The following is a 117,857-nucleotide window of genomic DNA, read 5'->3' as shown; positions in this document are numbered from 1 at the left end:
AACAATTTCTATTAGTTTAACATTTTTTTCATTTCATTTCATTTTTTTATGAAAACCTAGAAAAACATTTTTATTGTACATTTATAACAAGAAAAAAATTGATAAATTGTGAGTCAACTATCAACTATATACTATTAAAAATTTTAATTGACAAATTTTTAATATGTTTAATTAGGGGCGTCAGGTTTTCATACTCTTGTTAACAAAAGTGTGTGTGTGTGTGGGGGGGGGGGTGTTAAACTAAAATAAATAGTTTAAATGATTTTTTTACATCTATAGCCGTCAATGGCAGTGAATGAGTTAAAAGAGAGAAAAAAAGGTTCCCTGGTTGAAGTCGAAGATGCTAAGCTAAAGATTAGGAGGGGGGGTGGATATCATTGCTATTAATTTCGCCTGTTTTGGACCAAAATACGGAGAAATCAAGCTTTTAGTGAAACGATATTATTTCATGCATTCTAGTGAATTTTACACTTCTTTTTGTCCATGAATGATGCCACAAACACCTAAATAGTGCTTTACTTCTATAAAACACTACCACCAAGAATGAAAAAGTGTTTTTTGATAGCAAAATACGTTTATTTACATTCAACAGTGTAACAATTTGACAACAATTTGGCAAACTATTTACAAATGTGTGCAACTGTGGTGCTATTTACAAATATGTGGATGTTTCAACGACAGTTTTTCTTTGTGTAACACTCTCCTGCGTGCAAGGAGACGCAACAGCATTTGCACAACAGATTGCCTCTTCGCGTGCTCCACTTTCTTGCAGGCCGTTTTTTCCGGGGAATAGCAAGTATATACTGCAGTGTGTGTTGCCATCAAGTCTAATATCAGGATCATGCTACGGTTTCGTTACGTCTCGCTTCCTCGTGTCCTTCAGTTGCTACACCGGGTTGTAAGAGATGTTCTGATCCATTTTATCCACTCCATTCATGGTGGCATCGTAGTCCAGAACCAGTGTCTTCTCCGTGATCAGACTGTACCCGCTCCTCCGATGAATATGCATTGGACTCGGGGTACTCTTCATTGTCCGACAAAATGTCCGCATGTGAAAGCTCCGGCGTTAGCAGCGGTAGCCGCGCTAGCCGGTGAGGCTTACTACGTGATCATAACAGTCGCGTCAAGGCTTCCAACTGTGGCGTCAACCTCAGGATTCACCATCATCATCAATCTGCATTGGTCGATGCCAACTCTCCATCGCCCGATCGAATGTCCGATTGTGTAGAAGTACCCGGTCGGCTATTGTGCGCGTTTTCCGGCCTTAGCAGCGCTAGCCGCGCTAGCCGCGCTAGCCGCGCTTAGCCGGTGAGGCTTACTACGTGATCATAACAGTCGCGTCAAGGCTTCCAACTTTGGCGTCAAGCTCGGAGTCATCATCATCGTCGACATCAATGCGCTTTTTAGTATTGATTGATGCTTTCCGTCTTTGAAAAAAATGCTCAAGCGTGAGCTGCTTGCAACCGGTTGCTTGGTCAGCCATTGTGGCTTGACCAGCCATTGTCTCCTCAACACTCTAGCTCCGCCTCACGTCTTCTACTGACGCCCACGGTGGGCGGCCCATCCAACCTTGTGCAAAGAGAGTCATCGCTGCCCTCTAGGGGCCAAAACGAGTCTTTTACTAATCAGATCTGCCTGATACTTTCAGCACAGCTGCCCAAGGCTTGCCTGCACCCGTTTTCAAAAAAAAAAAAAAAAAAACATAGGGGATGTCTTTTAACGTCCTCGGCGCCCTTCCCTAGGTTTATGCTAAACGTTTTATAACGTTTATGGCGGTCAAAGAGTTAATGTATTTCATTCCTTCACCCAATAAAAATCAGGGGGTGGGTTGCTGAGGCAGCCCGAATTTGAGTCCCTGCAGACCGGCATTTAAATTTTTTTTTTTTTTTTACAGATTTTGACAGATTTTTTCCACATAAGAACAACATGGACTTTTTTTGGGGTGGTTATCTTATGTTTTTATTTGTTATAGTGGACGCCAGGATGGTATGGCTGTAATGTGTTGTAAACATCATGCAAATTAACCCTCGATTGTGATTGGTTAGCTAGGATCCAATCATGTACCAGAAGTGTTGACATCATCCAAATGATTTGATTGGTTTAGACACGCAAATATGTCATGTCCACTGCGATCATCTATGAGTCTGAAGTTAATTAAACAAGCTAGAGAACTGTTGATTGGAACGTAATATTTTAATGATAAAATCACAGCACACCTCCTAGGCTCTGTAATGGTTTGTTCCACCTGACCCCTCCCACCTGTCCCCAACCGGGCACCAAGCGCCATATTTAAATTGCGCAGATACCCTTCCGGGTAGATAGATAGATAGATAGATAGATAGATAGATAGATGAACTTTTATCCCAGTCACAAGTTTTGCTGTGTATATGTTGTGTATGATGTTTAAATAGTGAATTGGTGGGAGGAAGATTTGTTTGGAAGGTGTAACTCACATTATGGTTGTAGGCTAGCGGGCTAGCTAGCAAGAAGCTACAGCGCGTAGCATGCCGATGGACTCTCAGCTCAATCTTTCGCTCCGAGTAAGTTTCAGTGAATACCGGTCGGCATTTCCTCCTCCCGTCCGTGAAGCTTTTTCAAACTGCCCGCGTGTGAAGAACACGACTCGTCAGTTCGTTCGTTCCCTCCTCCCCGACATGCAGCAACGGTCCCGCGCTCTCTCTCTCTCTCTCTCTCTCTCTCTCTCTCTCTTTCTCTCTCTCTCTCTCATCGTAGGAATTGTAATCCCTCGAAGTAATCCCCATTTTTAATAAATGTACCTGTAATCTGACTACATGTTTTTTCCTGTAACTGTAATGGAATCCAGTTACATTTTTTTTGCAAAACTGATAACGGAACGGGAATAGCTACATTCTTATCACTTCCCCTCCCAAACCAAGGATAAACGCTATAGAAAATTGATGAGCAGAATTTTTACTGCGGTGTGATAAATTGAGTAAACTGTTGAAGGTATGTTGCTGCTTTCTAAGAGGTGATGAAAGTAAAGAAGAATTACAGCTTGGCGGCTCGTGCACCTGTTTTGGAATCGGGCCGTCACAAAGCTGAGCTTTGATCCGCGGGACCCACAAATAAATGCCTTTGTTCTTTCAAAGGCGCGAGACGCACGGACACTCCCAACACACACGGCGTGTGCGCGTGTGTGTATTTGAGAGGAGACAAAAGGCGAGAGCGAGCAGCCTCAGATCAAGGGTACGTTTCTAAATGTCTTTGAGTGGGAGACCAAGGCTTCTACCCACAATGCTTTGCGTCACCTCTCACAGCCCACTCAGGTTTTCGGGAGCACCTCTTTGCCTCGTCTTCAGTCATCTATAGCTATTCTCAGAAAGTCGGAAGATAACTTGGCGTGAACCTGCAGTCGGTGACTCTCTGATGTGAACTTGCACTTTCTGCACGTTCGCGTTTTCTTTGGCGAAGTGTGCACGAATCGTGGTTGCGTGCCACTGCAGAAACACCCCCCCCCCCCCCCGCCCCTTCCTGCATCTCACCGGGGGATAAAACGTGTCTTTTAAATTGCAAACAGATGTGTGTGTTTTACCATAGAGAAAGTAAGCCATGACCTCTCTCTCGCTCTCTCTTCCTCCCTCTCTCTCTCCGTCTATCTCTCTCTCCCCTCTCTCTCCTTTTCTCTCTCCCTCCCTCTCTCTCTCTCTTTCTCTCTCACGCACACATAAATAGTCCTCAAAAGTCAGCGTCAGTGTCTTACGGCATTGTTTATCTCTGGCGGGATGAAGAAAACAACGCCATCGATTTCTAATCCTAATCCCCCTCTACTGGCTCGCTGCTATTGATCATCTATCCATCCATTAATGAGATGGAGGAAAAGAGAAGCGGAGGTCTGATGAAGGACAAACCCAACATGTGTTTTGTCTCCAGCCGAGCGTCCCCCGTCACGCCCGCTCGCAGCGCCACGCAAAACACACGCAGGCGCGCACTTTTGATCGCAAACACAAGAACTATTGAACGTCCGTGATATATGGATGAATGTGCCAAACGTACAGAGACGCACTTATGTACATAGATCCACAGAGAGAGGATTCCATTTTCAGGTCCAAACAACAGTGACGGTATGTTCCGTGATAATGAGCCATTTCCCCCCCGGTGGTGATTTCACACAATCTCAGGATCATTTTCTCAACAACCTGATCCTAAAACAACACCGGTGAAGCTGTGCAGATAGAAGGTAATTGCGAATAATAACGTGCGCTCGCACCTCAGTGGTCTTGTGTCTCGCTGTGATTGCTTTAAGTTCACTGTGAACGCTTCGGGCACAAATTTAAGGATTCGGCGCGGTCAGCACCGAGATGAGGAAAAGTATCTGCAGTGGTCAGTGATTAAGTCATTGTTAAGAATTCAGTCATGTTGTAAACTTGAAGACCAATTCTTCAAAAATGACGCTTCAAGATGTTCAACGCTACTCCCAGTTGAAGTTTACCGTCAAACGACACAAAAGACATAAGACCGCATGTTATGGATACCGAACAAACACATACATTAACGCTTTCACTGCCATTGACGGCGTAAAAAATTCATTTGCACTATTTCTATTAGTCCACTTTTGTTAACAAGAGTATGAAAATGTAGGAAAAAATTATTGTACATTTAGACCAGATATGAAATTTTGTGATTAATCACACTATTGAAGTCATGCGATTAATTACAATTTTAAAAAAAATAATCGCCTGACGCCCTAATTTTTAATAATCTTTCTTCTTTTTTTTTTATATATATTTTTTCTTTAAAAAAATTCTAACAAAAATTGCAAGGAACTTCCAACTTCAACATGCGTTAAGCTAAATTAAAAACTAAGCAAGTAAATAGTACCCTAAAGTTTTCTACTGTAAATAAAGTTTTCCCAAATTTCTTAATTTTATTGTATTTATTTTTTCAAAATAAAAAGTGAAGGGAGTTCCCAGTGTTAGCATAATTTTGTTATAAAGTGGAAATTTTAATAAATAATAAAATAAATTTGGGTTTTTCGTCAGGGTTCGTAAAAAAGGTTTCAAAAGATCTTCACAGATTTTGCAAAAATTGTTTAAAATGTTGTGTTGTAACAGGCAAAAACTGTCTGTAAAGATCTTACAAATCCTGATGAAAACCCTAAATACACTACGTTCGCAAGCATGCACCGCTCATTGTGATACCAGCTTTATCGGCTGATAATCGGTCTCTTTTACTAGTCTCTAATATGTAGCTGGCCCAGCAACATTTCACAACCTCACACTCACAGTAGGTAATTTGTAGGGGTGTGGCAAAAAAATCGATTCTCATAAGAATCGCGATTCCCATTTAGTACGATTCAGAATCGATTTTAAATGTCCCAAAATAGATTTTATTTAAATTATTTTATACTGTCTTCCCTTTGTTTGTGTGTGCCTTTATTGGGAGCGCTGTTCATGTTGTACCCGATTTGGCCGATTTGTGGTTCCACGCGGTCTGATACACTGTTAAGTTGTAGCCACATTAGAGAGTAGAAGGAAAAAGTCACAATCAAGTTATTCCAATGAAAGTTTGTTTTTTTTGCAGCGTGGAGTCATTCTTTTCAGTGATAAAAGTGCCGCGAGTAGCGCGCTAATTAGCATTAGCGAGTCAGACTGTAGTAGGTTATTACGATTCCTTGCACATCTATAGATTGAAGCAAAAATCATTGTCAATTAAATCATTTTGAATCAAAAATCGTTCTTAATCGAAAATCGATTCTGAATGGAAGCGCACACCCAAAAATCTGAATCAAATCGAATCATGAGACATAAAAAAACTTTCTTAATCGAAATTCGATTCTGAATCGAATCGCACACCCAAATATCGGAATCGAATCAAATCGTGAGACATTCAAAAAACGTTCTTAACCGAAATTCGATTCTGAATTGAATCGTACAGCCAAAAATCGGAATCGAATCGAATTGTGAGACATTCAAAGATTTTCACCTCTAGTAATTTGGGTGCACCATGTCAATTACAACAACAAAAAATCTCCTGTTCAAAAGCCACTTTTACAATCACCATTTGGAAGTTGTTACCTTCAAGTCAAGTTATTGACTCGTTGTTTTAAGTCCCACATTACATTCCACAAGCCACCGTTGGCCACTAGCCAAGGGGAGCGACACCAAAAATGAGATCATTGATTTCCTCCGAGGGGGTGTCTGATCCCTCTCGCTGCTAAGCTTCGGAACCCTGCAGGGCATCGCCCATCATCTCGTTTTTCGCACCTCCCCCTGGAAACCTCCCCGCTTCCTTGACCTGTCACCTCACGAGGAACAAAAGCATTATTTGGATAGCTGACAATGCGCTCACTAACTTGTCCGGCTTTAAAATTAACATTTTGCAATTAGAATTGTACTGCGGAGAATTCCGCGGTATTTCAGACTATAACTTTTTTGTTGTTGTTGTATTATTAGTATTGGTTTGCACATTTTAAGGCCGCTGTTTTTCTGTGATAAAACCTCTGTCGCCGAAGTTGGCAGGCAAAGCGCTGCATTAATGCAGGTAGAAGTTGTTGGAGGTCGAAATAGAGGTTGAATGAGCGTAAATATTGGATTTGCGTGGCCGGGAACATGACTCCCAATTAATGCTAATGTTGCTACTCTCCTACGGATGTGTAAACAGGCCAGATGCTTTGTTCACAACTGACAAGCACATGCGGCGATAATGTGTCAATGTTGTGTTTGCACTCTTTTTTTTCATGGCAAGCTGTAAGAGTGCATTACTTTGGATGAATGTTGCTGTGATTCATTGAATTCGACATGTATTCCCGACGGTGGTATTTACTAAAAATGTTACATATGTTTCCTTTTAGGCAGTTGACAACACACTGGCTGCATATTTTGTCAGGTGTTTTTTTTTTTTTGCATTTGAGTTGTAGTCATTCTAAAGTCAAATAGACTGATGGACTCGACTTTAACTCATTCACTCCCAGCCATTTTCACTGAAGCAACCCCCTTCGCTCCCCACAGAATATTGTGTTCCATTGCTATAAAAACATGGAAGATTAGAGTCTCTTCTTTCATCCGGGAAAAAAAAGTATATTTCAATCTGTTTCCATTTTGCAGCAATTAGCATTAAAATATAGCAAAGTTTCATCATTATTCATAAATCTGTTTAAAACTATGTGGAAAATAGCTTTTTTGCAACATGGCCCTGGTTGATCTCTTATACTCTGCTGCCACCTGCTGGCTGTTTTTGTAATAACTGCCATTGCTTCAAGCATTCTCTTCAGTGCAGAGGCTGCATCAAAGCCTTCTGTATGCTCTAGCATACAAAATCATAAAAAAAATTAAATACATTTTTGGGTGCATTGTAATATTTTAAATAGAACATATTTATACGTTTCTGGGAGCAAATGAGTTAACCAATCAGATACTCTTCCCGATTCCTTAGCCTCAGCAAAACTGTTAGAGCCAAATTTGACTAGCAAAACACTAAATTACTTTTCAGTGTTTTTGTCATGTATTCGATACGTATTCATTCTGAACTACTAATTCTTGTCACATAAGATAAGATGCACCTTTTTTTTTTTATCCCACAGTGGAGAAATTCACAGCGTTACCCCATTTTCGTACTACTGACATAAAATGCACATAAATACTACAGGCATCAATGAAGTAAATATTAAAAGGCAAATAACACAATTATTCAATCTTTTTGTTGGCTGTTTTTGACTGCTCAGTGGAAAATTGTTGGTGTTCCACAAGGCTCTATACTCAGTCCACACTCACTAAAGACTCCGTGGCAATACTGTGTTTTTCTTTTCTTGGTTCATTCCTTTCTTCCTTTGCTCCCAAATGAGTTAATTTTGTTATTGTCAACTACAAAAAATGTTTCGTTGTTCAACCCCCGACCGAGTGTTCACAGTTTTACTTCCCCTGCCATAAACTCCTGTCCAAACAAAATCCACAGCATCATTTAAAATCTACGTCTTTGGTCCCAAGATGTCTTATCACCATTAGTCTGTATACACACACAGTGTCAGTGCTAAAAGAGCTTGTGAGGGAACACCTGCTGTCGATGTTGGACATCCCAAGCTGCCGCCTGCGCTGTTTGCTCACGGACTTGTGGGATTCGTGTTAATCGCGGCGGTATTCCTTTCGCGATCCGCGAGCAAACAATCCATGCGATGTTTCAGGCCCGGTGTTCACAACCCGCGTTGACTGACGTGCACGTTGTGAACTTCATTTTAGGATCGCACGTGCGATGCTGAAAAGGGGAAAAAAAGGCGCAACTAAATCAGCTTGTTTACATTTCATTATTTTCTAGATTCAATGTGTAATAGAATGATTATGCGTGTTTGCACTAATTATACAAATATGACAAATGATACCTTATACAAATGTTACAGGAATATGATTACACTATTTTGTACTTACCCTACAGCATACTCTGTATTTGTTTTTACTAGGGGTGAATCGATCACAATTTTCTAGCCGATCACATCAGACAGGGTCCACTATTTGCTTCTTCTCCAATAGATCAAAACATTTTTTTAAATTAAAAGCATATTTGTTTTCTCACAGCTGAAGAAAACAGTGGCTAACTTTGTTAGAACTTTGTGGAGGGTGACAAGATCGGTGGACAAGATCGTTTTTATTTTTAGGGATCGGCTAAAATTAAGGTCATTGGGGCCAATACCGCTAGCTAGCTAACTTTTTATGCTTCCCTGGCAAAAGGGACAGGAATATCAGCTTTATGTTGGCCCTTTCATAATATCTATCTATCTATCTATCTATCTATCATCTATCCATCCATCCATCTATCTATCTATCTATCTATCTATCTATCTATCTATCAATCTATTTAGCTAGCTAGCTAGCTAGCTATGTTTTTATGCTATCCCTAGCAAAAGGGACAGGAATATCAGCATTATGTTGGCCCTTTCATAATATCTATCTATCTATCTATCTATCTATCTATCTATCTATCTATCTATCTATCTATCTATCTATCTATCTATCTATCTATCTATCTATCTATCTATCTATCTATCTATCTATCTATCTCTTTCTTTCCTTCCTGGCGAAAATGACAGGAACACCAGCTTTAAAATGCATGCCAAAGCACACAAAAAAAAGACAAAAGGAAAAACGGCACCCTGGGGTTGTTTTTCTCCAAGTGGGTAATAATGACTGCAGCAGAAGAAGTCATTACGAGCAGGCTAATGCGTGTCAGATGCTACCTGTCCAAAGCAGCAGCGGCAGCAGCGGCAGCAGCAGGGGAGAGCGAGCCAAGACTTGTGTGCCTGGCCGGCATAATGAGGGAGACGCGGCCTGTCATCGTGTGTGCGCGCGCATCCTCACGTGCCGGCGCGGCATACTCTCCTTGCCCCGGCAAAGCGTTTCTTGGCGGTAGATTTGGAGAAACACAAACACAGAACAGCCTTGTCGGGGTTGCGGTGGGAATGCCTGCGGCATTGCGTCCGTCTTTGAGGGCGATGCCTTTAATCCTGAAACAAATCTCGACTCTTTGCGCTGTGTGTCTGCGGCTGTGTGCGAGCGAGCGTGCCCGTGTACAAAACTCAATCTCACAGCCATTAAGTTACGGCTGGCTGTGCAGCAAAGACGCCCCGCTGCCACTCCCACATGGAAGAGCAGGCAGGATTAGCCGGATCCATACGAGCCTTAATCTGGGGACAAAAACCCACAATGGCCCCCCACTGAGACATGGAGACAGAAAGATTCAATTTCACCCCCCCCCCCCTCCGCCCCTCAATACATCAAGAGTGTCTTTTGGGTTTAACATTACGACGGCTCGCCCGACCGTCGGTCAATGTGGATTCAGGGTTGTTATCCATTTGATCGATTCCTTTTAGCGCAATTTGGAACACATGCAGGCCTGATTTGTCACAGTCATCGCTAATGAAAACGAGCTAACTTCAAATGAAGGCAGGTTGAAAAAAAAAGAAAAGAAAGTCTTCAGGTCTTGAGAGAGTTGAGATGAGGGCGCAGGATCGCACGGTTTATGTTGGGCAAGATGTTTGGGTTGGCGAGTGTTCACATGAGTGCAGCAGGAGGGTTTTATTGACTGTGTGTGAACGAACCCCTAACCCTATGAACTGAGGTAAATGCAGTTATTGTTTGTTTTAGCGATTCAAGGTACTCGCGATTAACCGCCATCTTGTGGTCATTTTACAATTTTTTTTTTGTGCAGTTTAATTTTCATAAGGGATGTTTTGGCCCTTCTATGTTTAAAATCCACGCTAATCGTCGGATGAAGGGGCACATAATATCAATATATATAGAGAGAGTTAATATGTGGAGTAACAAGAGGCTGACATTTATTTCAACGGGATGGGAGTAAACTTTACCTTTAATGATGGGATTGGGTTGGGACATGATAAAAACTTCAGCAGGATTAATTCAATATCCATTCGGGGAAAGGTACATACTTGCGCAGCCATTTTGGAGGAGAAAGAGGACAACAAAAGACTCAATAAATGAGTAAAATGAAACTTAATGAAATGATGCAGTTGACCTCCATAATGGGAGTGGGAGTCGTTTTCACTGGGAGTGGGAAAGGACAGGATTTTTTTTTTTTTTTTTTTACTATTGTCCAGCGCTGGGACGGGACGGGAGTTTTGCTGTGGAAGTAGACTGGGACAGGAGTGAAAATCCACTCCTGTGTCACCCTCAAGAACAGTGGTGGGCAAACTCGGTCCTCGAGGGCCGGAGTCCTGCAGGTTTTGGATGTTTCCCTGCTCCAACGCAGCTGATTCCAATCAACAGGGTCGTTATCATGATTATGCAGAGCTTGCTGATGAGCTGATTATATATCAGCTGCGTTGGAGAAGGGAAACATCCAAAACCTGCAGGACTCCGGCCCTCGAGGGCCGGGTGTTCTCACGCCTGCTCTAAGAGGAACTCAATGAGTGCGTGCAACAGCAAGTAAGTGCTTCAACAGGAAGTGTTATTAGCGATTGTAGGAGGTTTATATGCATTGCTGTTATGTGCAAAATAGTGTGTTTTTTTAGTATGAGCAATTTTTTTTTTACAATATTGTGACCTTTTTTTTTTTTTACTCATTCACTGCCATTAACGGCTATAAACGTCAAAAATTCATTTGAACTTTTTCTATTAGTTTAACCCCCCCCCCCACTTTTGTTAACAAGAGTATGAAAACCTAGATTTTTTTAATTGTACATTTAGAACAGATATAACATTTGTGATTAATCGTGAGTTAGCTATTGAAGTCAAGCGATTAATTCATATTAAAAAATTTAATCGCCTGACACGATTTAAAAAAACAAGAAAAAATTATTAAAAATTAGGGGCATCAGGCGATTAAAATTTGTAATCGTAATTGATCGCATGACTTCAGTAGTTAACTCACAATTAAACACAAATGTTATATCTGTTCTAAATGTACAATAAAAAATTCTAGGTTTCCATACACTAGTTGACAAAAGTGGGGAAAAAATGTTAAACTAATAGAAATAGTCTATAGCCGTCATTGGCAGTGAATGAGTGAATATCGCCAACCTCCCCAAAATATCGTGATAATAAATCGTACCGTGAACCTCAAATCGTGATAATATCGTATTGTGATGTTTGAATATCGTTACATCCCTCATGACTTGCTGATGTGCCAAACGGCTGTGGCTGGTATCGGTATCTCCGTGAGCGCCCGATGCAAATTTACTTCTTGAAGTACAGAGTGTGAGTACTTTTGACACCCCTGTCTCCCTTTAACATAGCGTTTAACGGTTCAATTCCCTATGCAATGCACCACCACGAAAGGTGGCCTGGTCATGTGACATCACTTGATCATTATGGTTGAGGAGCAGCAAGTTTCTGTGCCCGGAGCCAAACGGACTCCTCCTCCTCCTCTCTCTCTCTCTCGCTCTCTTTCTGTCTCTTATTTAGCGGCATCTGCCTCATTAACCACCATCAGCATTTCATTTTGGGAGTCATTGCGAGTGAGTCCTAGGGGGGGAGGCTTGTGTGTGCGTGTGTGCGCGTGTGTGTGCATTCGCATGCGTGCGTATGAAGCCAACTCTCATTAGGCTGGAAAAATATTGGCATATTTGCCAGAATCCAGATTGTATCGTCAATTCCTTTTTCAAATCCAACAATCAGCTCCCGAGAGCGTGAGCGTGTGTACGTGTGTGTGCGCGTGCGCATGAATATGCGCCCGGCATGGTATTAGAGAACAGATGTGTGCTGATTGGACAAGTTTGCAGAGTGAACTCGGCCCAATTTGTCCCCGGCAAAAGAGCGCGTCAAGACAGCCCACAGCTTTTTCTCCTCCTTTTGATTGCGAGATGTGTCGCCGTCCTGTTTTTTTCCCCCGCCTGTCCTCTCGTTTTCACCACGGCTTTCTTCGGGGGTTTATTTTTCTCGTTACTGGCACGGGAGGCTCGACGTTCAGTGGAAATGCGTTCTTCAGACAAATAAATAAACAGTTTTGTTTGAGTATTTTGCCCCTTTTCTAAAATAAGATGGCCGTCCATCTATTTGTTGGCAACACCATTCAGACAACTAAAATAAGAAACACTGTCAAATGAAAACTTCTGTCAGTCATAACTGACTGGTGTTATCTTTAGTATGTAACATTCATTCGCATCTTTCTTATTAAGATAAGTCCTGTCGTTTTCACCCCTTGGTTGGTTTATTTGTTCATTAACATGGTTAGCTTGTTTGTTCTTTATAGTGTTGGCCACATACAGCGTTGCCTTGTGATTTGAGCGACCCGACTTTTTTGCTGTACGAGCCATCGTTCGACCAGTTCAAAACTGTTCCAAAAAAGAGGCATCAAGGTGGTTCGTGCCAAACCCGTTTGAGGTTTTACTGTCAACCAAAATCAAACACAATTACGTGTTGTGTATTTAAATCAACAACATGACTACATTGCCTTAAAGCCGCTATCTTGCTAACACATGGTAGGCTAAACGAGACAGACAGGTTAATTAATACATAGGGCCCTATTTTTGTGGACATTACACATTTTCGTTCCAGGGCAAGTCTGGTTTAGAATGTTGGTGAATTTGGTAGACTAGACTGGACGAGACACTAAATGGCTCATGTGCGCTATGAGCCAATGAGAAGTAATAGGGCGGCCATCTTGGTACAAGGCACTCATAACATCGCAGTCAATGGAGCGCGGACTTTGATATAGCTGTAGATTGCTCTATATTCTTCCAAATTCTCAACCTATTTTAACAAACAACTATGCCACGTTTAAAAAAAAAATCTATTATTTAAATTTTTTGCCTGAATCGCTGCCACGTTAATAAGGTTTGAAACACTGTACACCAAACCATTTGTAAATCCGTCAAGAATTCAGTAAATTAGGAGTATGTAAGTGGGTAAATCATCCACTTTACCACCGACTACAGCACAACACACCAGAGCAATCCTTGCTTGTTTTAAAATGGCCGACCAGCGACGACACTGCCGACTTCGCCCGTCATTTTACAGTTTACCTGTATAAACGCACTTTGCGCGTGCCAATGGTAAGTCCATTTCTGCTTCTGCAATGTCAGGCATGTGTGCACTTTCATTACCCGGATTTTAATGGGATTGAGGGAAGCCGCTTTGATTGGCTGCAAGGCGGCTGTGTTTCATTCCACAATGGCGCAAATACGGAGGAGGATTAGGGCCAGTGAAGAGAGAAAATAAAAAGTTTGGCAGGATTCTCACTTCAAAGTCAGAACTCTCACTTTATTCTTAGAATTCTGACTTTAAAGTGAGAATTCTGACTTTATTCTCAGAATTCAAAGGGAGAATTCTGAGATTAAAGTGAGAATTCTGACTTTAAAGTGAGAATTCTAACTTTATTCTCAGAATTCTGACTTTAGTGAGAACTCTCACTTTATTCTCAGAATTCTGACTTTATTCTCAGAATTGTAACAATTCTGACTTTAAAGTGAGAATTGTCACAATTCTCACTTTAGAGATTAAAGTCAGAATTCTGACTTTAAAGTGAGAATTGTCACAATTCTCACTTTAGAGATTAAAGTCAGAATTCTGACTTTAAAGTGAGAATTCTGAGAATAAAATGAGAACCCTGCCCAACTTTTTTTCTCTCTCTTCACTGGCCCTCCCTCCTCTCTCCGCTCTTCCGTACGCAAATGATATATCATGTTCCGTCAATTTTAATGGGGAAATATGATTTGAGAAACGAGTGTTTTGAGTCGCAAGATGGTAACAGAGCAAACTCCTACTGTAAGGCATGTATGTCACGTGGAGACAGTATTGAGTAACCTTGTAAAGTTATCAGATAATGACTTTAAAGTGAAAATTCTGACTTTAAAGTGAAAATTCTGAGAACTATATGCAGTATTGCAGTCAGTATTGTACAATAATGTCCATGGATGGATTTTGGCATTTATTGTAATGCAATATGGCAATCATCAGTTTTTCCTCAGCGCTTCTAATTTACAATATACAGTAGAAACTACATAAAAAAAAAGACCATAAATAAAATATTCCATGTCGCTAATGATGAGAGACAGTCAAGACTGACATGACATTCTAATGTAAATGTCTAATTAATACGATTCAACCAAGCGATCTATAAAAACAAAAGTAAAACATTCGGTCTGTTAGTATGTAACTAGTGATGACATTTGTCCTGACGCCTCCCAATTTCACCTTGCATATCAAGAATGGTCAAAGACGTGCGACACGTGGACACAGGAGTCAACTATTTGTGAATTTACACTGTACACACACACCCCCACACCCCCCCCCCCCACACACACACACACTCATTTCTTCAAGTCAAGACCAAAGCAGCGAAAAAAAGTCCCAAATAAAACTGGAAGCCATTCTGCTTTCATGTCAGCTTTCACAAAACCGATAATAAAATAATGCAAAATAGAAGTGAGGAAGAGGATGGGGCTTCAGTCTCAGTAGCAACGTGTGGCCACGTCCATATTGTGTTTTTCGAAAACTCCACAGGATGGAGGTTGGCAAAAAGTGCTGCTTTCTCACATACTGTACTTTTCATTCCACTCCTTGTACTGGTCCACTGGTGAAAAGTCCCCCTAAAGTGCATGGATGAGGTAAATGGAATTCAGGCATCCGTCCTGTGACTCAGACGGGAACCATAGTGTGTTGCATGTGCTGCATTTGAGACAAGATTTCTTGCTGTACACCGGCAACTAGAATGTCCTGGTGCGATGGTGTGAGGATTCCCAATCTGTCCATCTCCCTGGGGACACACAAGGGACAAAACACAAACTTAGCGGGCAGCAGGGCAGGGTTATTATAGTTTTGGAATTTTCATTTTCGCTCGCTTTTATTTCGTTTAGAATTTTGATTTTTACATTCAGTTAGTTTTAGTTTGTTTTCAGCGTGGTTCTGTTCGTATTTATTATTATAAAAAAAAAAAAATGCTTAATTTGAGTTCGTTTCAGTATTGGCCTTCGTTTAAAAAAATGTGTATTACTTGTGCGCAGTATTTAATAAACACCGTGGTAAAATGAAAAAAGTAACTCATTTCTTACCTAGCGTTGCATTTCGGTTGCGTTAAATGAAAAAGCAGGCGGGCAAAAGTCAAGCAGGCAAAATTGTCACCTTGCAGCGACGTCATCTGAAGGTGCTTTTCTATTGGCTGCTGTTAGATGACATCATTTACTTATTCCGGTAAATATTAAAATAAATATACTTAAAATCACATTTAAAATCATCCCCAAAGGCTCATGCATTGAATTAAATACAAAAGACCAAAAAAAAAGGACACATTTTCGCCATAATTAAAGTTAGGTTTAGTTAGTTTTGTAAACATAAAATGTAGTTTCAGTTAGTTTTTGTTTTTTAAAAAGCATTTTCGTTTTTATTTTATAACAAAATTGGTTTTTGAATTTAAGTTGTATTTATTTATTTTTATTAGTTTTAATGAACTAAAATAACCTTGGAGGGCACTGATCAATTAGAAAGCGTACATACCAAAAAAATACATATATTATTATAAATAAATAAAAAATCTTTAATGTGCCACAAGCTTGTGTCAAAAGCCCCGGCTAATAGGAAAGCAATAATGGTATGATACATGTGCATGTGTAGAAACCAAATACAAAAGACCAGAGCACAAGAATAGTTGGAATTGATTCGTAACAACTACTCTAACAAACCCAGCAAGAAACGAGTTGCTCACATCAAAGCTGAGATAAAGACCAATGAAGCTAAAAATCCAAATGAAGAGTCCTTGAAGTTTGGGAAGGCGTTTTGTGGCCAGGTAATGTAATGCTGAATAATCCACAGATACCGTCATTGTAGCAAAACACCAAAAAAAAAAACGACTACTCGGTAGCTTTAATTAGCATTCCTATAACTGACCACAGCATCGCAAAACCTGAACTGTTGAGCGTTTAATGGAATCAACGCAAAAGGTGCACTCACTGGTGTGTGAGTGCCAGTAGGTTGTCAAGGCTGGAATATCCTCCCGCCACCAGTGTCTCTGTGTACCTCTCCAAGCCAATAGACTGCAGCCACGCACACAAAGACCACTTGGACACACACACTTCCGGTAGGACCGACACACACACCTCCGGACACGCTCCTGACTCCAGCACCGCAGGTCTGTCGGGAACACACGGAAATTGGTGTAACGCTATGAATAAAAAAAATACATTCTGACGATTATTGCACGGACCGCACCTTTCCCCTCCAGTTCTGCGCAGAGTCCCGGGGTTCCGAATAAGTTTATCCAGCATGTTGAGGATCTGGCTAAAAGTGGGTCTCTCGGCTCGGTCCCGTTCCCAGCAGTCCAACATGAGCTGGTGCAGGACCAGCGGACAGTCCATGGGGGCGGGGAGGCGGTAGCCCTCCTCTATTGCTTTTATCACCTACAGGGGAGGACATAGGTGGAGGTTCATCGTTTCGAGCTGCTTTGCAATGCAAAATGGTGACGGGTAAAATCACTGGCATTTGTCGAAGAAACAACACAAGCAGTTTTTGAGATGGATTCGTATTTTTGTGTTATGCAAAATGACCCTTCAACCTTCTAAATGGTAAAAGTACGTTTACATCGATTTATGTTTCTGTGCCTGTAAGCTGTCAAGCAAGGAAATGTCTGCGACGGTGCAAAGGTTAAACACACACTCTCGGCTTTGTTTGCCTTCAGAAGTCCTCTCCCGAAATATCAGAGCCGCGGAGCCTGTTTCATGTATTCTTCTACATCAAGGGGCCTCGTTGAAGTTGGCGTAATTGCTCTCCGCGGGAATAAACGTTTCAACAGAAACCAGTTGCGCACAAATTGTGTTTTGTCAGAGTAATGTTGGAGTGGGAGCTTGGCTGGTAAAAAGGTGGCTGTCTGTCTGTGGCCTCGTGCAACCCCATGAGGGAAATAAACAATGAACTCATTCACTGCCATTGACAGCAATAGACGTCAAAAAATTATTTGAACTAGTTCTATTAGTTTAACTTTAAAATAATTATTTTTTTTACAATTTTGGTAACAGTATGAAAGCCTAGAATTTTTTTGTACATTTAGAACAGATATAAAATTTGTGATTAATTGTGAGTTAACTAGTAAAGTCGAAGAGGATTTTCACAACTAGTCTTAAGTAATTCAGTAAACTGGGGTAATTTTTCACAGACGACGAATGTACACCGAGAAGTATTAGCTCGTCCCCTTTTGGCAAAAGTTTGGAATTTCTATTGATCATTTGTCATTTGAATCAAATAGATGAAAAAAAAACAACCAATATAAATTTTCAGAATTTTCCCGCCATTTTTGACAGGATGCCGCCATTTGTAAATTTTTGAAAAATTTCCAACGTATGCTACCTCTACATATAAAGATGTTTGTTGCCGTTTCCCAACACTAATGAACCCGAGCCGAGCCGGTTGTATTTCTATTTCATATATAATCACAACACATTTGCATTTACTTCCAACTTTCCTTGTGAGCTGCTGTTCAGAATTTCCCAAGAACAGTATACATTTCACTTGCATCATAATAATTATTAATTTTTAGAACCAACCCTCCAATGGCTCTAATGTAGTCTAAAGTCCCTTATCGTCTTCAAAAGGAAAAGGAAATGCTATTTGTTTTCAAATAGACAATGCGTAATTGTTTTTCTTTTCAATGAGATGTGGGTGCAGTTGAATGGCTTATTTGTTTAAAACCATTACTAAATAAAGAATATAATGAATCACTCTTTAGTGGATATCCAATCATGTGTGTTTAATTTTTGCTTCAAAGGTCTTTTCATGTTACGCTGATTGACGTGTAATGTGGAACTTTAAAGAGTTTTACTAATTATGTATTACAAAGAAGTCTTTGACTTTACTTACCGTGCCAATAACGTCTATTTATATCCCTGAGGTACAATTTACACATGAATGTAGTCTTTTTAAGGGTGTATCAGTGCAAAAGTCGTACATTTGGTACCACACGAGTAATGATGGTGTACTTTTTTAAACTCTTTTACTCGTTCTTTTGATAGTAAGATGACTTGTAGGTCAGAGATGATAAAAATACTCACATCCTGGTTGTTCATGTCCCAATAGGGCCTCTCGCCGTACGAAATCACCTCCCACATGACGATGCCGTAACTCCACACGTCACTGGCAGTGGTGAACTTCCTGTAGGCGATGGCTTCCGGAGCCGTCCACCTGATGGGGATCTTCCCGCCAGGCGAGAGGTAAGTCCCCAGGGCTTCCTGGGGAAAACAAAACAAAAACAAAGTCATATATGTTCAATGTAATCCCAAGCAAGTTTTGTTGCTGTTTTTTTACAAGGTCATACACAACTTTTTTCAGAAAATTAGATCCAATTTGTATTTGACTTATGTGCAATACATTTTAACATATTTAAGTAGGGGTGGGAATCTTTGAATGTCTCACAATTCGATTTGATTCCGATTTTTGGGTCTGCGATTCGATTCAGAATCAATTTTCGATTAAGAAACGCTTTTTGATTCAAAATGATTTGATTGACAATGATTTTTGCTTCAATCTATAGATGTGCAAGGAATTGTAATGATCTACTCCAGTCTGACTCGCTAATGCTAATTAGCGCGCTACTCGCGGCACTTTTATCACTCAAAAGAACGGCTGCACACTGCAAAAAAACAACTTTTATTGGAATAACTTGATTGTGACTTTTCCTTCTTTCCTCTAATGTGGCTACAACTTAACTGTGTATTAGACCGCGTGGAACCACACTGCCCCTCAGTGACCAAACCTGGTACAACATGAACAGCGCTCCAAATAAAGGAACACACAGACAAAGGCAAGACAGTATAAAATAATTTAAATAAAATCGATTTTGGGACATTTAAAATCGATTCTGAATCGTACTAAATGAGAATCGCGATTCTTATTAGAATTGATTTTTTGGCACACTCCTATATTTAATTACAGTTTTTTTCTTCATATATTTACACACATTTTTGTGTTCACTGAAAATGTTTTCAATACCGTAATATTTAATATCATTGCTGTCAGATGAAACCTTATTATTTCAAATATGGTTGCTTTAGTATCGTCATGCCATCTCTTGTTTTTGTTATTAACCAACTTCAAGTCTTCAAATTAGCTAGACAACAAATCCATTAATCTTGAAAGACTTGAAGGTCTGGGCGATATGGCCCAAAATTCATATTGCGGTATAAACGGCATCCCTTCACAGTAACCGTATATATCACGGTATAGAATTATTATTATTTTTTAAATAAATAATTTGCTTACTGGTTTACAGTCCTTTAGAGAAGCGATATGGATTAAAAAAAAACAATGAAAGAATAAATGTAACATTTATTGTGCAAATCTCAAATCAAAATTATAAGTCAGCACTCTCTGGTGCAAAATAGTGCAAACAAAAAAGATTCAGGGCTCTACACAAACTTTTGCACTGGTAACACTGGTGCTATCAACTTTTTTTTTGGTCGCACACTTTTTTGGAGGAGACACAGCATGCCCGTATTTGCTCATGTATAGTTGTCTCAATTTGCATAGCGTAGTTGAAGAATGACAGCGACTCAACATATAGCTGCAAAATATTTTACTGTAACAAGATTTGTCTGCACTAAAACCGATAAATTATTTGATATACTTTGTCGTACTATACAATGACAGACTAATTAACAGACTACTTAACTTTTTTTGTTGAAAGTCGAGTCAAGCTGGCTGCCACTGCCAGCCGTGCGCAAGGCCGAGACGCAGATGTGATGACGTCATCAACATGCGCTACCGCGGTAAGACGGTACAGTCAAAATCTTGACCTTCGGCAAAATGTATACCTTATATTAAATACACCATTTATATCGCCCAGCCCTAACTTGACCCACTGTAACTCATTCCATTAAAGACTATAGACATCAAAGATCCATTTTAACTGGCCACTTAGCCAGTCAGCTCACGTTTATAAATTATTTTTAAAAAAAGAGTGCCTTGTCACTAATATGTGAATAGCACAGCTGACCCCTGGTGCCGTTTGTCCATTTGTAAGATCCTCAATGAACCAGGAAGTAGCCACGACCGGATAGCAACACAAATATAGCGCTCCACATGTTGCCGCTATTGTTTGGCCTTGACAGATGTCCGCTCTCTGGTAGGTGCTCTTTTAACTTCGTACTGTGTTTATGAAACATGCAGAGTGTAAACCAGAGAGTGGGGAATAGCATGTACACTAAAAACTATGCACATGCACAGGGTAGTAGGTCACGTCTGGTCGGTGCTGGATTTCACTTTCCTTTCTTTTCTTTGATCCTTCCTCGGGTCTCCTGACAACCTCACAATCCACAACCTGGATTCTGAACTATTCGGTTTCGGTGAACGGTATGGGATTTTTAATAGGTTTTAGGTAAACTAATGAGTACACACTCACACACACGCACACATGCACACACACATACACACGCACATAAAAAAAAAGAAGAGCAATGATGATGACATCATGTCAAATCGGTAAAATTACCGAATGAACAATACTGAGCTCTCAAGAAAAATAAAATAAATAAAAAATACTATGCACATAAGCTAAATAGTGATCGTGACACAACTCAACATTCAGCGACTGTAATATCGCAATCATTAGCGATGCAATTGTAGCAGATTTCAAGCTGAACTGATTATTTTCTTGCCAAATTGCACAATGCGTGGTGCACAAAACAATACATTTATATGCCATACGTACACCTACACATGCATCCATAAAGTCATCTGGGATAGTTTTCACAATAAATTGAAGGGTAGCTATTTCTTATTTTCATGTAATACACGTTCCTACCCTTGTGGTGTACGCAGCTTCCGGGTCGTCCTCCAGAACCCGACTCAGGCCAAAGTCAGACACCTTGCACACAAGGTTACTGTTGACCAGGATGTTTCGCGCCGCGAGATCTCGATGAACGTAGCTCATGTCTGACAGGTACTTCATGCCCGAGGCGATGCCACGCAGCATGCCCACCAGCTGGATCACCGTGAACTGGCCGTCGTGTTTCTGAGCGGCGACAAGAGCCAATCAAACATGATCAACGTTGCAACTTCAAATTCTAGCTTGCTTTGTCACAAAAAGAGAGGAAAACATACCCGAAGAAACGCATCCAAGGATCCATTTTCCATGTATTCCGTAATGATCATTAGTGGTTTGCCTAAACACAAAAAAGTTATTTCAGTGGGTTAATTTGTTCCATGAAATTGTGTACATTTTTCCCCAACAGTCTATTATTTTCATTTTGTAGCATCTTTCTCATTTGTACAGGTATATGTGTAGTTGTTAGATGTTTTTTTCCAATCAGATTAAATTTTCCTTGTGTTGCCATGTCAATTTAATCTGTCCATGGCCTGTAAAATTTTGATTTTTTCCCAATCAGATTTAAGCGTGCAAAATCTGTATTAGCTCTTTGACTGCCAGACGTTTTCAGAAAAGGGATGCCGTCAGTGCCAGCCGATTTAAGCATTTTGACTGATCTTTCAAGGTCCACAGAAAATGTTCTGTTTGGACTATGGAAACACACGTACTACCAAATGAAAGATTGGACTTTCATCTTTCATCTTTCTTCTTTAGTAATCAACAATAGAAAATGGTTAGTTTGACCCAATTTCGCCTGTTTTGGACCAAAATACGGAGAAATCAAGCTTTTAGTGAAACGATATTATTTCATGCATTCTAGTGAATTTTACACTTCTTTTTGTCCATGAATGATGCCACAAACACCTAAATAGGGCTTTACTTCTATAAAACACTACCACCAAGAATGAAAAAGTGTTTTTTGATAGCAAAATACGTTTATTTACATTCAACAGTGTAACAATTTGACAACAATTTAGCAAACTATTTACAAATGTGTGCAACTGTGGTGCTATTTACAAATATGTGGATGTTTCAACGACAGTTTTTCTTTTTGTAACACTCTCCTGCGTGCAAGAAGACGCAACAGCATTTGCACAACAGATTGCCTCTTCGCGTGCTCCACTTTCTTGCAGGCCGTTTTTTCCGGGGAATAGCAAGTATATACTGCAGTGTGTGTTGCCATCAAGTCTAATATCAGGATCATGCTACGGTTTCGTTACGTCTCGCTTCCTCGTGTCCTTCAGTTGCTACACCGGGTTGTAAGAGATGTTCTGATCCATTTTATCCACTCCATTCATGGTGGCATCGTAGTCCAGAAACAGTGTCTTCTCCGTGATCAGACTGTACCCGCTCCTCCGATGAATATGCATTGGACTCGGGGTACTCTTCATTGTCCGACAAAATGTCCGCATGTGAAAGCTCCGGCGTTAGCAGCGGTAGCCGCGCTTAGCCGGTGAGGCTTACTACGTGATCATAACAGTCGCGTCAAGGCTTCCAACTTTGGCGTCAAGCTCGGAGTCATCATCATCGTCGACATCAATGCGCTTTTTAGTATTGATTGATGCTTTCCGTCTTTGAAAAAAATGCTCAAGCGTGAGCTGCTTGCAACCGGTTGATTGGTCAGCCATTGTGGGCTTCATCAGCCATGTCTCCTCAACACTCTAGCTCCGCCTCACGTCTTCTACTGACGCCCACGGTGGGCGGCCCATCCAACCTTGTGCAAAGAGAGTCATCGCTGCCCTCTAGGGGCCAAAACGAGTCTTTTACTAATCAGATCTGCCTGATACTTTCAGCACAGCTGCCCAAGGCTTTCCTGCACCGTTTTAAAAAAAAAACAAAAAAAAAACATAGGGGACGTCTTTTAACGTCCTCGGCGCCCTTCCCTAGGTTTATGCTAAACGTTTTATAACGTTTATGGCGGTCAAAGAGTTAGTATTGGGACTATTTCTTTAACTCATTCACTCCCAGCCATTTTGACTGACGCAAAACCCTTTGTTCCCAGCTGTTTCACTGGATTTTGTCTGATTTTGCCAGGCCCACAGAATATCGTGTTCTATTGCTATAAAAACATGGAACCTACCAAAATAAAAAAGTACATTTGTATCTGTTTCAATTTTGCAGCAATTAACATGAGAATATATAAGTTTCATCATTATTCACAAATCTGTTTTAAGAGATTTTTGCAACATGGCCCTGGTTGATCTCTTATACTCTGCTGCCACCTGCTGGCCGTTTTTGCAATAACTACCATTGCTTCAAGCATTCTCTTCAGGTCAGAGGCTGCATCAAAGCCTTCTGTATGATCATTAAAAAAATTTAAATACATTTTTGGGAGCATGGTAATATTTAAAATAGAACGTTTTTATAGGTTTTCGGGAGCAAATTAGTTTAAATCAGAAATCAGATACTACCGATTCCTTAGCCTCAGCAAAACTGTTAAGAGCCAAATTTGACTAGCAAAACACACAAAATTATTTTTGAATGTTTTTGTTATGTATTAGATAAATATTCATTCTGAACTACTAATTTTTGTCACATAAGGTAAGAAGCATCTTTTTTTTTTATCCCACAGTGGAGAAATTCACAGCGTTACCAGCGTTATCCCCATTTTCGTGCTACTGACATAAAATGCACATAAATACTACAGGCATTAATTAAGTAAATATTAAAAGGCAAATAACACAATTATTCAATATTTTTGTTGGCTGTTTTTGACTGCTCAGAGGAAAATTGTTGGTGTTCCACAAGGCTCTATACTCATGTACTGTGTTTTTCTTTTCGTGGTTCATTCCTTTCTTCTTTACTTCCATCCATCCTACTTTCTTCCTCCCTTCCTTTAACTACTTCATTCACTCCGTCAGTCCTTTTTTCCTTCCTTCCTTGCATTTTTGTATAATATTGATGATTTCTGTAGTTGTGACATGACAGTAAATTGCCTTAGCGAAATGTCATTATGATGCCGCTGTTGATCGTCAACTCACATCTGGTGACAACTCCCTCCAGCCTGATGATGTTGGGGTGGTCAAACTGCCCCATGATGGACGCCTCCGACAGGAAGTCCCGCCTCTGTTTGTCCGAGTATCCCGCCTTCAGACTTTTAATAGCCACGTACACTTCTCGCTTGCCGTGCACACGCAAGCGCCCGCTGCACACCTCGCCAAACTCTCCTACGCGGCAAACGGCAAGGTCAGTGCCAAGTAACTGCGTGGGTGTAGCTTTATGTGTGTGCGTGTGTGTGTGTGTGCGTGCGCTATTAGCGGGCTCACCCATGCCGATAACTCTTTCGATGTGAATGCAGCTCACGTCGATCTCCTTGGCAAACTCGTGGATGGCCTGATCCGGGTCCTCATAGGTGAACGGGTCCACGTAGATCTTCACGCCTGACGTGGAAGAAAGCAAACAAGGGGTTAAAGTGACATAGGGGGTGGAAAAGTGACAATAATATGTTCTATGCAGCCCCACTTGTCTAAATATGTTATTCTGGTTAATAGTGCGTTAGTGGAGTATGAGTTAAGTAGCAAAATCCAGCCGTTTTTTATCCATCTCAGTGGGCGGCCATTTTGCCAGTTGCTGTCGACTGAAGATGACATCACAGTTGCTCAGGTCTCAGGTAGCAACCAATCACAGCTCAGCTTCAGAAAACAGGTGAGCTATGATTGGTCGTTGCCTGAGCCCTTAGCAACATTGATGTAATCTTCAGTCGACAAGTGGCAAAATGGCCGACCCCTGAGATGGATCAAAATGGCTGGATTTTGCTTCATAACTCTTATTCCACAAATGTAATATTAATCAGAATGTCATGTTTAGACGAGTGAGCTCACATATAACATATTATTGTCAAGAAATGTTTACGGTTGACTTTGACTTTAAATTGGGGAATTTTTGTCCAATTTGGAAACTTTCCATGGGAATGATGGGAATTTAGGCGATTTGGGGGAAATTGAGGATGATGAGAGGTGGGAGTTGTGAGTTATGTAAGGCCTAATCCCAATACCGCCCCATACCCCTCATCTCGTCCCTCCCCTCACTGCTCAGTAGCCTAGTGGTTGAGTGTCCGCCTGAGACTGGGAGGTTGTGGGTTCAATCCCTGGCCGGGTCATACCAAAGACTATAAAAATGGGACCCATTTGCCTCCCTGCTTGACACTCAGTATTAAGGGTTGGAATTGGGGGGTTATATCACCAAATGATTCCCGAGCGTGGCCCCTGCTGCTGCTCACCGCGCCCTCAGGGTATGGGTCAAATGCGGAGAATGAATTTCGCTCCACTTAGGTGGGTGTGACAATCAGTGGTACTTTAACTTTTTTTTTTTTACTTTTATGAATGCGCGTTCACGCGGACAAAGGAATTTCCCAATTCAAGTAAAATGTAGGGGGAGGGTTAAAGGGCTGCAGGTCCATTTTCAGGAAGATAGATGCCGCCGATGCCGATGCTAGGTTCTCCCTTACTACAGTCACGCCCCCTCGGCAACTAGACACATAAATGTAAGTATGTTAATATTTCTTGAATGTTCTATACTTTGGCAGAAATTTGCACAATTGTGTGTTTTGGTAAACGGTCCGTTACGTCACAACCAGCACGCAGCTGCGGCGGCTCGAGGTAACGACTGGATAGCGATAGTACGTTCCCAATTCCTAGAGGGGTTTTGTCTTTGCCTCCCCAAAGAAGTAGAATGGAGAGGGAAGAGATAAACGAGACAAAGGGTGCAGGGTGAAGAGGAAGTAATGGGATTGGGCCTAAATGTCTTGGTAAAATAAGAGTTTAAAGTGGTAGATAGCTAGCATCATTCTGAGCGCATTTGCGTGTGAAATCTACCTGGATTAAGGTGTTTCTCCTCCTCTGAGTCCTGCTTGGTTTTACTGTACTTGCTCCTCCTAGTCACAAATGATAGTTATACTTAGCACACATTAAAACAGGATAGTGATTTCTTACATTGACATGTTTTTTTTTCCCTTTTTGGGAAAGTGATGACAGTGAGAAGAGAAAGCAGAAAGGACACGGCGTGAAAACATGAAAGTGTTTGGGAAACAGGAGGAGGGGGGTGAGGTGGCGGGGGGTTGACATCAGGTAGTATGAGATAAAAGGTGTTTTCCACTAAACAAAGAAAGTATCCAACAACAAAAAAACACCTTTGTGGATGAACAGGAACAGGTGTGTTTAATGTGCATCTGCGCGCACCTGCTACGGCTTTGTGTGCATGTGTGTGTGTGTGTGTGTGTGTGTGTGTGTAAGGGAGAGAGCGGAAGCTGACACACACACACAGAAGAGGAGACAGTGATGACAAGTCAGGGACAAAGGGATTAACACTGTCTCCACGCTAATCCCCTTTCAAAAACTGCAGGTAACACACACACCTTATTTGGCCGCACAATAGCAACGCTAGCGTGGGCGTCTCTTAATGATAGTGGTGGCGTTTAAGGCAAATGCATTATGCATTAAGAATACATTCAATGGGCACTTCATTGGGCACACCTGCACTAGCTAATGAGAGCCAATACATGCACTGAATCAGAAATCAGACCTTTAGAAAGAAAACGTGGCATTCAAAAAAAACCATTAGAACATGTTTTAGTTACAAATTGTACACAATTTAGATGAAATTAAGGGGAAAAAAAAGGTTCGTCCATGGACCCTGACGCACTTACTTAAACTTTAATTTTAAAAATAAGATTATTTTTTTTTTAAACAGCATTCATAACAATAGAATTCGTTGTATTTTAAATGTGTGTGAACACAAGTTGAACACAGCAACATTTCACATAGCTTTCATAATACAATAGAATCAGCTCTCAAATTCTCAGTACAGCAGTAATATTAGTCGTTCATCGCAGAGGATAAAGAATATGCCTGTGAGTATTATTATGCTGTCTGGCTACATGTGTTTGTGTTAGTTTGTATTCAAGGGATGCCACAATAACCTCAATATCGTGATGCCGCGATATTAAAATTGCCACAATATCGTCGTCGCCATGCTACGATGCTCAAAGCACCATAAAAAAAACAAAAAACTTTACTTTTCACCTGCTTCAGCCAAGCACAGCATTAGCACATAGACTATGATACTTTACGCTGCTGAGCCAATAGTAAGATTTGCTGTGCATTGTTTACAAAGAAATTCAAGATGTCATTGTTTGCGGGTCTAAACATGGGCGAAAACTCATGAAAGTTTGCACACACATCAGACCTGTCATGACCAAAAATATTTTACACATTTCTTGTGCAATTTCCAATAAATGGCTCTATAGCGCCCTCTACACATTTTTATGAAGCATTTCTGATTGTATAATTCACCTCGATTTGTGAAAATTGGGAGGCATACCTATCAACCTACAAAAAGGTACATTGTGTCATATGCTATACCTAACAGGAAGTCCGCCATTTTGATTTTATTTTGAGAATTGCGCACCATTTTTGGCCTTCTGATGACACTTTGCACACACAAGGCACACAAACATTTAAATTTTAGTCCTTGTCGTATGTAACAGTGCCCCAACGTGCCAGTGCCCCGACGTGCATGTACCCCAACATGGCCAGGTTTGCGAGGGCCCTTTATAGCTGCTCGCAGCTCTAGTTATTATTATTCCCACTCCCTTTTTTCCCTTCTTTTATTTTTTGTTATTGTTCTTTTGTTCTGTGATATGGATCCCCCTGGGTCTGGAATAAAGACTAAAACTAAAATCCGAATGCCGTGTTTAGAGTATTGGAGGTGCATACAACATATTTTTTTTAAAAGTACATTTTTGGGTTGACTTCCTCTTTAAGGTAGCGGCATCTATTTGGTTAGTTTAAATATACAATATGTAACTCTTAGTTTTGTGTTTAGTTTGACAGTAACCTTCTGCTAATAGTGGCAATAAATGGCTTGAAAGTGCTTTTGTGAAGAAAATTTGTTCTAAGAAGCATCTTAGCATCAACCAGATGTGAAATAATCACTGATATTTCTATGCAAAAAATGCTGAACTGTGCAATAACACAACTCTCACTTATTTCGTTAACTGTTTTTATTTTATTGCATGTTTTTGTTTCTCTGTTGAAGTTGTAGAAAGCAAGCGTCAAGTTAAGGCTTCACTAATTAGGAACCTACAGTTCATTTCACAAAAAGTGGTACGCTGAGTTTATGGTGATTGAAGAACTGCTCTGCATTATGCCCCTCTCATGTTTGATAAATACGGGAAACAATTCACAAATGCCTCTCGGTATCATGCAGTGCAGTTCTACACCCCTGCAAACTACAATAATACACGCACTGAACACAATTAAAATAACTTTGACAGCATCAATCAAAACAACATTTTTATCTTCCAGCGCTCTGCACGACATCTCATTGTACGCGTAACGTTGTGGCCAGTGAGCGCACATCAAAGTTGGCAAACGTCAATGTGCACCTGGTTGCATGGTGCGGCGGATGTGTGTGTGTGTGTTTACCTGCGACTAATGATGAAAACAGCTGCAGATATAAGCAACAGAATTCCAACCCCGCTCACGGACAACAACAGGAAGGCTGAGTTGACGCCTTCTCCAATCAGAGGGAAGGGATCTAACAGGAAACAGCAACACAATTGATTATTCCCCAGTACAAACCAAAACAGGCAATATCTGCATACCTGAATTGGTGGCAAATTCAAACGGGGTGCTGAACTCTCCATATCCCGCAGCGGTGCGGGCTCGCACGTGAAAGACGTAAACAGTGAGCGGGTTGAGTCCCGTGACTTCCACGCTTCGAGAGAAGGTCCTCATTATGCGGTAGGACCGCTCCCTCTGATCCTGATTAGATCGGACAAAGGGGGCCTCTTTTGAATGCCTGACAACAAACCCGTCTAACGGAATATTGGCATTCCAGACAAATGGCGGGGCTCCATTAACCTGCCGGACGCTCACCTTCTCATAGAACTTGACCTCATATTCCAGGATGACACCGTTGGGGTGATCGGGCTGTTGCCATGACAATGACAAAGTATGCCTGGTGACATCGGTGACTTGTATGGATGACACCGGAGAGGGAGCTGAAAGACAGAGGGAGATCTGTATCATAACACAAGCATTTTGTGAAATAACATACCGTAAAAAGGCTGTGAATAACATGCACCTGTGTATAACACGTTCCTCCCTTAATCGGCCTTGAAAAACTTTTTTTTTCTCTCTCTCTTCATAATACGGTCCCCTGATTTACTGGTATCCTTTATTGTTAGAATGATTAGCGTGAATGAATAAAGATTCAAAAACATATCAATAAAGTGTAAATACTTTTAAATCCAGATTTAAAACTTCCTATACCTAATTAAGGTCTAATTAAGTATTTTTAACCATGTTTTCGAAAATCTTGTTCTTGATGCTCTTTCTGTTATTTCAGCAATTTTTTTTCAATTTACTTTTAAAAATTGTACTTGCCAATTACAGTATGTGATGCATATTGAGTTAAGTTGTGTATGAAATGCGCAATAATTCCGTGATTTGTTTTAAAACCCTTCACTCTAAAAAGAGAATTGTTGAACAGATTTAACTCTTTGACCGCCATAAACGTTATAAGACGTTTAGCATAAACCTAGGGAAGGGCGCCGAGGACGTTAAAAGACGTCCACTATGTTTTTTTTGTTTTTTTTGGGAAACGGGTGTAGGAAAGCCTTGGGCAGCTGTGCTGAAAGTATCAGGCAGATCTGGTTAGGATAAGGACTAGTTTTGGCCCCTAGATGGCAGCGATGACTCTCTTTGCACAAGGTTGGATGGGCCGCCCACCGTGGGCGTCAGTAGAAGACGTGAGGCGGAGCTAGAGTGTTGAGGAGACATGGCTGAATAAGCCACAATGGCTGACCAAGCAACCGGTTGCAAGCAGCTCACGCTTGAGCATTTTTTTCAAGACGGAAAGCATCGATCAATACTAAAAAGCGCATTGATGTCGACCATGATGATGACTCCGAGCTTGACGCCAAAGTTGAAAGCCTTGACGCGACTGTTATGATCACGTAGTAAGCCTCACCGGCTAAGCGCAGCTAGCGCTGCTAAGGCCGGAAAACGCGCACAATAACCGACCGGGTACTTCTACACAATCGGACATTCGATCGGGCGATGGAGAGTTGGCATCGACCAATGCAGATTGATGATGATGATGATGGTGAATCCCGAGGTTGACGCCACAGTTGGAAGCCTTGACGCGACTGTTATGATCACGTAGTAAGCCTCACCGGCTAAGCGCGGCTAGCGCTGCTAAGGCCGGAAAACGCGCACAATAACCGACCGGGTACTTCTACACAATCGGACATTCGATCGGGCGATGGAGAGTTGGCATCGACCAATGCAGATTGATGATGATGATGATGATGGTGAATCCCGAGGTTGACGCCACAGTTGGACGCCACAGTTGGACGCGGCCTTTATTCTCACGTCATAAAGCATCACCGGCTAGCTCTGCTAACGCCGGAGCTCCACATGCGGACATTTTGTCGGACAATGAAGAGTACCCCGAGTCCAATGCATATTCATCGGAGGAGCGGGTACAGTCTGATCACGGAGAAGACACTGTTTCTGGACTACGATGCCACCATGAATGGAGTGGATAAAATGGATCAGAACACCTTTTACCACCCGGGGGAGAAAAAACAAAAGGAAAAACTGTCGTTGAAACATCCACATATTTGTAAATAGCACCACAGTTGCACACATTTGTAAATAGTTTGCCAAATTGTTGTCAAATTGTTACACTGTTGAATGTAAATAAACGTATTTTGCTATCAAAAAACACTTTTTCATTCTTGGTGGTAGTGTTTTATAGAAGTAAAGCACTATTTAGGTGTTTGTGGCATCATTCATGGACAAAAAGAAGTGTAAAATTCACTAGAATGCATGAAATAATATCGTTTCACTAAAAGCTTTATTTCTCCGAATTTGAGTCCAAAACAAGCGAAATCGGATGAAACTAACCATTTTCTATTGTTGATTACTAAAGAACGGAATAAGGTAGAAACAAACTTCTTTTTTTCTGATGAAAGATGAAAGTCCAGTCTTTCATTTGGTAGTACGTGTGTTTCCATAGTCCAAACAGAACATTTTCTGTGGACCTTGGAAGATCAGTCAAAATGCTTAAATCGGCTGGCACTGACGGCATCCCTTTTCTGAAAACGTCTGGCAGTCAAAGAGAATTGTTATAAACTGAGAATTGTTGACCAACTTAATAAAATTGCTTAAAGCGTAACACACGATTGAATTAAGTTAATCCAAAGTGAATATATTAAGTTGAATGAACTCATAATGAATTAAACTTAATATATTCACTTTTGATTAACTTAGTTCACTTAATATATCACTTTGTATTAACTTAATTCAATCGTGTGTGAAGCAATTTTACTAACTTGGTCAACGATTCTCTGTTAAATCTTAAATTGGTTCAACAATTCTCTTTTTAGAGTGTAGGTACTGCTAAACATCTAAACATTGTTAAAACTTTTCATTTTTTATTAACACCCCTCAATATGTATTATTCACAGGATTTTACATTACACATTATGCACCATGCATAGGTGTAAACTAGAGATGGGTGAGTTTTGATACCAGGTATCGGTATCAGCCTTATTTCAAGGTGATATTTTTGATTGAAATCAGAACAATGTAAAATTGCCATTCATTTATATATTGAGATATGTAGGTCTCTCTTTGAAATGATCTGTCTGGGGAAATGTTATGTATCAAAAGTATTAAAGGTATCGGCGCTTGGTATCGGTGACTACTCGAGAGTTAAAGGTTAAAGTACCACGGATTGTCATACCCATCTAAGTGGGCTGAAATTTGTTCTCCGCATTCGACCCATCTACTGAGGGAGCGGTAAGCAGCAGGGGCTTGCGCTCGGGGATTATTTGGTGATCTAAGAGAATTGATACTTTAACTGGTATCGGTCTGAAAAAAAGGTGGTATCAAACATCCCTATTTTAAAGCGTGCAATTATATTCAATTATAGAAGTAATGTATGGCGAACCTTTCTCCACAATCCCATTGACCCAGTGCTCAAGAGAACTAACCTAAATCTTATTCCGTCCTATTCCAGTGAGGCTAAACACCTTGCTCACTCTATAGCTCCCCATCGCTCCATTTTCCACGGCTCCCGGGTTTTGTGACGCGGAGCCATATGGTTGTGCAGGTTGAGCTTGACACATCCCAGGCATGTGCTCATGTTGTGCACTTCCAGCTAACTTTTATTTCCCCGGGGCACCTCAAACTTAGCAGGTGTGCCACTTTTCAAAATGCCAAAGCTAAGTCTGAAAACCAAGACAGTTAAGCCGAAAAATTAATGGAGGGCATGTGTGGGGAAACGCCACAGAGTCTCAGCCAACACCTTCACTATAACTAAAATGAAACACGCCATAAAAACTAAATGAGTCGTTTTTTTAAGTGGGTAACAAAGGACACAAAGAAGAAGTCTTTCGTCTATACAATTATAGCTTCCTGTAAGTATTTATTTAGCTCTGTGTGTTACGTTTTTCTGTGCACAGCGTTTACTATTTGCATTGAAGTCAGTGATGCGCTTCCCAGATGCTTTCTGACATCTGCTTGAGAAGACCCCTATAATTAATTCAGCCATTGTTTCGTGTAGGAGGACAGCGTAATAACTATGGCAACAATGAATGAGATTATGCTAAAGCAGTTTTGAGTGGAGAGAGCGCATTTGTGTTCACATTACAGACTTGTCGCTGTTAAGTCTTTAAAAAAAAATTATTAATTAAAAATGCTGAATGAATATTGTATTTCAGAAGCATGCGTAGCTTTTTTGAGAATGTTGCTTCATAAAATGTATAGCATGCATTAGCAGTTTGGCTAATCCACATTCATGTACAGTATAATTTAGAAAAATATATAAATAATACATACAAAAAATGTATATAAATGGAAACATATATAACCATAAATAAATAAATGTAAATATATATATAAATATTAATAAATATCAATCAATAAATAAAAATACTCTGTTCTCATATTTATTTATTTCATGCTGCAGATGCTCTGTCAGCACGAAATGTTATTCAAATGAGGGGGCGGTCCTAAACGTGCTTTGGGTTGGTTGCAAACTGCCTTTCAATGGTCGAGTGAGCTGTCACCACAACTTGCTTGAAGAATGGACAAGATAGTCGTCCATTGCTGGAGCTCTCCATGCAATCCGTTGAGACTTCCTTGTTCACCGGCTTGCTCTCTTGTCTAGGCAGTTTGCAACGGCGGAGACCAACCCAGGACATGCTTAGGACCGCCACCTCATTTGAATAATATTCAGCATGCAGCATGAAATAAATAAAAGTGAGAGCAGAGCGTTTTTATTTCTTGATTGGTATTGATTTATATTTATATATTTATTTTAGTATCTATTTCTACATTTATTTTTATATTAATTTTTTTAATCTCGTTCTTTATTTTAATTTTATTTATGGTATAGTATAGATATATTTAGTTGTTTTTATTTTCAATTATATTTATTTTTTGTATTTGTATTATATTTTTATACCAATTTTTATTTTCACTTTTTATTTATTTATTTATTAATTTTTTATGTTGGCAGTTTTGGTCCTCCATGGACTACTACCACCAATACATTCTCCTAGAGCAGACGGCCCTCCACTGGAACTCATTGTTTAATCTCATAACTCATTAAAAATCCCACACATCATTGGCAATCGAAGAGTTCTTACCAGCTTGATTGGTGGTAACGGAGACAGACACACTCTGGGCGGCCCCAGCAGCAGCACCCTGGGACACCCCGTTACGTGCCTGCACGATGAAAGTATAGTGAGTGTGGGCTCTGAGCTCGCTCACCACCACTCGGGTGCCCCTCAGCCCGGTCTGCTCCGGAGAAAAAAGCACATCTGAGCTGCAGGGTTGGCACAGCTGAGAGCCCGAGGCCACTCTGGCGGAATCTCTCTGATAGACGCCTCTTCCCATCTGGACATCAGGTCCCACAATCCCCTGGTCTGACTGCATTCCCTGGCCGGCGTGTTGAGCATCAGGTTGGGAAGTTGTATGATTCCTGGGAGTGGTTTTATCCAAGCCCCCGGTTTGACAAACGAGACACTCCAGGTTGTAGCTGATATCGCTTCGACCTCCCAGCCGGCGAGGAGGGCTCCACTCCAGAACCACTGAGGTCTCGTTCACCACTGAAATCAGCTGCTGTGGCGCTGATGGAGGCTCTGAGGAAGATGGGAAAAGATGAATAAAGGTTCACATTAAAGTTAAATGATCCTGAGGTCAAAGTCTAGAATTGTGGCAAAACGCTAAAGGTAATACTGTTGGGATGTTTTTTTTTTTGGATGGGCTTACATTCTTTTTTTTATTGTGTGTGAACAAGTTAGTTGTCATTTTTTTCCCAAGCCAAGAAGACCACATGCTCCATACAGGCATAATTAAGTTTTACGACAGAGCTCTCTAACTTCACTGAGAGGCTTAGATAAGCAGACAAGGAGAAAGAGAACATTTATTCACGGCAGAGTCCGAACTGCCTAACAGGATGTGGATGGTGGTTTAGTCATAAGTAATAGGATCACGTAACAAGACTGCCATTTAGACAAGTGCGTGTCTGCCTCTGTTTGGTTTGAATGTGGAGGAGGGGATGCGTTGAGTTGAGTTGAGTTTGCAACGTGTTGTCTGTTTTGAGTAAAAGTCATTGTCACGGCATGTCTTTATGTCATTATTGCAATAAGTAGACCAATGTGTTTTCTTACGGGAACAAGCCATGGAGGGAGGGTCGCTGTCAGCTCGAAAGTATCCGGAGTGGCAGTCACAAACCGTCGCCCCTTCTCGAAGGGAGTAGCTGTGTGGAGGGCACTTGGAGCATCCCACGTCAGATGACCTGGACTTGTAGAAACCAGCGGAACACGCTGCAGAAAGATACAAACACCAGCCACGTCATAATCTAATACCGATTTGTTCGGGCGTCATACCAAAGTTTAAATCCGTTCACACATTTTTGACTTGTGTGTCTTCTAAAATGGACACACCACAGAGAAGAGTGTTGTTAACAACACTGTCAAATTGGAAAGTGTATAAAAAGAGGCTTCAAAATGATGAAAAATCAAAAATCTCTGCTACGACCTGGAAGGCCTCGGGTGCCTAAATATACTTTATCAGGGGCTTTTCCATGCTACAACTAGGCACTCTAAGTCAGACAATTCTTGCGCCTTCTCCCTTTGACATGCACACACTCATGGGTGACAATGAGGCACTCTAAAGCAGCCACAACGTCAGCGGGCTATCTGTTGGAAAGACGCATTTTCGGCTGTAGGCACCGCTAGCTAGCTAACTGCACGTCACACCTGTGCCGGATAACGAATGAGCAGATTAACAAAGGTGCTTAAATTCTTATATAGTATGGGAGGGGCGAGCCAGGTCAGAATCCAAAGTGTGTCACGTGGCGCCTTTGTAGCCACGTCCCCCCAAAAAGTTAGGTGGTGAAAAACAGTTTGTATTGATATAGCTGCACATTACAGCAATTATCTGCAAACATGTCTCACTCTGAATTCACTTTGCAGGGTCTTTACGTCTCTGTTACAGATATAATCCAGATAATTACCAAACGTTAATGAGCAAATTAGACATGCAGGTAAAAATGTAGCCTCCCCCCTACTGCATTTTGTACTGTGAAGGCTTTGGCCACCAGTGTAGCATTTTGCCTGCATCCCAACCTGAAGCAGCACTGATGTGCCAGCAGTTTCCTGCAGTTAATCATCACTGATCATCAGTGAAGCTGTTAATACATGAGGAATGAGCAATGTGCCAGCTAGATCAAGCGGAGACAGAAGACCGCTCACTCTGCAAGCCTGAAAACACGTAATAGGGGAGGGGAGGGGGGCTACTGAGCAAATGTTTTTTGGGGGTTGGGGGCAACACTAAACAGAAATATAAGTGTTCATTGATTTGGATAGGTACTTACTGCCTTCTGTACCTTTTGAAACTTCAACTTGGTAACACCCGTGCAGTACATTTTTGTGTCTTGGAAATGAGACAGTGATCCTGGAGTCCAATTATAGCACTATGGGCCGGGTACATTTGTGTAGCCTTTCATACAAAGTAGAATTATGCATAGTAATTTGTTTTGTTAATTGTCATGCAGGCACAGTATTTCTTGCACTCATAAATGTTAGTTGGAATAAATCCCTGTCTTGCGTTATTTATTAATAACAAACCAAGTAAGGCTGGGCAATTAATTGAACTTTTGATTTTGGCTTCTCACGATCACAAAAATATTAAAATTCAAAGAAAACCAATTAATGTGCCGAATAGTGTGGTGTATTTGCGAGTTGCCGAGGTTTTGAAAGCACCCTGAATGTAACGTCTTGCTTGTACAGCAAGAGTGTGATGTGGACGTCATTTATTTGTCATTTAACGCGCTTGCAAGGAACGGGCAGTACACTACACACGCCGCTGGGCACTGCCTCGGTTCGAGGTCGTTGTTACAGCAACCTGTCAGATGGGTCAATAATGTGGCTCAGTCTGAACGGGACATTCTGGACAGTCAACCCTAAAAATTGGGTTTGAGGAAGAATCCGATTGGAGTCTAAATGCAGTCTAATGCCCATTTCACACTGACTGTGGAACAGACGCGGTGCGTTTTCCGTACAGGAAGTCGAAAAGTCGGCATCAAGGTTGTTCCGGTATATTTGAAAATAAAACCGTTTGCAAACTCATTTTTGGGGGGAGGGAACCTAGCTAACTACATAGTATGACATGAGTCAAGATCAGATTAAATTAAACATTACAATATACCACTATTTAAACAGAAAACTTATTTACCTATGGTAGAAGAGCCCTGGTAGAAGTCACAGAAATAATATATAGAGTGTGGTTAATGTATACAAATAGGACTCTATATACACGGTTGTTATCGCGGGAACTCAACTCTCCAGCGTGAACCCCCGTGATCTTGTGGTCTGGCGGGTGCAGATTTCCGGACACGGACAGCTCACACACCGTGAATTGCAGTCAGTGCGGCGGCCGTACAGAAAACGCACCTTGGCCGTTCCGCAGTCAGTGTGAATTGGGCGTAAGAGGACAACACACAGCAGTAACAAATTAATTTTATTTATTTATTGTTTTTTATTGCTACTATTTCAGTATATTCTTACATTACTTTGTTACTTATTTATTTTCTGGTTGTTCTTTCAAGTTATATTTAAAGTTGAGTTTTCAAGGAATTTTCATTGCCATTCAGTGCCAATGGACATTTTCACATGAAATGGCACAAAATGATACCTAAGGTCCCTGGTTAGGCCAATAAGTCCCATTACTTGTGGAAATAAATATAAAACAACAAAATGAGAAAAAATAAATATGATAAAGTGATACGGGAAATCCTTTTTTATCATTTCAATGTGTGTAAATACACAATACAGCATAATGAATTTCCTGGCCTGAATTTCACAAATTTACAATGTAACTTTGTATTTGACAAAAACAATAGAATGTTTAAGTATAAAGTGCAACTGTAAAGATGACTAGGCTTGAGGTTATGACAGTATTAAATATTTGACTAAATACTACATTTTGATATCAATGAATAATCGTTTTTATTAATCATGATTTCAATATCAATCAAAACAATTGTGATTTTTTTTTGGTATACAAGGTGGTATGCAATGGTGTATTTATGGATGTTTGGGTTCATGGTGTGGAACCATTATTTGTTTGCATCTTGTTTTGCTCAGTGATGCACACAAAATGTAATTAGAAATACAGTGGGTGTATTTTGTCCCTCAACATTTTAAACTCAAGAAGTACAAGAGGCAAATCAGATAGCATTTAAAAGCAAAAGCTTTTTGTTCCATTCAATAATAAATGTCTTTAAGAAAACGGTGGACGTGAATAAAATGCTCTTCTCACTCAATTTTGTTGGCTATAATGTATTACATTTCTCAGTGATGTGTGAAAGAAGTGCAGAAATTGACTTCTCCCTTTCATGCCAGAGAAAATGCTGAATTTTACAGTATGCAAGAAAAACATTCGCTCTACAAAGGCGGGCGTGAGATAACGCAACAGTCGGCCTTTTTTGATGCTCGTTTTTGCCCTTGAGGGGACAACTCCACAAGACACCTGTAATATATTGTGCATTTGTCTTCTAAGCCTTGTGGCGAAATGACAGCCCACCCTGCAAGCAATATAATCACAAGCGACTCAGGCCAAGTGACCCTTGACCCATCATACAATTCTCTTTGTCTTCCATATTGACCAGTCAAAGGTCAGACAATAAGGTAATTGACGCACTTTGCGCTGCTGACTCTTCAAGACAACCTCAAAAGAGTTTCCTAAAGGTAACAAAGAGAGACATTTTGACTTTCCCTGAACACTCCAATGAAATGCATTCAACCTCAAATGCAGTAGTGACAGCCCGCACAAACGTAAGTGACATTTACAGAAGCGAAGAGACGCATACAGAGAGGAGGGTCTCTCCCTGCTGTGTACTGAGGGATTTGTGCATTGACAGGGCAACAAAGCAGTAAATGAGAACATAATTATCCATCTTGACATTCACTGGTGGAGCCAACGAGATTGGAGAGCAAAGGGTGAATTTTCCCCTTTGGAATTCCTGAGGGAAAATCCTCAATTTGCTTCCATTGCAATCATTCACCTTTTTCATCATCACACCACATTCATCTTTGCTGGTGCTCAACCCTCTCACAATTCCAAAGAGATGGAAACATTCAGGAAGAATGTGTGTGTGTGTGTGTGTGGTTCGAGTGTGCTTTATGATGAGTGGATGAGAGGGAGGAAGTCTTGACTCACACGGACCATCCTGTCCCATCTGTGCGAGCCTCCATAGATTTACCCTTTCACACACTCGCTTGCCCTCCCTTTCAGACTTTTCGCAACCTCCTTACTCGCTTCCTGCACATTTGCTCCACAACCTCCATTTTTCATGCCTTGAATCCCTGATAACTCCAAAGTGGATATGAACGTTTCCCTGCCCTGTCCATGTGCCAAACAATGAGGAAGGCAGCCTTTATAGCTTATTGATGCCAATTTAAACGAGCCCGCACAGAAAGCTGTACTGTAAATTTATTAACATAAATCCAATGAAACAATAAAGATAAAATACAGCTCGGGCAAGTAAACAGCGCAATGAGGAAAAGAGAGGAGTAACCAGACAAGAGAAAAGATTCCGAGCTGCCGAGGATTTGGGGCTTGATTGCAGGGCTCTGAAAGGCTCTGCCGGGGGGGTTGGCACGACGTTTTTGTCTACATCCAACCCAATCACATAACCCTTTCACTAGCACTGAGGTCAGAATAAGGGAGGATGAGAAAGAATGGAAAGCATCTAAAGCTGTAAACTTCCTTCAGCGTCCTCTCATGTCTGCCATTCTCTCTTTTTTTTGTGGCTTTTGCGGCAGTTTCAAAGTGTTAAGAGGGTGGGGCGTGACCTGGAATAAGAACTCATGTGGACATCATTAACCCGGTGTGAACTCTCATGCTACTAAGAGCTGTGTACAACCTGCATGCTAAACTGATGGATTGTCAACACAAAGTGCATCATTGTTCCATTAGGCACATAAGGACTTATCATTGAGATCTGCTTGAGTGCTCTTAACATTTGGGAACATAAAGAAATAGATTCGAGACAATCCTGGTATAAAGAAACTACCCAAACAGAGGGTTGATATCAGGCTTAAAAACAGAAGAAGACGTGGAGCTTGCTACTCCCACACTTCTGGGAAGACTTGGGAATGCATCTATGGGATTTTCTGTCCATTTATCCAGAAGAACATTTGTTACAGGAAAAGAATCAGGGGTCATCTAAGTGGTCCAGCCCAACCTCTGACTGATTGATTATAACTCATGATGTTTGTCCGTGTACCAGGAAAATGTACACATGATCTTTAAATCCAATAAAAGTATTGCCCGTGGTGATATATGTTTGTCTTTGAGATTCCGACATTGCCACAAATGGTACCTCTTTCTTCTTATTTGATTAAGTTCTGGCACTTTTTCACATCATTGACTCGTGGTCATTCGGAAGATTCAGCTGATATTTTTGGAGTCTGATTGTTTTGTTGATGGTATAGGTAGGCTACAACGTTTGATGTACATGTATCCTTTATTCTAGAACATACTGTACGTATCTGGAATAGTTCATATGAATTAATCTTCACACGTCAGGGAACAAAAATGTCTACAGACTGAGGAACCTTGCTCTGAGAAAATGAAGCAAAGATTTCCGAGATTAAAAAAAAAGGTGAGGGGAATTACAGAAATGGGGGAGGGACGAAGGGATGAAGAGATGCAGGAGAAGGTGCCCTTTGATTACTATCAGCATTGTCGACGTTTGCATATGCATTCTTCTTCCTTCTAAAATGCAAATGTGGCTCGTTGCAAATCCGACTAAGAGCCTTGTCGGCACTGTATGCATGAATGCATGTGTGCGTGTGTTCCTCTTGAACCCATATCATCTGTCAACAAACCCTTGTTTCCACCCAACGGCCGGTTTAGGCGCAGGAAGTACCCCACGCTGTTGAGTGTCTGACACCTGTCTGTGTGATGGATGGATGGAGGGAGGGAAGGTCGGATTGATGGATGGATGGGCAGACTGATAGACCCTCACTCGAGAAGGAGGCACACTGTTAATCACAGGGGTCATGCCTTGTTAATTGCAACCTACAGAATGCAGGAGGAAGGGTGTGATTCTTATCTTTCCTCTGCTGTGTGCCTTCATTTAAGTAATAGCCGGAAAGTGTGACCCTCTACAAAGGTTGACGATCAATCCAAATGTACATGAATTTACGGAATGTCTTCAGTCCATGCCACAGTGTGTTGGCCAAATTTGAGAACTGATACTTTCCAACAGTTCCGACATTAGCATGTGAAAGGGGGGCTCTACAACAATGACCCCCACAAACCCCAGCCTCCCTTCTCTCTGCCACACAAGGATCAACCCTCCAGTAGAACCCGTCACCCCCCATGAACGTGGATCACGGAGTTGGGAAAGAGAAAGAAGGGATAATGAGAGTGCGATGCCAGAGAGCTACAGAAGGACTGACTAGTGGGTCTGATACAGATCCTCTACGTTAACCTGACATGAGAACTCACACATTTGATTGTGATGGTGGAATGCAAACTCTTATCCCAACAGCTTAACAATCACTTGTGCCACTCCGGTCTCTTTCCCAACTTTGGCACCTACCATACACTAAGCCCACACATAAACAACAACAATGTGCACTCTTTTCCTCCTACACACACTTCTGTAGACATCGCTGGGCAGTGCTCCAGAGTGTGTGTGTTCACAGACACCAAATCAGCAATCCAAAACCATTTTGTGGCCAAAATGCAATGCAAAAATAAAGGGGAACGTTCAGAACAGCATTTTTTTCTCCGATCACTCGAGCAAGTTTTACACATCCTCTTTCAGAGTTCTCGTGTTGTAAAGACCAAAACATTGGTTTAGAGACTTAACTCTTTGACTGCCAAGCATTTTCAGAAAAGAGGATATGTGGGTGCTAGCTGATTTAAGCATTTTGACTGATCTTTCAAGGTCCACAGAAAATTTTGTGTTTGGACTATGGACAGATACTACCAAATGAAAGATTGAACTCTCATCTTTCATCAGAAAAAAAAGTTTGTTTCTACCTTATTCCGTTTTTCAGTAATCAACAATAGAAAATAGGTTAGTTTCACCCAAATACTCTGTTTTGGACCAAAATACGGAGAAATCAAGCTTTTTGTGAAACGATATTATTTCATGCACTCTAGTGAATTTGACAGCTTTTTTTTTCCATGAATGATGCCACAAACACCTAAACAGTGCTTTAAATTATATTGTGTAAAACTCCCCAGCGTGCAAGGGGACGCAGCAGGATTTGCACCACAGATTAGTTTCACTGCGATTGCCCCTTCGCGTGCACTTTCTTGCCGGCCTTTTTTTCCGGGGAGTAGCAGGTATATACTGCAGTGTGTGTTTGGCCAAGTTGTCATCAAGTCTACTCTCAGGATCATGATACGGTGATCTGGTGTTACGTCTGGCTTCCTCGTGTCCGTCAGTTCCTATACCGGGTAGTAAGAGATGTTTTGATCCATCTTATCCACTCCATTCATGGTGGCACCGTAGTCCAGAACCAGTGTCTTCTCCGTGATCAGACTGTACCCACTCCTCCGATGAATATGCATAAGACTCGGGGTACTCTTCATCGTCCGATTGAACGTCCGCCGGTACAGAAGTGCTCGGTTGTGCACCACGTTTTCCGCCGTTAGCATCGCTAGCCGGTGAGGCTTTACGACGTGATCGAAGCCGCCGCGCCAACGCTTCCAACTTCGGCGTCAACGCTTCCAACTTCGGCGTCAACCTCGGAGTCACCATCATCATCATCAATGTGCTCTTTAGCATTGGTCGATGCTTTTCGTCTTTGAAAAAAATGCTCAAGCGTGAGCTGCTTGCAACCGGTCGCCATTTTCGCTTCCTCAGCCATTCTCCCCTCAACACTCTAGCTCCGCCTCACGTCTTCTACTGACTCCTACCCGATCTTGTCCAAAGAGAGTCATCGCTGCCATCTAGTGCCCAAAAATAGTCATTATACTAACCCGATCTGCTTGATACTTTCAGCACAGCTTGCCAAGGCTTTCCTCCACCCGTTTCCCAAAAAAACATAGCGAACGTCTTTTAACGTCTTTGGCGGCACTCATTTGGATTTTACTAAACGTTATTAAACGTTTTTGGCGGTCAAAGAGTTAAGAGTATAGACACTGAGACTTTTGGAGGTCGAGACCAAGACAAGACCAAGACTACATGCATTACATTTGCAGCTAAAACAAATTCTGCTATGTTGTTTGTGAAATAGTGCAATGTAACAAATCTCAAATCCAAGCAAATTTGTTGCTTCACTTCTGATCACAATATTACTGGCCTGGTCTTGATCAAATATTCCAAGTCTGCCCTGTCCAAAACCGACAGAAGACCAATTAAAAATTCCTCCCATTTTAAGATGAGACCCTTAAAAAGTGGTCTCGAGACCAAGATCAATCTTGAGAACTACGACACTACATAGCATCAGAGCCAAGCAGAGGTAGCAAATCCAAAACCAGAAAGAAAAAAACCTGCTAGAGTTTGGCTTTAGCCCCAGGTGATAGCTAGCTAGGTCCCATGGTGCTTGTTTACATGCTAGGGAGCTAGCTAGCTAGCTAGCATCAGGATCTAAAAAAGCCTAACTGTGGCAAGGTTTTTACTTCCAGGTGCTAGCTAGCTAGCTCCCATGGTGCTTGTTTGCCTGCTAAGGAGCTAGCTTGCTAGCTAACATCAGGGACTAAACGGTGGCAGGGCTTTTACTTTGTGGACCTGATTTGCCACCTCTGGAGCCAAGGGAATACCAGTATGCTGGGATAGGGGGGGTGAAATTTTGCACTAAAAACCACCTGATTGTGTTAAAAGCAATATCGCTCTCTGAAGTGTTGACGCTCTCAAACATCTAATCCTAGCTTAATTTTTGGAATGCTGTGTCACTGTGTGAAAGCGAACTGGCACTGAGTTCTGTATAAAAAGCCAAACGTGGTTTATAGTCTCTTCTGTCATGGCATAGTGATGCGGCTATTTCGCTCGAAGCTTTTTCACACAGCCTCTTTTTTTGGGTCTGTCTATCTGTCGTCTCACTCCATTTTCTCTCTGCTGCCGATGAGACACTGCAGGTGCGCTGGAAAGAAGCACAAGCATGAAATCTGTCTCGATGGTGGGGATTGGGAATGCAGAGACTGTACACAAAGAGGCATTCCAAGCCTCCCAGGCAGTGAGCGGCCCCGGGCAGCATCAGAAAGCCAAAAGCAAGGAGGAGGAGGAGGGGAGGTAAGAGTGAGACAAAAAGCAGGAGGTTCCGCTTCCATTCTTCAGCCATCCCCATTTCAAATTCTCTCTGTTGTTTCTCCTGCGCTCGCCTCGCGTCTCTCCGCCCTCGTTTCCGATCTTTCCAGACGGATCGCAGCTGTCAAACTTTTGACGACTTCATCTCGCTCGGTCGTGACCCTGCACTTTGCCTGTATGGGAGTGTGTGCGCGGCTGTCAGTCAAGAGTGTTTGACGTCTTCATCGGGCCCAGTCATGACCTCAGTCTTAACCGGGGGTGTAAAAAAGAGGGGGAGTTCCTGCACTCTTGTGTTTTTCTACTCGTCCCCTTTGCACCCTATGATGACCCCCCACTGACGGGGGAGGGGCAGCTCTGCCTTCTGCTGTCACTGGCCCTTATTCAATATCCCTATCTCACCATTCAACATTTAATCCCTTCTTCCCTTCCACAGCTCCAGCTATTATCCACGTCACTCCGTATCAACAGTGAAAACAAGCATTTAGCATTTCACCAAGATGGCTGAGTCTCCTCTTGTTTCAAGAATCAGAACTAGTCTGGGAATAGAAGGTTTGGAATTGCTGGTTGAATTAGCATACACATAGAAGCTAGAAGGAACAAGAGTATACCTTCCATCAAGTATCCAACACTTGTCATTACACCAGGGCTCTTTGTTTTCTTTTGTTCTCAGTAGAGAACGTTGGCTTCAAATTCTCTCAAACTGATGCGAAAATTATTTATATAAAAATAATTACACAAAAGAAATTCGCTCCATAAAATTTTTCCCCAAACATTTCGAGGCTTGTATCTACAGTACACCGTTTGTCATATTCTGACCCAGATTTCATATTTGTATCTTATAGTGTAGCATCTGTTCAAGTATTCTGTATGCACTCTGTATGTTGTTTTAGCGTTAATATATGTATTCTTCACCCCCCCCCCCACACCCATTTTTCTGTCATAAGCGTCTGTTGTTTTCCTTGATCCGCATATTCGACATCTGTTACTTAGTACACCAGTGGTTTCTTTTTTCTTCGGGGCATGACTAATCCAAATGATTGTATTGGCAATGGCTGTAATAGCTTGGATTGATTTTCTATCTTATCTCAACTTCACAATCGCTTGTTGGTTGCATCTCTAACTAGGAAAAACCAGAATCTTAAATTGAGCGTAGATATTCAGCGCTATATATTATTGGAATCATTCAAGTAATTGAGGACATTAAGGACATTCAAGGGCAACAAATCTGTCAGTCACAAGATCCATACTTCTGCCTAAATGAAGCATAGGTGAAATTAAATCAGATATAAATCTTAATTTCTTGTTGCAGAGGCTGCGTTCAGAATGCAGGCATATCTGATTCCAATCAGATTCTTTCTCAAATCCGAATTGTAGGACTGACTGTCCAGACTGTTTTTAGCAAGTGTTTAAATCCAATCTGGTTCCTGTTCAATGTGTAGCAATGACGTCGAACGGAGGCGGTGCCCAGGGTGTGTAGTTTGACGTCATTGTGACGCTGATTACTGCTCCGTACTTCCTGTTCCTTCCCGTTCCTTGCAAGCGCGGTACGCGGTTTTTCTTTCTTTCTTTCTTTCTTTGTTTCTTTTGTTTGTTTCTTTCTACGACCATATGTCTATGGCTACGGCCAGGCACTAATTAGCTATTTCCGGTTGCGCATGTGAAGAACTGATGGGGCAGCGAGACCGGTTTCAGTGCAAGTAACGTAAACTGTCATTGTATTTCCGGGTGAGCATGAGAGTCGTCGTCGGGGCAGTGGAGCCATCAAGGCGTTTGACCGCCAGGCATGCGAGGAACCAGCCGGGCAGGGAACCGATTGGATATTGACAGCGCAGGCGCATTGGGGTTTTGCACGCGTGGAGTGACATCAGGACAGTCAAATCTGTTCTAAGTTGGAAAACAACTTTTAACCTTAAAATATTATATTTAGTCATGAAATTGTTATTCTTACGTTACTGGAGTTGCTCTGACAAGGAATGAGCAATTATTCGCAAAAAAGGAGGTGTGAAACAAATAAATTGGCAGCAGCAGAAAACTGAGCATGTCTTGATCGACAATGGATTGGTTTTAGAGTGGTTCATAAATTATGTGAAGAATAACAAAGAGGTTTGTGTTTCTTTCTGTATATGGACCTCGGTGGATTTAAAAAAACTAACGTGTCATTTGCTCCACTTTAAGTACCTTTTGCATTTTCAAAACAAAATTGAAGTGTCAACAAAATGTTGGAAAAACTGTTTTTCCAAATTGATTTTCAGTTAAATAAACCCCAAATGCAATGAAGTTAAGACGTTGTGTAAAATGTTAATGAAAACAGAATACAATGATTTGCAATTCTTTTTCAACCTAAATTCAGTTAAATACACTACAAAGACAAGATTTAAAGTTCAAACTGATGAATATTATTGTTTTTGTCAAATAATCAATCTCTCATTCGAAATTTGATGCCTGAATGACTAGGAAAGTTGAGGAATGCTATACCCCCCCCCCCCCCCCCACACCTGTTTAATTGGAAACGGGTGGGTGTCATTTTGGCTGAGCCTTTGGAGCCAAAAGTCAGTGTCATCAAATTGTTGCCAAGGAGCGACGTCATCTGAAGGTGCTTTTCTATTGGCTGCTACTAGATGACGTCACTTCTGTGTGACACACTTTCAAATGTCCTTATTCCGGTTAAATTAATATACTTAAAATCACATTTAAAATCATCCCCAAAGGTCCATGTATTAAATTATTATTATTTTCGCTATAATTATAGTTGGTTTTGTCAACATAAAATGTAGTTTCAGTTATTTTTTGTTTTTTAAAAAGTTTTTATTTTATTCCTTAAAATTATTATTTTTTAAATTTTATTTGAGTTTTTTTTCGTAACTAAAATAACCTTGGTTCCCAATGCTGATTGAGTGTTGTTAAAAGGAAAGGTGATGTCACACAGTGTAAACATGCCCTTATATCAGCTTTTTTTCCCCGAACATGATAAATGCGTCAAATTCAAAATGAGTGAATATTTGCGGGCGGGGGCTTGCAATGTATTAGTCTGACCATTAAGCATACTGAATTTATAGTGTATTTAATTGAATATAGGTTGAAAAGTACCTGCAAATGATTGTATTCTCTTTTTATTTACGTTTTACACAAGGTCCCAACTTGGAATTGTGATTGAGGGAAAACAACTCACTATGCACTCCAGTTCAACTTGTTTAGACAAATCTGCATGCAGCCTGTGAAAGAACTAGTGAAATGTGTCACACAGCACGCTCTGCTCCAAGTACACTTCAAGTAGCAGGTGTCTTTCAGCCTGTCTCTTACGCTGACAAAGCGCAGGCGCGAGAGTGAAGAAAATCCCGAAACCTTTTGACCTTGACGACGGGTGGGGGAGAACGTCTAAATCTCCTCTCCAGCGTCCCCTCCCCGCACCACTGCCAACTTAAAATGGGAGACGGTGCCCGTCCGACACCGCGGGGTCAGAGACTTCACTGCGGCAGCATTTGCTATTCACACGCACTTTGATGGATTTCCAGCCAGGCGAGCTGAGGCTGGCCAGCGAGCTGACAGGCGGCGGGAGGAAAGACAGGAAGAGGGAGCGCGTCTGACAGATAGATGGCACTTCACATCTGCTCCAGGTTCAACAGAGTCAAGGGTTTCTCCTAAATCTCGTAGAGGAGAAACATCTTTTAGACCTCAGGGTCCGCCCTGCAAACCTCCTCCCTCCTTTCACAGCGAACAAACGGGGTAAACGGGGTGAAGGTCTTTAAGAACATTTGTCACACACACAGAAATTTGGCTACTGCTCATCTTATTGAAGCAGAGAAAAAAAAGAACGCAGTTTTCCAGTCCATGTATTGCCAACTGGCACCAACTGCAATTCTCCCTTTATGTCCTTGTTTTTCTCTTACTCTTTCTCTCTTCTTTTAAACTTTGAGTTATGGCACTGTTTGTTATACAATTAGCCTTCTGGGATAGGCTCCATAAATAAAAATGGAGGGAGACGTTCAGTGAGAGGCTCCCCCGTGTCCCCCAATGGTCCCGGGTCCATCTGTGTGGGAGTGAATAGGGGGAGTGACACCATGTTGCATGAATGTCTTGTCTTCACATAAGACTTTTGTCGAATGCCTCACAAACACAAACGCGCACATTTGAGTTGTTCTCCCTTCCACGTCATCCACGCCTCAAGTAAGTTGGTGAGAGGTGTGAACAGCTTGCATATTTGCTACTGTAAAGTTCGGACCACACTTATAAGTGACAGAAAGGCGTTTTTTTTGTTTTTTTTTCATCCTCTTTGTCCAGATGGCATTTCACAATGAGACCTAACAACTTTATTATGCAGGAAATGGAACACCAATTACCAAACTATTTCAACTCAAGACATACAGTACATTGCTAATTTACTGTAATTCCTCCTCAAGTGACCCATTAAAATCTAAAACAAACATGTGTTGGCATGACATTGACATACACTGTATAAACTAAGTGATTTAAATCAATTTTACATGAATAAAAAATTGATTTGCCAGGAAACTGTGTGCCTGCCTGACCCGCACGTGAGTGACCCAATCATGTTCTGTTTTGGCTACTGGTCCTGAGTTTGGGAACGTATGATTAGAGGATAAAAAAATATGACTTATTTATAAAACACACACCCTTGACAACGTGTTCTCAGTTATTTGCTCAATTCACATCTTCAAAAGAGATTAATTCCGTTCCGCCTTCAATTCCGCTTATCCGGGGGTCGGGTCGCGGGGGCAGCAGCTTTAGCAGGGAAGCCCAGACTTCCCTCTCCCTAGCCACTTCAGCCAGCTCCTCCGATGGGATCCCAAGGCGTTCCCAGGCCAGCCGTGAGACGTAGTCTCTCCAGCGTGTCCTGGGTCGTCCCCGGGGCCTCCTACCGGTAGGACATGCCCGGAACACCTCCCCAGGGAGGCGCCCAGGAGGCATCCGAACCAGATGCCCCAGCCACCTCAACTGGTTCCTCTCAACGTGGAGGAGTAGCGGCTCGACGCTGAGTCCCTCCCGAATGACCGAGCTTCTCACCCTATCTCTAAGGGAGAGCCCGGCTACCCTGCGGAGGAAACTCATTTCGGCCGCTTGTATCCGGGATCTCGTTCTTTCGGTCACGACCCACAGCTCGTGACCATAGGTGAGGACAGGAACGTAGATCGACCGGTAAATCGAGAGCTTTGCCTTTCGGCTCAGCTCCTTCTTCACCACAACGGACCGATACAGCGTCCGCATCACTGCAGACGCTGCACCGATCCGTCTGTCGATCTCCCGCTCTAACCTACCCTCACTCGTGAACAAGACCCCAAGATACTTGAACTCCTCCACTTGGGGCAGGACCTCATCCCCGACCCGCAGAGAGCACTCCACCCTTTTCCGACTGAGGACCATGGTCTCGGATTTGGAGGTGCTGATCCTCATCCCAACCGCTTCACACTCGGCTGCAAACCGCTCCAGCGAGAGCTGGAGATCACGGCTTGAAGAAGCCAGCAGCACCACATCATCTGCAAAAAGCAGAGATGCAATGTTGAGGCCACCAAACCGTACCCCCTCGACACTCCGGCTGCGCCTAGAAATTCTGTCCATAAAAATTACGAACAGAATCGGTGACAAAGGGCAACCTTGGCGGAGTCCGACCCTCACAGGAAACGAATTCGACTTACTGCCGGCAATGCGGACCAAACTCTGACATCGGTCGTACAGGGACCGAATAGCCCGTATCAGGGGGCCCGGTACCCCATACTCCCGAAGCACCCCCCACAGGACTCCCCGAGGGACACGGTCAAACGCCTTCTCCAAGTCCACAAAACACATGTGGACTGGTTGGGCGAACTCCCACGCACCCTCAAGGATCCTGCTGAGGGTGTAGAGCTGGTCCACTGTTCCACGGCCGGGACGAAAACCACACTGCTCCTCCTGAATCCGAGATTCAACTTCCCGACGGATCCTCCTCTGCAGCACCCCCGAATAGACCTTACCTGGGAGGCTGAGGAGTGTGATCCCTCTAAAGTTGGAACACACCCTCCGGTCCCCCTTCTTAAAAAGAGGAACCACCACCCCGGTCTGCCAATCCAGAGGCACTGTCCCTGATGTCCACGTGATGTTGTAGAGACGTGTCAACCACGACAGCCCCACTACATCCAGAGCCTTTAGGAACTCCGGCCGAACCTCATCCACCCCTGAGGCCCTGCCACCAAGAAGCTTTCCAACCACTTCAGTGACTTCGACCCCAGAGATAGGGGGGCCCACCTCAGAGTCCCCAGACCCTGCTTCCTCAAAGGAAGGCGTGTTGGTGGAATTGAGGAGGTCTTCGAAGTATTCTCCCCACCGATTCACGACGTCCCAAGTCGAGGTCAACAGTACCCCATCTCCACTATACACAGTGTTAATGGCGCACTGCTTTCCCCTCCTGAGACGCCGGATGGTGGACCAGAATTTCCTCGAAGCCGTCCGGAAGTCGAAAATTTAAAGAACGTGCATTAAGTATGAAATTAAAGAATATGCAATAAGTAAGATGATGCTACAGCAGCAGCAAAACTGTTGGTTTGAAACTGTGCTAAAATCAAAGCATGAAATCTGAATCAGCTCATTTGGTCAAAGTTTCCCGTTACGTGTTAGCATTAGTGTTAAGATAGCGAACTAAAGGCTAATCTGTGCACGTGTACATTTAGTTTGACAGTAAACTTTAATTGGGAGTGGAATTAAACAGTTTGAAGCCTCTCTTTTGACGAATTGTTCCTCATAAATCATGGCTGGTGTCTTAATCAGGTATGAGATGTTGCTAAAATAAATAAATAGATAAATAAATAAGACACTACAGTAGGAAAACTGTTTCTATCACAACATCTTGTCGAGGATGAGAAAGGAAGTGTTGCTGTGTTTGCGTAGTAAATGTAAATCATTTGGTTTTTCACATCTTATTTGTATGTTAAAATCAAATGCTATGGGGAGATAGAGTATTGCAGGGCCATGTGTGTGTCATGCCAGCAATATGCATGTTTTGTTAACTTGGATACATTGTGTTACTTATGCTATCATGGTGCCAAGCTGAGAGCGCCAGACTAGCTGTTGCCATTTTTGATGCCAGGTTCAAGCTAACTTTTCAATTTAGGATCGAAGCATGTATCTATTGTGCAAATATACAAAATTAATTAAATGGACGTGACCACTTAGACACAGTGGTTGGAAGTAACAAAGAACAAATATTTACATTACTGCACTTAGAATTTTCAGGTATAAGTATTAAGTTCTCAAAACATTTTACTGTAACTTTACATTTGAAAGCAGATATTTGTACGGTCTACTTCTTACGTTGCCTGTCTAAGAAATTATATAAATAGCAAGCGGTAAAGTCAACCAAAGTTGAGATCTTGATTGGCTGTCTCACATACAGAAAAAAAAACAAGACAACAAAAGTGTATTTTCCCCCCGAGTTAGCTTTAGCTCATTTATATTTTTTTGTTAGCCAGTTTACAATGTTAGCAAATCTATGGGAACACATTTATAATAGCTTAAAAGCCAACGCTAAGTTAAACAACAACAACAACAGCAGCAACAACGTAATGTGATTATTCTGTAAGTTAATAAAAGAGGGAAACTAATTTGGTTATGGCGAAGATTGGTTCATTTTTATTTAAGTACACTTCACTGTCTACTTTTTTAATATACTTGTTTTTACAGAATATGAGTAATTTTGCCACCTCTGCTCAACTATGTTGTCAAATCCAGTTTGAAGAAACTGGAGTGCAATGCAATTGCTGTCATTAGTGTTTCAGCTGTAGATAACAGACTTGTATTTGCCAATGTACTTGTCAGCCATCAACCCAGTTTACTACGTAATGACAGTGTGAGAAGAACAGCTGAATTAATGTTTGCCACTAAATCCTCATCACTGCCACTAGAATGATACCATAATAATAAAAACAAACAAGCTGCTTACCTTTACATGAACTTCCTTTTTCTTCGTATCCTAGGGTACAAAGACATCCACCAATAGGAACCAGCCACTCTCCATCAGCACCGCAGTACATTTTCGGCTCTTCTCTCTCCTCTGATAGGTCGACACAGGACCCCCTGACCTCCACTAAGGACGACGTGTCAGCCCCTGTCACTGTGTCCGGGAATGTTGCCAGGTTACGAATAGTCAGGGGGCAGGTCTTGTAGAAAACCCGCACAGACACCAAGGCGATGCAGGCGCCAACATCCTGGAAGGCCAAGTAGAAGCCCTTCCTGTTTGTCACCTTCACGTCCCGCACCTCAGTGTTGAGTTTCATGATGCGGTCTCCAACGTCCACCTGGACACAAAAAATGCAGATTGTTTACATTACTTTGGGATTTCTAAAAGTCTAAATTTTCCATAGGCGTCAATTTGAATGGTCGTTTGTTTACATGTGACTTATAATCAGGTGGCGACCAGTCCAGGGTGTACCCTGCACATTAACAGATTCCCTCTTCACATTTTTGTGGTAAATAAAAAAATACAAATCCTGGATTCACACTTTCATCCTCAACAAGGAGTAATTCATTTAATGGAAATCAGTAACACGGTAGTCTGTAATTCTCCTTACTAACAAATAATCAAACACTAATGAATACATAAAACCCCTTGGGAGAGGTAATTAGCAAGGACTAAGAAATATCCCGGCATGGTCCGGCCAAGATAAAAGTGCTTGTTCCGCAAATAAAAACATCCCAGCTAAGTGCCGCAGGAGGCTTTTCTTGCAGATAAGAGCGAATTAAAGTGAGCGGAGGCGGGAGGATGAAGAAGTCGTTCGTTACCTGAGTGAAGCTCTCGTCTGCCGCCACCGTGTCCACCTTAATGAAGCTGCTCTCTTTGATGAAGTTCTCCCTGTCTTCGTTGGACTCGTGGTAGTATAGATTGAAAGTCTCCTGCAAGACAAAAGGGATTTAAAGAAGGGAGAGATCTATTCATCTCTGTCGCTGCTCATTTTCCCTCTTTATATGATAATGAGCCAAATTGAGCAATGGTGTTTGATCCAGCCGTGGTAAAATATAATAAATATCCATCAGAAGCAAGCTCCATACTGCAATATTGTAGGATCCCATACAAAAGACACCAACCACTTAAAATTCCTCAATGTACCAGGATAACACTATCTAATTATTTCAAAATGAGACAGACATGACAGACGCACTACTGCGATTATTCTGAGACTTGATACCTTGCAAGTGCCGGTGACCCCAGGCAGGCTGTTGCAGTCTCTGAGGGTAAACTTGACCTCCACATAAACCCTTTGAGCACCGGACCTGGGGATCCAGTCCGTCCTCAGCCAGTTGTTCTGATTGGGTTGCAAGACGTTACACACCTGGTACGTCCTGATGGGGATGTTCTTCTCGTCCATGATGCTCACTTCCTCCCACTGCAATTCCACACCCACACATTAGGCTCTCGGGCTCTTTAGCAGTAGTACGTACAGTACAGTACATACAGCATGTAAGTCAAGTGTAACAACCCTGAGGTGGTATAAATCTGAATGTTATCAAAATTGAACTGTTTCTAGAGTATAAAAATACAGCTGTATATTTTTTTTTACCAAAAACTAAATACATCAAATATTTTCTAATTAAAATATAATTCATTAAACAGAAACTCTAGTGCTTATGTTTGGCCACCTGCTGTTTATTATTTGTTGTATTTGTATTTTATTTAAAACATTGAAATTAATTTTAACATGTTTTATTTTCATTTTAAATTACAAATGTGCCTCAAACAAGGTATGACAAGGTAAGCTCATTCCCATTTAAAGCAGTAAGACTCCAGGTCAAGTTGTTTTTGTTCTTACCATTTACAGCAGTTAACTTTTACACTTAAGAGGCAGTTATACAACAGTTCTATGATGCCGACAGTTCCACCCTGCAACAGGTGTCCATCTATTTGGGATGAACGGTATCCGATTTGCTGCGATTGGCTGGCGACCAGTTCAGAACTTCAGGGTGTACCCCACCTCCCGCCCATTGTCAGCTGGGATAGGCTCCAGCATCCCAGAGACCCTCGTGAAGATAAGCGGAAATGGATGGATGGATGCAAATTGTTTGTTCAACTTTTGAAGTTCCGTAGTAGTTTTCATTTTCTGACAATAAAAGGAAAAAGTGGTAGATAATGGATGTATGGATGACAAAAGGAAAAGTATGTCCCAAAGTTATGACCAATCAATGCATTTATTCCCAAAATTCAAGACTGCCAAATGGAGATGCTTTGAAATGAAGCTGCCAGAAAATGAAACCCAGGAGAAAAATAATCAAATGTGGTTAAAAATAAACCTCATGAGCATGAAATTGTCTTCTGTTCTGCAATTTCAGACACTATCTCTCGGCTAAAAGCTCTGAAATAAATAGTTTCACGAAAAATGCTGGATGTAGCTAACAAAACATTCGATCTAATATTCATTGCTCTATTGTAGGCGTGTCCAAACTATGGCCCAGGGGCTGTTTGTAGCCTGCCGTCCAATTTTTAGAGGCATATGCTCAAACTTAGAATAGACACAGTCCATGCCATTGGCCTGCATTGTACTATGTTCTACAAGATGTGATAAGGTAAGAGGAGAAGAAATTCCTTCTCATCTCTCATTTCATTTTTCATCTCTAAAACAGTGACCACATTTTTTGAGCTTCTACAGCTTTGAACAGAATGTTCTTGTTTTGGTTCTGAATGTAAAGTTGAAGGGATTCTGCTGCTGCTTAGTTCAGGAGCAGATATGTTGGAATGGGATATGTTGGCCACCCCTGCTCTTTTGTACTAATCCGAATACAAAACCAATGGACAGCCAAGTCAAAAAGTTAACTACCAAGAAGTGTAATAGATGACCTCCATGTATTTCCCATGCTGCAGCAAGGTATAATTGAATGCAGCCATTCATTGTTGCATCACTATTCTGCAGCGGTATCACATTTGTTGCCACTCAAGAGTTAATTTTTTTTTTACAGCCACATTTCCATGCAAGTGAAGCAGGCTCAGCCTGTACTGCACCATCCATCTCAATAGAGGCAGCCACTTGCCTTGTACCGCGACCCCTCAAATGACCGGCGAGCCTCCCAACTCCAAATTGGCTTTTTATTGCCACTGAATAATAATCTGCTCTCTCCCTACAACCGAGAGCCACACAAACTTAAATGTGCCATGTCCAATGAGGGGCAACGGGAGGGTGTGTGCGTGAAAGGCGGCGTGAGCGGGCGCGCTGGTGGGAAGGCGAACGGGCGTGTGTGCGTGAACATGCGTGCGATGAACTTTCATCAATATGTCATCAGTGCTTATCTCGTCAGTTAGATAATAATGGCCTTTAGTGCTACACATCTTTTAGTGAATTGATGATTCGACATTGTGTGTGTTGGTTGGGGTCATTCTACTAAATGACACAGTTTAATGCGAAACTACAATATACAGTACTTATAGTATCGGCATTGCTTGTTAGTGTGATTGTCATCTCTTCCTTTGGGATGCCAAGAGGTCAATGTAAGGATTTACCTTAAAATGAGAGTGGAGAATGGCGCAATTAAGGTACTGTAAAGCCCTCACGCCAACGCATTTTCAGATGTTTATCGAACAGGACATGGACAGAATAATCGATTGATCAATTAATATCTATTAGGCCGAATCCAGCAGAGTTGCTGTTTATTCAGTCTGCACGTTGTTGCTTATGACCTAAGATCTACATTCATGCAAGACCTCCACTATAGCATGATTCCTCTTGTAAATGGCATTATGGCAATGAATGGCATAGAAGCAAGAGTTCAGAACAATCTAAATGGTTTCATTGGCTAGATAATCCCTTGAATGCAGCCCTAGACACAGACAGTGAGTTATACCCATGCTAGCAGGCTATCGCTAAAATAGCTCATCAGCATCTCTGCATTACATCTGGTTTCACTTTTGCTGGACTGACAATCTGTTGTCTGTTTTTGCTGTTGTGATACTCATATTTATCAACAAGAACCAATAAGCTGTACAGTATAGTTTATATTTGTTTTGTCTATATCAGGGGTGACAAACATACGGCCCGCGGGGCGGGCTGGATCAGGCCCGCAAAGGGGTTGAATCCGGCCCGCGAGACGATGTTGGAAAGTTAAAAAAAAAAAGTTGTAATGTCGGACCAATAAATTAGCCGGCCACAATCAAAACATATAAATTCTTAATTTCACAAGCAGTCCTCAGATGAGCAATGCAACTTGTACAGAGAATCGTCCTGGTTGTCATTATTTTACACACAACCTGAAGTCACGGTTTGTTTAAAAAAAAAAAAATTTAATCTTAGATCGACATATACCTGTTAAATATGACACAAATTCAATTACTGGGAGCACAAATACATATGACAAGGATTAACGTCCCACAATTCATTCTGGGAACAATATATATGCAAAACAGGTAGATTTAATACATCCGGAACTCAAACAGGCAACGTGTTGCCGTGTTCCATTTGCGTTATTTTTTGGAACAATATGATTACAGTTGAGCTCCGTAATTTAGGGCTGGGCCAAAAATAGCGAAAATATGCGTATAATTGACGGCAATTGTTTTTAAGTTATACCTTTTTTTTTTTACAGATGCAGCCCCTGAGCTAATACGAGTTTGACACCCCTGGTCTATATGGCTGTGTACGGCTGTATGGTGACTCAAATTCGAAATTGTGTGACGCATGTACAATGCATGTATCGTATGAAAAGCCTGCTGCCTTCAAGCATGTGAACATTGTTTGTGCGTGTATGGAAATATTAGGCTTGCTATCGAGCATTAAATTCAACAGCTAAGGAGTCAATAAAGGCCATCTCGACAGTACATCAATACCATTGTCTTTGTTACTTGTTCACTGCTGGCCTGTCACGCCATCCACAGCAACATGTGAAGGGAGTTTGGCCACTTGCACACCGAAGTGGTGTGAAGACAAAAATACATGCTGAGGTTATCTTAGCGCTACCTAGAAGCTGGCGCAAGTAGATGGAAATTGGTCCAAAAGGATAAGCGGTTCAGAAATGGTTGGACTAAGACCCTGGATTCTGCCGTTAGTGTATGAGGGATCCTGGAGGTACCGTTACAGTTATTTTGAACTAAAAAGGAAAACCGTTCCTAGGTTAACGCGGCTGCATTGCCGTTAGTACGTCTGTACACTCCGTTATGTTTTCAAAAAAGTGAATGGGGCTTGGTGAAACATTTTGGATAACATATGGTGTTAATAGAGCACTATTTACCATTATGATCAAATTGGATTGTTCAGGTTTTTTTACTGAGATGTTTTCCGGCAAAGTACAATTAGTAACCTATTCAAATTGATTCAGGATTTGCAGTATATGAATCGAATGCGGATTTGGGGTACAAGTCCATGTAGTTGAATTTCCAAATCCCCCAAACAACCTCTCGCCATTTTTTTTTACCACTTGTCCTCAAGCGGGACATGGGTTAGCTGGAGCCTATCCCAGCTAACTTTGAACGAGGCAGGGTACACCCTACACTGGTCGCCAGCCAATTGCCAGGGGCTCATATAGACAAACAACCATTCGCACCAATGGACCATTTAGAATCTTCAATGAACCCAACATGCAAGATTTTGGAATGCCAGAAGAAGCCGGATCGGATTATCTGCAGGAAAGCCACTCAAACACGGGGAAAACATCCAAACCACAAAGGAAGGACGGAGCCAAGATTGGAATCTTGAACAACATAGCAGCGACAATACAGGCAAACAAAAATCCACTTTAGCAGATTTTTGGTCTGACTGAATTGGCGTGTGTTTCTGATCTGCAGTGCAGTAATATGTTATGAATGAATCAAATGTGTGTTTTTACAGCACTGTGTATATCATGTGATAGATTAGTATTTTGTTTTTGTACTTCTTCTAGTTAAAATGTCCAATAGCAAGTCGAGCTTGAAGAGATGAAAATTTTATAACCAGCGTATGATGGGCCATGCTTGGGAGGGTTAATGCGCAGCACAAAAGTGTGCGTGCGCGTACAAGGGCATGAGCACGCTTCTCGCGTGGCATGCGTGTTTTTATGTGTGCCAGTTTGGAGGCCGGGCTGTAAAGAAAAATGAGGTGTGATGCTTCCTTGTCTCGACTCATTTGGAGTCTTTGTTAGCTGAATGAAAATCGCAGCTGCCGGGGGGGCGGAAAAAAAGCGTTGGCCCTGCAAAGAGATCCCCTGTGATATGTGTATGTGAAGCAAGAAGATGCCGAAAGTGTCAGAAGGGCTGAGGGGAGCGGGGGGTAGGGTGGCGGCTGTAATCAAAAGCTTGGTGTGTGCGGACCAGGACCCTGCCAATCAAGTGGCATGTGAGAGAAAGAGCGTATAGAGAGCCAAGAAACTGGTGTCAAGTTCACCAATAGCTCTTAAACCAACAACGAGGTGAGAGAGTCAGCGCACAGAGAAAGTAGACAACGTTGAGATTTTGACGACGGATGCACGGCAAGAATTTTTTTATTTTTTTTTATTTTTAAATGACACCCACCACCAGGCTGCTTTATGCCACGTGGCGTGCCAAACACAACTAGCTCATATTAGAACTTAGGCTGGGTGGACAGCTCATTTCCAAATCTGTGGGATGAATATTTAGTTTCCAGACCTCATGTGTGCATGTCTGTGTGCGTTGTCCAAAAAGACAGCAGGTTGTCCAACGTGGATCTGATGAAAAACTAAAAAGGAAAAATAGAGAGCTCCCACTCACCCCTCCTTCTGAGGGACTCGCTGCCCATTTCAGCTCTCCTGGCACCGTCCTGGTATCCAGCAGGGTCACTAAAATGACACATACACTGTCAACAATGCTTCAATTAAAAAAAAAGAAAAATATGGTGGAAAAATAAATTGTTCAGCCTAATAGTTGTGCATCCGCTAAATCACTGAACCAAGAACAAACGTGTAATTTACGGCAAGCATACACATCACCCTATTAACTTCTATGTGCATTTACATTTCAATATAATTATATTTTTCTAACATTTAAGGCCACTATCCTATCATGTACAATGGTGCCTTGAGATACGAGTTTAATTAATTTTGTGACCATACTCGTAACTCAAACACTTATCTCCAAATCATTTTTTCCTATTGAAATAAAAGGGAAACGCCATTAATCTGTTTTGAAATCCCAGGATTTTTTTTTTTATGTTGGGGGAAAGTCAATGAATACGCCAATCTGCGGGTGCCAAACAGCGAGTATGCATTAGTCGACTGCAGTTGCCTGTTAGTATTGTCTGTCTACATGTTCTGTTCAAATATCAGTCGCTTTAACATCGCCACATTGATGCTATAGCCCACCTAAGGTGTTTTGCATTGTTTGTTAGCATTAAGCTAAGCGGACTTTCCTAAATCTATCTATCTATCTATCTATCTATCTATCTATCTATCTATCTATCTATCTATCTATCTATCTATCTATCTATCTATCTATCTATCTATCTATCCATCCATCCATCCATCCATCCATCTTGTGGTTAGACTTTCTACAAGTTGGAGTGTGTCTGAGGGATTTTTGTAAGTTCAGAGGTCACTCATGATGTTGGGCACGAGTGAGGTTCTGGCTCAGCATTTTTGTTCTCACTTATCACCAACATGGATGACGGGGTTGAGTCAAGTTCTTACCGAGCAAACCCAACCTTCCTCTTCGACAAAAAGGCTATTCCCATGCTAAGATAAAAACAGATTTGTTGGCATGTGTCCCAAAACTTTTGTCTTTTCACTTTAAATAATTAATCATTTAAAACTGTAAGTTACAAACTATTTCAAGATTAACCCACATGACACAGCCCAAATTGCTTAGGTAAGGAAGCAAAAGCAACCCCGGAAATGTCCCAATATGTCAACTTTTTCGCCATCCCAACCTCATGTAAAACGGATCCAAGGACGCACACGGAGCGCACGCAGCCGACCCTCGCCGCGCAAAGACAGTCCTCGACAGTCACACGGACTCCTTACCTTCATTCGCCGGGTAAATCCTCGTCCTGGAACTTGAAACTATACTTATTATCCACATAAACGCCGTGAATGTTCGCCCTACATGCGCAGCCATGTGTGTCGGAGGGAAGCGTGCGTGTTGGCCGCTGGCTGTGCGCGCTGGCTGCGGAGGATCCATCCCGGTGGGAAAAGTGTGTGTAAATGAAGAAGCCAAGGGTTTGTGTGTATGCGTGTGTGTGCGCGCGTGTGTGTGGTGGGAGTGAGTTGGATGCAGAGGATAGTGGGGCGGTCTCACACTCGCGTGCTTGCCGTAATGGTCATTCAAACTGCACGAGCCAAATGATATGCATGCTCCAAACAGACATGAAGAAATACTGCACGTTTTAAAAATGTGAAGAAAATCCATGCTAACGGTCGTTTATTGACTTATATATATGGATGCAAAATCTAAAAGAATATATATATATTTTGAGTTCTTTTTGCTCTGTTTTTAGTTTAAAACCTTAAACACCTCCTAACTGGAAGATAAATATTTAATTCGCCCTATTTCTTACCCTTCTTTTATTTTTTATGTGGCATTTCATGGAGAAGGAATCCATAAAACTCCACACAAAAATCACACGATTAAGCTTTTTAAGACGTGAGAAAAAATGTGTCATCTCAAGCGATTAAAGGTTTGAGGTGACTTTCTGGCTACCTCAACCGCATCCCGAATGCTGCTGGTCCAGTATACATAACTACAGCGCCCCCTTTTGGTGATTGCTGTTCATGGAAGCTTTACAAGTGCCAATCAAATCATCGTTGGCTATCATCTTTTATTGTGTGCAATCTCTACTTGTAAAAACAAAATGTAATAAAAGGGCCTATCTTGGAATAATATACCACAAGTGAGAGCATTTGGGTAAGGAGGGGAGGAGAGGAAGAGGAGGGAGGGGGGGGGGGGGGGACACAAGACTGCACGAAAACACGACAAAGCAAAACAAAAAACAGCTTCATGACCTGTCCTCCTACACCATCCACTTCCTCAAAGAGAGTCGAGAACAATCCCTCTTGTGAAATCACAGCATGATGAAGTAAATGTTAAACTACAGCAAATGTTTTATTAATTTTTTTCTTTTGCTTTCTTGTACGTTAAACTGCAAGCAGGCAATCATCAGTTGGCCTCGATATGAGTAGGGGTTAGGTCACAAACATTCAAGAGTTGCATGTAAACTGGACGATTGAATGACAATATAGCAAAAAAGCCTCAATGCACAGTAGTAAATATGACTCGGGTGACATATCAGTTTAAGCTCAGAAGCACAGGTGTTTAAATTGCTTTCATTGCAGGCCTCGTTGTCGTTATGGTTGCCCTCAGAAAACTGCGGTAATTGAGAGGGGCGTAATCATTTGCTGAAAATTTTGTCTCAAGCCCGGATTAAAAATGGATGAGTTGTGTCACGGAGGGCATCTGGTTTAAAAATAGTGTCAAACAAATTATGCAAGTGTCAAGCTGTTTATTGGCACTCCCAGTGTAAGTTTAAATATAAAATAACTAAAGTTTAGTATTTAAAACAACCACATTGCCATAACGTCTAGGTTAACGCTAACACATGATGGGGAAACGCCATAGACAGGTAAAGAAATAACAACAGACTTCTGAGCAACGTATGTAGAAAGATAATATAACAATATTCACAGACATGTATCCTTTATCCTCTGCGAAGAAAAACTAATATAACTGCACCTAAGGAGTAGCACAATGACTAGTGAACTGAAGCAAAAATGTAGCAAAAACGGTTTCATTTCTTCACATTCTATTTAATTATATCATTATTGTATATTTGTTTAAAAGTATAATATTAGAGTGTGCTATTTTCCTTCTTGAAAAACAAATTCCCAATTTTTATATATTTTTTAGGAGGCTGGAATGAATTATATGTATCTCAAGGCGCCACGGTATCAAGGTTGTTGTGTGTATGTGCACGTGTGTTCGCATTTGCATTTGCATGCTCCAGTCTTCATCTTGCTTTTTGTCTTCGCAGTTGCTTCGCCGAAACCATGTCGATCCTGTGTAAGGCATTCTAATGAGCCCAGGAAGAGCATCTGGCGCTTTGAGATGGCAAAATAAAAAGACGAAAAAAGGAACTCCCGCATTCGATGTGCCACTCTTCCCCCATCCGCCATAATACCATTTTCACGTTTCTTTCTCCCCCAACGCCGCGATCGACTGCGCAATCACAAAGGCCAAATTAGGCTAGGCGAGGAACGCGACTTCGCCCAATGGCGTCGGGCGGCAAAAAAGCGAAGGCCTGTGGCGTAAATGGCGTGAGTGGGCGGAGCTGTTGTTTCTGGTCATTTGTGTCAGCGAAGTTTTGATTGATGACTGTTGGGATGTATTTCCCACTCTCCTCTCAGATTCGCTCTCTGGAGGAAAGGGGGGTCCACATCGGGCCCCTGGCACTCCATCGTCCACACTCCCCCCCCCCCCCCACACCCCACACACACACACCTTTTGTTCAATGTTGGTCCCCAGATGGCTGCTGCCCACACATCTGTATTGTGGCTCGCACACAGATTGTGTGCGTTTGTGTATTTTACATGCTAACATGGACGCACGCAGCATTGCCCGATGTCTCATTCGACGAGAAGGGCGACTGGAGGAGATAAGACGATTTCCAAATGTAAATGTGTGAACGTGTGTGAGAAAAAAGCCCAAGGGACGCTAGGTGTGTGGGCGGCGAGCGAGACGAACAAAGGGGGCTGGGAAGAGAGACCGGGGGGACAGAAGCTGATTGGACGGGTGGGCGTCGGTGGAGTATGGATGCTGGTGGTGATGGGAGTGGGTGGGTGGGGGTTCGGTGTATGAAAAGGATCTTCCCTCAAAGCCTCGCTAAGATATTCCTGGAGCGATTTTGGCTTTCTCTCAGTTTGCAGCCCAACATGGACGTCCTCCATCACTGTAGCAGCTACATTCGTTTACAGCCTCATCCCACCAAGCAGTTTCATTTTGGAATGCTATGCGGTTTAAGAGGCAAGTGATCTCAAAATCGTGAGAGGAGCTAGACTAAGGAGTCTGCAACCTACGGCTCTAGAGTTGCACTCTAAAAACGGATTGGTCAAATCTACAAAAAAAAAGAAAGATTAAATTTGACCAATCTAGCTGGTAGTTATGTGTCTGACAGATCCTTTGGTTAAAACAACCAGTCTAGAATAGTAGGTGTTTTCAACCAATATGTATTGGTGATTGGGCCAATCAATATAAATTGCTCATTCTGATCAAGAGATTGGTTAACCTGTGTTAGAGGCTGACATTTTTTCGAAAATCCCGCAGGTCACAGGATTCCCGAAAAAAATGTACCACTGATTGTTACACCCACCTAAGTGGGGCAAAATTAATTTGACCCATCCCCTGAGGGATCGGTGAGCAGCAGCAGGGGCCGTGTTCGGGAATCATTTGGTGATCTAATCCTCCAATTCCAACCCATGATGCCGAGTGTCAATTTAAGCAGGGAGGCAAATGGGTCCCATTTTTGTAATCTTCGGCATGACCCAGCAGTGGATTGAACCCACAAACTCCTAGTCGCAGGGACACTATATATACGATAGGGACACTCTACCACTTGGCCACTACACATTTCCAATTTTTAAACACTATTTAGTAGTAGTGTAGAAAAATTCAAAAATTAAACATTTTTGAATTTTTAATATATAATATATTGTAATCACTTTTAATAATTAATACATACATTTAGAATACAATAAATTGATACAATAAATATATTTCCAAGTGATTTATCTAGACTACCAATTTTTTTGGTTGTTTCGGCTAACCACTTAAATTAGTATGCCCGTAACCACCCGGAATGGTGAAAGTCTGGCCAATGTATTGAAGAGAAAGAAATGGATCTTTCAGTGTAAAACAAGTCATAAATATTGGTTAGATCCTTTACTTGGGTCAAAAAATGGGGTAATTTTGTATAAAATAGCCCAGAAAGTTGGGTCAAATTGACCCATAAAGTCAATTTTTGATCCATAATTGGGTTACTTTTGACCCAACTGTTTTTAGAGTGTACTTTATAAGAGATGCTGCTGACCCTGGGAACCTTCTGAACCTTTTGTTTTTGTTTGACTATTAAAACTAAGAAATGTGAAAGTTTAAGATTTCAGGTATTTTTAAATTTTGGAAAAAAATATTTACTGTAGAAAGCTATAGAAAGCTATGGTATTTACTTGTTTAAGTTTCCATTAAAAAAATTTAAGACGTACTGATAACCTTGGGAGCTCCATGAACATTTATTTTAGAAATTTTAAATTATTTTTTTTGTGTAAGATGAAAAAATAAACAACAACTACATTTTGAAAAGCTTGAAAATTTGTTCAATAAGAAATAATGTTTTAAGACATTACAACAAAGTCAACATTGGCATTTGTATTTAAAAAAAACTCTGACACCAATATTTGTTCCTCCTTTATACTGAAAATGAATATCGGCTTCAAATATCGGTTATCAGCCTCCTTGATTACTAATAAGCGAAAACAGAACGATTAATGAAAAACCCTATATGAACAAGAGCACTGACAACAGCACCTGACTCAATGGTCGGACGAATATGTGCAATATGAATTCACATGTATAATGGACTGTTTGGTGTTCCGCAGGGTTCATTTATTGGGCCTTTGCAGTTTTCATTGTATGTGCTGCCCCTGGGTTCCATCTGGGTTTAAATTTTTTATAGGCCATCACAAAAACCTGGCATTTGAACAGGGGTGTGTAGACTTTCAATATCCACTGTACATGCATGACACCGTAGCATTGTACCCAAGAACAAGTCTTTCATTGTCTCAAAAAGTAGAAAGATAGGAAAATATGAGAAAAATTGCATATTTAAAATAAAATTACAATTTTTTTTTTTAGATTAACGTCATAATATTGTGAGAATAAAGTCATATATTTTCTAGAAAAGAAATCATATTTTTTATATTAACCTGTATTTTTTTTTTTAAGGTAAAACTGTATGTGTATGTGTGCGTGTAATTCCATAAACATGGAGTCACAGTGATGAGCTGTTCTCTCCCATTTTCCCCCCATCTGTTCAGCTGCCATTTCTGTCTTCAGAGGGATAACAACAGAGCAAGAAAGCGCACAGTCAAGATAAACCGCCAAGTGAGGGAAAAACATTCTTAAGACAGCCGTGGAGATCCGTCGTACATCTCGACAACAAAAGTATGAGGACAGCTGGCCTACTAAAAGTGAAACGCACGAAGATATGGAGTTGTTCCCTCCTTTTCAAATAAAACAGCTTCAACTCTGGTGGAAGACTTTCAACATGATTGTGGAGTGTGTCTGTATGAAGCGTTGTCCATTTAACCGGAAGAATATTTGTGAGGTCAGAGGTCATTGATGTTGGCCCACAATCTCTGGTTCAGGGTGTGGGTGAGGGTTCTTAAGGACAGCTAGGCTGGAAACAAAAATGTTCTTCTTCCTCAAATGGTTCCCACTAAGTTGGAAACTTGACCAACATTTTTTAAGGGATCAAGACTGGAGTCATTATGTGAAATTATGTAAATCACTTTTTTTTTAAATGCCGTTTCAGTTAGTTATCTCTCTCTCTCTCTTTTTTTTTTTTAAAGCTCTCTTGTTTTTATTCAATTTGTTAAAGAAAATGGCTTTCCAATTTAGTTATTTTGCCAGTTTTTGTTAACTATAATAACCTTGGCGAGCATGGAAAATAAACGGTATGTAAGGGTTAAATAGAGAATGCGGTTAGATGACAGGAACAGACCGACTCCATTTGCATTCAGCCGAAGGACTAGAGGGAAACCCATTTTGACTCCAAACAGCGATAAGTGAAAATTGATTTCTATATCTGCATCTTTATCCAGATCCTCATCAAAATTCCAAATTGCATCCATATGGTAGTGGTAGCATACTCAACATAGGGTAACAGTGCTGCTTAGTGCAAGCAGGCCTTGAAAAGATGTGTAAGAGTGAGCTTTGCGGTGGGTGTCTTTGTGGTGGTCCAAGTGTGTGTGAGGGTTTTTCATTGTTCCTCTCCTCCTTATCTGCTGTCTTGGCGAACAGCCTGGACCGCGTTCTCCCCTTAGCGATGTGACCCGGCCCTTCAGATAACAGCCCACCCTAAAAATACTTCCCCGCCGTTCCCCCTCACCTCTCCTGGCGTGAGGTATCCTCGGTAGTCTGCCGAGATTCTGTCAGACTAAAACACCTCGGGCCACCTTGTGATGTCACACACTACAGACCCCCCCCCCCCCCTCCCCCAAAGCATTTTTCTCCTTGGCCTGGAGAAGAGAAGTGCAACTCAGACTGTTACATCACAAGTTTTCTTATCGTTTTGCTACAATAATTCCTCCTCACCCCCGCAGCTCTTGCAATCACCCACACTGTGGACACGCAGATGGGATGTAGGAGGAGATGGAGAGGACACGAGCTTCTGGGCTCACTAACAATTCCACATCAAGTCATTTACCATTACGCTTCACAAAAAAAAAGAAAGAAAAAACAGTGAGGAAGTACGTTGTTTGGCTAGTCGTACAGTTTGACTGTCAGGAGAAATTTGCATAAAGTGTTTGAAGTTGACGCCAAGAGCCTTTTAAAAACTTTTCATCTCTGTTATTACTACAATATATTGCATTTTTTTCTCTCAAGATATTTCTTTGTTATTTCTACTGTTTTAACTCCACATTTCGAATGTGAGGTTAGAGGGCTGTTGTTTTTCTTCTTTTTGTGTGAGTTCTCGTGTGTGTGTGAGAGAGTGCACCCTCGCCTTTGTTTTGGCCCAAACCCACGCAGGTGACCAGAGGGGGGCTTCATGTGGGTGGACAGCTCAATGGTGAGCCTTTCTCTTCACCCTCACCCTCGCTCCCCACTAAATAAAAAACAAAACAAAAAAAAACAACAAGACACCAATCTTTTCTCACCAATGGAGAAAACGAACTTTGGGATAAGCTTTCTCAAAAATATTCAACTTCAGACCCAAATGACGTTTGATTTCTCAAACATCATGTCCTGTAATCATTCAAGCTGGGCCCACATTTTGAGCTCATTTTTATTTGGTGAATAAGTAGCTGGAAACGACATGTCATGCATGTTATGTTGTTTTAAAAGATTGCTATTCTTTCATTTTGACAAAATCCGAATATGTCCAAAATGTATTCTTACTCTTACTTTGCAATACAGTACATCAGTGCTTCTCAATTATCTTGTTTTGACCGCCCCAAAGGAAGAAGAAAATATTTCACACACACCCAACTCCTCGCTGCGACTATAAATAGTATAATTTTTATATTAAAAAGTTTTAAGTACACTTCTGCAGAGGAGCTAATACACTCTAACAATGAATGCACCAATGCCACCTACTGTAGAGGATGTGCAATAACAATTTTGTATTCCTCCTGGGTTAGGGTCATAACAAAAAAATAAGTGAGAAGCAGTGCTAACTTGAAGTTTGTTATGTTATTTGAAAGAACAAAAGTAAAAAAAACTGATATTAATTTAGTACAAAAAAGGGGTGCCTGTGTGATGATCAATAAAATAGTTTACAAACAACTATTCAAGGTCCCAACTCCAATTTTGTAAAAGTGTTTTCAAATAAACTTGAAAAGTTGAAATTTTGAAAATATAATTTTTGTCATTTTTTATTTTTAAATAATAATTTCCAAATATTATTATTTTTATTATTATTATTATTATTTTTTTTTTTTTAATGAACACTTATTTGATCACTACTCGGCCCCGTCCAAATGAGAAGAGTGGCTTTACATAGAACACCAAGCAGTAAGATCACGTGAAGGTGTTTTTTCTCAAGCTGGTGATAAGAGCTTGTGTTTGGGAAGCTTAGCAAGGATTAGCCTGTCATTCTCATGATTGTCCAGTTTATCAAGTTACCTTTTATCAGTAAACACAATATAGTTCATGCATACACACATATGCACACACAATAAAATGGGGGCGAAACCAAAGCCTTGCATTATGGAGAACACAATATGTGTGTCAATTTACCTCATGGATGGACAGATCTTTGCCATTTCCAACCTCCCGGGAGTGAATTGGCCCAAACAAACAGCGCCCCCCATTGGGCTGAGAAGTCGAGCATCATTAACGTCATCTCCAATGTGGCAGGAGACGGAGGAAGGTGCTACATGTTGACGTGTGGGACTGTGGAAGGGCAGAGGAGGGCATTAAGTCCGATGAGAACAACATGAGTCACCATCTCATACAGTCATCTTGTCCAAAGTTAACTGCATTCTTGTGTAAACAGAAAAGCTGAGTTTTGATGGCAATCACAGAGGAATAACTTATAAAAAAATATTGGCTTTCGAACGCTTGGGAAGCTTTATTTCATTTAGGTGAGTTAGGAAATAGCACAAAATATCAACACTCACTGTCCATAATACATAATAGACACACAATAGAGGGAGACCCATTACACGAGCTGTTTAATGTTTTTCAATTACCTTTTGTACACTATCAGGTGATTCTAATCGAAAAAGACTAACACAATGGAACTTAAAAGTTCAACACCAACCAGAGATTTCAGAAAAAAATACAGTCCTCAAGTGGTAAAAATGTTGATGATGTCAAGTTGGGCTGAAGTAATCATCAACTCTACACTCTCATTCTCTGACACCCACGTCACTCACCGGACCAGGCCCCGCCTTTTAAAGACACACACACCCAAAGTCACTGATAATATAGTGTGGAACGTGAATATGGCTATCGCTTGCATATTTTGTTGTTTAATAATTCAAAATCGACGGGATAATCAGTTGAATAATAGAGTCAAAAAGTATTCGTACAGTCTCTTCCATGTCCAGTCTGCTCAGTCAGTACAGTTATGTTAATGGTGAGAAAGCAGAGCTATGTGGATATACTGTACATGCAACACACAGTATGTTGGATTCGCAAACCTAGCCTAGTGATTGCAAAACACGTCTCATAATTAATGTTGCTTTGACTGTATTTATAGCATTCTATTTGTGTGTCATGGACGCACACATAACCCTATAGTTAAAGATGCTATGCATGTTCCACATTTGGAGTCGTCACATTTCAGCAGATGAAATAGGTCATGTAGAGGAGGTGGGGGTTGGGTAGCTGTGACAAGCTTTGGGGGAAAAAAAAAAATCCAGAACCCAAAAAAAACAAAAAGAAACAAGACTGCTGATGAAGTAAAGCACCCATACCTGCACTTCAAGACACAGCATGAAATTATGACAGTGGATATTAGTCTTGTCTCCCCTGGGGAAAGTATGGCAAGACAAAGGCAATATTATGTGTAACAAATTACACTGGCGCAATTATGCATGCATGTGATCTAAATATTCCATAAATGACAGTAGAGGAGGGGGACGTTAGGGTTGATCTCAAATGAAAGGAGGAATCGCATATGAAAAATATTCACGCCGTGATTATGAGCCGAGTAAGCATGCATACAGATTAGAGCACTGGAAAATGAAAACGAGCGGACCTAAAGCAATTCATCAGTGCAGACTGGTGCACTGATACGCCGAACAGCCCTCATAAACGCACCTCACGGTTGCGTAATGGCCCAGTAGAGGCTAAATGTGTAAACTGTGAAGCTTTGGCTGTCATTGTGTGATCATTTTACTTCCTGCTTCTCTGTATGGGAGCTAAGTGTTAAAAAACACGTATCGTATAATGGTTCTTTCGAGCTTTGGTTGTCAACTGTTGTTGTTGCCGCTTTAGTTTAGTTTAGGCATGCGTGAGAAACTTTATTATTGGGATGTTAATGTAAAGGCAAATTTGTTATGTTAATTATTTCACTGCTCTTGCAACACGACATCGTTAACCTATGCTAGCACAGTACTAAGGTAAAAAAAACAAAACATAAATCAATCGAATGAAAAACAGTACAGCGCTAAATGAGCGTGACTTTTTGTACCACATAACATAATCATCAACATAATCTCATACTATCTGCAACCTCAAAACTTTGTATGTTGGTACAGTACCGTCGTAAACTAAGGACCCCCTGTCATTTTTCTTTCCCACCGGTACGCGACCTACCAAAATAGAACCGTGACACACTTTTGGGTCCCGACCCCCCAGTTGAGAATCAATGCCTCTAGAGTACGTAGCCCCCACCCACAATAAGTCAAAGCAGCAATACAGAAGTACCCTAACTAAATACTATATGTATTTAAGGCACAATTTTTTTAAAGGTCTTTATACACAATTAAAATAATAATAACACATTTAAAATATACTGAGAGAGAGCAAGAGGGAGAATGGAAGAGACAAAAATATTGTACTGTATGTACCAATCCTTGTTGACATTAAATCAAGTAAGAAAATGTAACTTATCAACTCAAAATATACATCACTATTCATACCCAAAGATGTACATTATAAATAAACTTACGGCCGTTGATTTTTGTAGATGTTAAAAGCAGGATTGAAGAGGATTGAGACATTCAATAATCTATTTGTATCCTTTTCAAAGAAAATGAGGCTAAATTTGAAACACTTCCTGTTTCTTTTTCTTCTTTCAAATATACAGTGTTAAACACAGTCGTGTGCTGCCGCGTAGTGGTCAAATGTGAAATTGCACCCCCAAAATGAAAATCATCGAATTATAAATGGACAAAATACAGGTAAATTCTGTGAAATAATAGGATTGTTTAATCCACGGTGGAGGAGGGTTTACTGTACCGAATTGTCAACAAGGATTTGACAGATAATGCTCACTGTAACAACAACAATTTAATTTATTTTTGACCAAGCTCATAACACAATTTACTAATCATTTTTTACCCATTGAAATTAATTGAAATGCCATTATTTGTTCCAAGCCCCCAAAAGTGATCAACATTTTTTGTTATGAAATAGAGCACTGCATTAAACATGATAAAAGAAAATGCAAATAAACTTTTCCCCTCCTCAAGTTTAATTACTGTACATACTATACTATTTGTGTGTTGAATGTGTGCCTTTTAGAGCAGTGGTCAAGTGAGAGGTATCGGGTTCACCCGTTATTGTTAATTGTGAGCATTGAGGCGTGAGTTGTGGCCTACAGCAGCACCTTTGTGAGTGAGCCATTTTTCTCACGTCACTCGAGTTCAATTTTGGCTCACAACACAAAACAATAAAAATCAGCCAAGCGATGGCTCAGTACTTGAAATACTTGTGAGATGGGGTACCCAAAAATCAAGGTGCCAATGAAATATTATATTATGTGGTAAATTTACTTCATCTTTTTAGCATCCCAATTTTTAACTGAATAGCTCAAAACTGAAAGAAAGAAAAAAACTGAGTAAAAATGATGAGGAGATTTCTGCTAAGTACCCCATAAAGCTGTCAAAAACAACACTCAAAGATCCGATTAGCAACATTTGCGGTGCAATTGAAGAAATTGCCAGTAGGAGGTCATGAATCCTATGCAATCATGCTAATAGTCACTTCTGTGGTCATTCTGTCAGCCTTAATGCTGAATAATTATAACTTTAAACCATAGTATCTTTGCAATGAATGTAGAATACAGACGCACTGTGAACTTTTCAGTCAATTCTACAAAGTGTGGGAACATTACTTCACAGAGTGGCACCCGCCTGTAGTATTAAAAAAAGATGCCAATCCGCTGGAGGGGGCCTTAAAATGTTAAATGAATCGTCCTGCCTGCTAGCTCATGCAAATGCATGACGCGTCTGTCGAGAAGGCTGCCTCGTTTGCTATTTGTGCTCTGGATGCCACAGGGCTTGCTTGACGATGCTCCAGTCACGCAAGGGGACTCCATTCAGCAGTCACTCGCTGCAATACCTTAATCTCGCCGCTAAGTGGCAAAAGAGATCCATTTTCTAACCCTTCAACCTGACTTGCATTCCAAAATGAGTCATACCATGGGAAAGTCATTTTTAATTTGATGAATGAACGTGAGAATGGGATAATGAAACTTCGGGTATATGAAATGACCAAAAATACTGGCGGCAAAATACTTTAAGACGTTGTGTTAGAAGACTTACAATCTTGTCTCACCAATGGAGAAAACGAATAAGACTTTGGGATAAGCTTTCTAAAAAATATTTGACCCATTTGACGTTTGATTTCGCAAACATCATGTACTGTGTTAATTCAAACTGGGCCCACATTTTAAAGCTCATTTTTATTTGGTGAATAAGTAGCTGGAAACGACATGTCATACATGTCATGTTGTTTTAAAAGATTGCTGTTCTTTCATTTTGACAAAAAATTCCAAATATGTCCACAATGTATTCTTACTCCTTTGCAATACAATACATCAGTGCTTCTCAATTATTTTACGTTATGCCCCCCCCAGGAAGAAGAAAATATTTCACACACACCCAACTCCTCGCCACGACTATAAATAGTATAATTTTTATATAAAATTGTTTTAAGTACACACACACACACACACACCCCCCCCCCCCACACACACACACATATATATATATATATATATATATATATATATATATATATAAATAAAATGTTCTATACAGCTAATCGGTTAGCACACCTGCATCACCTTTCTGAGGTTAAGGTTCAAATTTTGACTCAGGCCTTACTATATAGTGTACAGATTTAATCATTATTCTTATTATTCTTATTATTATTATTCATACTGTAAGTGTTCCGGGACATCGAGTGTGAATGGTTTATTTTGTAGCTTTTGTTTTGTAGACAGAGGTATTTAAAAAAAATAGTTTTTGTGTTGTTGTGGGATTGAACACAGCTGATTTACTTCCTGGCCAATGAAAGTAGTTCCACAGTGTTTGATATTACGGAACTGGAAATAAACTGGTATGACCAGAATGACCACAGATCCGCATTGTAAAGTGGCGACTCGGAGACCAGACCGCCTTTTATCCTGATCGTTTGTGTCCATGTGTATGAATGCTTGAGTTGAGATTATATTTGAAGTTATCTTGTTCCTTTAAAGTGGTAAAATAAGATCGTCTCTTTAGAAGAAAAAAAAAATAATACCCTGGAGACAGGGCTGGACTGGCCATCTGACACATAGGGCAGATGCCCGGTGGGCCGGCGTCTTTTGGGGCAGATGCAATGCTTTTTAGTTATTATTTTCCTCCATTTTACCCCAAGAGACTGGCCCACAATTTAGCGGGAAGATGTTGCAAATGCCTCAAATGTAAATTTAAGCAAATTTCTGTCTGATTTTATCCCAAAATTAACATGATTCTCTTCATTTAAAGAACTTGTAAATTGAATTCAGAGAGTTGTTTGTATTATTATGTATAATACATACACATATACATATTTGAAGTTACTACTTACAACTCCCACTATGTTTAAGAGCCAAGAGAATGTGTTGATTTTTCATGATTTTGAAGTCTCATTTTCAGCATTCAAAATTTACAAGACCTAATTTCACTTTACAGGTACTCACTTTCCAAATGAGACATCTTGTTTGAACCCCTTCGGTGGACGTAATAACACACAAAATATTGTGATGAGGAAAATGCATTTTTATTTAGAGCAAAAAAACAAACAGAACACTGTTCTCAATAGATTTCTTGTGAACAGGTAAATAATTAAGAATACCATAGCTGAATGTATAAATAAAACTGACACCAATAAATATTAAATTAAAAAAAGTAAGTATTTTAAATATTTGAAATTAATATAAGGCAGTTGTGTTTGGCTCTGCATGATGGTAAAAAGTGGCGTTTTCTTTGTTTTCTTTGGCTTTCCGGGCATCACTGTAAAACACAAACATACGAGATTTGAAAACACGTCCTAATGGAAACGGTCAGCAGCCATTTTGAGTACAACGGCCGACTCACTTGAGCTCCATGATCTTTGTGAAGATCCAGTCTTGCTTCCAGTGGCTGCACACTTCTCCATCAGTGGTCTCAAATCTGAATGGCACATGAAACAAATCACTCAAAATCTCATTTCAGTCAATAAAGGATTCATCAAATCTTTGACTTTCTTACACGATAGCGCGGATACAAGGAGGGTTTTTCTTCTGGATCCTGTAGCCAACGATAGGAGCGGAAATCGGTCCCAAGGTGCTTTTAGTGCAGCACGAGGTCATCTTGATTCCTGTTCACATGTGAAGAATATATTTCACTTTCAGCATAATGTGAAGTTGTGCAGAATCAGCAGGATGAGGCGACTTACCAGGGCCCGCAGCAACCAATGCCAGGTAGGCCATGAAAAGAGCCAAGCACGACAGTCTTGCACTGCACATTTGCATGATTGTTTCTTGAGATGGTCCAGATGGTCTTGGAGAAAGCTGACTGACTGTTTGATCTGGCAGGAAGAGAAGGCTGATGATCCCCTCTGGCCAGACCTCCGGGTTTTAAAGGAGAAAAAGAGGAAGCAAACTGACCGCAGGCATCATCTTGTATTCGACAGCGTGTGTATGTTGGGAGGGGACGCACTTAGGTGACGCACTTTTTCCTCTGATTTCCCCATTACAATATAATTTAACATGTCCAGACATACTCATCATCAAGCTTGGCTTTAAGGAAAGGCATTTTATTAGTATAGTACATTTTGGATTAGTTGCACCACACTTTTCAAATAAACTTTTCTTTAAAATTGTTATTCCATTAATCCATTAAGTTTTGTTGGATAGTTGGATAGTTTCATGTTTCGGTTTTGTGGGGTTGTTTTTTTGTTTGATTTTGGGTGTTCATGTTCATATTTGTCTGTGTGTTTTGTTTCGTGTTGCTTGTCTTTCCCCTCATCACATTATGTGTAACCACCACCTGTCAATAAATCACTCTACGTTTACTATTGCCTCTGTTTGATCACGGAGCCTCCTTGGATTTAGGTCCACATCTCACTCCACCTTAAATCCATGACAGATAGTACAAATGTTTGCTTTTTTTGGTGTGTATTTTGTATTACTATATAAAGCAGAGCAGAGGTATAGTTTCTTACTGGAATTAGTTTTGTATGAATTCATTCTGTGCTTAATAAAAATATGTTAACTAATTATTTGGCTTATTTTTTCCCCCATTACATATATAATGTGGGTCATCTCATACATTTTCACTATTCGCAGGCCAGCCCAAATGAATTGGAATTAATACAAGTATAACTTATGCCTTGACTACGCTCTTAATTCAAAACATTTGCGTCCGGTGTAAGAGCCACTAGCGCAATGACAAATCCAGAGAAGTAAACATTTGACATATTTGACACGTCTGGCAAAACAACGCCAATGTGGAGAGAAGGCCAACTTCAAAATAAATCTGCCCATACCAAGTAATATGTGGCGCGCAATGCCAATTAACGCTTTTATCTTGAAGTTGTTCCCGGAAGCGTTTTGCCAGTCGTGGGCCGCGGCGCAACAGATGACTTGACAAGTCCTGCGGAACGTGTGTTTGCCGTTCTTATTGCCGGCGTAAACAATTGCGACCAACGTCAACAAAACAACTTCGTACTGCCTGTTGCCAGTGTTTAGGGCGTCTGCAGTGTTAGCGTGCTAACGGTGCTAGCGGCTGCAGCTAAAGTCATCGGACTACTTTTCAAAGGCAGTCTAATCGATGTGATGATTTGCACACCTGACAGCCGAACACAGTTGCCTTTCCTAATAAATAAACAGAGCTCACTCAATTGTGCACTTGACGGTCGGCAAAATCACAACTGTGGTTCTGACGTCACTTTGTCTCACAGACCAAAAACTACTCAACTCAGAATTTCATTTCATACAAAGTGCTGTACATGGAGTAAAAAAATCAGTCATGGAATAAAGACGGGTAAAACAAAATTAACACCAAATACATAAATAATTATTTTAAGTGGGTAAATGAATAAGTCAATAACATAACACAAGGAGGTAAGTTAATAAAATAAATGTATTACAAAAATAACAAAATACAGCATGCACCATAAAAAATTCAAGAGTCAAACGCCAAAGAACAAAAATGTGTTTTAAGAGTGGGAGGTTGTCTAATATTTAACGGAACGTCATTCCAAAATCCATAGGGAGAGATTTGTCTAAAATCTCCCTAACTTTCTGGAGAGGAAAATAATGTGCTGTTAAGAACAAATTTAAGTAAAAAAAAGTTGATTATCTAGAAATGAAATTGAATTGTTGAATATGACTATGTGTTTCACCTTACAAAAGAAGAGATCAAGCTAAGAATCATGTCCTGTCTTGTACCGACTGACTCACTGACAAAGCCATGGACATCCCCCCCATTGTGAAATTCATATTGCACCCTTAAAGTGAAGTTATTATCTTGATGATTTCAGCAAGAAAATTCTAGCACATGCTGATCACTTGTCAATGTGTCATGCTGCATTTCATTTGGATCAAAAAGAAAGAGGAAGTAAGGTCGATCCTGAGGTTTTCACCACAAACATCCGCCGACCATTTGGTCATTTGTCATAAAACACTGTCACAAGTCTTAACTTGTATGTGAAGTATTTTTTGAATTCAATTGTCCTCATTGGGGTCATTGATGAGCTGGAACCTGTGCCAGCTGACTTTTGGGCATCAAACGGGGTTTGCCTGGACTGAGGAGGGGGTGTGGAGGGTTGGGGGTATTTCTAGGGAGGGTGTCAACAAGCCCTCCTAAATGTTTTTTTCTATTCTATTGGCATCACGACATGAAGATCATTTGGGGAATTTGTGGCATCATTCCGAGGGGTCTTTAAGTATTTTGCGAAAACACATTCAAGTTAAAGGCTATCAATGTTAAGTATGACATCGTTGTTAGAAAATGTCTGTACTGGGGGAAGTTGATGTTTGTAGAAAGTGAGTGAGAGTGTCATGGCTGCTTGTGTAAGTTCTTACTTTAGTGAGTGGTTTAATGAAAACTAGGGGCGTCAGGTGGTTAAAAAATGTCATCGTAATTAATTGCATTACTTCAATAGTTAACTCACGATTAATCACAAATTTTATATTTGTCCTAAATGTACAATAAAGTGTACAATAAATTTTTAAGTTTTCATTCTCTGAACGTAAAAGTGGAAATAAATGTTAAACTAATAGAAATATGGCTGCAACTTTGATATAGTAATTTCATAATGCAGTAATTCAAAATTTTTTAGTTAAAACCAAAAAGATGTAAAAAACGAGTGTGATATATATTTATGTTAAGGTCAATATCTGCCACTAGATGGCACAATTGCATTTGTAAGACGTTGGTGACAGCTCAGTGCATTTTTCTTTTCATATTAAGAGCGATCTCATTTTTAACATGAATCAACTTATTAAATCCTGCACATTTTAAAAATTGTAAACTACAACTTGACCCCAGCCTCCTCAAATATGGAGCAATGGAGACTGAATGAGTTGAGGCTGGCGCCAGCATGTTTTAAAACAAAGTGACAAATCTAAGACTTTTGGAAGCCGTCGTGTTCCGACAGCATTCTGAAAGTTAGGCCAATGTGTGTCAATACGACGCCGGTAGTCAATATTACTCATACAAGACTGTCCGGAAGTTTCTGAATGAAGCATTCCTTGCAAGTGAAAAGAAGAAGTGCTCCCCACAAGGAGGAAGGAAGCATTCACTAAAATCAAGACACACTTCTGTGAATCACGTCATGTGACTTCCACATTGCGAACGGATGAATTAAGATTTGGTTTTAAGTTCCATGAATCTGATTATGAACAAGATCTGCATTGGATTCCAGACCTTTGCAGAGATAACGGTGATGGCAGAACTACTGACTCATAATAATACCGTGTCAGAAGAGTTAATAACTTTGTGGTCGTTGCAGAGAATTTTCATATGGAAAAAGAGTTGAGGCAAACAATCATATTGAAACGGTAGGTGTATGATGTGTGTTAGTTGAATCATCACTACATATTTTACTGTGTCATTAATTGGACAACACATTACAATAGTCAATTAATCAATCAAAACTTTATTAATAAAGCAGGTTTCATACAAGGTTTGGGACTCTGGGAATGGCTTGGAGCGAGAAGCGCGGAAATTCTGAAAGAAATAAGAAAGACCAAGACAGTTGATATCGTTGTCATGATCTGTGTTAGACTCTCGATTATATTTAGTTGTGTTGTATGTCATGTCCTGTTATGATTGTTAATTTTTTTGTGTTTGTTTCGACCTGGTCTCGTCAGCCCGGTCCCGTGTGTCAACTCATCTTGCTCCCTCTGCCACTCGTGTTGGCCTATTGACAATTCCGAGCTTACGTCACAAGTCAAAATGGCGGTCAACTAGGTCAGTGTTTCTCAAGCCAGGTCCACGGGGCCCAATATCCAGCCTGTTTTCAATGTCTCCCGATTCCAACGCAGGTGAGGATCGTTATCAGCTGTAGTGCTCCGCTTATTGAAGAGTATTGGACTTTGGATTGTTGCAATTTTATTTGAGAGGATTATTTTGATTTCAAAATGTGATGCAATGTCGTATCACTACTATAACAACCCGCTTAGTTTGTATGCTCGTCACAGGCAAAAGCAATACAATGTGCCGTTTGTTTGCACAGTCTAAAGCATAGGTGTCAACCTCCGGTCCTGGAGGGCCGCAGTCCTGCAGGTTTTGGAGGTTTCCCTCTTCCAACACAAGTTGATTCCAATCAGCAGGATCGTTGTCAGGCTTATGCAGAGCTTGCTGATGAGCTGATGATATATCAGCTGTGTTGGAAACGGAAACATCCAAAACCCTGCAGGACTGTGGCCCTCCAGGACCGGAGTTTGACACCTATGATCTAAAGGAGGCATTTGCATTGCGGAAATATATCCGAAATGCCAGGATGTTAGGAATTGTTCATTTTTTGTTGTTTCTGTTGTTGTGGTTAGTTGATATGAATTCATTCATGTTGAGTTGGTTTGCTCCTTTGAATCTTGTATTTGTTTTTGGACTCTGATAACTTTGTACTTTTGAATTTCCCATGTGCCTTGTTTGCTTCCTTTTTGTTAACTTCATAATCAATCATTTCTAGCAGTCCTTGTCTCCCCGCTTCCCTGCATTTGGGTAACAACTGTGTTTGAAACGGTGAAGCATTTTGTAACTCCTAACAAGAGGTAAAGGAGTGTTATAATATAATACGTTTTCTCATCAAAGTGCTATTTTTTTGGGACAAATAAGCAAATTCTAAAGTAGATGCGAGACTTGAATCCAAACCATACGATCCAACCGCAAAATGTGTTTAAAAATGTGCCTTATCAGCTTAAACCTGTGAAATAAACAGAAAAATAACAATAAATAAATAAATAATATATCAAAATGGTATATAATTGCTTGATGGGTGAAGACTGTCAAAGTGGACCGTGCATAAATAGATTACCGTAGTCTGTATGCAGGAAAGAGTTGACACGTAGCAAAGATCAAGTGACCACAACTAAGGGGAGTTTCAGGGGAACTTGGTTCGTACATCCGTTTACATACCACAAATAGTTCTGTGAACATCACTTTCTCTATTAGGAAAAAAAAAAGCGCCACAGCCGAGGTTGTTTTTCATAAGCTTTGAAAGACAGATAGACAATCAATTCAACATAAACAACGTGATTGTGAAATATATTTTAAAATACTGTGTTTCTATTCTATGCTGAAAATGACTTTAGAAAGAACGTATAGTCACCATAAAGTGGATAATTGCTTTGTTAGCAGCCACACAATATAACAATAGCAAAATTAGGAAGTACACATTTTCTCAAAGTTGACGTTTTTTAAAATAACGTTCATAACTGTCGCGTAGTGTAGCTCTGTTGTAGCATTTGTGCTTCTCATGCTTCTGCAGCAACGTTTCCATTCGCATTTAAATGCCAGCTGTGAGGACAAGCAGTTAGTGAGCATATTTGTTTAGTATTTCTCTACAAAGTCACATTTTTCATTATATTGCAGGGGGCGCTTTATTGTCGTTATTGTCTATTCCCGTTCTACTTGGTTGCCGTCATGTTAAGTAAATGTCAAAAGTAAATTGAGTCATATACGAATAAGATGCAGTCACTGTATGACGGATTTTGAGACTCCACATACACTAGTATTGTATTATTTTTCTTTGAACCACAAAAACATGGCATGATTGTCAAGGAAGTCGCAGATTGTAACAAGCACAGGAATCGGGCAAGAGTGTGGATTATTTGAGAGGCTTATGGCGAAGACCAATCGCCACATTCACCGTCTCTCCACGCTTTGCTTTTGCGTCACTCGGTTATCGGCAGGCATTCGTTTCATTTCTTTGGGGCAATCCACTTCTTCCTTGACAATCGTGGCATGTTTTTGTGGTTCAACAGAAAAGTAATGCAGTACGGCATATCGATTAAACTCGATAGATAGATGGTCGCAATTTTTACATTGCAGCACGTTGGCAGACGTGCGGTGCTCAATTGCCTGGTGTGTGCTGAAGAGTCGCTGACTCACTTTTTTCGATGATCTTCTTCAGTCACGTTTGGCTGCGTCAGTCGTGTGCTGCAGGCTTAATGTTCCCAAACTAGTCTTCATATTGTTTGATCAGCTATCAGAGACTTTGTGTGACGTTAACGTAGCTTATTTGTTTTTATAGAGATGGATGAATTGTTGTGCCGCTTTTCACTGAGCAATTGTCATGTTGTTCAAGTCAAAGACGAGTCTCAAGTCCTTAAACTGGCAAAACGACAGTCATTTCTGGACTATAAGGCGCACCTGACTATAAGCTAACTTTGGGGAATACATACATATAAGCCGCACCCGACTGTAAGCCGCAGGTGTTTTATTGTTACCGGACTGGGTTCCCGCTACTTTCTTTTTCATACTTGCAAATTGCCTCGCTCTCGTTCTGTCTCTCCTACCGTATTTGGCCTCACTTGGTTTGCTCTGCCTGACGCTCTTGCGCTTCCTTTATAGTGCGCCCAATTGTGATCTGATGGATAAGCCGCACCTTTGTATTAGCTGCAGGGTCGAATGCACGTGAAAAAAAGTGGCGGCTAATAGTCCAGATATTACTGTAAGTGGTGAATCCACAACTTCTGCTAAATATACAACTATAAAAAAAAAAGTACATCTGTTTCTCTTGTCATGTACAAAGCCAAGAAATTAGATTGACCGTGAAGATCAAGATGACATATTGACTATTTTTCACAAATAAGGCCGTACTGAAATTGAAATAGAATGTGTTCTGACGTGATGCTCGTGCAAAAGAAAAGTAGGCCATCGACACCCTCAGTCTTTTTTTTTTTTTTTTTTTCTTTTTTTTTCTTTTAAGAGCTCAGTATTGTTCATTCGGAAATGTCATCATCATTGCTCTTTTTTTTTTTTTTTTTTTTTTTTTTTAAATATATATATATATATATATATACACATATATACATACATATATACATATATACATACATACATACACATTTTTTTTTTTTTTTTTTTGTGTGTGTGGGTGAGTATGTGTGTGTGCGTGCGTGCGTGCGTGCGTGTGTTTGTTAGCTCACCAGAAAACCTATTAGAAAAAAAAATCTTATACCGTTCACCTAAATCGAACACCAGGAGACCCGAGGGGACCGAAGAAAACCAAGGAAGGTGAAATCCAGCACCGACCAGACACCCCCCACCAGAACTCCTCCCCAGCCCAAGAAACATCCAGACCCCAACAAATCCAAAAAACATAAAGTCAGGGAGGCCTCAAGAGACCAACGGAGAGACCGAGAAAAGGAAGGAAGGACAGACGAAGCCGCGTGAGATCCGAGACACCAGCCTCCACCGATTCAATAACCTGAGGAGGAAACAGATTGTGTCTGAGTTTCGGTAGATGCTGGTGTGGTGGATCTGGCATGCATGAAAATCTCCACCAAAGAGGGGAGCCGTCGACCCCCGCCGGAACAGAGCAAGCGCAACACCTCAGGGCCCCCCAGGCCGCGGCAGCGCCAAAGGACGACCCCCGGGCCCCACCAGGGCCACCGGCCGGAGAGCAAACCCAGGAGCAGGAGCGCCCCCCGCCCCAACACGGCCCGCGCCCCCGGCCCAACGCAGCAGGACGGGGCACTGCAGGCCCACCAGGCACCCCACCGGCCCCCAACCCCCGCCCCCCCCACCACCCCCCGCCCCCCATCCACCCCCCGCCACCCACCCCAACCCAGCCCCAGCCGCCCCCATGCCCCCAATCCCCCAGACACCCCCCACCCCCAGCACCCCCCCACCCCGCAACCCCCACCACCGCCCCCCCCCCAACAAAGCCGCCCCCCCCCCGACCCCACCCCGACCAACCGGCAGCCCCCCAACCCCCGACCCCCAGCCCCCGGGGACCACCCGTACCCAGGCACCGGCGCCGAAGAGGGGCCGGACAGCGGAGCGGAGAGGGCAGCCGCGCCCACCCCACCCCCCGCCGTGTGGAAGGACGGAACACCGGGGGCAGAAGGGGGAGATGGGGGCACCGGAGGGCGGCCGACACCCCCGAACCCCAGGCCCAGCGGGGGAAGGCCCCGGTCGTCACCCCAGCGTTCTTTGTGAAAATTAACCCCTGTTACTGAGTCCGCCAGCTCGCGGACTGGCGAACTCTACCCCTAAACCGTGAATGTGACCCCACCCAGTGTATATACAAGTGTGTGTGTGTGGTGCATTAAAATTAGGAGCAGGTGAACCGGAGCCGATGGAAATGATATTCCCACGCTCCGATCCACCCGCCACCCAAGCATGTTGCTGAGTGTATGTGGTGCATTAAAAAAAATAGATAGGGCGGGGGGGGGGGGGGGGGTGGCGACACGGACAGGGGACCGCAGCACTGCTCTATACTGCGGCCCCCAACCGATGGCACCCCCACAAGCCCCCAAGCCCCCCCCCCACCCACAAGTTGTGTGGTGTATTAAAATTGGAGGGGAGTTGTAGGGTGAAGACGGTGTTTCCACCCTACCCCACCCCCCAAAGTGTGTTATGTGCCCTATATGTCTATAAAAGTGTATTGTGCAAACCTAGTGTAGTGAGTTAAGAGGTGTGACCAGCGGGGCCCCCCCCAACCGGGCGGGGGCAGGAGGCGCACCGGCCCACCAAGCCCCCACCCACCCCACCAGGACCCCGGCGGGCATATGGGACCCGTCCGGCGGGGCGATAGGGCTCGCCCCCCGGATACTGGGTCCCGCCCGAGGTGTCAGGACGCCCACCGGAGCGGGGCGGGCACGACACCAAACCCCAGCCACCCCCGCCGGCCCCCATAGCACCGAGACCCGGGCCATGGATGGAGCCCCCGGCCCAGGGGAGGGGAAGGAAGGCGTACCGGGGAAGGGGAAGGGAGGAGGGAAGGGGACGACAAGAAGGGCAGGGGGCAGCGGCAGGGACGCAAGGAGAGGGGGAGAGGAGGAGGAAGGGCGACGAGGGAGAGGGGACAGGGAGGCGGAGGACGGGCGGGGAGAGGCGAGGAGGGAGAGGCAGCAAGGGGGAGGAAGGGGGAGGGGAGAGGGAACCACCGGGCACCCCGGCGGCCCACAGGCCCCGAACCGCGTCGCCGGGCCCAGAGCGACGGACCGCGCCGGAACGGCGCCGCCCCCGACACCAGGGAAAGCCCCGCAACGCAGCACCCCCCAAGAGACCCAGGGAACGGCCAAGACGCAGCCGCCACCCAGCAGCCAACAGAGGGGCAGACCCGCCCACTCCCCGCCAGGGGGGACAGCACCCACAGAATTAACCCACTGGCATGCCGTGAATCCGAATATCAACCCCTGGTGCCCATCGGAGGTGAATCCGCTCGATCCCGCTGGCAGCAGCCGGGTTCCTGACTATGGAAACACAACCATTAGTTACAAATTGCCTAATACAGAAACATCAATGCCAGTTATAACGCTGCTGTGGCTCTCGCTAACAGGCAGAATTAAAATCCAAGTTTAGGTTAAAAAATTCTATATACGTAGACCATGTTTCTTTAAATTTTGACATTTGGTTTTTATTTGAGGCAGATATTTTTTCCATTAAAATATGATTTATGAGGAGGTTAGACCATTGGTCGATATTCAAAGTTTGTTTATTTTTCCAGTTAACAAGAATTGTTTTTTTTGCGATAGTAAGGGCTACAAGTATAGATTGAAATTGTTTATGTGGTAAGTCAATTGTTGTTAAGTCACCTAGCAAACACAAGTTTGGAGAGAACGGTATCCTACAGTCCAAGACAGCGGAAAGTTTTTCTAAGACTTTAGTCCAGAAACACATAACCGGAGTACATAACCATAAAGCATGAAAATAAGTGTCTGTAGTGTTTTGTAAACACTGGAGACAAATGTCGGAGTCTGAGAGTCCCATTTTCTTCATCATATATTGAGTAATGTATGTTCTGTGAATAATTTTATATTGGATAAGTTGTAAATTTGTGTGTTTTGTCATTTTAAAAACATTTTCACAAACTTGAATCCAAAAGACAGATTCCGGAGCTATAGACAAGTCTGTTTCCCATTTTGAGATGAGACACCCTCAGTCTTGAGTGAAAAGGCCAAGGGCTTTTTTTTTTATGTGGGAGGAAAAAGGTTTGATTATTTCCAGGTGTATGTGTAACTGCGGGTGCCTGACTTGCAAGTGACACAAATTCCAGTATTTGATGGTGTTAGCGGGCTTTAAAAGGCCCGCAGCGCAAACATCCACTTCACACCTGATTACGTCCGACACATGCGATGGCAGCTCTTAACTTGGTCTCCCTTTTTGTGCTTGCTGTCATGGTGCCCGGGGCCTTAGCTCAAGGTAGGTGCCATGTCAACTTCATTCACATATGAGATGATGTGTTATTTATTCCCCCCCCGGTCTTTTGTCAGGTGGATTAGCGAGTTGTTGTCGCAAAATCTCCCCCACGCAAGTACGTCAAGGTCTGTTGACCAAGTATTATATCCAACGACCTCCTTCGTGTCCTTTGCATGTTGTGGTGTAAGTTGTATTGATTATTCTATATATATTTTCACAGAAGGATTACGATGAAGGTTAGGCACTTTTTTTACACAGCCCCTGAAAGCAGGGGTGTCCAAAGTATGATCCAGGGGCCATTTGCGGCCCGCTGCACATTTTTTTTCATTAGCCCGCAGAATATTTGAATAGAAAATTTAATTAAACATGGCCCACATGAAAAGTTTATAAAATCAGTGCACCACAAACTTTTCTCATGAGCATCACACCATTCTCGTGTAGCATAATCTTTTTTTTTTTCTTTTAAATTGACTTTTAAATTCACATGTTCATTGTTGGACGAAAATGTGTCATGTGATTTACCTTTTTTTTTTCCTCGTCAAAATTAACGCCAGTGGAAATGTAAATTTTGTATATATTTTTTTCCCACTGGTGAAAATGAGATTCTGACGGTTAAAAAAAAATGGAGGAAATGGGCTCCTATATGTATCAGAATTTGAAAATAAATAAATAAATAAATAAAAAATAATAATAATATATATATATATATATATATATATATATATATATATATATATATATATATATATATATATATATATATAGCACATTTTTAAAATACTTCTTCAGTCTTACAACAAATTCTTGCTATACAATATATTTACTTGATTTTTTTTGGTCTTTGTGTTTCTTCATTAATTATTTCTCAGCTTCATTACATTACAAGACAAGAGAATCTGCGCCGATCCTGACAAGTTGTGGACAAAAACCAGCAAAGCGTACCTCGATGGGAAAAAGTGCCGTCGCCAAAAGCTCGGCAAACAAAAGAAGCACACAGTTTGTCATGAACGACAGTAACGTCTTCAAATTCCCTACATTAAAAACTTCCATAAACAAATCTTTACCAAAGCTGGAAATTAGGGTGCATTATATTTGAAAGAATCTAAATATTAAGCGCTGGTTTCCAAAACAATAATTTTGCCATGTCCCTTTATTGTGTCGATTTTTGTTGTTGAAGATGTTAAGATTGAGACCATGAATTGTTCAACATGATTTTGTAGATTTTTGATTCGGGGTTAATAAATATGATACTGATCAAAATGGATACATGGCATTTTGGAAGAGTTCTTAGTTAAACTGTACTTAATTATACTAAGTGTTTGTTTCTTTTTGTTTGTTTCTTTTTGTTTTTTACCAAAGTATAATTCATTTAGGGTTTCCATCTATCCATCCATCCAAACTGTTTATCCTCACTCACTATATAAATGGGGTCTTCATTGCTAGTTTTTTATTTATTTTATATATAATATTAATATGGTAACCTTCACCTGCAGCTTCACCATGGTAACAAAATGTATGTCAAGATACTGATAGGTGTTTTATCTGAATGAGTTCACACAAGTACCGTACATCCACAAGGGTCCCAAAGGCACCATGTCGCCTTTAAAGAGCTTACGAGTAGCCTGCAGACCTGTTTTCAAAATATCTGACCAGTGAGGCTTTTTCTTTTTTTTTATCATGGGAATTTGGGGATATAGCCAGAGATGGAGCACTATAGCATGCAAATTAAGAAAGTAGGTTTGGTTCTTTAACAACGTTGGAAAGAAGCCAATGTCTTTAAGATCCTTAATTAAAGAAAGGATTTTGAAAGACCTTTCTGGGAAGAAAATACATAAAAGAGAGTCGCCAGCTGTCAAATTCGAGATTTGAGCAGCCATTCTTCGAGGAGTTATTTAGATATGCATGAGCGTTACCCTCATCAAGCGGAAATCTTTGACCACAAATGACTCAGATGGTTGTCAAATGTTTCACAAAGCCCCCCACACCTTTCTCCCTTCCTGGCACGTAAATGAGTCAGGGCGGACTTGCGGCTGCCCAGGTGGAAGTTTGGGGGGGCTTCCACTCCAGCAATATATGCCTGTGTGGGACGACAAGTTCAAGTACAGTGATGCTTTGAGGAGGTAAGTGGATTATTTTTAGACCCACCACCCCACGGTACATTTATGTGGCAGTTGTGTGACTTTCCACTTGGTTAAATTTGTGGTTTCAAAGTGTAACGTGTACATAAAGTGTCATGAACAATAGAAGTGGATTGAATACATTCAAATGTATTTTAAAAATTGCGCCATATTAAACTTAGGACAACTTCTAAAAAGACCAACTCTGCTGTAACAACTCTTTGTGGAATGGATTTAAAAAAAAAAGTTTTAAAAGAAGAAACCCCCCGATTGTAATCCAGTTTGAATAATAATAAGTCCAATAAGTAAGCAAAACAGGTTGAAACATACTCTTTTTTTTATCAAGCTCTCCTTATGTCTTACATGTCACACACTTTGTAAAACTGGTACAGTACAGTCTTGCAAAGTCCAAAGTAGTATATTATTGTACAGCATAGTATAATGTATAGTACCGGACTTCTGACTTCATTAACTGTCAACAATGACAAATTAAAAAACATCTCACTAACATGAACCAACTTCGCCACGTGCGTGCACTGTGTGTGCGTGTGTGTGTGTGTGTGTGTGTGTGATGTAAAATATTGCACTTCAAAATCCACTGATGATTACAGTATGAACTAATTTATAGCTAATAGACTTTACACATTAACTCATTCCCTGCCATTGACGGTTCTAAACATCCAAAAATCATTTTAACGATTTCTATTAGTTTAACTTTTTTTTTCCAACTTTTGTTAACAAGAGTATAAAAACCTAGATTTTTTTAATTTTACATTTAGAATAGATATAAAAATGTGTGCTTAATCGTGAGTTAACTATTGAAGCAATGCGATTAATTATGATTAAAAAATATAATCGTTTGACCTAATTTTTAATAATCATCTTGTCATTACATTTTTTAAATTGTAATTAATCGCATGACTTCACTAGTTAACTCACGATTAATCCCAAATTTTATATCTGTTCTTAATGTACAATATTTGTTTTCCTAGGTTTTCACACTCTTGTTAACAAAAGTGGAAAAAAATGTTAAATTAATAGAAATAATTCAAATGAATTTTTGACGTTCATAGCCGTCAATGGCAGTGAATGAGTTAACAAATGAGGGAACAAAGTTGTGTGGCAAATACATTAACATTTTAATTACAGTAGACAAAAAAAATAAAGTAAGAACTACAGCTTTGCTTGAAAAAAAAATACATTGAAATAAATATGAATATACTGTATAAGTACATACATGCACAGTAGGATATTTGTTTGAATGTATCAGCACCTCTTTCTTGCCTTTATTTGTTTGTAGTATGACGTCTCTTGGCTTGTGACTTTCTCAACAATGTGGTGCACAATGCAGTTGAACCACTGCTGCTTGCTGTTTTGTTGTTACTCTGATCCTTCTGCTGCAAAACTCCTCCATCCACTTTCAACATGGCTCTCTGTGTCCAACACCTGTCGGGGTCTGCACAAATTCTCTTGCGTCCGTAAGTGGAAAACCTGGAATGATCACGGAAAAAAGTCACAGATTGACATAGATGTAGAATTCTTGGAATTGTATTGGTCAATTCAAGGAGTAATAAAACACAATGGAAACCATTTCCAAGAAATGCTTTTCTGTAACTCTTCCAGTCTCTCTGTTACAACTGATGCTATTAATTCATTCATTATAAATGTTTTTCTATGTCGCAGCCAAACCTCGACACAACCCGTTATATAGTAATCCTAGAGGTACTTACACTACGGCCTTGAAGGCGCAGGCGCCCACAGACTGAATAAAATAACTCTTAATTTTTTTCAGCGACACTGTGGTTCTGGACAAGCCGGGGCAGCAGTCCGAAGCGGGCCCGTGCGCTACACAAGACAAATGCAAAGAAAACCCATTACAGGGAGCACTCAGATCAGACAGTGATTTGAAAGTTTTTACAACACTCACTTGTGAGGACCGAGGTCATCCACAGGGTCAAGCAGAGAAGAACCAGGTTGAGTCTCATCTTTGGACCAGGAACGGTTGATGTGAATTATGGGCCGGGTTGCTGGGCAGTTGTGAGCGCATTCAATTGATCACGTTTAGGACAGCGGCTCTTATAGAATATAAAACTCCCACCTCTTCCATGAAGTACTTTTTCTATGTGGTTGCTCTTTAGGTGGGAGGTGGAAGAGATGAGCGAAGAGACCACTGACCACAATTCTACACACAATGAAACAGTATTTTTAACACTCTCACATGTCACCTCCTTGGAAAAGTCACACGTAGAGCTTCCGTCAATTTACACTCTCGAGTCAGTTAAAAATCATTAAATTCAACAATCAAATCAATTTCATTTAAAATCAATCAATAAAAAAAATCATTAACTCATTCACTGCCATTGACGACTATAGACATAAAAAATTCATGTAAACTATTTCCATTAGTTTAAAAAAACCCCAATTCATTTCATTTTTTTTATGAAAACCTAGAAAAATATTGGACATTTATAACAGATATAAAATTTGTGATTAATCGTGAGTTAACGAGTGAAGTCATGTGATTAATTACAATTAAAAAGTTTAATCGCCTGACGCCCCTAATTAAACAATTTTTAAATTAAAAATAAGGGGCGCCAGACAATTGAAATTTGTAATTGTAATTAATTGCATGACTTCAATAGTTGACTCACGATTAATCACAAATTTTATATCTGTTATAAATGTACAATATATTTTTTCTAGGTTTTCATAAAAAATTGAAATGAATTGGTTTTTTTAAACTAATAGAAATAGTTTACATGAATTTTTTATGTCTATAGTCGTCAATGGCAGTGAATGAGTTAAATTCCATTTAATAAAAATGAAAACTTTTGAGGAAAAATGGGACATAAAGAAGCTAGCAAGTTTGAGATGAGCGTGATCTAATATTCATGAGACCACTTTTCAACAAAGTTGGCTGATCGGTGCTATTTATCCTCACAGGATTCTTTGTGGTAATATTTATAAGATTGCACTTAACTTGACTAATGTGGAGAACAATTTTATTACTACGTTGTCTTTTTATACACTCTAAAAACAGTTGGGTAAAAAATAACCCAACTATGGGTCAAAAATGGACCGATCCTCTACTTGGGTCAATTTGACAAACTTTGAGTCAAGAAATGGGTCTTTTAGTGTAAAACAACTCATAAATATTGGTCAGATCTTTTACTTGGGTTAAAAAAAAAAAATCTAGTCATTTTGTATTCAACAACCAACAAAGTTGGGTTAAATTGACCCATTAAGTGGATCGGTCCATTTTGTAACCATAATTAGGTTACTTTTGACCCAACTGTTTTTAGAGTGTACAGTACAACGCTGGAAGAGATTACTTACATTTTCAATAATTTTAGTGGGAAAATGTGATTTCAAATATAAGTATTTAGAAATGTAAGCGTGGTCACGGAATGAAATCTACTTGTATCTCAAGGCCCCACCGCATTCACATTTTCTGATCAAGAAGCATATACACCAACAACACAAGAAGAATAGGAGGAAGTCGCTCACGAGATGCTGTGACTATCGCGAGACCTACAGCGAGACCAGAAACCCTAACATGGCGGCGCCCTGCTGCTAAGATAGAACTAGCTCTATTATACTAAACTAATCCAAATTTAACCATCATATATCTTGCCTTTTCTCTTCTCTCTTTCATCCGGCAGATCTGAAATACCACCCAACGTGGAGGACCTTGAACGTTTCATCGACGGATATTTTTACAGCTGCGCGATGGAGGATCCTGCCGTCGAGAAACCATCGAAGAAACCTTCTTCGAAGAAGAGGAAAAACGATTCAGCGACGGACACGGACGACCTAACCACCACCACTACGGACGTTTCGGTCAGTGTGCTGGAGTCCATAAATAAAAAACTTGACGTCCTCGGCCTCATCCTCGAGGACGTCAAAGAATTAAAAGTAAGCATGGAATTTATCAGTCAGCAGGTAAGTGTCCTTAAACAGGAAAATGCCGAGTTACATTCTACACTCACGACTGTTTCAGCCGAGCTGGAAACTATGAAAAAAGAAAATAAAACGCTAAAAGAAACAGTTTTAGATGTACAATCCCGTAGTATGCGGGAGAATTTAATATTCTCAGGTATATCTGAGAATACCTCTGATAACCCAGAGGTTGAGATAAAAAAATTTATGACGAATTCATTAAAAATTCCTCAGGAGACGGTAAATAACATCTCTTTTGACCGGGTACATCGGCTTGGAGCCCGTAGAGGCAACAAACCCCGTCCTATTATTGCCAAGTTTGAGCATTTTAAACAGAAATTATTTGTTAAAAGTAAAGGACGGGAGCTTAAAGGGACCTCATTTGGAATGAATGATCAATTCCCGAGAGAGATCAATGAGCGGCGAAAGGTACTGTTTCCTATAATGAAACAAAATAGGCAGGAGGGTAAACGGACTACGATAGCCGTTGATAAGTTATATATCGATGGCCAACTATTCCGGAACCCCAATTCCACTCCCTGGCTGTTCTAATTAGCATTGGTGGAACTAAACTTAGTTTGATTACTAGGTGTATACATATACTGTATATGTGGTTATAAAACCAAAAACATGAATACTTATTATGTTTAGGCTATATTATAAATATAATATTAATACACAACTATATCTAAAGTATATTTATATAAAAAAAAAAAAAATCTCGCTGGGGTTACTGGTGTATTGTTATGTTTAATCCCCTGTTAATTTCCTTCACTTTCACCGCCCTACTCGTTTTTGCACTGTTTTATTTACTTACACGTTACCTTACACGTTACCTTACACGTTACCTTACACGTTACCTTACATGTTACCTTATACGTTACCTCATATTTTATACAAACTATATAAATCACCTAACCACTTTGATTCTATCCTATAACATGCCAGTGGTGACAAATGGCCTATACAGATATATACATAGGACTGTGTTTATATTATTTGTATGCATAAATTAGTTCTGGTTTCCTGGAATGTTTGTGGCGCTCGCTCACAGGCAAAAAGAATAAAAACTTTAGACCATCTCTTAAAATTAAAAGCAGATATTTGCCTCCTACAAGAAACCCACCTACAAAAATCTGAAGGAAAATTACTTATTGATAAAAATTTTAGCCAAGCGTACTCTGCCCCTTATAACAGTAGACAAAGGGGAGTCTGTATACTCATACATAAGAATTTACTCTTTACTCTAAATAATACAATAACAGACCCAGAGGGCCGATACATTATTATTCAGGTGACTATATTTAATAAAATATATACATTCGGTAATTTATATGCCCCTAATAATGATGATCCGGCTTTTTTCCATGCATTTTTCTCTAAGCTGTTTGAATTAGCAGCGAACTCTACTATTATTATTGGAGGAGACTTTAACACAACCTTAAATCCATTAATAGATCGTTCTAATAAAACAACATGTATAAGGCGATCACAATCCACAAAAGTAATAGGGGAATATATGGATGACTTTGGCCTCGTCGACAGCTGGAGACTTAAAAACCCAAATAAGAAGGAATTTACCTTCTTTTCCGCTGTGCACCGGTCCTTTTCAAGAATTGATTTTTTTCTTACAAATAATTCTATTGCTGATAAAACTGTTACAAAAATACATCCTATTATTATTAGCGACCATGCACCAGTCTCCCTTTCCCTACAAGTTGATTATACCTTTAAACCACCACCTACATGGCGTTTTAACATCTCACTACTAAACGACGCAGAATTTGACAAAATTATAAGAAAAGAATGGGCAGACTTTTTGGAAATAAATGACTCTCCAGACCTATCTCCAGCTCTTCTCTGGGAAGCCGGGAAAGCAGTAATTAGAGGTAAAATTATATCATATTCATCTTATAAAAAGAAACAGGATCAAAAATTAGAAAAAGACTTGGAAGATAAAATTAAACAACTGACGGATGAGTACGCAATAAACCCAAATAACCAAATATGGACTGACTTACAAAATACAAAAATACAGTTAGACGATATGTTAACTAAAAAGACAGAGTTTATAATACAACAATTGAGATACAACAACTTTGAATATAATAACAAATCAGGTAAATTTCTTGCAAACCAACTTCAACGTAATCGTGAAAAATCACTTATAACGGCTATTAAAGGTACAACTGGTGAATGTACACAATCACCAGAAGAAATTAATCAAATTTTTTATAATTATTATCACAACTTATACTCAGAAACTAATAAACCTAACCCAGAGCATATTGAGGCATTCCTCAGTAGCTTAAGTATATCTCAGGTAACTACTGAATATAAAGATATGTTAGATGCACCACTTACTATAAACGAGTTGTACAGTGCTCTAGATAGTATGCCAAATGGCAAAGCACCCGGCCCGGATGGTTATCCGGCTATATTTTTAAAGCACTTCTGGTCAATGCTTGCTCCACTATTCTTAAGAGTAGTAACAGAAATTAAAACTAATGGTCACATACGCCCACACATGAATACAGCAGCAATTAAACTTTTATTAAAGCCAGAAAAAGACCCCACCCTTCCATCAAGTTACCGTCCGATTTCACTAATTAACACTGATATTAAAATTATCACTAAGGCTTTTACATCTAGATTAGAAACAGTAATCCCGACAATCATTCATAGCGACCAAACAGGCTTTATTAAAGAGCGTCACTCTACTAATAATATTAGAAGGCTCTTTAACCTTATTAGTATGTCACAGCGGCATGATAAAAAGGCAGTTATTATATCATTGGATGCAGAAAAAGCTTTTGATAAAGTTAACTGGTCCTTCCTCTTTGCTGTTTTAAATAAATTTGGCTTTGGGAAGTCATTTATTCACTGGGTGTCAGTATTATATGATTCTCCTAAAGCTACTGTTACTACTAATGGGATTATATCTAAGAGTTTTACTCTACAGAGAGGCACAAGACAGGGATGCCCACTGTCGCCTTTATTATTTGCAATATTTATTGAACCGCTTGCATTAGCCATACGCCAGGAAAGAATGATTCAAGGAATTCACTCTGGGGTAACAGAACATAAAATTAATCTATATGCCGATGATATTTTACTTTATTTAGAAAAGCCTGCTATTTCATTAGGGGAAGTATTTAACTTAATAACTAAATTCTCACAGTTATCAGACTATTCTATTAACTGGACAAAATCAACACTTCTACCTATAAAAGAAAATTCATGGAACCCTGCAAGCCAGGACCCATACTACTCATTTCCTATAGGTAATTTAAAATACTTAGGCATAAAAATCTCACCTAAATTAACTGATTTAGTTAATTTAAATTTCACTCCACTTCTGGATAGCATTTATAGTGACTTGGAGCGCTGGAATAATCTTCCTATTTCTCTAATAGGACGAATAGCCACTATTAAAATGAAAGTTTTACCCAAAATAAACTATTTTTTCTCAATGATTCCATTTAAACCTACGGCTAACTGGTTCCAGTTGTTGGACTCAGCCGTTACAAAATTTTACTGGAAAAAAAAAGAAACAAAGATTAGTCTATCTACTCTTCAGAAAAATAAATCCAAAGGAGGTCTAGAGGCACCAAATTTTATGCACTATTATATAGCCAACCAGCTACAATATATTATTTTATGGGCACAACCCAATAGAGATACTAACTGTTGGCTGGAACTAGAACAGAAGGATTGTAATAACCTCAGACTCCTAGATTTACTCTTTATTACAACATCGATTAAGCGCCATAACTGCTTTAAAAATCCAATGATTTCCGCCACCCTGACTGCCTGGTGGAAGGCACTAGAAATGACAAAAGCCAAAGTGGAGCCCAGCGGGCTTTCTCCCCTATGGCATAACCCCGACTTTCAAATTAACAACCAATCGTTTTATTTGAATGTGTGGGAGCAGAAAGGAATTACACATCTCCACCATCTCTTCTCAGATAATATGTTTATATCATATACATCCTTGCTCCAAAAATATAAAATAAAAAACGGAAACTTTTTACATCATTTGCAAGTTAAAAGTATGATAAAGAAACAAATTCCAACACTCCAGGGTACGCTCCAACCGCCTGTTTTAGCTAAAGATATTACCAAGCTTTCTCCGACAACAACAAAAAAACTCTCAAAAATATATAAGTTACTTTCATATACTGATAAAACGTCTTTACCCATCTCAAAATGGGAAACAGACTTGTCTATAGCTCCGGAATCTGTCTTTTGGATTCAAGTTTGTGAAAATGTTTTTAAAATGACAAAACACACAAATTTACAACTTATCCAATATAAAATTATTCACAGAACATACATTACTCAATATATGATGAAGAAAATGGGACTCTCAGACTCCGACATTTGTCTCCAGTGTTTACAAAACACTACAGACACTTATTTTCATGCTTTATGGTTATGTACTCCGGTTATGTGTTTCTGGACTAAAGTCTTAGAAAAACTTTCCGCTATCTTGGACTGTAGGATACCGTTCTCTCCAAACTTGTGTTTGCTAGGTGACTTAACAACAATTGACTTACCACATAAACAATTTCAATCTATACTTGTAGCCCTTACTATCGCAAAAAAAACAATTCTTGTTAACTGGAAAAATAAACAAACTTTGAATATCGACCAATGGTCTAACCTCCTCATAAATCATATTTTAATGGAAAAAATATCTGCCTCAAATAAAAACCAAATGTCAAAATTTAAAGAAACATGGTCTACGTATATAGAATTTTTTAACCTAAACTTGGATTTTAATTCTGCCTGTTAGCGAGAGCCACAGCAGCGTTATAACTTGCATTGATGTTTCTGTATTAGGTAATTTGTAACTAATGGTTGTGTTTCTATAGTCAGGAACCCGGCTGCTGCCAGCGGGATCGAGCGGATTCACCTCCGATGGGCACCAGGGGTTGATATTCGGATTCACGGCATGCCAGTGGGTTAATTCTGTGGGTGCTGTCCCCCCTGGCGGGGAGTGGGCGGGTCTGCCCCTCTGTTGGCTGCTAGGTGGCGGCTGCGTCTTGGCCGTTCCCTGGGTCTCTTGGGGGGTGCTGCGTTGCGGGGCTTTCCCTGGTGTCGGGGGCGGCGCCGTTCCGGCGCGGTCCGTCGCTCTGGGCCCGGCGACGCGGTTCGGGGCCTGTGGGCCGCCGGGGTGCCCGGTGGTTCCCTCTCCCCTCCCCCTTCCTCCCCCTTGCTGCCTCTCCCTCCTCGCCTCTCCCCGCCCGTCCTCCGCCTCCCTGTCCCCTCTCCCTCGTCGCCCTTCCTCCTCCTCTCCCCCTCTCCTTGCGTCCCTGCCGCTGCCCCCTGCCCTTCTTGTCGTCCCCTTCCCTCCTCCCTTCCCCTTCCCCGGTACGCCTTCCTTCCCCTCCCCTGGGCCGGGGGCTCCATCCATGGCCCGGGTCTCGGTGCTATGGGGGCCGGCGGGGGTGGCTGGGGTTTGGTGTCGTGCCCGCCCCGCTCCGGTGGGCGTCCTGACACCTCGGGCGGGACCCAGTATCCGGGGGGCGAGCCCTATCGCCCCGCCGGGCGGGTCCCATATGCCCGCCGGGGTCCTGGTGGGGTGGGTGGGGGCTTGGTGGGCCTGCAGTGCCCTGTCCTGCTGCGTTGGGCCGGGGGCGCGGGCCGTGTTGGGGCGGGGGGCGCTCCTGCTCCTGGGTTTGCTCTCCGGCCGGTGGCCCTGGTGGGGCCCGGGGGTCGTCCTTTGGCGCTGCCGCGGCCTGGGGGGCCCTGAGGTGTTGCGCTTGCTCTGTTCCGGCGGGGGTCGACGGCTCCCCTCTTTGGTGGAGATTTTCATGCATGCCAGATCCACCACACCAGCATCTACCGAAACTCAGACACAATCTGTTTCCTCCTCAGGTTATTGAATCGGTGGAGGCTGGTGTCTGCGGATCTCACGCGGCTTCGTCTGTCCTTCCTTCCTTTTCTCGGTCTCTCCGTTGGTCTCTTGAGGCCTCCCTGATTTTATGTTTTTTGGATTTGTTGGGGTCTGGATGTTTCTTGGGCTGGGGAGGAGTTCTGGTGGGGGGTGTCTGGTCGGTGCTGGATTTCACCTTCCTTGGTTTTCTTCGGTCCCCTCGGGTCTCCTGGTGTTCGATTTAGGTGAACGGTATGAGATTTTTTTTTTCTAATAGGTTTTCTGGTGAGCTAACAAACACACGCACGCACGCACGCACGCACGCACACACACATACTCACCCACACACACAAAAAAAAAAAATGTATGTATGTATGTATGTATATATGTATATATGTATGTATATATGTGTATATATATATATATATATATATATATACATTTAAAAAAAAAAAAAAAAAAGAGCAATGATGATGACATTTCCGAATGAACAATACTGAGCTCTTAAAAGAAAATAAGAAAAAAAAAAGAAAAAAAAAAAAAGAAAAAAAAATTAAAGACATCATTTGGATTAGTGTCTTTACACCTTCGAGAGCCGCTCAGACCAAATGTTAAGATTGAGGGCACACAGATTCCTGACTTAAAGCCGACGATATGAGGAGCTCATTTTGAAAGATTAAAATAAGAATGAATGGGAAGAAGGGTTTAGCGAGCGAGCGAGCACAAAAAATGAAAGGGATTAATAGGAACACGATGGTAATTGAAAGGAAGCCATTTATAAAATATAAAAGAAGGTAGTGCAAAAATGAAATACTCTCCTCAACACTGTTGAACCATTCGGCCATTCGTTGTCAGGCGAATGGTTGTCTGTCTCTATATCGTAAGTGCCCTGTGATTGATTGACTGGCGCCCCAAAACAGCTGGCTGGTTTGATGAGGCATTACAACAGTATTGCTATTCAGCAGAGCACAATAAATATTTAATTAATCATTTTCTGTTTGCAGCAAGGTTATTATAGTTAACACAAACTGATGAAATAACAAACTCAATTTGAAGAAACATTTTTGTCAATGAAATAAAAAAATTTTTTTTTTGTAATGTTGCACTAGCCAAATATACTGTAATAAAAATAAAATAAATAAATAATATACTGTATGTACAATATAATATACTAAATATATGTTTTTTTTTTTAAGGTGGAGTCAACCTTAAACATTTCTTGGCAATAATATGTTATATGTGACCTCACTAGTATAAACATGACATTCTGATTAATATTACATTTGTGGAATATGAGTTATGCAGCAAAATATAGCCCTTTTCATCCATCTCAGGGGGCGGCCATTTTGCCACTTGCTGTCGACTGAAGATGACATGACAGTTGCCCAGGGCTCAGGGGCAAAATGGCCGCCTTGTGATACTGATAAAAACTGCTGGATTTTGCTGCTTAACTCATATTACACTAACACAATATTAAACAGAATACTGTATTTAGACCAGTAAGGCTGCATAGAACATATTGTTAAGAATTTTTTGGGGGTTGACTTCCCATTTAAAACTAAAACTTTTTATTTTTTTAAAGGTGCTGTTTAAAAAATCATTTTCTACATCATGCATGCTCCACCAATGTCCGAATGAGCACGAAGACCCCTGACTGTTTTTCTCTGATGCACCCATCAGCTCTTATCTTCCCTTTATAGTACACAGTTTTTTTGGTAAGGGGAGGGGCGGAGTTTATTTTTTTATTTTTACCTCATTTGAAGTCATGTCTTCCTTTGTCAACTGCTTTAAGATTGTGCACGTACTCCTACACGCATCATGAACGAGCCTGACACAGATGCTGCAGTTACACTTTGGGCCAGAGGTGGCAGTCGCGAGTAAAAAAGGGCAAACTGCACAAAGATCCTTTCAATGAATAATAATAATAAAAACTAACAAATACGCTCTAAAAATGAATTAAAACAGGTCTGAAAAGGAAATAAAAACTATATATAAAAAACTCATATTATAACCCTGGTTTGCCATATACCTTGAGATCATGGGTAGCCTAGTGTTTCTTGAGTTGCCAGTTATTTTTGAGGTGTGTGAATTTGCTATGTGACATGACCAGAAAAGACAGAATTGGGATTTAAAGACTGCAACATAGCGGCGGAAAACGATTTCTCGTTGCTTGGTACTAATTACACACAAAACCACCTGTCCATCGGTCCACCTAATGCAGGTGCTGTTGTGTTGTGACAGCGGATAGCTACGTTTAAGGTAGCACAGGTTGTTTGAGCAATAAACATAATTACATGCATTAAAGTAAAGCATTTAATAAATGTTTGCGTACGACATTCAGAATATTTGTTCATGTCAAAATATCGGGGTCATTCATTGATTCGAAAAAGAGGAGGATGAGCGTGTACAGTGGATCGTCCTTATAACATTAAATTATATATGAAGAATTAACACATAATCGGTGCTCTTCAAATTTGGCGGGAAAAAAATATTCATTAAATATTATATATAATATATCATGTTATTAAGTGATTAATCATGATTAATCAAAATTCTAAGATGTGATTAGTCTGATTAAAAAAATGTAATCGTTTGACAGCTCTCGTTATAAACTGACATGTAAGCAAGCACACATCTTCCACACTGATTTACATAATTCTCAACTTGCAATATCCCAGCCTCGTCATTATCATTGCCTCGCTGGATTATTCATTCCTCTCAAATTCATTAGCCGTCGTCCAGGCGGCAGCCGGGACTGTCGGTGGGACGACAGCATCGCTGATAGGAATTAGACTCTTGATAAAGCAGGAGACTGGAATGTTGCATTGCAGGAAATTGCAATCAATACTGACTCTCATATCCTCGTTGGATATCGACCGCACGCAGGCATGAGAGGCACATTGTCAGGTATGGATGTGAGGGGCGTGGGGGGGGGGGGGGGGGGGGTAAATCCTCACCTCGCCCAAAGCATAGTAAACACAACATGGAAGCCCAAGAGAACCTTTAAAAGGGCTCTTCATCACATCACAAAGTGGACAAAGTACTGGGATACTTGGCCATGACATCTACAGTAACTTATTGAGCACCTTCTTGTGGAAGCACTAAATTGTGCAAATTGTCTTGGTGAGAAAAAGGATACCTAGAAGGAATATAAGATTCTGACAAGATAACTGTGGGCAAAAATATTACTCTCACACAGTATTAAAATTTGAGTTCAAGAATGTTTTTATTTATTTATTTTTTATTATAATTTTTTTACATTTGGGTAAATAAAAACAGATGTTTTTTTTCATTGAACACCATCTATTTAATTTTAAATAGAGAATATTTACTACAGACGTAATGTGTAAAAAGTTAAGTTTAAATAAAAATAAATAAATAAATGCTAACATTCTTCTGTTTCAATTAAATCCTAAGTAGTCACAGTGTCCCATCGCTTGTGAGCTATTTTTAGAACTGCCCCTTGGGCTACTCATGCTGTCCTTGGGGCTAACTAGTACTGGTGCGTTGTTGTTGTTTTTGTAAAGGACAATGGATTACATTGAAATTGCAGTATGTTGTCTTGCTCCATTCCTCCGCCATTATAAAAATAAAAGTTAAGTTAATTGGGAGCAATTAACCTCAAAGAGGCCGCTTGCTTACGTAACTCTGCAAGCAGCCAGTCATATTGTGCCCTCTTTAGATGTGCCATCAAAAAAGAAAGTAATAGCTCATTACCAGTGACCGCCAATATTAGCGTTTGTTGAAATGTTGACTTTGTCTGGAGTTGCTGAAAGATTCTGGATTTGTAATTCTGTGGTTGGAGGGTGATGCCTAACCTCGCAAGACAGATTGATAATTGTGATTCACTCGAGGGAGTTCTTCATATTATCAATCTAGTACTTCACTCGGCAGATCTGTTCGTACAATACTTCGAGCTGATTGGACGACGCGGCATCTTGCACGTTTGTTTTGACCAATCAACGCAATGGATGACAATGTCATCTTCCGTCTTGTCTTAGGGTTGGGGGGGGGAGGGAAAGCACGAGCATCTTTACCGGATAAAAATGCAAAGAAGCGGTGAGTAATTCTGAGAGAACATAATGAATTACCGCGTCCATTTGTCCGTTAAGTTTGTTTGTTTAAAAAACGACGCAATGCGCTTGTCCTCATGGGAAATGTGGTCTTCCTTCAGGCATAACATTACCGCTTTCGGCCATACGGCGCCGCCATAATCAACGTAAACTGAAAGTTCCGTAGTGTTGTTTAAAAGGACTAAAGAGTAGAGTGAAGGTCACTCAAAAGTGTCAAGCAATATTAAGCACTGACAATTAAAAACATAAATGCCGAATAAAGGAAGTGTGACCAAAACTACCATTTTATTGCTTTTTGCCGTGTCATCAGAACCAGACATTGGAATATATCACAGGCTTTAAAGAACTGGGTTGATGAAAATAATAGCTTTTAAAAATTTCATTTTCAGATATGAAACCAAACGCACACGTTTTGTGTATGCGCGCTGCAGAAATTACAGAATGTTTGATGTATAAATTTGGCTCTCTTTGTTTAATGAGGACTCCGCTGCAGATGTATCAAGCTTTCGTTTTATCCTTCTTGCCGCTCCCAGAAATGTTTTCGATTCATCCTGCAAGATAAAGATGTGTCATTTTCTTCCTTTCCCTCACGATCAGAGAGCACTCCTACTTCTTCCTGTCTTTGTAAACACTGCAAAGTTCATCCGAAGTCATGGAAAATAATTAGACGGGAAACTTTTTTTCCAAAGGATGTTGCTGCCGTTGAAGGGTTTTAAGACGGGTGTCCTTCCGGACAGTGTTCAGAAGAGATCAGATGATTGTGAAATGCGATCGATACGTTGACCTTTATCAGTGTGATGATGTTTCGCACCTCCAACTCACTCGAGGTCCATAAAACCTCACACGTTTTATTTGCAGCTCCACCAAGTCAGGTTCCTTATTGTGCTTATTTTATTTGACCTATTTTTAATAATATTGTCTTAAATTGTTTGCTCACTTAATTTCAACAACTGAGAATATATAATATATATATATATATATATATATATATAACCGTCCTCAATACCGCAAGATGAACACAAATCCCTCTTGAGAAATGTCATTTTCCCTCTAATTAATATTTCAATTAGCAAAGTAATTTCCTGAAAGCGGTGAGGTGGAAATGAAAGTGACCTCCTGCCCCAGTATCCATCTCATTGCTATTGACCCTCGCACACAAAGCTTCAATTGTGGTTCAAGCTGCCATTTAGGGCCGGTGTCAATAATTGACGTAAAGCAAGGCTTCTATTACCATAGGCATTAGCATAGACATTGCTCTCTGCGAGAGGCGCTTTGGATGTCTTGTGAGAGTGACTGACCCACCCGGCGCCTCTGGCGCACGGTCCAGAGGACTCTAAAGTCTAATCAATATATGCTTTAATTATAATGGCGCTCAGCCTGCGCCCCTTCACGCTTGGGCGCCGTGCAATGCCACAGCTGATCCAGCGAGATCATTTCTGAGGCACTGGCTTTTCACCGCCTCAGTAACTTGTCTCTTTCTTGCCAATGCCATTATAGACAGCAAATTGTCCTTAGATTGGTAAAATGGGCCGATTAGTAGAGGTGGGGGGGTGGGTGAATTTTTTAGAGCGTTTTTGTGGTTCTGTCAGGCCGCTGTGGCTCAAGTTGTCTTGTTTGCAGCAAAATGTGGACGAGCAACTCCAAAAGGAATTCATGATCTACTGATCTGTGGAGGCTTAGAGGACTAGATTCTTTCATCAAGAAACAAATTATAATGTGATGGAAGTTACCACATTTGCTTCTCCCATATTTGATTAAATATATGAAAAAAAAAGAAAACACTTTTTAAAAATGATTACTCCTAATTGGATGGGAGAGTGTCTCGGAATGAAGCTCACTTTCCTACACCTGATGTCATGTTCTTTATTTCAACTTCAACCATAATTTATTTGAAGCAGAATCAAATTGGTCTCAGTTGCTTATTTAATCAACTTGAATTGTTAAGAATCAACCGATTGATTGTCACATCCATCCCTAGTGCCCTAGGTCACACCTACCAGGACAGCTTTAGCACTCTCTTACGGTCTGATGGGCTTGTTTAATTACATTCCCCACAAATAAAAGATTTACTTATTCGTCATATGTAACCAAAACAACAAACAAAAAAACCCTACCCCACTTTCTCCATTAACAGTAGATACACACATCGTAAACATCAAGAAGAAGAAGAAAATGTTGTGACTGTTTTGGGGTGGGCTATGGGGTCACAGTTGTTATGCAGTTACTGGTCCCTTGTGTTGATATTTGTAGTTACTATGCAGTTGTTATGTCCCTTATGGTGATGTGTTAGCCACTCTTATTTGGCCTAGTCACTGTTATTTTGTAGTTGCTATGCAGGTCCTACGTCCCTTATGATAACAACGATAATATTGTCGGTTGCTATGAATTTTTCTATGGTCTTGTATTAGTTACTCTACATTTGCCCAGTCACTTGGCTTTTATTTTGTCATATAGGAGTGTGCATTGCCCTAGCAAGTTAGTGAACGTCTAGGTTTCCTATTCCTACTTTTTCATGCGAGCTTTCTTCCATGCGTTTGAGGTTGCTTCCATGCATCCAGCCCTGCTCTCTCATTTGAGGTTTCTCAGTCAAGGTTTTCCTCGAGGCCCTCTGAATCCAGCCCTGCTCTTTGTTGTTACTTTGCGTTTTTTTATATAAAGACTCTGTTTCACGAATCTTCTGTCTTTTCTGCGTTTGGATCCTAAATCCGCACCTCATGTGACAAAAATGGACGTACATGTATTCCATGCAGCAGGAAATTATAGCTATACCATCTTGAATGATTCTAAATGGGAACGATGAAACAATAGAGGGGGGAGGAAGACAAATAATAATAATAATAATGGATTATATTTATACAGAGCTTTTTTGGACGCTTCACAGTGGTTGCATTGTTCATGCGCTCACACATTTACGCTGTGGTGGTGGTAATTAAGTAGCCACAGCTGCCCTGGGGCAGGCTGACAGAATCGTGGCTGCCAGTGTGCGCCTACGGCCCCTCCGGCCACCACCAAGTCAGCAGTTGCAACGCTGTCATTATGGTTCTTTAAAATTAATTAGTATTTCTTTTTCCCCATTTGGAATTTTATGAACACCGGCTGGCTTTGATGCCCTGATCATTTGTCACTTTCTTTCCCCTGAAATTTAGGGACAGCAGATTTGGCTGAAATTGCCATCATCACAACTTCATGTCTTCACACTCCCTTTTCACTGAATGTGTGACTGCACATTCTGCCAACCAGGGTAGTTTGTGGTCTTGGTATGCATGTTACAGATGGCCACTAGATGGTGATCTTCCTCCACAGTCTCCGAGAGCGTACCGGCAGCTTGTCAGGCGCTGTGAGAGAGCCATCTAAATTTAGCCCTCTAGTTGAGAGTGGTAAAAATATAACCCTTGGAGCCTTGAGGCGATTTCTGAAATGATTCTGCTTTCTATGGCGCAACTGTAAGCTGTAAGGCTAAAAAGAAAATGTCAGCCTGCCTCGACAACCTCACTAGCATGATATTGTGCCAAAAGTGCTGGGAAAGCTACTTTTGTTTCGTGTTGTCATTGGTCATTTATCTCCATGTGAGGAGGCCTGAAAAGCAATATTAAAAGAGGATCAAAGCGCTTGTGTCCCCTTTTAGAGCACGGCGCTCATTCATAATGACTCACTGCAGCAAGGTCTCTTCATCCATCTCATCATTTGTCCGCTTTGATCATAGAGTCCATTTCTAAACCTTCAAAATCATCTTTCTGCCTTTTTAGCGGCCAAGCAGGATCTCTTTGTGGGTCAAGCACATGCTCCATGATTGGCCTTTTCATCCGACTACCAAGCGCCACCGTCATTCCAAACTTTACTCTTCATTCCGCTTTTCCTACAGCTCTTTCCCCCCCTGGTGACACCCCGCTATTTGTTCTTCTACTGGGTTAAGCAGGGTCATATCAAAGCCTTAATCCCCAAGTGTGTGTACGTGTGTGTGTGTGTGTGTGTGTGTGTGTGTGTGTGTGTCCTCCTGTTTGGGCTAGATTATTTTGAGTTCCTGACCCTTGGGTGATGAGTGAGGCCCATGTTTGGCAACACAGGCACTTGTCTTTGTTTCCCAAGCCCGGCAGGGGAGCTCGGCCGGGGGGGGGGGGGGGGCCCTCTGTTGTCACACCAGTCCACTAAAGCACACAAGCCGGTTCGGGAGTACATCCTCTGATCCTTAGCACTTATCTTGACATCAATATGACTTGAACAGCAGCTGGTTAAGCACGACAATACGCGCTGGTCCAGATGAGTTTGGCTCGAGAGCAAAAACATTGATCCGAACTCCCCTCACGCAGAGTTCATCTGGCCCCGATATCCATTCAAGTGTATCTGCTTGATCTGATGTTTGCCGATTCGTCTCAGGATGTGTGTACACATGTGCATGGGAGTGTGTGATATTGATTGCCAAGTGACATGGAAGTATAGATCCACAACAGCTGCTAAGATTTTAAATGACGTCTGCAATAGTATAAAAACCTACAAATGTAACCATTAGGTGTTTGACTGTGGATTTGCAGATTGCATTTTTTTTTAGCTAAGCCTCTCTATTTCAGTAAATGTACACTCTCCAGCCAAAAAGTTCCCATCTGGAATTACCCACTTAAAAAGTTTTACCACAAATATAATATTAATCAGAGTGTCATATTTAGACTCGTGGGGTCACATATAACATTATTGTCAAGAAATGTTTATGGTTGACTTTAAAAACTACCTATTTGTTGAAAAATTCACATACTGGCTGTCTTGTGCTTAGGCCAAAAATAACAACAGTGCAGGGAGATATAAAGGATGTCCGAGTCGATGAAGAAGAGTGTGTAAATGGCGGACTTTTAAAACGCTCTGTGTTGAGTGACTTGGTGTTTTTTGTGGCAAACGGTAGGTCATGTTTGTGTTCATTTTGTTGACGGTTGAAAGTGCATTGGTGGCTTTGTCGTTACCGCGGGTGAAGGGATTTCAATTTGTTCGAGCTAGCGGCGCTACATTAAAATAGCTAACCATGTTTACATTACAGGGAGTCCTCAAGCTAGGTCGCACGCGACCTACGTCGTTTTGACTTTACGGCTCTTGTGCCTCATTCGTAACACCTTCTTTTTCGTTAATTTCCCACAGTAATCACGCCATTTCTTAGTTATTTAAAGTTGTGTTGTTGTTACCTCCAGCAGCGAACGTCCATCAGCAGGTCGGTTCGCCATCGGGCGCGTTACATTTCCGTGTTTATAGTTCCGCTCTGCCGTCAGCAATGAATGTCCGTGTGGAAACACGAAATATTGGTTCCGGCTCTTCCGGGTCGCGCAAATATGTTTGGTTTTTTAATTACTGTACAAAATATTTTGATGTAAATATCGACTTAAACAGGGAAATCCGACTTAAGTCGAAATAAGGGGTTACATCGCCAGCGTAGGAAAGGAATTCCGCCTTACTGTAGAAGTGCAGTCGTGTAACGTAAACTAGTTGTACTTATCAAAACGTACATTGTGCTTTAACTTCTTTTATTAAGTGTAAAATGACCCCAAACTTCAGATATGCTCCGTATTTTTACTCACTCTTTCATCCTGGCTTGTGCTTATTGCTCTGCAGTAACAGTTCATGTGAAAAAATAATCACAGCAAAATTCTGTGATATAGCGAATAACATGAAAAAAAAAGAAAGAAGATCTGTGGTGCATCGAAGCTACAAAAAGTGAACCGCAATATAGCAAGAGATGATTGTATTGCTTTGGTAACAAGAAAGCTTTCGGAGCCGAGATTCAAACACCTAACCTGAGAACTGTGAAGCGAATACGCTAACCACCGGCACACTGTGCTGTCTGTGGAAAAACATGTTAGTGAGTAACATGAAACCGAGAAAATGCCAGACCAATAAGGCTGATAAAATCAAGTTTGACTGGACTTTGATTTCCCATGTTCCAGCGTGTTGGGCACATCACAGTCAGAAATGATGCGGTCATCATGTCTAGCTCGTGTTGCACAAGCTTGAAGGCAGTATTATGATCTGGTTTAATTAGTCCAGCAAACTAATAGAACATGACTGCCGTGCCAATGGCTAAAAGCACGGTTATACTCCTTGATGACAATTGAGGATTTAATGGGCTCGAAATATCGCAACACTGACTCAGCTTTGAGAAATTATACTTCAGGAAATGTGCTCAATTACTGCACAGAGGTGCCGCCTAAGAAGCATGCTCGTCCATCACTTTCCACCCAGCACACATCTTCAAATCCACTTTTCCCTCAACATGTAGCTGCTTTCCATTCTGCATGCTTTTCTGCCCTTTCGCAAGTCCGAGCAGCACGTTTGGAGTCTCAGAATGGCAAAGTGTTGCTGATCCATCAAAAAAAATATGGCTGCCATTTGATCATAAAAAAAAAAATCACCATGGGTGGGGCTTGTCAAGGGATCGTCCATGAATCAGGGAATGCATGAGCAATCCTGATTAAATTCATTGGTGACATCTTGCATCGTGTCTAGATCATAAATGTCACGTTTTGTGCACATGCAAGGAATAAACAATAAATAGGAGCATTTTTCATTCAATTTTCAACAATATCTTTATTACATAATTATCTTATCATGTATCATGTCAACATCTACAGGCTTGAAATGAGTTACATTTTCTTGTATTACATATTCTGCTCCTACATTCCAAGCCACTGTATCATGCAAAATAACAATACTGTTGTTTTTCAATAACAATAATGTGGTTTTCACAGTATGTACATTGTACTGTATTCATTATGCTCCTTCGCTAAGTGCATGCTGAACAGTAGTAGAAAACCAATTGCTCTGCAGGGATCGATAAGTTCTGATTTATGGAAGTGCAGTAATAAATTACTGGAGCGAGGCACTTTTCCGTTAGAGAAGTGAAATGAACAAAGTTTCGAATAATGATCATTATCATTATGCCATCTTTGTCACTGTTATTAATCACGGCATTTATATTCCAGTAAGTCACAATGGATTAGATTCTACCTCAGCTCTATGGCAGGAAAGTACTGGATCGTAATACAAAGTTCAGAGAATTTTTTTTTTTTTCATGGTACCTGCACAACACTACAAGTTCCCCCGAAGGTCCAACATTGTAAGTGGTCACTTATTAGAAACAACAACACGCAAACACAGTGTTTCCCACACCATGTTAATACTTGGGCGGGCCACCCAAGTAGATTTCAAGAAAATGTTATAAAAATATATATTTTTAAAACGTGTCGATAGATACACCGCATGTAACATTAGTTCGCCGTCACTCACGTGTGGATCATGAAGCAAGTAGCAGGACTGAGAACATAAAGCTGTTGGAATAGAGAATGCGGGTGGTGGTATGCATGGTGAGCAGAGAGTGAAGATAGGGTTGGGTCTTGCCAATGTGCGTTTTATAGATAAAAATGAACCAGCGCGTTTGTCTGTGTGAGTGACGAGTCGGCAAACTACAGTTCACAGTTGTGGGTGTTACATGGGTGACAAAGCGGATGTCAGCGTGGCATATGGTGTCGAGCAGAAGGTGTTAATGAGGACTTATTTCCGTACTGAATGAGTTCCACTGCAGTGTGCTTATGGCTTCAAAGTGCATGTTGACTCTGAACGCATGGTAATTGAACGGTTTTTGAACTACAGGATCAACGTTGACTTAAAATGTGTGCTTGCTATGTGCTTGATTTATATATATATATATATATATATATATATATATTTTTTTTTTAAATAAATTATTGACAGAGGTTACAATGAAATATGAAAAAAACCAGACATGACCGCAATTATTATTATATATATTTTTTTTTACGCAACTATGTTCTTTAAAATGATTTGGTAGTTAAGGTCCAAATGTATGTTTATAGCTCTGTCTGACGTGTTCAACTATCGCGTTTGATGCTAATCAGTGGAATTTTGTTTATCTGGAGGATAAGCTGTGGAGAAAAAAAAATGATGTGCTAGGAAAAAAAACTGACCACAATTTTGTAATCAGCATGACAATTTTAGTTGTAATCAGCATACCCCCCCCCCCCAAAAAAAATGAACATTGAATAGCAATGGCTGGTCATCGAGCCACCTAAATTGGTGCATGTCCATCATCCGCACCCCACTTGATGAATATTTTCCTAGGCTGAATTTTGTTCCCTGTCTGTCCCTGGCGGCCCCCGATTGGCCACATCACACGCATGGCCAATTACGTCACCCACAAGCAGAGATCTTCTTGCAGTTCCTTTTGTCAACTGGTTACTCATCTCATATTTTAGCAATTGTTATTATTTTTTTTTATAAATATATGTATAATTTTCCTTTTTCTTAACAACACCCCTGCCCAGAAACTACAGATATGGTGAATTTAAAAAGTTTTATAAGAGGAGTGTCATGGTGCCGAGAAGTGGTAGACGCAAATACAGGGAGGCAGGAGAACCACGGCAAGGTTGAACGGGGTACTTAAACTCTAAATAAACAAAACCAACAAAGTTCTGAAAAGACCAAAAATCAAAGTAACAACAAAACACAAGAGTGGTGACAGCGATAATGATCCAACCAAGACTGAACGAAAACAGGAAACGAAGGCCCCGTCCACACAAAAGCCAGTTTCAATGTATCCTCACAAGTTTCTTACCGTCTAGGCCGTTTGTCCACACGATGGCGCGGTTTTGGAGCTTGAAACCGATCACTTTTGAAACCGGGCTCCAGAGAGGAAAGATTTCCGTCTGGACACCATATGCAGGATACTCCTCCAGTGAATCAGCCGCCATTGTCACTTCTCCTGTGTTTGTCTTTTTCATGTTGTTTCAATACATGCAAAGCCATGCTTCTTCTGTAGATTACAATAAAGTTTTTTTAAAAAAGTGTTTGTCTTTTTCGCTGATTCTTCTTCTACGCTTTCCGTTATTTCTCTGTGGCTGCGCTACAGCGCCACTCCAGACTTGGCATATACATTACAGCCGTTAAACGTCCTCAGCGTCTTCTTTTGGACACACGCAAGTCTTGAAACGCTTCTGTGCGTACGAAATTTGTTTGAGGAACGAAGCCGGCTTTGCTTCCGTCTGGACGGGGCCTAAATAGAAGCCAACTGACAAGATAACGAGAGACACCTGGACAAGACACAAGTGGCTGGGGGGGGGGGGAGATGATTGGATGACACAAGGGAACAGGCTGACGAGCACAGGTGAAAACAAAACCTAACGAGCAAGACAGGACACAAAGCCAAAACAACAAACCGAAGCATGATACACAAATCATAACAAGGAGCTGCTTTGATTGGCAGGGAGTTGACTACGTGCCCTCGCACAATGGCAAAAATGCATCTGCAATCTGCACGATAGTCGAGCAAAAATACCGTTAGACTTGATTCGGGCATGAAAACAGCGCCTAAAAGACATTTCAACAAAGTTGGATTTGAATTTTATTTAATTTTTTTAATTGACACCAATATTTTCCCTTTAAACCAATATCAGATCCAAATATATCACTATTGAACTATCGCTATTGAAAACAATCACTACCTCACCATCAGAGCATCTCACCCGACCAGCAGAGATGAGAACATATAATGCATCCACAGCCCAGACAGACTGATGAGTTGATATTATAGGATGGAGAAGAGGGGTTTTCTAGGACAAACAAGAGGTGAGCGGTTGGGAGAAAACACTGGTAACGTATACGATCAGGCCGACGGAAACAAGACTGATAAATGGTGGGAAAGAAAGGAGAGGACAAGACGAGGAGAGGGAGTTGGCCTGTCAATCCGATTATGAACCAATCATTTGGCAGAGAATTGCTTTGACCTGAAACCTGGCAGATCACATTCTCTCCTACACGTACACACACACTCACGCACACACCCAATAACACACGTTCCCAGATGCACTCAGCATCACTTCCACACAGTTGCATGGAGATAAATGTGTCTCGCTTGCATCCAGTCTGGTGGTGTTAAGTGTGTGTATTAGAGTGTATCAGCCTACATGTATGCGTGTGTGTGTGTGTGTGTGGGAGTGTAAGTAAGCCAATGAGTAATGAGTGAGTGATGGACGGACGGTAATGCACATTTAGCCTCTCTCACGAGGGGTTGGATGTCTCGTCTGGTTCGCACACACTTACTCTCAAAACACGGATAAGACGCCGGAATCATGTCCTTATTTAGTGGAAAACCTGAATGTAAAAATCTCCTCTTTGCTCATTTTCTCGACTTGTTTAGCTTTCATTCAATCCATTTCCCACTCGCTCCGATATCTCGGACCTTTAAGTTGTCTCCATCTGTCTCTCTCGTCCATGCTGTCTGTCTCTTAGTAATGGAGCTAATTTGTTTAGCTCACAAAGAGTGTTTGTCCATTAGAGCAAGCGTGTCCGTGCCTTGACGGATGGTGACAAATCAATTCAATGGGAAGGAAAGTAGCAATTTCCTCAGCAGGCTTATTTACAGTTGAGCTTTTTGTGACAACTATATGAAATAAAGTTTTTCCCCCCTCCCAGCTTTGAGGCTCTTCAACGATTTAAACAGAAAGAAAAATGTTTACTGGCTTTCATCCTGTTTCCAGTTCACTTTGTTCAATCGTGCAGGTGCAACTGCAAAGTCAGCTGCTTGTGGACCTGAAACTGTCATTATTTTTCTATGACCTTCTACTTCTTCAGGCTCCTGGCCTTCAGACAAAGGTGCAGCACATGTAGTAGTCCAGCACGAAGATAAGTAGTGGTAAGTTTTGAGAAAATGTATTTTTTTTAGGAGTGTCAGGCAATACTTTTTTTTAAAATTGTAATTAATTGCATGATTTCAAATGATTATAATGCAAATTTTGCATCTGTTCTAAATGTACTATAAAATGTTTTCAGACTCTTGTTAACATAAAAATGGAACAAAAATGTTAAACTAATGGAAATATGGCTGTATCGTTTAGTCTATGATGCAGTAATTTCATAATAAATGTAATTAAAAACACGTGTGTGTGTGTTGAGGTAATTTTTTTTGCCACTAAATGGCATGATTGCATTTGTAAAACACTGGTGATAGCTCAGTACATTTTTTATTTTCACATTAAGAGCTATCTAATCTTGAGCATGAAGTAACTTGTGAAATTCTGCACATTTTTAAAATTGTCAAATACAACTTGACCCCAGTCTCCACAAATATATGCATTATTATTAAATGTATTAGTGCAACATTTTGACGTGGACGTTGCAACTGGAATTCCCCCAGTACATGCTTTCCAAGTAAGGGGCGGTCATTAACTCATTCACTGCCATTGACAAACTATAGACGTCAAAAATTCATTTGAACTATTTCTATTAGTTTTTTCCCCCCCCACTTTTGTTAACAAGAGTATGAAAACCTAAAAATATGTATATATTGTACATTTAGAACAGGTATAACATTTGTGATTAATCGTGAGTTAACTATTGAAGTCATGCAATTAATTACAATTTAAAAATTTATTCGTCTGACACCCCTAATTTTTTAAAAATATTTTCTTTTTTTAATTAGGGGCATCAGGTGATTATTTTTTTTTAATTGTAATTATTCACATGACTTCACTAGTTAATCAAAAATCTGTTCTAAATGTACAATCAATTTTTTTTATAGGTTTTCTTACTCTTGTTAACAAAAGTGGAAAAAAAGGTGAAACTAATAGAAACAGTTCAAATTAATTTTTGACATCTATAGCCGTCAATGGCAGTGAATGAGTTAATTGTGCATTAAAGGAACTTAATTTCACTCAAAATTAACACATTCATTTTGACACCTCTAGTATTTTTGTCTTCAACCTTGGTTTCTTCTGAAGTTTGTCTTACACATTTGCTTGATTAGTTCCGAGTCGCAAATTGCTAAACTTGTTGAGTTCATAGTGGCTCTCCTTTCAATCACTGGAAACAACTGGGATCCCCTTTGACCCTTTGATCAGATTAGTATGGACTGAGGGTGTACCACGAATCATCTACACTGTTGTACACTGTTAACCCGAATAAGTAAGCAGAACTAAAAAAAAAAGTGAGGTAATCGGTTGCCTCACTTTTTTTGAGTTGATCAACTCAAAATTAAAGTTTTACAGAACTTGATTGTTTGATTACACCGTTTTTTTTTTTTTTTGATACATCATTAGTTAGAAGCTTTCTGTTACAGCAACTCAATTATTCTCAATCCCGGGAATGCTGGAGCCTATCCCAGCTGTCTTCGGGAAGTAGGCGGGGTACACCCTAAACTGGTTGCCAGCCAATCGCAGGGCACACACAGACAATCTAGGGACAATTCAGTGTTCAATTAACATACCATGCGTATTTTTCGGAATGTGGGAGGAAACTGGAGTACCCGGAGAAAACCCACGCAGGAACGTAGAGAACATGCAACCTCCAGCCAGGAAGGCCAGAGGGCCGGATTCGATCTCACAACCTCGGGACTAGGAGGCAGACATGTTAACCAGTTGGCCAGCATGCCGCCTGCTATGAGCATATGTTTATAATCTAACATAAATTATTATTAATTTATTTAAACCAGATAGGAAACTGAGAACAAATGATCATTTACGATGTCAACTATAGGGCTAAAATATAATTAGTTATAATTATAAGTAAAATTCATTTTTGTTACCCAAAAACTAGTATTGTTCAATTTAATCAAAAGTTTTTAGTACAAATTACTTATAAAAGCATACAAAATTACACCAAATTAAAATAAGTTAAGTTAGTAGTAGTTTTTATAAAACTTTGAGTATTGTGTACTTAATCTATTTGATCATTTTGAACGTTTGGGTTTACAGTGTCACAAAATCGAACCTGGAATCAAAACAATGTCTTTTTAATGTGACTGATATTTAGATGCCAAGAACTTCTACCGAAGAAGAATCTTCTTGATTCTTGGACACTTAAGTCAAGTCACGTCAAGTTTATTTATCAGCCCTCACAAGAGTCTCAAAGAGATTTCCTGGTCGAGACACCTCATCCAGGCAAGGAAAAAAAATCAAGAGATGAAAAAAAAGAAGAAGAAACCTTGAGAAGAGATCAAGGGATCCTCCTTCCGGGATGACCGGGCTGCAACGGATCTGATGTGAGCAACATTTATTACAATGCTACGATGCTGCACAATGTTACTTTCAACAGCATGCCAGTCCATTTCATGAAGTGAAGGAAGTGAAGTGGCCCTCCTCAGATCTAGTCACAGTCAGTCAATGCCTTCAATAGCCTCACCTCAAGCACGGCCACCTAGCCGCCTCTCCAAGCAGGAAAAGAGGGCGGGAGAAGCGGCAGTTAAACAGTCCAAAAATCCAGATTTTACCGGGTAATGTGTAATGACATTTCAACATTTCTACAGGGCTAATCGCTTGAATTTTTGCAAGTAGGGTGAAGGGGAAAAAAATAACCATGGTTTGATATGTCCTCATGTAACCTCTTATATAAGGATATGTTGTTGTCCTGAACTGTTGTACGAATCCAGGTGCCCAACAATTTGTAAATAAAGGGCGGGATCAGCCTGGGAACTCTTCCTTGTTTATACTACAGCCTTCCCTGCTTCGCAAACATGTTTTCGAGTGTGTCTGGGAGAGGGCTTGGACAGCCCGGTTTCTCACACTCACAGCTTTTTGCTAACGAATAAAAAACGGAGCGGCACCCGGTCCGGACGGAGTCAGCTGTGGAACACGTACAATTGCCCAGCCGTTGTTGCAGCTCGCTTCACCTGGACCGTGGGCTCCCCAGTCTAGTGTCAAGGTAAGCGCTGATGATGATCATATTATGCTGCTTAACGTTGTAGTGTATTGATTGCTGTTTGTGGGGAATAAAATGTACAATTATTCTAGCAAATCGAGTCGTGATTGTTGCTGTTTGCGGGGAATGAAAGATATAATCATTCTAGCAAATCGATTGTTTGCGGGGAATGAAAGGTATAACCATTCTAGCAAATAAAGTTGTGATTGTTGCTGTTTGCGGGGAATGAAAGGTATAATCATTCTAGCACAGCGCAGGTGTTGATTACTGTTTGCGGGGGATAAAACGTACGATTATCCTAGCACAGTATAAATGTTGATTGCTATATGCGGGGAATAAAAGACACAGTTATTCTAGCAAAAGTATATCAAGTCTCTGTGTATTCATTGTTGCCGCCGACCACTCACGATCCTGCATAAAAATATAAAGGTGAAGTAGTGTTTTCCACAAAACATAGGGCATTCCAGAACATTGTTGAGGCGTGTGACATGGTTAATGGTGAGCCATGTATTTGTATTAAAGTTTGGTGCTATGTGGTTCAAGATCATTTTTGGAAACGTTCATTATTTTTTCAAAAAGTTATTAGTGGATTTACATCCGAATGAAAGTTAGAGTACTGCACAGAGATAAACGATGACTCGACAACAGTTCACTTTTTGTACGTGCAATGAGAATAAAGATTCATCCATTCTTTCATTCAATCATAGTCCATAGGTGTGACAGTAAAGCCTAAATCCATGTTAATATTGTACAAATTCAGTTCATCCAAACAGATTTTCGGTATCTTCCCTTAATTCGGAATCAAATGTTAAAATGCTTTGCGCTTAAATATTGGTTGAATGATCTATGCAAGGTCAGTTCTTATTGATTGTTAAACCATTCCTGTTTGAAGACGACACAAGTGAGACGCTCCTCCCTTTCAGACTTCAGGTAAATATCCTTCTGGGCAAGAGCAATTTTGACTGGGCCTCCCAGGCTGTGGTTCGTGTGTCCGTACAAACTGTTGGCCTGCAGCCTCCAGGATTGCTCCAAATACGGTTCAAACGAAAATATGTCTTCAATCGTGATAATGCATTGTTGGTCATTTTTAATGAGGTCTCTTTTTTCTTTACCCTCTATTTTGTGGGTTTGGCTAGTAAAAACAGACAAAATGTCTGTTTTTATCTTTTCTGTCTCCTTCTATCGCTCACTCTGAGTGGCTGTCAAGACGGGAGGTTTCTGGGGCTCCAGAGACATGATGATTGATCAATTTGGTGCACACTATCCATAAAGTCCAACATTTTTTTCAATAATTCTAACAGTGGCACTTGTGACTTGAGCTTTGCTACTATGAGGCCAGTCAACATGCTGTGTGTAGGGCAATTTTGTTTAATACATTTTTAGACAAACAAACAGTCCATTTTTAGGTAACATGAATTCTCCACTGTCATAGAAGTGGAATAATAAATCAACCACTGTTACTATTACAAAATGTGGTGGCATGACTCAGTGGTAGAGTGGTCGTCTCCCATCCATGAAGTTGTGGGTTCGATCCTCACCCCTGGTGACCATGTCAAAGTGACCTTGAACGAGACACTGAACCCTGATTTGTTCTCAGTGGACCTGGCAGTTCCCTGTGTGGCAGCAGCCGACCATTGGCGTGTGAATGTGAGGCATTGTAAAGCGCTTTGAGCACCATGGTGTAGTTAAAAGCACTATATAAAAAGCAGTCCATTTCCCAAAAAAGAAAGAAAAAATCTCACTGATTAATGTTACTGCAGATTTACGTAACACCGCTAGGTAGAGCGTATTGTATTCCCTCAAAAAGTGGTCAGGAATAAAATCACCTTTTTGAATGAACATTAACAAAGCAAACACATAAAAAGCATTTGGTTATAACTAGTCAATTGTTTCGAAATGTTTTAATAATTTACAGAAAATGCGCAAAACGGACATGCGACTTATGCCCATCTCTTCTTCTTTTGCGAATATTGAGAGGGGACTCCGGCGCTGTAGGTGGCAGTATACACCATAGAGATATGATCGACCAGCAATTTGAAAGAAGAAAACCATGAATCGTCTGCGACGTGCGATGACGCCCCTCCCCCCTCCGACATTACTTTGGGACTACAAACATATGTGTGACGTTACTATCCGGTCAAAATGTGCGACGTGTATCTAGTCTTGCCAGCGGTTAGCCGCAAAACCTGTTTCCATTTCCTAAATTTGCGTTTTCCTTTCAAGTGAAAAAACGTTTTCGAGAATTTTGTGCCCTTTTTCAGATTTCTAGAGTTTGCATTCAGTTTTATTTTCCCATTTCTTGAAAATTCGAATACAAATGGAAGGATGGAAACCCAACTATTTACTAGTCACTCAGTCACAAATGGCACAGTAGAAAACGTGAGGATGGTGACCCCAAGTGGACACAAATAATGCCTGCACCTCACATGCTTCTTTTGTATTGGTGTTATGTATAAAGCTTTAAGATATATATAAATAATAAAATAAATCCCTACTTTGCGGCTTTTTATATTTCATGGAGGTGTATAATATAACCTGGTCTAGTAGAGCTACTCACAGTTGACACTGGTTGGCATTTGTGTACAATAATAGATTAACTCATCCACCATTGACAGCTATAGATTATTTTATTTTAACTATTTTTATTAGTTTAATTTTTTTTCCCATTTTTGTTAAAAGTATGAAAACCTAGTTTTTTTTTGTACATTTAGAACAGATATAAAATTTGTGATTAATCGTGAGTTAACTAGTGAAGTCATGCGATTAATTGCGATGACAAATTTGAATCGCCTCATGCCCCTAATTTTTAATAATCTTTTCTTTAAAAAAAAAATCTTAAAATTTTTAATAATGTTTATTTGTTTTGTTTGACGTCGGGCGATTACAATTTTTAAACGTAATTAATCGCAGGACTTCACTAGTTAACTCAAGATTAATCACAAATGTTATATCTGTTCTAATACAAAAAAAATATTCTAGGTTTGCATACTTTTGTTAACAAAAATGGGAAAACATGTACAACTAATAGAAATAGTTCAAATGAATTTTTGACGTCTATAGCCGTCAATGGCAGTGAATGAGTTTTAACAAACTTTATTTAATGACTACTACATGGATCTGGCCTACACACCCAACAGTAAAATTATAGGAAAGAGCACAAGTAATGAACAACTACTTACCATAAATCTCGCCACAGTGTGGTGGTGGTCAATCACAAACAAGGCCAGAGTCTGTTGCTAATAGTCAATGCTGAGCAGATATTGACGAATGGCGGTCACGACCAACTGACATCTGAGGAAGCACGGATTAGACCATGATGTATTCTGGGTGAACTGCTGTTTGCGTTAATCATTTACCTCATCACTAGAGATACATTTCCTCCCTCCCAACTTTTTCTTGATTGGTGTTGTGCAAGGTGGGGGATGCTTCAAGTGTCAACGTGCCTGCGACCAAGACAGGAGGACAGACGGGGGCAGGGTGGGCTTTGTGCATCAGCTCTTTCCCACACTCCCTTTCACCTTTTGTTGTATGGGCGCTCTGGGACTCACTGACATGACGAATCGCACCGCCTGCTTATCCGAGACAAGGTACTACTCGCAAAGTAAAAATGGAATGAAGTGGAGTGAAGTGATGAATGAACGTCTTGCGTGAGTAGCCCTGAAATAAGAACGCCGCCGTATCCCGTCC

At 40.9% G+C, this 117,857-nt stretch overlaps 4 protein-coding genes and 1 long non-coding RNA gene across 6 annotated transcripts; 2 read left to right on the top strand and 3 right to left on the bottom strand.

Moving 5' to 3' along the window:
• Nucleotides 1-14,708: 14,708 nt before the first annotated feature.
• Nucleotides 14,709-70,450, bottom strand: LOC147180974 (ephrin type-A receptor 4-A-like). Of its 2 annotated transcripts, XM_086075800.1 has the most exons (20): nt 70,320-70,450; nt 67,937-68,092; nt 58,709-58,776; nt 53,217-53,414; nt 52,813-52,923; nt 51,974-52,328; nt 34,940-35,095; nt 33,914-34,408; nt 29,127-29,251; nt 28,853-29,012; nt 28,674-28,785; nt 26,064-26,122; nt 24,516-24,629; nt 24,231-24,416; nt 21,486-21,547; nt 21,187-21,396; nt 18,440-18,616; nt 16,608-16,795; nt 16,350-16,529; nt 14,709-15,159 (listed from the first exon to the last, which is right to left on the bottom strand). In XM_086075800.1, exons 4-20 carry the CDS (start codon nt 53,394-53,396, stop codon nt 15,042-15,044), a joined length of 2,988 nt encoding a protein of 995 aa, XP_085931926.1. In that variant the 5' UTR covers nt 53,397-53,414; nt 58,709-58,776; nt 67,937-68,092; nt 70,320-70,450; the 3' UTR covers nt 14,709-15,041. The 2 variants fall into 2 exon arrangements, with proteins under 2 accessions (XP_085931926.1, XP_085931918.1); XM_086075792.1 differs by lacking the exons at nt 67,937-68,092; nt 70,320-70,450 and adding an exon at nt 59,956-60,181.
• Nucleotides 70,451-73,377: 2,927 nt separating this feature from the next.
• Nucleotides 73,378-74,193, bottom strand: LOC147180973 (uncharacterized). The gene is made up of 4 exons (XM_086082120.1): nt 74,057-74,193; nt 73,870-73,978; nt 73,717-73,791; nt 73,378-73,632 (listed from the first exon to the last, which is right to left on the bottom strand). The coding sequence occupies exons 1-4, from the start codon at nt 74,130-74,132 to the stop codon at nt 73,551-73,553; spliced, it is 342 nt and encodes a 113-aa protein (XP_085938246.1). The 5' UTR covers nt 74,133-74,193; the 3' UTR covers nt 73,378-73,550.
• A 10,223-nt stretch (nt 74,194-84,416) lies between these two features.
• On the top strand, nt 84,417-85,497 carry LOC147180972 (monocyte chemotactic protein 1B-like). The gene is made up of 3 exons (XM_086087208.1): nt 84,417-84,483; nt 84,555-84,663; nt 85,350-85,497. Exons 1-3 carry the CDS (start codon nt 84,417-84,419, stop codon nt 85,495-85,497), a joined length of 324 nt encoding a protein of 107 aa, XP_085943334.1.
• A 3,080-nt stretch (nt 85,498-88,577) lies between these two features.
• On the bottom strand, nt 88,578-105,728 carry LOC147180970 (uncharacterized). The gene is made up of 3 exons (XR_015096835.1): nt 105,656-105,728; nt 88,696-88,779; nt 88,578-88,624 (listed from the first exon to the last, which is right to left on the bottom strand). It is a non-coding gene; the product is annotated as an uncharacterized LOC147180970 (long non-coding RNA).
• LOC147180971 (uncharacterized) lies at nt 90,301-102,155 on the top strand. Its single transcript, XM_086077274.1, has 3 exons — nt 90,301-90,539; nt 95,414-96,093; nt 102,080-102,155. The coding sequence occupies exons 1-3, from the start codon at nt 90,327-90,329 to the stop codon at nt 102,153-102,155; spliced, it is 969 nt and encodes a 322-aa protein (XP_085933400.1). The 5' UTR covers nt 90,301-90,326.
• Nucleotides 105,729-117,857: the final 12,129 nt, after the last annotated feature.

Source organism: Leptonotus elevatus, chromosome 1, assembly GCF_054856555.1.
Source record: "Leptonotus elevatus isolate MCC_2025b chromosome 1, RoL_Lele_1.0, whole genome shotgun sequence".
In the NCBI taxonomy this organism is placed as follows: Eukaryota; Metazoa; Chordata; class Actinopteri; order Syngnathiformes; family Syngnathidae; genus Leptonotus; species Leptonotus elevatus.
The sequence above is the reverse complement of the archived record's forward strand: the minus strand, read 5'-3'. Positions and strand labels throughout refer to the sequence as shown.

What these genes read in the sequence shown, in the direction of transcription:
- LOC147180971 (XM_086077274.1), top strand. Translation starts at nt 90,327, where the DNA reads ATGGAGGATCCTGCCGTCGAGAAACCATCGAAGAAACCTTCTTCGAAG. An exon ending in TGGAATTTATCAGTCAGCAG is followed by an intron (nt 90,540 to 95,413) that starts GTAAGTGTCCTT and finishes GTGTTTCTATAG; the next exon opens with TCAGGAACCCGGCTGCTGCC. An exon ending in CCTATCGCCCCGCCGGGCGG is followed by an intron (nt 96,094 to 102,079) that starts GTCCCATATGCC and finishes TGGTTCTGTCAG; the next exon opens with GCCGCTGTGGCTCAAGTTGT.
- LOC147180973 (XM_086082120.1), bottom strand. Translation starts at nt 74,132, where the DNA reads ATGCAAATGTGCAGTGCAAGACTGTCGTGCTTGGCTCTTTTCATGGCC. An exon ending in CCTTGTATCCGCGCTATCGT is followed by an intron (nt 73,792 to 73,869) that starts GTAAGAAAGTCA and finishes TGTGCCATTCAG; the next exon opens with ATTTGAGACCACTGATGGAG. An exon ending in ACAAAGATCATGGAGCTCAA is followed by an intron (nt 73,633 to 73,716) that starts GTGAGTCGGCCG and finishes TGTGTTTTACAG; the next exon opens with TGATGCCCGGAAAGCCAAAG.
- LOC147180972 (XM_086087208.1), top strand. Translation starts at nt 84,417, where the DNA reads ATGGCAGCTCTTAACTTGGTCTCCCTTTTTGTGCTTGCTGTCATGGTG. An exon ending in GCCCGGGGCCTTAGCTCAAG is followed by an intron (nt 84,484 to 84,554) that starts GTAGGTGCCATG and finishes GTCTTTTGTCAG; the next exon opens with GTGGATTAGCGAGTTGTTGT. An exon ending in TGTCCTTTGCATGTTGTGGT is followed by an intron (nt 84,664 to 85,349) that starts GTAAGTTGTATT and finishes ATTATTTCTCAG; the next exon opens with CTTCATTACATTACAAGACA.
- LOC147180974 (XM_086075792.1), bottom strand. Translation starts at nt 60,112, where the DNA reads ATGGATCCTCCGCAGCCAGCGCGCACAGCCAGCGGCCAACACGCACGC. An exon ending in GATTTACCCGGCGAATGAAG is followed by an intron (nt 58,777 to 59,955) that starts GTAAGGAGTCCG and finishes GTGTCATTTTAG; the next exon opens with TGACCCTGCTGGATACCAGG. An exon ending in AAAAGGAAGTTCATGTAAAG is followed by an intron (nt 35,096 to 51,973) that starts GTAAGCAGCTTG and finishes ATCTTTCTGCAG; the next exon opens with CGTGTTCCGCTGGTTTCTAC.